The sequence below is a fragment of the Arachis stenosperma genome, chromosome 5 (genome assembly GCF_014773155.1).
Source record: "Arachis stenosperma cultivar V10309 chromosome 5, arast.V10309.gnm1.PFL2, whole genome shotgun sequence".
Classification (NCBI taxonomy): domain Eukaryota; kingdom Viridiplantae; phylum Streptophyta; class Magnoliopsida; order Fabales; family Fabaceae; genus Arachis; species Arachis stenosperma.
Genome location: NC_080381.1, coordinates 4950034 through 5075813, shown reverse-complemented (window position 1 = coordinate 5075813; position 125780 = coordinate 4950034). Strand labels below are relative to the sequence as shown.

Genomic DNA, 125780 nt, shown 5'->3' with positions numbered 1-125780 from the left:
TTTTAAAAGTATTTCTAATTATCCACATAACTTTTAAAATTAAATTCTATATTTTTATTTATTTATTAATTTATCACTTTTTTAAGAGAAATTGGTAATTTGGAATAAAGGTAATATAGTTTTTTCATTATTAAAATAATTAGATATTAAAACTTAAATATTGAATAATAATTTAGTAATTACAACTTCCTTTGATAAACTTTGAAAATGTATATTTAAATATAATACTCAAAATTATATAAAAATGCTATTTTAAAAAAGTACTAATTTAATTTCTCTTACATACATCGCTTATGCTCTTAGTACAACTCTATTTATTTATAATAAAAAAGATAAAATGTTGTTTTCCCACTAAGAAAATATAGTGACAAGAGGTCATTCAAATCTAGGTGCACATAATATCATTAAATGATTATTACAAAACTACTTATTCAATTAACACATGCTCATAGTGGCACTAGTACATTTTAAAACCAAGTGGTTTTGTTTTCCTACTTATTCAAATTAAAAATTATTATTCTTTTGACACTAAAATTCTAAAAGCTATATATCAGAAATAAGGTCATCAATTGATATTGACACGGAATCTCTTTGTTTTCGTTTCATGATGACTGCAAGATGCATGTACAAATGCGAGGCATTAATAATTGTAGTTTGAATATTGCCAAAGATCTCCATCTTTTACAATGAGAAAATAATTGAACCGTTTATTGGGATTAAAATAGGAAGGAGGGATGGTGCACTTAAATTCCTTTATTAGGCAAATCCAACAAGCCCGTAATAAACCCACATGGTTTCCATTCCATACTGTCCACAGTACCGAATTGCAATAAACAATTTTTTTTATCAAAGAATACTCGAATTCGCGATCTCTTAAATAAATATGGAGAGACTATATCAATTAAGTCTTTAAAAAAATTAATTTCAATATACTAATAATATAAAATATTTTATATAATAATTTAATTATATTAATTTTTTAATAATTATAAAAAATTATTTTTATCAACTTAAAATTATATAATTAATTATATATATAAAATTATTTTATACTGATAATATATTAAATTATTAAAAATGGCTAAAAAGGATTCTGGATAAAATTGCCATCGATGAAAATTATATTTTTTATTAAATATTTTAAGAGAAATATTAAAAATTATCAAAATTTATTATTTTTAATTATTATTTAGTTATCAACTCAATTTTTTTAGTTTAGTAATCTAACAACATATTTTATATATCTTATATTTTAAATATTAATAACTAATTGATAATAAAAAATAATAAATTTTGATAATTTTTTAAATTTTAATTAATATTTAATTGTCTGAAAATAAAAGCAGAAAATGAATGAAATATTTTCTCCTAAAGGAAAAGATAAGGTGGCTCCAAGTATGAACGGCTTAGGTGAAGTGTCACTGTAAGAAACATCATCATCATGTATCCATTGACTTGTTTTTTACAATTTACAGCACTCATTGTCCAATTCAACGAAGCTAGGTAATGGTCATGATTGGATTGGGTTGGATGAACCAAACAGATAACCTTTTCATCTTATTTTTCTTGTCCCATGCTGGGTCCCTATTATACCATCATGTTATTAATTATTGTATTATTTTATAATATTGTATCCCTTACCCTATGTGACACTCATATACACATATCGTGCGGTTACCATGCGAGGGCCCTCCCCACCCATCAACACCATTTTCTCAAACCTTTTTTCCCCTTCCAACAACCATCTCTTGTGAGTTTTCCACACCTGAAACATAAACTTTTTATTTACACATTTACTTTAGGAATCATCTATCTTTTTATCTTTTAATATTATGCCTAATAATCTTCCTATTTTCTAGAGAAAGACAAAAATAAATATAAAATTGATTTTTAAAAGTATTACAAATTAATTTTAATATACTAATAATATAAATAATTTTTCAAAAGTAACTAATTAAAATATTGTTATATATAACTGAAATAATAAATTTAAATATTAGTGACTTTTAATAATATAATAATATATTAGTGATATTTTGTATAAAACTCTTTTAGTCTGCCTATCTATAAAAATTTAATTTATAAGAAATCCAAAATTTTAAAGGTGCATTTGATTTGCATTTTTATTTTCTGTTTTTATTTTTAGTGTTAGTATTTTTTGCTTTCTAGATTTTATAAAGAAAAAAATAAAAATAGTAAAAATAATAAAATTTTATTTTCTGTTTTCACTTTTTTGTTTTCTTTTTTTTTTCATAAAATTCAAAAAACTCTGAAAATGAAAATAGAAAATAAAAATACAAACTAATTAAATGCACCCTAAAAATGTGTAATTAGCTGTTAGCTACTTAGCTATGATGTAGGAACACAACACAACACGAAATATATAGACACACTAATTTGAAATTCTTATAAATCTTTTAGATAAGTTATAATTATATTTTGATATTTTATTGATATAAAATATTTTAAATCTTTTTTATTTTAATAATTAATAATACATATTATTTTTAAATTTATTTCAATAATACATGTTAAGAATAAGACTAAATACTCTGATACATGATAGTATTTAAAAATATTCAAAAGTGTCTTAATAATAATTTTTTTTTATTTTAAGACACAATTAGATATAAAAGACACACATATTGGATAAATAACAACAAATATCGTATCTAAAATATATTTGACACACAAACATAATAAATTAGCAAAATATTCGTACTTCATGGATGGTTAATTAGTTTGCAAAAAAAATTCATTACTTCCTCCTTCCGTTCCTTATAAGCTCATAATTATGGTTTATCTATCCTAAATTATTTTTACTAAGAGCGATGAATTTTTTGTTAATTAAATAATTTTTTAACTTTTATTTATTATTTTATATAAATAATTTAAATTTAAAATAATTTATTTTTAATTTTTAATAAGAAATTAATTTTTAAAAAACATCATAGTCCTTATTTTTCTCAAAGTGCACGATCATACGTCCACAATAAAAACTTTTTGAGTGTGATAAGTAACTTACTAGTACTAGTTAATTAACTACTAACACCTCTTTTGGTTATAAAAAAAAAGTGATTTTTTGATAAATGAAAAGAAAGAAGAAGTTAATAATTGACTATTGACATAAAAGTAAATGTGATGATAGATTTGGATTTATAATGAGAAGAAACGGAGAGGGGGAGAGGCGTTGGGGACAAGTGCGAGTGGAGTTCACGTGGGGGATGAGAGATGCGGAAAAGAAGGAAGCGTGGAATGGGAAAACTGCCCCCCCTAGTCACGTGGACCAACATGCTTGGCTTCAGGACACGTGCTTCAACACCCGCTTCCATCTCACTAATTCTGTTCACTACGTGGGGCCCCCTCCTCTCCTTCCCTTACAAATTCCTGGGTGTCATCCTGTCCCTTCACGCACCGACATCTTCCACATCACAATCATTTGAACTTCATTATTTCTATCAAGATAGTTACACTACTCTTTATATTAAGGTTAATTTAATTTCTAGATAAAATATAAATACTCAGATGCAATTAACTCGTAGTTGAAAATAGTTAAATAATAATAAATTATTTAATATAATATATGTTAATATTTTAATTATTATTTTTATATACAAATTATTTTAACAATTTCTATGTAATTAAGTAGTCAATTTTCTCGGTTTTTATTCGCGACACTTTTATATTTTAACTTTTAAGTGTCTCGCAGATATTTATTAAAATTATTATAATGTTCGTTAGTCGTCTTCCGAACAGGTCGGGTAGATAGAAGATGCAAAAATGGATAGGCGAGGATGTCCTTGGTCCTGGTCGCACTGATTGTGGGTCTGCCGAACTAGCGAGCACTTGTGCTGGTGAACGGACGAGGGGGGTGCCACCTGCAAAGACACTCCGACGCTCAAGTCAGCAATATGCAGGCGGGCAGAATAAGGGGGGGAGAGAATGTGACGTACCTCGGGGGAAGAGCCAATCTTCCCCTTATATACATGTCAGTAGTGGGCCCCTCATGGGACAGGCCCATATTCCCAAGGACGCTGTCCTGCAGCCGTGTGTGAGCTGTACAGGACGCGTGTCCGGGTCGGTTGGGGGGCGCGTGTCCGGGTCGGGTATTGCTTGGGTCGGGTCGGCCCGTGTTGGTTTTGGGCCGGGCCGTAACAGTGCCCCCACGCGCCAATGGTAGTCGTGAGAGCTACCAATGGTATGTCGTCTCGCATCTCGTCTGGTCGGCCGCTCGTGGAAAGGATGTGCCCCCAACGCGCGTCTCTTGGTTGTTCAAACAACCGTTTCTTTGCTTCGTTTCCTGTGCCGAGCATTGAATGCTCATAATGGGGTAAAAACCCCGTTTGAAAAGACCATTTAGCCCCCGGGCGTTTCGCGCTCTGGAGGCAGTTTTTAAACGAGTGGTTTTGACATTTCTGCACTTTATGCACTTTTTTCGCACTCCCTATTCTCCCTTCTTCCTCCTTACTACAAGGCTTTGCTGTGGTGCCTCCGTTCGTGTTTCTTGCATTTTCCCAGATTCAACTTCGTGTTTCTTTCATCAATTCAGGTAACTTTTGGATCGTCCCCTTTTTATGCATTATTTCTGTATGCTTGTTGTTTGGTTCTTTGAAGTTATCGTGTAGCCTCTTAGTCGCGAGTAGACGTGTTAGGGGGAAAAGTACCATTCCAGGGTAGGTTTGTTCTTGCTCTTTTAGAAATTTTAGTCTTGTTTGGCCTTAGTCGGGAAGTCGTGAGGGTGGTGTGTGTGTTCGGCTTGAGCAACCGATCCTTTAGACTAACTGGATGGTACCCCCATGTAGGTATGGCTCGCACGGTCTCCCGGGCATCCGTTAACCCCGCGGCGTACGACCAATATGCTTGGGTCGTCTCTGATGTAAGGGAGTCACCCAACCAAATGGGCGAAGAGGAGCTCACCGAGTTCCGACAAGCCGGGTATTTGTGCGGCGGGACTGACGAGGAGGCCAACTACCACGTCTTCGTCCCGGCTCCTCACGAGCGTTTGTACGAAATCAACTTCCAACCCCGCCAGGTCACCGACTGGATTTGGTTCTATAAAGCCATGTTCACTCAGGTCGGGGTCCGCATTCCGTTCTCCGCCTTTCAGATGGCACTCTTAAACCGAATCTCCGTGTCACCGTCGCAGTTGCATCCGAACAGTTGGGCTTCTATCCGCTGTTTCGAGATGGTCTGTGAATATCTCGAACTGCCGGTGTCCGTGGACGTTTTTCTCTTTTTCTTCACCCTTACAAACCCTACCAAGGAGGGAAAACATAGAAAAGGGTTCATGTCCTTCCGTGCTGCCCAGGGTCAGAAGATCTTCGGTTTGTTTGAAGATTCCTATCATGGGTTTAAGGACAAGTATTTTAAGGTCCGCCCTGCCAAAGGTCGTCACCCCTTTTGGTTGTCTTTGGAGGGGGTACGGCTCATCCCGACTTATTGGAGCTTCGGGGCAGGGTCCAATAGTTTTATTAAGGTAAATTATAAAAGCATGTCGGCAGTAGATAAGCAGATTGCCGAGGTGCTAAACGCAGTTTTTGGGAAGAACCCGGTAAATCCCCATCTCCTCATGGGTGACAGGGAGTCCGGCCGTAATTATATTTGTGAGGAGTTTTTCTCTTTGCCCTTTGTCTTTTTTCCTTTTATTGATATTGTGTGGCGACTAACCGACCTTCTTTGTTTTCCTGCAGTAGATATGTCTGCGTCGGTGACGGGCCTTGCCGACTTGTTTCAAACCTTTCTTGCCGGTGGTGATGACGAGGAGGGTGACGAGCAGCCTACCCCCGGGGGACCTGATGCTCCTCCGGAGGGCCAGGATGCTCCCGATCAGAGGGCCGCAACCGACGGGATCGGAACCTCGGCTCAGGGCGCCATGGTGGAAGGTGGCAAGGCGGTCCACGTTTCCCCTATCCGTGAGGTGTCCGGGATTGGGGGTTCGGTGCCCACTCCGGATGACGAGGAGGAGGTGGTAGAAGTCTCCGGCCTGAAGAGAAAGAGAAAGAAGACATCCACGGCGTCGTCTAGTCCTGAGGGTGTCCTTACCGTTATGGAAAGGAATTTTGACGCCTCAAAATTTATAGACACCCAGCTGATCCCTGGTACCGAGGACTACTTCCACGAGTCTTCCCTTGCCGGTCAAGCGAGGTGGATGTACCGAACACTTCTGCGGGGGGCCGTGATAGCCCGGAAGGCTGAGTTTGAGCTGTCCGGGATGGAGTCTCTTCGTCGGAAGTTGGACTCCGCTGGGAAGGCCAACAATGATTTGAAAAGTGAAGTGGAAACTCTCCGGGAGCAGTTGACTCAAACTTCGGAGAAGTTGGATGCCGCCGAGAAGAAAACTACCGCCGCTGAGCAGAAAGCTACCTCCGCCGAACAAAAATTAACAGCTGCCGAGAAGAAACAGAAAGAGTCGGACGCGACGATTGAACGTCTGGTCGAGCGTGAGATGGCTCTGGAGAAACAGGTCGGCGAAGCGTAGAAGCGTACGGCCGAAGTCGAGAAGGAGAAGCAGGCCGTGGAGGCCGAACTGGCAACATGGAAGGCCAAGTACAAAGACGTCGTCAAACAGGGTAAAGGTGCGATTTTGGGCACCGAGGAAGCCCTGAAGGCTCAAATTAAAATTGTTGCCCCTGAGTTCGACACGTCGGCAATTGGCGTTTTTAAGATTATTAAGGATGGCCAGGTTGTTGATGTTCCGAAGAAATGAACTCTTTGTTTCATCGTTTTTGTTTAGCCGTTTTGTTTTGGCTTGTAGACAGTTGTTTTTAGCCGTTTTGGCTTATGCGAATAGTTTAATCTTAGCCGTTTTAATTTTGGCTTGTGAATAATGACTCTTTGGTCGCTTGCTCGTGTTGTCACGATGAAGTTTTTCTTACTTGTCCGATCGTTATCGTTTTTAGTAACCGTTTTTGGTTTATAGTTGTTTATATCGGCGGCTCGTGGGCTCTCGTGTAGTTGTTCGTTACAACGGTAGTTGATGGCCTCCCGGGGTGATCAGTCCCGGGTTGGGTGTCGTTGCTAGTCACGACAAGATGATTTATCTGAAAAACGGAGGTAAAATAGAATGGAGAATTTGCACAAGTGTATCTTATTCGGTATCCACATAAAAGACTTGAAAGTTACTATGAAGTTCAAATGACAAATTAACTACTTAGCTAGATTAGCCGGCAGGTCGCTCCGTCCTCTAGGAGTAGAATCTTCTAAGGTTGTCCGCGTTCCAAGTTCTCGGGACTTCCTTGCCGTCGAGTCTTTCTAGTTTGAATGCTCCTTTTCCCATCACTTTCTTGACTCTATATGGGCCTTCCCAGTTGGCCGCCAGCTTGCCTTCTCCGGGGGTCGGCAGGCCGATATCATTTCGCCTCAGGACGAGGTCGTTTGGCTCGAATTCCCTCTTGAGCACTTTGGTGTTGTAGCGGAGCGCCACTCTTTGTTTTAGCGCCGTTTCTGTCAAGTGGGCCATTTCTCGGGCTTCCTCTATCAGGTCCTTTTCTACGGCTTCCTCCACCCCTTTCAAAAGAAGTCGTGGGCTTGGTTCTCCGATTTCTACGGGTATTACCGCGTCCACCCCGTACGTTAACCGGAAAGGAGTTTCCTTGGTGGAGGACTGCTCGGTCGTTCGGTAAGACCAGAGGACCGATGCCAGCTCGTCGGCCCAAGCACCCTTTTTGTTGTCCAACCTCTTCTTTAGCCCTGAAAGGATAACCTTGTTGGCGGACTCCACTTGTCCGTTCGTCCGAGGGTGTTCTACCGAAGAGAACCTTTGCCTTATACCTAGGCCGTTGAGAAATTCTGTGAACTTTTTGTCGGCAAACTGTGTGCCGTTGTCCGAGATGACGACTTCTGGTATCCCGAACCGTGTTATCACCTGCCTCCACATGAATTTTCTGCAATTGGCTGAGGATATGCTAGCCAATGGTTCGGCTTCTATCCATTTGGTATAGTAATCAATTGCCACTATGAGGTATTTGACCTGCCCAGGGCCGACAGGGAAGGGCCCTAAGAGGTCGATTCCCCACTGAGCGAACGGCCGGGAAGTCGTCAGCAAGCTCAACTCGTTTGCTGGTGCTTTGGCAAAGTTGGCGTTCTGTTGGCACTTTATGCACTTTTTGACAAACTCTTTGGAATCTGCCATCATCGACGGCCAGTAGTACCCAGCTCGGATCAACTTCCTTGCTAGGGCTTTTCCTCCGATGTGGTGCCCACAGCAGCCCTCGTGGACTTCCCTGAGGACGTAGTCCGTTTGGTCGGGGTGTAGGCACTTCAGTAGGGGTTGGCTGAGCCCTTTCCTAAACAGCTGTCCTTGGATGACGGCGTATTTGGCCGCTTCCCTCCTTAATTTCACCGCGTCTTTTTCGTCACCAGGGACTCGGCCGTGTTCTAGGTAGTTGGTGATGGGGTCTAGCCATGAAGAACTTAGGGTTGTTATGTGTAGTGCAATTGCAGGTTCCCTTGTGATGCCTTGGATGAGAGACCGGTTTCCCTCCCCCGGCTTCGTGCTGGCTAATTTTTGATAGGAGGTCTGCTCGTGTGTTCCTTTCTCTGGGTACATGCTGGACCGTGACCTCGTCGAACTTTTGGCTCAAGCTTTTGACCTTTTCCAAGTACTTCTGCAACAAGGGGTCCTTGGCTTGATAGCTGCCGTTTACTTGGGAAGTGACGACTTGGGAATCGCTGCATACTTCCAGTCTTTTTGCGCCGACCTCTGTTGCTAGGGTCAAGCCTCCTATGAGGGCTTCGTATTCTGCTAGGTTGTTCGAGATGGGAAACTCGAATCTGACCGACTGTTCGTATACGACCCCGTTTGGACTTTCTAGGATGATCCCGGCTCCTCCGAAGGTCTGGTTGGAGGCCCCGTCCACATGGAGCTTCCACCGTGTACCCATGTCTTCGCCTGGGTCTCCTGTTACTTCAACCAGAAAATCCGCCATGGCTTGCGCCTTGATGGCTTGCCGGGGCTCGTACCGTATGTCATATTGAGAGAGTTCGATGGACCAAGTCATCATTCTTCCCGCCAGGTCGGGTTTCTGGAGAACTTGCCGAATCCCCTGGTCCGTTCTGACAATCACTTGGTGACTTTGGAAGTATTGTTTTAACCTTCTCGAGGAAGTTAGGAGTGCCAAAGCCAGCTTTTCCAACTTGCTGTATCTTAATTCTGCTCCTTGTAGGGCCCTGCTTATGAAGTAAACTGGTTGTTGGGCTTTCCCGTCCTCCCGTATCAGTACTGCGGCCAGGGCTTCGCTTGTTATAGCGAGGTATAGGTATAGTGGTTCCCCGTCTCTTGGCTTCCCGAGGACGGGAGGTGCCGCTAGGATTTCCTTGAAGTGTTGAAAGGCTTCTTCGCACGCGGATGTCCACTCAAATGCCATCCCTTTCTTCATGAGGTTGAAGAATGGCAGGGCCTTTGTCGCCGAGGCCCCGAGAAACCGGGAAAGCGATGTCAATCGCCCTGCCAACCTCTGGACGTCTTTGACACAGCCCGGGCTCTTCATCTGAAGTATTGCCTGGCATTTCTCCGGGTTGGCTTCTACCCCTCTCTGAGTTATCATAAATCCCAGGAATTTGCCGGCTTCCATGGCGAAGGCGCACTTGAGGGGGTTCAGCCTCATACCATGTTGACGAAGGGACGCAAACACACTTGCCAGGTCGTTTAGGAGGTCGTCAGGTCGTGTTGTTTTTGCCAGGATGTCGTCCACGTAAACTTCGACCGTTTTCCCTATGAGGTCGTGGAATATCCTGTTCATCAGTCTTTGATATGTCGCCCCTGCATTTTTCAAGCCAAACGGCATTACCTTGTAGCAGAAAGTTCCTCCTGGCGTTATGAACGCCGTTTTGTCTTCGTCTGGTCGGTGCATCGGTATCTGATTGTAACCGGAGTAGGCGTCCATGAAACTCAGATATCGGTACCCCGCCGCGGCGTCGACGAGTGCATCTATGTTGGGGAGGGGGAAGCAATCTTTGGGGCATGCTTTGTTAAGGTCAGAGTATTCCACGCACATTCTCCATCTGCCATTGTGTTTTTTCACCAATACCACGTTTGAGAGCCACGTCGAGTAGTCCACTTCTCGTATGAAGCCTGCTTCTAGGAGGCCGGCCGTTTGCTTGGCTACCTCCTCTGCTCTTTCCGCCGACATCTTTCTCCTTCGTTGAGCCACTGGGCGTGCTTCCGGCTTGACGGCTAGGTGATGTGAGATGATTTGTGGATCTATGCCCGGCATGTCGGCTGGTGTCCATGCGAACAAGTCCTTGTTGGCTCTTATCATTTCGATCAAGGGCTCCTTCAGTTCATGTGGGAGGTTCTTGTTAACGAAAGTGAACTTTTCCCCTTCGTCACCGATGCTAAATTTTTCCAGGTCCCCTTCTGGTTCCGGCCTCGGCTTGTCCTCGACTCTGGCATCAAGGTCGGCTAGGAATACGCCAGATGCTTCTTTGGACTTCTTTCTGAGGGAGAGGCTGGCGTTGTCGCAAGCGACCGCCGTCTCGAGGTCTCCTCTTATGGTCCCTATGGATCCATCATCGGTGACAAACTTCATAACCAGCAGCTTGGTATTGATTATGGCTTCAAAATCATTGATTGTTTTTCTTCCCAAGATGATGTTGTAGGCTGTGGAGTCTCGGAGGATTACGAACTCGGCCATCGCCGATCTCCGGCCTTGTACCTGTCCCACCGAGATTGGTAAGGAAATAACTCCGTCTGGTTTGATGAAGTGGTCGCCTAACCCGATAACCCCGTGCTGGTGTGTCGTCAGGTCGGCATCCTTCAGCCCCAGTGCGTCGAACACGTTGCGGAACATGATGTTTGAATCAGCTCCTGTGTCGACAAGGATCCGTTTGACGAGGCCGGTTCCCACTCTGGCCGTTATGACCATGGGAGGGTTTTCCGGGGCGTCGCTGAACCATTGGTCTTCTGGGCCAAAAGAAATGAACGGGGGTTTTTTGGTACTCTGCATTGGTGGAGATGAGATCGCCAGGACCTTGGCGTCTTTCTTGTGTGCCGATCGGGACTTTGGTGCTGTGTTCTTTGCCGTTACCACGTTTATTACAGTGAGGCCGTGGTCTCTGTCTTCGGGCTCCTGTCGCCGCTTGGCCGAGCGTGTCTTGCCTTCCTCGTCTTGGTCACGATAACGCCTTCTCGGCTCCCTGATGAGATGGGAGAACGCTGCCAGCTTTCCTTCTCTTATTGCTTGTTCTAATGCGTCCTTCAGGTCGAAACAGTTCTGCGTTTGATGGCCATATCCCTTATGGTAATCGCAATAAATGTTCTTGTTTCCACCCGTGCGGTCCTTGAGTGGTCGGGGCTTCGGAAGAATTCCCTTTTCAGCTATTTGTTGATAGACTTCCACGATGGGGAGGGCGAGTGGGGTGTAGTTAGTAAACTTCCCGACTCGAGGGAACGGCCTAGGTGCTTTGTTTGACGCCACCTCCCTGGCCTTTTCTTTTGCTCTCTCCCCGTCGCCACCGAACTGACGAGCCTGGCCGTAACCGGACTGCCGCTTATTGGCAGCCACGACTCGGCTGACTTCCTCATCGTTTATGTACTCTTTGGCCACCGTTTGGATTTCATGCATCGTCCAAACCGGCTTCGTGGTAAGGTGCTTTCGGAAGTTCTCGTTGAGGAGGCCGTTCGTTAGGCAGAGACTGGCCACCGAGTCGGTTAAGCCGTCGATTTCCAAGCATTCGTCGTTGAACCGATCTAAGTACCTCCTGGTCGGCTCTCCCTGTCTTTGGGTTACCCCGAGAAGGTTGATAGGATGCTTGGCCTTTGCTATTCGCGTTGTGAATTGAGCCAGGAATGCGCGGCTGATGTCTGAGAAATTGTAGATGGAACCTTGAGGGAGGCCGTTAAACCATCTAATCGCTGGTCCTGCTAGGGTCACCGGGAAGGCGCGGCATCTTACTTCGTCGCCTACTCCCTCTAGATTCATCCTGGCCTCAAAGGCCGTGAGGTGTTCTAGAGGGTCTTGAGTTCCGTCGTACCTCATGTCCGTCGGCTTGTCGAAGTGTTTCGGCAGCCGGACCTCGAGGATAGATCGGTGGAACGGGGTGGCGCCCATTATCACGGGTTGTCGTGTTCTTCCGTCTTCGCGACCTCTTGTCGCTCGATGGGTCGGTCCGCCGCGGGAGTAAATGATCGTGTCATTTCGTCTCCTCACTATGGGTGACTCCTCCCGCGAGCTCTCCGCTTCCGTCCGCGGGCGGCTTCGGTAAGAGTCTTCCTCCTCGCTCCCGGGAGACGGGGTATAGTTCGGATCGGTAGAGCGTCCGTCCCGCTCCCGGTCGGCAAGCTGCCGCTCCAGGTTCTGGACTCTGTGGCGTAGCTCTTGCATTATTATGGCGCTATCGCCGCCCGTTCCTCCGAATGGTCGTGTCCTCGTGCGTCGATGGGGGGACCTTCGCCGCCCCCCTTGAGAGGCGACGGAGGCTGCCCCCTCTGCTCCGGCAGCTCGGCCTTGGTCGCCGGGACCCAGTGCAACTTCCATCTAGACGATCCCCACAGACGGCGCCAATGTTCGTTAGTCGTCTTCCGAACAGGTCGGGTGGATAGAAGATGCAAAAATGGATAGGCGAGGATGTCCTTGGTCCTGGTCGCACTGATTGTGGGTCTGCCGAACTAGCGAGCACTTGTGCTGGTGAACGGACGAGGGGGGTGCTACCTGCAAAGACACTCCGACGCTCAAGTCAGCAATATGCAGGCGGGCAGAATAAGGGGGGAGAGAATGTGACGTACCTCGGGGGAAGAGCCAATCTTCCCCTTATATACATGTCAGTAGTGGGCCCCTCATGGGACAGGCCCATATTCCCAAGGACGCTGTCCTGCAGCCGTGTGTGAGCTGTACAGGACGCGTGTCCGGATCGGTTGGGGGGCGCGTGTCCGGGTCAGGTATTGCTTGGGTCGGGTCGGCCCGTGTTGGTTTTGGGCCGGGCCGTAACATATAAATAAAAATTTTGATGAAAATATTATTTTTATGTTGTTTTTATAAGTTTTATTTTATATAATTAAAAAATAATATTTTTATTTTAAAAAAGTAAGCATTTTAATTTAGTAAAAATCTTTTTATTTGATAACTTTTTGAGATATATAAATGTATTAGTTAGAATTATTCTCTCCATTTTTAAAATGGTTTATGGTTAAAATTTTATAAATAGATAATAATATGCCTAATACTCTCCTTGAATACATGAACACATAATATACAGCTATGGATCTTATTAGAAAGCTAGGATGGAGTCCGGTTAAACTTTATCACATTCTAAAGGTAAAAATTTAAAAATAAATGTAAACTACTTATAAAATTAAATGGTAAGCATAAATATTTAAAAGACAATATTTTTCTTTTGTACATATCTTATATTTAGGCTAATAGTAATTATTTTTTATTAGAAATATTAGCTCTCTACTATTTTCTGTACGTGAATGTTTAATCTATATATTACTCAACTTTTTATAAAAAATATTAGGTTTATTTAACTTAATAATCATAATTTTATATATAATATTTATAATAAAATATGTATTAGATTTATAATTACTAACTTATTGCAACAATAATTAAAAAATATATAATAGAAAAACAATATATAAAAAAGAAAAAAATTAATTCTAATTCTCTTTGACCACTATTCATTTGACCGAAGTAATTTTAGAAAAATATATTTCTTTCAAAAATGACAAAAAAAAAAGGTTCTCACCCCAATCATATCATGCTCTTACTTTGTTTCCTCTCAACTTTATCATAGATTCATTAATAAACCATTTTGTTAAGAACTAAAAATTGTGGATTACACAAAAATATATGCGCGTAAGGAATATGTCCGTCAATAGAATAGATTTGAAAGAAAAAAGACAGAGAAAATAACTTGAATAAAATTAAACTGTTCGACCAAATTAATTGGATCGCGTGAAATCGTGAATAATTCATTATGATATCGTCATGATCATCATAATGATAATGACACATGGTAGATGTAATTTTAATTATTTGCGGGAGTATGTTTAGTCTTTTTTCAATATATGTTTCTTTCAAAAAATCTCGCGGTCTCAAACTTTATTTCATCAACTGCTACGTTCCTGGTTCCTAGATTGGAGTCTGAACTAATAAAGAAGGTGAAGGAGGTGATATGATGTTTCACAAACCCAAGTACATCATCACGAACCGTAGGATTTCAAATTGTCTTTTGCCAGAAATAATTGTTCATTTTATGGGTGTTATAGATACCTAACTTAATTAGTTAGTAATTAATTAGTCATTTTTTTTACTGTATAACAGTTAGTTAGACTCATATATATATATATATAATATCTTACTTGTAATTATTCACTTAGTCAATGAAATTATTCTTTTTTTTTATTCTCTTTCACATTCTAAATATGGTATTAGATGTAATTCTTCTTCACACTTTCGCATTATTCTTTCCCTTCATTCTTTGATTTTTCTCAGAAAAATTTCTTGATTTTTCATTTCTCTTTGTCACTCTTTCTCGTTTCGATAAGAACCTTCTCGCTCTTTCTCTATTCTTCTACTCATCAATCAGAATGTCTGCGATTTCTGTATCCACAGTTCCTTAGGGAGATTTCAATACTCCTCGAGCTCCGGCACCGCTCTCGCTGATTCCTGATGCGTATCTGTTCCAATTCGGCGATCACCCAAGTCTCGTGCTTGTTTCACAACCCCTAAAAAAAGACAACTACGCTTCTTGGTGCAGATCGATGAGGCTTGCGTTGAGTGAAAAACGCAAAATCTGCCTCATCGATGGCTCCCTCCCGAAGCCAGATCCAGTTCTTGACCCTGCGCTCGCTGAATCGTGGCAGTGCACGAACGACATCGTCACTACGTGGTTGCTGAATGCGATCTCCAAGGATATTGCGGCAAGCGTCATCTATGCTGGATCCGCGGCTTTACTCTGGCAAGATTTGGAGACTCGCTTATCTCAGAGCAACGCACCTCGCATCTTTGAGCTGAAGAGGTCACTCATGTCTCTGACTCAAGGCTCTCTCTCGGTCTCACAGTATTTCACAAAGTTAAAGATACTTTAGGAAGAACTCAACACCTTCAAGCCAGTGGTATCTTGTTCCTGTGGTGGCGTTAAGCCGATTCAAGCCTTTCTTCTTCAAGAATATGTGATGCTGTTCCTTATGAGTCTCAATGAGAATTTGGCAAGTATTCGAAGCCAGATCCTATTGTCAGATCCATTGCCTCCGATTGAAAAAGTCTTTTCCCTTGTGTTGCAAGAGGAGAAGCAGAGAGCACTCACCTCTCCAAGCCAACATATGACTTTTGCTGTTAAACAATCTCCAAGACCCACCGTTCCTTCTTGACCCAAGGTGAAAGGGAGAAAAGATCGTCCACTCTGTGCTCATTGTGGGTTGCTGGGACATACTGAAGATAAATGTTATCGTCTCTATGGGTATCCTCCTGGATATTCCCAGAATAAGCCTGTGAATGCCACATCCCAAGTGCATCATGTTGCCAAGGTCGCTCATGATCAAGAAAGTCAAGATCCATCTCCAACATCTACATTTTCACTTATAGCGGCTCAGTACAACCAATTGATGACTCTCTTGCAAGCTCAGCAAGCTCTTTAAGACATTGAACCTGAAATTTGTGCAGGTGAAGTGTTTTTCTCATGTTATTCGAATCAAATGGCAGAGGTCAGTTCTTGGATAGTTGATTTCGGAGCTACCACTCACATCACTAATTCCTTTAACTTTTTGGAAAATTCCAAACCTCTTACAAATCATTTTGTTGCTTTACCTGACCATACCAAAATTCGTGCCTTAGCTATTGGTAATGTTGTTCTTAATTATTCTTTAATCCTTTACAATGTCATATCCATTCCTTCTTTTCGAGTTAATTTGATTTCTGTTAGTTTTTTATTGAAATTGTCTAACTGCACAGTCCTCTTTTTTGACTTAGCCTTTATCATATAGGACAGAACTTTCAAGAAAGTGATTGGCAGAGGTGATGAAACTGATGACCTGTTTCTGCTACAATTACCATTCACAGTCCATACCAGGAGTTCTGTTCATAGCTGTTAATCAATAACCAATGTTAATAGCACTATTTGGCATGCTCGTTTAGGTCACACTTCAGAAAAAAGTCTTTAACAAATTGAGTCCTTCTTTGTCCAATAAAACTCTTAAATACAATCATTCTACTTGTGAAATCTGTCCCTTAGCTAAACTCAAGCGTTTGTCTTTTCAATCCAATAATCATTTTTGTAAGAATTCCTTTGATTTGGTTCACTGTGATATTTGGGGCCCTTATAGAGCTCCAACTTATAATAACATGAGATATTTTCTTACTATTGTGGATGATTATTCCAGATTCACTTGGACTTTTTTGCTAAAATGCAAATCTGATGCTTCTCACACTCTCATCAATTTCTTTAATATGATTGAAACTCAGTTTAATACTAGGGTAAAACAGGTGAGATCAGACAATGCTGGTGAATTAATGCTCCTTGATTACCTGAATTCCAAGGACATGCTTCATCAATTCTCCTGTGTGGAGCAACCAGAACAAAACGCCGTTGTTAAAAGAAAGCACTAGCATCTACTCAATCTGGCCAGAGCATTGTTCTTTCAGTCCAAGGCCCCAATTGCCTTTTGAGAAGATTGTGTCTTGACTGCCACTTTTCTTATCAATCGCTTACCAAGTCCAGCACTTCAACACTGCTCTCCATATGAGAAACTCTTCCTTAAGCAACCTGACTATCAGTCTTTGCGAGTCTTCTGTTGCTTGTCTCATGCGTCTTCTCTTCTATCCCAGAGACACAAGTTCTCCCCGAGAGCAGTGCGTGCAATTTTCATTTGCTATCCTTCTGGTTACAAGGGATACAAGTTGTATGACCCAGTGAACAAGAAGATTTTCATCTCCAGAGATGTTTCCTTTATCGAAACTGAATTTTCTTTTTGACAATTAACCGATACTTCCAGGTCCATGGTAGACAATTTTCCTGACATAGTTATCCCAGCATCCATCACTGATGCAGTCCCTCTAGTCACACTTACCAGCCCTCCTTCTGCCCAACCACCATCTCAACCATCTGTGGATATGCTAGTCAATGAACCTACCTCACAACATCAGTCTAATATTCCAAACTCACCAATTAACTTGAGAAAATCGTCCAGACAACACAGACCACCATCTTACCTCAATGATTATCAATGCAATATTGTCTCTCATGGGATTCTAGATCGATTTCAACACATCTCACACCATCACTCTCATTTCATAGCTAATGTTGCTGCAATTCCTGAGCCCTTCTTCTTCCATCAAGCTGTGAAATACCATGAGTGGATGCAGGATATGGAAGAGGAGCTCCAAGCCATGGAGGCCACTAATACTTGGGCCTTAGTTTCTCTTCCACCAGGAAAACACACCATTGGATGTCGTTGGGTGTACAAAGTCAAGTGTAAGGCAAATAGCTCAGTAGAGCGCTATAAGGTCCGTTTGGTGGCAAAGGGCTATACGCAGCAAGCAGGCATTGACTTTAAGGATACCTTCTCTCCTGTGGCCAAACTCACCACTATCAGGGTTCTCCTTTCTTTGGCAGCCATCAACAATTGATTTTTATTGCAACTAGATGTGAACAATGCCTTCTTGAACTGTAACTTGTTCGAAGAAGTTTATATGGACCTGCCTCTTGGTTACAAGTCCAAGAGCCCTGGACTCGTATGCAAGTTGAACAAGTCCATCTATGTATTGAGACAAGCCTCAAGACAATGGTTCCATAAATTCACTTCAGCGCTGCTCCCTCACAAGTTCAAACAGTCCAAGCATGATTACTCCCTCTTCTCTTATGGTAGTGGCGACAAGATTGTTTACTTGCTGGTTTATGTAGATGACATCATACTAGCTAGTCCTTCCAAGAATATGATGCATAAGGTACAAAAATTGTTAGAGGCCTCCTTCAAATTGAAGATTTTGAGTGATTTGAAGTATTTTTTAGGCTTGGAACTAGCAAGCTCCAGTGATGGAATTATCCTCAGCCAAAGAAAATACACCTTAAGCATCTTGAAGGACACTAATTTTACAGATTCCAAGTCTGTTTCTCTGCCTACGGAGGCTAACCTCAGGCTGAGCGACTCCGATGGTGATTTGCTTGCAAACTCCTCCATCTACCGGAGACTAATAGAGAGGTTAATGTACCTCACCATATCCCGTCCGGACATTACTTATGCGGTGTCTACCCTTAGTCAATTCTCGTCTAAGCCTAAAACTACTCACATGAATGCACTTCACCATCTCTTGTGATACTTGAAAGGAACCGTGGGTCAAGGATTATTATTTTCTGCAAAATCAGAAGAGGCTAATGGCTTATGCGGATGTAGATTGGGCGGGATGTCCCGACACTAGGAGAAGCGTTTCAGGTTACTGTGTGTTCATTGGGGACTCTCTGATTTCCTGGAGATCAAAGAAACAACAAATGATTTTCCAATCATCTGCTGAATCTGAATACAGAGCTATGGCAGCTGTGGCTGCTGAATTGACTTGGTTGACAGGACTCCTATCTGATTTTCAAATCAAGGCATCATCTTCCGTGCTGTTTTGTGACTCTATATCAGCCATCCACATTGCATCAAATTCCACATTCCACGAGAGGACCAAGCATATTGAGGTAGACTGCCGTTTTGTTCGAGAAAAAATTGTGGTAGGATTCATCAAAGGGATCCACATTCGAACTCAGCATTAGCTTACCGATGTCTTTACGAAGCTGGTAACTCCAACCCAGTTCCACAATCTCATTTCCAAGTTTGGCATGATCAACATATACCTTCCAACTAGAGGGGGGATGTTATGAATACCTAACTTAATTAATTAGCAATTAATTAGTTATTTTTCCTACTGTATAACAATTAGTTAGGCTCTTATATATATATATACCTTACTTAAATGAAATCATTATTTTTTCTTCATTCCCTTTCATATATATATATATATATATATATATATATACCTTACTTGAATGAAATCAATATTTTTTCTTCATTCCCTTTCACATTCCAAATAATGGACGATTTTATTTTCGAGTTTCTCAAATATTACAAAAATACTAAAATAAATTTTTTTATTTATTGTGAAAGAATCAGGGTAATTAACAAAAGTTTAATTAATATATAACTAATAATTCCATTTTTACTCATCTTTATCGGCAAAAAAGAAGAAAAATATACTATAATTTTATTTTGATGTACGGATAATATAAAATTATTTTATATAATAAAAAAATTATAACCATTCAAATAATAAAGGTGAAAAATGATAATTTTTATTTATGTAATATTAAATAATTAAATATTTTCGTAAATTCTTTTATATTTTCACTTTTTTAAAATAAATTATATATTTAATAAGTATTTTTAGAATATTTTTATTAAAATTATATGTACACATTTTTCGTGGCATATGTGTAGGCATGATAATTTTTTTCGACGGAGCAAATACCTAAAAAATTTATCTGCTAAGATATGGATGTGAGATTTTTTTTATTTGTGAAGGCGAGGATAAGAGTGAGACCTGCGAAAATATCGAAAATACTCCTATTATATATATATATATATATATATATAATATATATTATATATATATATATATATATATATCCTCTCTCTCTCCTTACTAAAATAAATTTTTTTATTTATTGTGAAGGAATCAGGGTAATTAACAAAATTTCAATTAATATATAACTAATAGTTCCATTTTTACTCATCTTTATCGGCAAAAAAGAAGAAAAATATACTGTAATTTTATTTTGATGTATGGATAATATAAAAATATTTTATATAATAAAAAAATTATAACCATTCAAATAATAAAGGTGAAAAATGATATTTTTATTTATGTGATATTAAATAATTAAATATTTTCGTTAATTCTTTTACATTTTCACTTTTTTTAAAATAAATTATATATTTAATAAGTATTTTTGGAATATTTTTGTTAAAATTATATGTACACATTTTTCGTGGCATATGTGTAGGCATGATAATTTTTTTCGACGGAGCAAATACCTGAAAAATTTATCTATTAGGATATAGATGTGGGATTTTTTTTTCATTTGCGGAGACGAGGATGAGACCGAGATCTGCGAAAATATCGAAAATACTCCTATTATATATATATATATATATATATATCCTCTCTCTCTCTCTCTCTCTCTCTATCTCTCTCTCTCTCTTCGTCCCTTCTTACTGCTTCCACCTTTCACTCTTAAGGACATTGCAGATAGTAGAACTGTCGTTGTACACCTGACACCTAGACCAAAAAAAATTATCGTCGCCGAAGGCAGAATCGTCACTCTCTTAAGAAGAGATAAGAAGGGTTGTGGTGTTGCTGCATGACGAATAAGCGTTTGGTAAAGAAAGATCAGAGAAGAAAGAGAGGCGACGCTTCTGTTCTGCCATCGACAATGTTACAATCGGCGAAAAAAAATATTTTTTTAAATTAATTTTTTGTATTTTATTTATCTTCTTTTTAGAAATTGATTTATTTATTACTAAAAAAATAATGTTCTAATTCTTTTTAAATCTGTTTCTATTTTATATGATGGTTGAGATAGATATACAGAAGATTTGTTGGTTGTTGATGGTTGATGATTAGTTTGTATAAGACCGTGGTAAACAATTTTAAGTTTGGTTTAAATTTTCTTTAAGAATTAGTGATTACTAATAGATGTAAATTGGTGTTTGATGTTACTGGTTGATTATTTTGGTATGTAGTTATATTTGGCTAAAGTTGATTTTAAATTGAATGAATGGATCTAAAAATTTTTATGATTTGGATATTTTTTGGTATTTGATTGATTTGGTTTGTATATAGTTTGTAGACTTATGTTTGATTGTTGTTGGTGATGAAGATTATAATTGTAATGATAATTGAGAATTATCATTTTTTTAATATTTCTTTTTACTTTTAATTTTTTTAGTTTTTTTAAATTCACAATATTCGTAGAGATTTTGATCCCGACATATAAAAAATCTATGTTACCTGTTGCAGGAACGAGTCGGGAATAAGTACGGATTATGGATGGCAGGGATTATAGTTGTTCATGGATCGGATGAAATTGGGTTTGTGCCGAGCTAGACCTGACCTTAAATATATACCGGGTCTATTTTTTAGACCCTAACTCGGACTTAGATTCCGATAAAACCTAAACATTTTCGGGCCAAAACTATACCGGGTTCAAATCGAGTGAAAACCGGATCTTTAAAGCTTTAACAATGATTTATAAAAAAAACTTTTTATAAAAAAACTTATTTATGATGCACTTATTTATAAAGAAGAAACTTGTTATTGAAAAGTTGATATCCATATTTAAACTTGAATTTGTCCATAAATTCTAATTTGATGCTTCTTTGATCTATTTTCTAATTCAACAAGTGTGATTAAAAATAAAACAATAAGCTTATAATTAATATAATATAATATTAAAATTAATTTAAAACATATACATCTTTTTTAGTTCTCTTAGGGTACACATGGGTCCGGTAAAGTCGGGCTCGTCTTGATCCGGACCTGACCCGAAATAATGACTAGGTCTATTTTTTTTAGATTCTTACCCAATTTTAGACTAGGTGAAATCACACCAAATCAAAATTGAGAGCAAATGACCTGAATAAACCCATTGGCTTTCAATATGTCTTGAATGTCCCAAAACAAAAAATGCAATGTCAAAGTCCTAAAAAAAAATTTCTATATAAATCAAATTGAGTGAATTCGATTTAGTGAAACACATAGTAAATCGAATCCATTAGACTCGAATTAATTGAAAAAAGAACTTGAATGAAAATTGAATCAAATCAATTCGAATTGCGTTCATGGTAAAAATATGAATAAATCGAATTTAGTGAATTCGGTTTTTAAATACATGTAAATCGAATTAACACGATTTGATTAAGCCAACAGATTACAAGCCCAACCTAAATTGAAACCACTTGATTCAATTTGATGGTTTTGAAAATGGAAGTTACTTGTTTCGATTTATATGTACTTGTCGTTGAGCATAATTTGAATCTAATTGATTCAATTTCGTTGGATCTTTGCTATATAAACAAATTGAAATAAGTTAATTCGATCCTATAAACCTCATACTCCACCCCTAACCCCACCCCCCGAATTCGAAATTCTCTGAAAGCAACCCAGAAACAACCGAATCTGCATGCATGGAGGATGATTCGAATCGTCTGTATCGACTAGATGGAGTCGCGCATATTGCTAGTGCCGTCCACCTCGAGGTTAGTATTTTTTAATATATATATATATATATTAGTAGTTAGTTAGAACTGTTAGTGTGGGATTTTTAAAATAAATCCAAAAGCAGATATTTGAATTTAGTTCATGTCAGACTTAGTGAGTCATTAACTATAGAATAGGGTTAGCTGTAGAGTCGTGAACAAGGTTAAGTACAGTTTTTTACGTGCTTTAATAAAAAGAACATGTTTTTATCTCATATTAATAATTTTTTTGCTAATATGAAGAATTGGATCGTGAGTAATGTAGTGGTTAGCATTTTATCTATAAAAGATTGGTAGAAATTTATTGTAAAAATATTTGCAAAGTGATGGCATGCAATGTCTGTGATAACTAGAAATTTTGATGCATCGAGTATTTTTTTTTGTGACAAATGTGAGAAGTCGTCATTTTCTATTTTTATGCAGCCCCATCGTTGCATCAACAGTATGAGATGGCAGCACGATATGATTTTGGATGATAGGATCGTTCCTTTCTTGCAGATGGCTGGTATATACCATCCTGCAAGATTGAACGAGAATTGATTTCGATTGGACGAGCCGTTGGTCAGCGCCTTCGTAGAGAGATGGCGCCATGAGACGCATACATTTCACATGCCATTTGGGGAGTGCACGATAACCCTACAGCATGTAGCGTACCACCTTGGTCTCCCGATCAACGGTCAATATGTTAGCGGATTCCTAATAGACTTTTCACTATATATAGCGGGTGGCTGACCACCATGGGTGTGGTTTGAGGAGCTGCTTGGGGTATTACCTCCTGCGAACTGCATTGACAATTTCACAGTGAAGTGCACATGGTTAGAGGAGACGTTTAGTGAACTTCCACAGGGGACAGATGAGGAGACGGTTAGGAGGTATGCCCGTTGGCGTCGAGGTAGTCTCCCTTTAGCTATGCATAGTGATCTGCAAGCCCAATACCTATCGTGGAAACTCATTATACGAATCTTTCCAATCTCCATAAATTCGTGACACGGCCTTCTGTTTGGCCATCCAAACCCTTATGTACGTCGGTTTGAAGCCGAAGTGTGCTTCCGTTGCATTCTGCAGTACCTTAATCGACGTGACAGCGTCAGCTCTGATCATCGGCATAATGAAGACCGATATGACATGATAATCAAGCTTTCTGTGGTCACTAGAGATCGATGTGGCTAGACAAGTACGAGGACCATTGTACCGTTTTATCTCCAAAATTCCTTTGTGCTTGCAGAGGCTGACCCAGATGAGCCACACGCACCCGTTCCCGAACTCCTTGCACTTGCCATGGTACTTGCGATGATCCGACTCCAATACCTTGTACTCAACTCCGCGACAAATGCTATAGGTCTTTACGCTAAACACGACTTTCTCTTTATGCTGAAACTGCTGACCGACTTGAAATTCAGCTACATCTCCTGCATTTTGCGTGTCTCTTGCCCCGAAGCCAATAGGTACAGAGGGATCCTCTTGAGGTGCCATGGCATCCAAGTCCAGAGCAGAGAAGTGCGGGGGGTACTGATTAGTACCTGAACTAGATGCTCCCCCATCCACAGGTGGAGTCGTCCGTGTTTTCTCGTTACTATCATCAGCAATCATTGCGGGCTCCACATCATCATCTTCATCATCATGCAATGCATCCTCAACCTCATTGGGTGCTCCAACCTCTCCGAAAATCGGAACAAATGGAGGAGAGTTGGGCGCCGCGGAAGCTCCCTCTCTCAACGGTCCAGCCTCACCAACTAATGCATCACAGCTGCGATTCAGACAGGGGCGGAGCTAGAAGAAATATTAGAGGGAGGCTAAAACTATTTACATAATAAAATAATATTAAAATAAATTTTTGACCCGGGCTAAACTGAAATTTACATATGATTTACATGTAAAAAATTAAAATTAGGAGGGTCGTTGCCCCCTTTTGCAGTATGTAGCTCCGCCCCTGGATTCAGATTAACGACAAAGGATGGTGAAGTCACTAAATCTGGCACGGGTACAATCACAAATACTGCTGACGAGAATCCAACGGGCACGACACTAGAGCTGGCTAGATGTCCTGTGAAGTGTAGATTCATATTCGAACCTCCAGAACTAGATGTCACATCCACAAGTTTCGCCAACAACTCCGAAGTTCTCACCTCAGAAAACTGACGGCGTCAATGAAACAGCACCTGCATATCTTTGTCACTGCTAATAACGAATGAATCGCACTTTAAATCATCGCGTAACACGAAAATCGAAATTCTATAGAATAACTTCTTCACCCGTTTCACGCCATGCAGTCCTAGTCTCTGGATAGTATTCTTAAACTCAGCGAAACTGATCGAAGGTTTGAGAAAAACACTCAGCGGATCCTTATCAGTAAACTTAATTCCTGATCGCGTTTTCTTTTTAATTGATCCTCTATAGTGCACAAGAGTTACAAAACTCTCATCACTAGCCATTGTAAATCTCACTCTTCTACAAAATTTCGTGTATGAGCTCGTTTTTATATACCTAATTGCTTTATAAAGCGAAACAATTAGTTTCGATTTACCATAACGTTGGTGCATGTGTAAATCGATTTTAATCGATTCGATTTACGTTCATTTATAAATTGAATCTATTACATTCGATTTAAGTTCATCTGTAAATCGAGCCCATTTGTTTCGATTTAGTATGAAAACGTCAAATCAAATTGATTTGATTCGATTTTAGTTGAACTACGTTTTTTACCTAATTCGAATCAATTGGATTCGATTTACTACGTGTTACGCTAAATCGAATTCACTTAATCTGATTTATATAGAAATGTGGTTTAGGACTTTGACGTTGCATTTATTGGTTTGGAACATTCACGACATATTGAAAGCTATTGGGTTTAATCAAGTCATTTGCCCCAAAATTGACACAATATCTAATTAGCGTTACATTTTTGTAAATTTAATTTATATAATAGATTAATAATTTTTTATCTTTAAAGATTAAATGTAATAAATATTATATAATATTTATATTAAAATAAATTATGTTAAAATTAAAATAATACTAAATAATATAAAAATATTAATTAAAATTTATAAATATAATATTTTATTACTTATTTCACAAAAATTATATATTTTAACTATAAAATAGATTAATTGCTCTTAATCTTTTATTTAAAAAAATTAACTTAAAAAAAATAAAAATTAAAAGGCGAACGGTTAAGCATGCGATAGAATCAGAAAAGAAAATTATACGTAATTCATATATATGACTAAATTATTTACATAGTATGCATCAAATGTCATTTAATATTATTAAAATATTTTTATATAAATTTAATTTTAATATATTAATAATATAAAATATTTTATATAATTATTTAATAATATTTTTAAATTATTTATATTATTAATAAAAATTAATTATTGTTATTAAATACTATATTATATAATTAAATATATTTATTTAATTATTTTAGTCTCACATACATTAAAATTAAATTTTGAAATTGAAAAGATTAAAAAATGATTGATTGGAAAGGAAGAAAGGGATTAGGGGGGTGATTAAAGAGAGACAAGATGTCGGGTGATGATTAAAAGTGCCCCCACGAGTGCGTGCTAGCTGTCCCACGTGTCCCCTGGCGTTGTGCACTTACCTAACGCCACTACCCGACAAAACCACCCATCATCATTATTCATCCCTCTCTTCCCCGTACGAGGCGAGCCCTCACTCTCATTCTCCCCATGTGATTTTCACGTGAACTAGGTCCCCTCCCCCTCCTCTTCTCTCTCCTCTCATTATTCCCTCTATTTCCTATTCATCATCTACTACCCAAACACTTCCTAATTTTTTACACTAATTAACTCTTCATTTTTCTTAACTCATTAAAATATAAATTCATATGATAAAAATTAATGTATAGTTGATTTTATATAAAGTTAATAGTTAAAATTATATTAAATAATAATTTAATTAAATATATTAAATATATAATAATTTTTAAATATTAATTTTACATAAATACAATATGTATATATTTTCACTAAATTTATATACATTGTTTATTTTTTAAAAAAGGGATATCTGTTTTACACTAATTGTGTAATAATATACTCAATTAATTATTTTTATATTATTAAAATTTATAATTTAAAATTTAATATAAAATACTTTTGTTGTTTGATGTTGACTAAAATGACAAATTTTATAATATGTTACCTGCATATAAAAATTAATTATTAAATTAATCACTTATATAAAATATATATTAAAATATAAAATAAATATTAAAAATAAATTAAATAAAAATATATATAATATATTGTGATTGATTTTTTATATACTAGCAGTATTTTTATAAATTTTATTAATCATATAATATTATATTATATAGCTAGAGGCGAGAAAGGCAAGACAATATTAGGGTAATATTATGATAGTTATGTAGAAATTTTTTCTCATTTTTTTTTTTTGGACTATTTCATTTTGGTTGTTCTTAGAAATTAAAAAAGAAAAGGAAAGAACGAAAGAAAGATATTTGGGGGGGTGAAATACCATGCATGTCGTGTCATCAGGCACCCCAATAATTGGAAGTGATGGTTAAACGACAAAGCAAATAAGGGACCAGCTTGTCTTTGATAGGTCCGTACAGCATGTGAGTTGCACGTGAACCCCGGACCCTTTTGTTCGTTTCATTGGCATTGCTGTTTCCATATTGATGTAACGAAATGACCATGTTGCCCCTGTTTTTGTCTGGTTCCTCTTATTCAATCATTGGTCGTGGACAATTGGTGCTACAATTTCAGTTCTTTAACCTTGTCTCTCGGTGGGGCCCACAACTACAGGAACCTAGGGTTGATTAGACTTCACACCACACTTAGTCATGTCTTCATGGTAAAGAATCTCATTTTGGATCTTACATGTCTCTACTATTCAAACTACACCTGTCAGTTACTTCTGTCACAGACCAGTTAAATTATTGAATTCTGCAACTTTCCAATTCTATCCTTCCATTCCCTTGGGTAAACTAGACCTTCTTCTACTGCATCCAAGGTCCTATGTAGTACCTTTCAAATTATTATGGAATCTTCATGTTGATGCCATTGCCAACTGTATTGAATTTGCTAAATAACCCAGCTTCAACTTCAACCTCAAATAGCTGTGTACCTACGAATCCGCTGCTAAAGAAAGATTCACAAGTTGATAATTTTTTTTTTGTTTCTTTATATATTTATAAGTAAACATATCTTTTTATTGTTATAAAAGTAAGGTGTAAATTTTAGGTTAATTTTTTTGTATATTGAAAAAATTGGGGTGTAATACTCAATCATTGGATTTTATGGTATTTTTCGAAATTGTGGGAACAGTACAATACGCCCCTTGTATTGGATATTTTAAATTAAAATATCCAATACAAGAGGGGCGTATTCAAGGACGGATCCAGAAATAATATTATGGGAGGGCCAATAACACATATAATATTAAAAATTATGTAAAAAAATAATATAATATAAGATGTATTACAAAAATATACTAATAAAGAATATAATTTAAAGTAAAAAAAATATATGTATACTTTTTGTTAATAAAGTGGTCGATTTTTCGTATTATAAAATTCATTGATAATAGAATTTGTGTCAAAATTTTCAGTAATTTTCTTTTTAATATAATTAAAAGACAATTAGCAAGAAATTCATCTTTTATTTTGTTTCTAAGTTATTTTTCGCAATATTCATAGTTGAAAAAGATCTCTTAATTGTAATAGTTGAGACAGAGAGAATTAATACCAAATGAATAAAAAAAGACGGCCACAAAAAGAAAAATAATTTACTTTATGAGATTTAAAAATTTTATTTAATTAAAAAATATTAGTAATAATATCTTTTTTTTTTAATATTGTTACTTACTTTTTAGATATTAAAAACTATTAATATTTACATTAGACTGAACATTTATTTATACTAGACTAAATACTAAATATTTTTTAAAAAAAAAATTAAATTATACATAATAACTTATTACTATTAAAAAAAGTTGGGGGGGGGGCCGAGGCCGCCACTCGCCCCCCCTTGTGTCCGTCCCTGGGCGTATTGTCAATACAAGGGGGCGTATTGTACTGTTCCCACAATTTCAAAAAACACCATAAAATCCAATGATTGAGTATTACACCAAGATTATACCAATATGTAAGAAAAAAATCTAAATTTTACTAAAAGTAAAATTATACTAGTATAAAATAATAAAATGATAACATTTTTAAATAAGTATATTAGCAAAAATATTATTTGTGTATAGATATACACTACAAGAAATGCGGTAAATATCGTCGGATGTTACTGGCAAATTCAGTAGTAGATTTTTTGTTGGTTACCAATAAAAATTCGTCCCTCAAATAATTTACCGACTAATTTAAAATTTTGTAACTAAATTCAACGGTAAATAGAGACGCAAAAATTAATTTTATTAGTATCGAATTTATCATCTAATTTTTCATCAGAAAATTCCAGCGCTAACAAAATTTTGTGAAATGAAGCGTTTAGACAACAAAGAACACCTTAAGTTGGATTTTTTCACCGGTAAATCTGATGATAAATTTGGGATAAAATTCAATCGCAAAATCCTTCTCCCTCATTTCTGCAAAACTTCTGTCTCTTCTCTTCTTCTCTCTCGTCTCTCTCCCTCTGCTCTATTGAAAAAGGTTGTGCTGCCACCACCTGGAGTTGTCATTGCCACCGGTAAGTGGTGTGAAATTTATAATTTACAAACTAACTGGCAAGTGCATCAGGTCGTACCAAGTAGTACCTCGAGTGAATGAGGGTCAATCCCACGAGGATTGATCGACTAAGCAACAATGATTGCGTGATTTACTTAGTTAGACAAACAAAAAGTGGTGTTTTGAGAGTTCAATAACATTAAGCAGTAACATAAGAAAATCAAAAAGCAAGCAGTAAATGGTTTGTGAAATATATGACTAAAACAGTTAAGGTTTCAGAGATATTTATTTTTCGGATTAACTTTTCTTACCAAATATTTTAATCATGCAAGATTCAATTTCTGTCAAACTATATATGACTAAACCCTAATTTTTTAGACCTTTTAAGTCTCCTCTAACCTTCATCAACCGCCAATTCCTTGGTCACTTTATTCCAATTAGAGGGTTAACTTCAAAACTAGTTTATATGCCACAAAAATCCTAATTACCCAAATATAAGCGGATTATATATCACGTATCCCGTTAAGTTTAGATAATTAGAATTTATGAGAAATTGCTTTCAAGCTGTTGTTCAAGTAAATTGCTTTTCCAAGGTTTACAAGAACTCAATTAGAATAAGGGTCATACTTTCGTTCCATCCAAATTCATAAGATGAAGAACGAAAATAATTCTTGAAATTGAAATCAGTACATGAATTAAAATAAAAAAGTAATAGTATCAATCCATATAATAAACAGAGCTCTTAACCTTAACAGTGGAGGTTTAGTTGCTCATGGTTCAGAAATAAAATAAGGATTCTGAAAAACTGTAAATTGCGGAATGAAGTAAGAGAGAAGAAAGGAGTCTAAAGGGCTGATTCTTTTTCCTTTTATATCTAATCATAATTAATGTAAGATATATTTTCTAAAACTAAATAATATCTTTTCCTATTTATTAATAAAAAATAAAAATTTTAAATAAAAAAAATAAACAATGGGGACCATGCCTTGTTTATTTGGCTGGCGCCTAACTACACTCATGTGAAGTTAGACTTGGAGATGGCCGAATGAATTGGAACCTGCCTTCTTTAAGTGGAGCTTAACTTGGGAAACTCCAAGTTAGGCGCCAGTATGGCCGAGTATGCTAGAGAAGAAGCATATACTATTATACATCGTTGAAAAGATTTGGAAGTTAGCTTTCCAATGCTACTGAAATCACGTCAATTGGACCTCTGTAAGTCGAGTTATTTCTATTGGAGTGTAACGAGTTATTTTTTGAATTAATTTTGTTGAGTTAATTATTGTCAATTTTACTGAGTTTATTGCAATTTACTCATTTGAATATATGAATTTTGATTTGTTTGTTTAAATATAATTTGTGTATTTATTATATTTATAGTTTGCAATTGAAGGTATATAGCTTGCTATTCCAGAAAATGTGCATGTAGGCGATAGGTCTCCAGTACTAGTAATTCTTTGTTTATAGATTAATAGTTTATGATGCAAAACCTCCAACTAGGTCTGTAAGTTACTAAAATTGTATAAGTTTAAATAAATATATCATTTGGGAGATATACATATGCATATTAGTGAATTACTTAAAATCTTAATATATCATGATATGTTGATTGATTCTTTGTGAATTTGTCCCATTTATTTATAACTTGCACTTTTTTTGTATAATTAATTTGTCCCATTTGTAGATAAACATGAATTACTTATAATCTTAATTTGTTCTGTTTGTATAATTACTTTCTTCTTTTAACATTTTTATTGTCTAGAGAGTTTTAGCATTTCTTTATAAACATGTTTGTAAATTTTTAATAAAAATTTATAGACAAATTATTATGAAAAATTGTAAAATTTTATATTAATTTTTTAAATAAATTAAAAAAATCTAATGATAACAAATCTTAAAATTTTGTCAATTAAAAAATAATATTTACTGTTAAATTCATCGATAATTAATAACGAACGAAAAAAAACATAATAACTAATTTAATAGTTGATATTTTATATATACATAATAGTCTTAGAAAAAAAAATATATACCTAAGCAAAGACATAAGTACCTGATAGATATAAGCATATAACTTGAGAATAATACTACTAAAGAGACAATACCATAAAGTTACTCTACTTGATTTAATATTTATAATTTTATTATATGTAACATCTATGATTATATGTTTATTATATTTAAAATTATTTATTTATTTTAACAATAATTAATAAATAAAAAATAAAATAAATTAAGTTTTTGTAAGTTGATTTTTATTATTTTTCAAACATTTTTTACTACTTTACCAATTATCTTTTGGAGTACGTTTGGTTGGAAATTGTTATTACATAGAACATTATATGTAAATAACATGATATATATATAAATAAGTTAGGAGTAAAATTCAAACTCAAAATTTTTAAATAAATATGAGAAGATTATATCATATTATTATTTAAACTATAATTTATTGACATGATGATATTTTATTTGTTAATAGGTTATTTATATAAATTATTTAATAGATGTTTGATTAGCGCAAAGGCATATTCTAACCCCAAATTTGGTCTCCCTCATCTCTTTCATATGTACACTCTTAAATTAGGACACTAATAATTAAATAAGCATTAATACAATTTATGGCACAAAGACACAATTAGTTTGCGGAAAATAACCAACGGTGGGTATTTGTCAAATATCTTACGATATGAAAATCTTTTCGTGCATGCTTTGTTTACTATAAGATCCTATTATGATCAAAGAGAGAGAATGTGTGGGAGAAAATTGATAAATCACCAATTCAATTCCTAAACCATTTCAATAATAGCATAATTTTGTCAAAGACATATAAATAATTGTCTTAGGCCAACCAAATCACGATAGTGAGTGTCAACTGATTACATTATCATCATTGTTTATCTCCAAAGGCCAAGATTTGTGGTTCTTTCATGGCATAATAAAAGTATCACAATCTAGTCAGCATCTTCAACAACTAATATATGAACACCAATGAAAATGAGATTTAATAAATATGACTTTATTTGTTAATAATTATATTCGTTGTCAAAGTTGATCACGCTTCAACAATGATAGATTACACCAACCACCACATCCTCCTATTTTCCATTCCCTTAAAATCATCATATGATTCATCAAATATTATTCTCTTTTGGTAAATAAGATTGAGAAATGCTGATGAATTTTTTTAATATTCTCATAGCAACATCTTTTTATAAAAAAATGATATTATAAATTATTAATAATTTAATCTATTTAATTAAATTATTTAACCGTTCACAATACTATGTAGGAGTTTTTTTTTTCCTCTTCAACTTTTTGTGAACAGATGTTAGTGCTAATTTGGTAAATGTCAGTGCTTTGAAAACATTATCTTATGTCTATTGATTTTTCTCCATTCTTGGTACCATGATGCATATTGTTGTGGAAAAACGGATAGGGGTCCATGATTGAAGAAGTATGTGTAGATAAAATTATCTTCAAATAAGCAAATGTATGTAAATAATATTTATTTTTTAATTACTACAAATTTAATTAAGCGTGTCGAATAGACTAGTGTTAGTTCAAATGCAAGTCAAATTCAGAAAAATTACATGAAAAATATTATGTGACCAATACTCTTTTATATTTTGTCTTGTATTTGAAATAATATTAAGAAATTTTCTACCTTTTTTTTTCCACTAAAGATATTAACCCTAATATTTTCAAAAGATATATCACGTTACTTGCTATTGACTTGTCGGGGCCCTTTAATTTAATTTTAACGCATATACATGTCCCATGTATGTTTATATGACCGTTACATTATATTACCACATAAAAATGGAAATGAAAAAAATTACCATCACTAACTATTGACAAAGTTAATGTATCGTTGCGGTGATGGCGATTATTATCCGTGTCAAATTAATTATATTAGATGTACACTAAAATTTGTTATTAATATAAAATATGTATTAAAATATAAAATTTAAATTAAAAATAAATTGAATTATATATATTTTATATAAAAAATATAATAACTAATCTTAATGATTAATTTATAGTGTGTGCATAATATTTTTAGTTTCAAATATAATAATTATTTTTTTTCTCCACAAAAGAGAATATATAGAGAAAAGAGGGGAAGGTGGGAGAGCCAAACGAGAGAGAGAGTCAAATTGAATGAAATGACAAATTTAGATAGATATTGGTTTTGAAAAATGTTAATTTTCAATTTTTTTTTCTATAAAATTATACTAATAAAGTATTAAGTTTTTCCTTTCAATATCTTTCCTTTTAGCTAAAAAACCCAACTCATCACAAACAATTCTTAATTAAGAGATTCGTTTCGCTCCTATTGCCGACTAATCTTCGAGGATACTTACATGTATGTTACCTATAACATATTACATTTGCTTGGTATGCATAACTTAATATAATTTATTTTAATTTAAATATATCGATTTATATTTATACTAAAATGTTAAAAAAATAGAGAATATCCTCAAAACATAAGAAGTAAAAAAGTTTCATGTTCTATAGTTTAAGTTAATAATGAGAAAAAAAAATCATGTGTAGTTTCCATCATTTGATTTTCAAAAAATTCAAATGTTTTAAATTAGTTTGTAATAAAAAAAACAAAAATAATCAAATTGATCATACTTAATTAAATAGAACATGTCACAAAATGATTTATACTACTTGTCATCACTTAATTGTTTTTAACTTACTTTCAATATTTATTTTATATCAATAATTAATTTAATGATTAATTTTTAGTATACACTTAATATAATTAATGAATTGATAAAAAAACAAATTTAACTTTCTAATTATATCTTTTAAAAATCAATTCAAAACGTCTAATCTTTTAAAAAATTAAATTAATATACACGTAACCTTTTAGGTTATGTTTATTTACTAAGACAGGACAATGAGACAGGGATAATGAGATATAAAATTGTGTTTGACAGATAAAACATAGATAGAGACATTATGTCTAAAGATATTGAATTAGTATATTTTGTGTCTATCATGACAAAAAGAGCACATAAACACTAATAAAAGACACAACTTATTTTTTATTTTTTTATTATTTATATTAATTTTTATAATTATATTTTTTATTATAATATTTTTTTTTTCAAATTTTTTGAATAAAAAAAATGAAAATAAATTAAATTATTATCATTTGTTTTATTTTATTATCAAACAGAATATAAAAATATTAAATTTGGTATCGTTATCTTTTATGTCTTATTCTCAATATATTATCTTGTTCTGTTCTAAAAAAATAAATGAAAATCTTAGAGATTATATTAACTATTAACTCACCAGTCTAGCTACATTTCTTTTCATTAACTAACCAACTTTGGTAGTTCTAAAAGATTGATTCAAAGTTATATTTTACTTGATTCTTTGTCCTTTACAGTAACCATTAATTTTCCTTATTTCCCCCATAAAATTTAAAATGAAGATAAGTTAAGGTCGCAGGGCATAAAGAAAAGGCAATGGTCTCCTACTTGAAGCCTCGAGCTGTGGGCAAGCCTCGTGGATCCTACTTGGCGCACCACTCTCCATGTCTAATGGACAGCGAAGCACACGTGTAGAATGTCTCTCCCACGTGCACCACTTTTGGTCAAACTTCCTTTCATCTGGTCTACGGTCAAACCTCATTACTTTCCCTATAAATCTTTATTTTTCTTTTTTCTCTTACTCCTAATGCTACTAACACCAAACCAATCATGCATATCTCCCTTTCCCTTTTCAGCCTCTAATTCACTTTCCTCCCACCTTCTTAACCATCTTCTGCCGTTGGATTTCATGCTCAATCAAGGGCTGTTAGATTGTTGGATTCTCCACACGTGCACGTGCAACCAAAACCTTTATATAAGGAACAGTTACAACCCCAACTTGGCTAAGATAATAATAATTAAGTGAATAATATGATATTTGTGTGAGAGTTGAGAGCTTTTGAAAGACCTGGCCATGTGACCCGCTGAGCTGGTTATCATGTGATTAACCGTTAATCCGATTCTTTAATAGGTTTTGGTTAATATCGTTAATCGATGATTCAGTTCGTGTTGGATTGCACGTGCGGTGGATGTTAGCGGGTACTTTCTCGTGTTGTGAAAGTTGAACAGGACAATTTTCCACAAAAGGACATAAATGCCCATGCTTCATTAGTGCAAAGAAAAACATCCAAGGGTATAATTGGAATTACACAAGATCGATGGATTGGATTTGATGTTTGTAGTAAAAAAAGAAAAAAAATATTAACTTAAATGTAAAAAAAAAAAAAAAATCAAGTACCTATGATTTCTTTAAAATAAAAATAGAAATGGCAGAGCATATGTAGTATCATGGCACATGATGGTGCAATGATTATTTATAAATTTCATGATCTGGAGGAAGGTATATTACGATTTCTTTAATCATAGCATGGGTGTGGGGCAACACCAAACCCAATCATTTCGTTCCATGATTCTTCAAATGATGAAAGGTTTCCATGTAATTATATGAAGCATGAGACAATCATTATTTTTTAAACAAACTAGTACTGATTAATATACTTTGTTCGAATATCTTTAGCCTTGTAAGATTTCTTCCATAAAGTCTCATTCAAATTCAACTGTGTTATATATTACTATAATATACAAACCCCAAATCCCAGGGGAAGGCCCACATGAAATTAGTAAACAAAGATAGATGAGTATACACACAATGATAAGTATCTTGATCTTTTAACTAAATATTTTGGGGTCGAGTTTTAAAAATGAAAAAAAAAATTACTATGAGATTTTAGATTAGATTAGATTAATAAATATTTATAGTAATATTTAAATAATGATAATTCAATTTTTTTTAAAGAAAAGGTTAAGATAGGTGGCATGCATGAGGGCATGAGAGGGCCATCCTGTTGCTATAAAGAATGTATAAACAGGTAGGGTGCTGGAAGGGGTGTCCCCTATGGCCAGATTTAGAGAGCAATTAAGGAAGCTTTTTGTTGGTGCAAAACGTGGTCTACTTGCATAACCATATATGATATATTATTTAGATAATGCATTAGGCTCATTTTGTTTATTTGCTTTGCAATAACTTTTGATTGAAAGTGAGACAGTTGGGTTTCTTTAAACTTTATTGGGTTGATTGCTTGCTTGCAAAGCACCACGAAGTTTCGGACCATCTAATTTTGATCTGCACTAATAATTGCTTACCTAATAATTCGGATATTGCTTAACAATAATCATATCATTCAGATTAAAATATTTAGGTAGGCATGATCTCAGCCCTATCATTAATCAGGTTATAATTTATTTGAAAACCTATGCTTACAAAACAATACAACTAAACTATAATACAATAGTTCCAAGTGTTTTCTTTTTGTCAAGGTTTTTTTTTTAATGGAAGATGATGCCTAAGGCCCCTTGGTCTTAACTTAGGCATAGCCCATTGTAACATATTAGTTTAAAGCCCATAAATACTCGATGTCCGAAAGCAAAGCCCATAAATACTCACAAAGGAGATCATTTTGGTCCCTCTTCTTTTTTTTTTTGGTTCATCATTTTGGTCCCTCTTTATAAGTTGGACATTGGCTGCCGGACCAATGTATAGTTTATGAGTGGACTCAGTATTCACATTATATCATATCTTGTTCAATTATAGTAATCAGTTAGCAATTAATCACGAACACATTATATTGAAAATAAAAATAAAGTCCAAGTTGGGTAAATTCTTTGATAGTAGTTTAAAACGACAACATTGGTTGTATATGTACAAGTCATATGTAGTCAATTCTAAGCCAAATTGGCTCAACGTTAATTTAATTAAGGCACTAAGCTCTCAACATTCGCGTTATGCACTTTTCTTCTTTTACTTATTTCTTTCATTATTTGTGTTATAAAAAATGAGTTGTGAACCGATATCATAATTTGTGGAAGAAAATGTATAAAGAATCAACTTTGATATTAGCTAATATTAGTAAATTTTTTTATTGTTGAAATTATTTTTTAGCCTCATCTTTGAAAATATTTAGAATTTATGATTTAAGAATTGGGGTCCATCGTTGCTAGTCACTCGCTGACCGTAAGAAATAAAATTGTGACTGTATTATAAATAGTGTTAAGACTTAGGAGAAAGAATAAAGAAGTGAGAAGGAAAATTATAAACATAAGAATAAAACAGTAATTTGGAAAAGATTAGCGCCTATGTAATGTTGATTCACTAGTGGGCTTATTTTTGGAAAAGAAAATCAATAACTATCTTCATATACTAATGACTAAACACTCTTAACACGTATAAAAGTGGAATGTTAGAGGGTCAACTAAATTTGTTGTTTTTAGTTATCATTTAACTATCAATATTAAAAAATATGAGATAAAATATATTATTAAATTATTAAATTAAAAAAGATTAAATTAAAAAATTAAATTAATAACTAAGTAATGATAAAAAATAATAAAATCTAATAATCTCCTAATATTTTTCCGTATAAAAGTATTAAATTCTTTTAGATTATGTATTGTATATTTGAATTACTTTATAATTAAAAAAAATTGTTATTAGAGAGTGAAAACCTGTGTTATTGGTTGTTTGACTTAAAAAAAAACGTGTTTGACCAATTGACTTTGATCCCTTTGTAAATTGCAATTTGTAGCTTTGCGAAATGGGGATAAATACAAGCGGTGGCGGATCCTAGCAAAGCCGGCAAGGTGCTCTGATGAATCTGTTGGTGCTGCGCTGTATTACAAGTATTGGACCCTCAGACCAAAAATGTAACCCAATAAGGTTTCTCAAATTGGGTTAAACGAGAATTAACATTAATTTCAGATAAACAGCCATTCCATTCCAGGGAACAAAGTGGTCTGGTCAGGGAAACCTTGGGGGTCAACATTATGTAAGCCAAACACAATTTACACAAGGAGGATAGAATAATATGCTTACCATAAGGTGACGTATTTTCATGGCTACAGAAAAGTAGTAGAAGAGGAAGACGACAAACGCCATTCACCCGGCAAGAAAAAGAAGGAAGAGATAGCTGCTAGATACTAGAGAGTAGAGAGTAGATATTGTATGGTTCATTTCATCCTGTAACAAATAGGGAACAAGTACAAAGGGTGAAGCCATCCGTCCATTTTATCAAGTACTACCTAACGCCATTACCTCAAAGCAATTTGAATAAATACGATACACAAATCATTCATCCAAAATCATGGTGCCATTAATGTACCTTGCAAAGAGATGTACAAATGTGTGCATAAGTGAAAAGTCCTTATATGCACTATCCTTACATGCAGTCAGCTATTTTCAAAGACCACGAGGGTTTACTGTTGCCATTCATCATCGATTCAAACTCACAATACATGCAATATGATTATCAAATGCTCTGCAACTGATATATCATTGAAATCCATTCTGTTAATCATATGTACATAATATTGTACTAATACTACTATATATATCTGTTTACCTACAGAGAAGGACTATGAGGTTACGAGACTAACTCTAAGTAAATAAAAGTAATCAAGTGAAGTTCATTCTCCTGCAACAATTCTTTTCAGGAACTCTTTACAAAATCCACCTCAATTGCTACCATGCTCATCTAACGCTGCAACAAATCACCATATCCAAAGAATAATAGCAAAGTAACAATCAACAGTCATGTAGCATAAATCAATCATAAAAACAAAAAAGAAGAAGAAAGAAAACCTTGGCTGGAGCATCAGCAACTCTGTAAGCTTCTGCGGTTGCCCCTACTAACCACAAGCCAGGGAAAACACACTGAAAATTCAACACAACAAACTCAGATGATGATCAAGGTCAAAATAGAAACAACAAGAGGAGAAATACACAGTACATCCAGTTGTTTCTGAACATGCTTGGGCCTTTTCTCGGGCCTTCTGGCGGGCCTCGACCCAGTGATGGCGAATATGTCCTCTTCGATTTCTTCTTTCGAAAGAGCAATCCACAACTTCCTCTTCTCTTTCCTGTCACCTTGACACTGCATATCCGCCATCTCCCTCAGCCGCACCGACTTCGGCTCCGACGACGGACCACCGGTAACCGCCGCACCTGCTTCCCCATTCCCAGAACCCCTTGGGAACGCTGATTTCCTGGGCCTCAACTTCCAAGGCTTTTCAACCTTTAACTCCTCACCTTCGCCTTTGGCTTCTTCTTCGCCGTCCTCACGCTTCCTCTTTCCGCCGCCGCCGTCATCATCGTCGGTTACATTGTTGCCTGCTCGGCCGGAAGTTTGTTGCCGCTGCTGCTCTTGTTGTTGTTGTTCTTCAGTGTGAGACTTTTCTGCGATATGGGAGGAGGAGAATCCAAATCGGTATCTGACGGTTCTGGATCCGAGCCTGCGGGTTTCGGGCTCGGAATCGTGATCGGCGGGGGGAGGAAGCTGGGAGGAGGAGGAGTCGCGGGAGAGGGGAGAGCGGTGGCGGTGGTTAGGCTTGGTGTGGCTTTTGGAGGCCCATTTCAAGAAAGGTAGGGAGAAGTTGTGAAGAGGTTGAGACTTCACCGGTGCCGTCGCCATTCGGGGAACCTTAGGCCTTTGCTAACCTTCCGTTCGAAGCCAAACAAAACCGAAAAGAAGAAGAAGAGAGAGAGAGAAAGAGAAAGGCAAGAAGGTGAAACCCTAGAGAGGAGCAGCGAAGAATGTGTGATAGATTCTGCAGAAGAAAGGTGAAGGGGGCTGTAAATATGGCAATGCAAAAACCAGCTGCTCAACCTGCTTACAACACTTCCTTCTACGCTACAAATTTTGCGACCTTCTTTTCTTTTTTCTTTTTTATATTTTGCCCCTTCCTTTTACTCATATTGTCGTTTCGGTCCTCAACTTTATTTTCGGAATGTGCTGCTGTCTTGCTTCGGGGAGCATTTGATGGTTACGCATCACCAATGCCAATAACCTGCATCCATTTCAATCAAACATAAAACGGAAAAGGTTTCATTTTTTCATCGGCTATAGCACAATTCTTTAAAATAAAATTGTGAAGCTCATTGGTATTTTTAGTTCATACATTACTAGGCTAACAAAACTTTTCAAACCATCTCCCAGCTACACGTACGCCTTCTAAGTTCTAACTAGAAATATTGACTTGCTGTCAGCGCTGGCAATGCCATTGAGGTAATGCGGTGCGATTTACTTAACACAACTACACAAGCATGGATGGAAGGAGCGAACCATGAAGATTTCAAATTGGGCTTCAACCCTGTTCGGCCCATGTGTAACAAAATAGGAACCCGGCCCAACCCAACGAAAACGACCAGAGGGAGAATCGGAAAAAAAAAAGAAAAGAATTCAAGAAAACAGAAAAGAAAAGTACGTTTTGTTTCAAAAACCCTCCAATTCCAATCCGCGAGAGTTTCCCTCTCCGAGAAGCACGGCGGTTTGTGAGTTGGGAGTATGTAAAGGGGACCTTCACTGAACTGTAATACGGAACCGTTTACCTATTCCAGCTCAGCGTCGCTACTATCTCTGCGAAAATGGATAGGAGGCTCAACGGACCAGCCACCACTCCCTCCAGCTCCGGCGGCGCAACCGCCACAGCAAGATCTTCGTCCCGAAAGCTGCAACCGAACTACAGTAGTCCATTTGTTCAGGTACTCACCCTTGTACTAGTTGCTCTTTTGAGCTGCTTCATAAAACCCTAGCTGCCAATCACTAAGGTACTGTTTGTTTCCGTATGTTCCCCCCTCATTTGCCCTATTGGAATATTTTTTGCATCATGTTGCGTTGGGTTTACTTCAATCTGTGAGCTGAGCTTTCAAATTGGACTCGCTTTCAAATTGTGAGCATGAGCTATCGTTTAGTTCTTCATGTAAGGGTGGTTTTAATGTTCAAGTGTTCTGTTATTTATTTTTTGTTTTGGTTGCAATGCTGCAATGCTATGAGATGCATTGAAAATGTCGTTCACTTCTATTAAGGATGGTTCTAGCAGTTTCAAATTGATTTATATTGGAACATCTAGTGATCTATAAGTCCATACCACAAATTTAGCCCTTGAATTCTATTATATTTTCTGGAACCCGACTTGCACGGCCCAGTTTGTAGTTTCCAGCTCTATACTACAAACTGAGACCACTGTAGTAATTTAGATGACTGTTGGTGATTCTTGCATAGTGAGCCTAATCTACTAAAAATTGAGACCTGTCCTGTCCTTCAGTAGGCCTACTTGTAATCTTATGAAGTTCTTACTTCTTGGTTCCTAACATGTCTGAATTATTTGTTGTGAGCACGTGGCGAAATGAGTCATACCTGTTTAGATGCAGAAGGAAACTGTATTTTATGTAGAACTTGAAAATCGTTAGTTCCATTTTTCATGTTATTGAGCAGAATAGAGGTTTCATTTCATATTTCAAATAATAACAGTACACGAGATGGGAAAATTTATTTTCAGGCTACATTGGAACGCTTGGCATCTATTGATCTAATTGAGTTGTGGAAAGAAGCCAAAGTTGAGCACTGCCGAGCAACTAGAGACTTGAGAAGCTGTGGTCGTTATGTCCTTCACTTGTTGAATTCATGTGGGCATGCTTCTTTATGTGAAGAATGTAGTCAACGGTGTGATATCTGCCCAATATGCAGAATCCCAATTCCAAAGGGTGGTGATAGACTGCGTCTCCGACTTTATTACGAATGCATAGAAGCTGGCCTTATTTCCAAAAGGTGTGATGAGAGATTTCAAGAAATAGAAGATGGGGAGAAACAGCGTCTTTATTCTTTGTTTGACGTTGCACTTGAGAATAACTTGGTTTCTTTAATTTGCCACTGTATCCTTTTATACATTGTCATTTATCATCCCCTTCCTATACCTCCCCTCCACAAACAACACACACAAAACAACGAGAAAGAAGGAATATTATTCTCGTGTTTCTCTGTTGTTTTGACAAGCCCCCTTCTCTTTATCTACTTCGCATTTTCTTGAACCAAAATTTCAGACATCACAGATGTATGTATGGATGAAACTGCCGGTTCCAGTGATCCAGTTATAGCATTTTTGTTGGATGAAGTGGTAGTGAAGGATTGGTGCAAGAGGACATTCACAAATATCATAGCTGAACTACAGGGAATTTGTATCCTCAAACCTTTTTTAACTGTTGGTATCTAAAGCTAGTTATAGCGAGTATATTTTATGCTTCCGAGGTTTTGTGCTCCCTAACAATGTGTTTTAGATAATCTTGATGTTTTTCAAATGAAAGAGAAATTGAGTTCACTTCTGAGATTTTCATTACACTTGAAAGGCATATCAAATGTGCTAGACATTTTGGAGTCATCTTTTAAGGGTACTCTTTCAGCACAACTTCATGATTTGCATCATCTCCAAGAGAGCGTGTTAAAGACAAAGCAGGTTTAGTCTTGCAAGATTTTGTTTTTGATTGAGTGATTGTATTACTGTTTTTTTACAATTTTTTTTGTTGATATTTTAGTTTTTCGCTTGTTGCTTGCTTGGCTCATGCTGATCGGCTGAGAATCTTCATTATATATATATGCAGATATTATCTTCTTTTTCTGTTACTTTTAGCCGTTGCTTACGATTTTGTTATAGTAATGTTGGGTATTTCATGTTGGATGGGATTTATATTCCAATCTGCAAAATGTGGTTTACTACAGTGAACCTTGGCTGCAGAAATTCACACTTGATTTTCCGTGTTTGTGTATGAGGAGGGCCTTCTGTAGAAGGGACTGACATTTGGTCATTTATACTTGGGTCTTTCATTAATATTGTTTGCCAAGCTTATTGAGCTTCCTCTCTCTTCACCCTCTCTCCCTGTAAATATGGAACCTTAAGAATAAAGAGGAGCTCATTTTGCTGTCTTAATACTGGCCACTGATTTGTTATTTCAATTGTCCAACCCAGCATCTGGAGATTATTGTCTGGTGTACAAGACATTATTTTTTGGAGAATGTGAGATCTCGTTTTACCGATAGTTCATCATGGGCTTCAGATGTCCGCAGACGGAAATCAGAAGCAATTAGACGTGCTTGGCCTGATGCAATAAGTCAATCTGTGGAGTCAACAGGACATGTTGGATCTCTATTTATTGAAGATGCATTGAATAATCTTGATTTAGAGGAGGGCTTAATACAGGGAGGTGATGTTGCATCCTTGCAGAAGGATGGACCATTGGTTTTCCAGTCTGATACTGATCGGGTGTTGGGTTGCTATCCATTCAAAAATCTCCATGCTGCTGCTGACTTACTCTTTTTACGTGGAAGTTCTGATGTTGTGCTTGCCAAACAAGCAATCGTATCCTTCTACCCTTTCCTTTATAGTGCGTGTGGGATGTTGGATTTTTTGGTGGTAATAGTTGTAATTTATAGCAATACATATGCCTTTCCTTAACTTCTACAGTTTCTGTATTATTTGTATGATCGTCACTGGACAATTCCTGATGAAGAATGGAGGGAGTTAATAGAGGACTTTGCAGTGACATTTAATATTAGCAGGCATTCATTACTTGAGTCTTTTACTTTTTATCTCCTGGATGATGATACTGAGGAGGCTTTACAGGTGACTATAACATAATATTTGTGTTCAGTGAGTCTCAATGCTTATTTTAACCAGTTTGAAAAAAAAAAAAAATAAATGCTGATTCTATATGTATCAAGTTTGGTTCACTAATTTCCTTTAGCTGCTGACTATTGATACCATCATATTAGTATGAGGAGACAATGCTAGGCAATTTATGGGCATAAAATGAAAGTGGTAAGAGTAATTGGGATTTGAGTCAGAGATATTATATATGCTATTTTTTCCCCATTTAATTAGAGGGTCTTGGTCTAGTATTTATCAAAGTAAATATACAGCTGTTTGTTAAGCCATAAGTGTACTAAGAATCCCTCCTTCTGAAAAGAAGAATGAGGAGCTATGGGTCTTGTAGTCCTTATGCAATGACCATGTTACATTTTGTAATATTTGCTGTTAAGGTTGATCTGTTGTTTTTCCTTTGAGATTAATATATTTTATTATTCTGTTAGGAAGCTTGTCGCCTTCTTCCTGAAATTTCTGGTGCAGCATCACACCCTAAAATTGCTGAAGTACTGTTAGAAAGGAATAGCCCTGATACAGCTCTGATGGTTTTAAGGTGGGCTGGTCGTGATGGTGGGCCTCGTAATATTTCACTTAGAGATGCTGTCACTGCAGTGCGGGTAAGGATCGAGTGTGGACTTCTGACTGAAGCATTTATGCATCAGAGGATTCTCTGCACAAGAGTGAAAGAAAAGAGTTTCAATAAAGGAGCACCTTTGGAGACTGCTGATATACCAAAAGGGCAATTTAGTAATTGGGTGGAGGTCTTGGTAACCGAGATTTGTTGCCTCTGTATTAGGAGGAACTTAGTGGATCGAATGCTAGAATTGCCATGGAATTCTGATGAAGAGAAATATATACACAAGAGTCTTTTGGATTGTGCTACTGAAGAACCCCCGAGGACTACTGGAAGTCTTCTTGTTGTTTTTTATATGCAGGTACTTCTTGTTGTGTTATTTTCAGTGGTAGTTTGGAAACTCTTATTCACTTTACATTCCCAACAATCTCACCCTATTCAAGTGTATGATATAGTTCCTGATTACTTATTCTTACATATTTACTAGTTAGGAACAGTAACCACTTTTTGCTTATCAATTTGCATGCAATTCCCTTGTTTAATGGATCCTTTGTGAAATTTTCTTGATACATAATCATGTATTTTTGGCCATCTCATCTGTATTTTTAGCATAGCAAAACGTAGTGAATATGAATGATAACACCTGAGTTTTACATCTTTCTTGCATAGAAAGTGATATCTGGCTTCAATAGCCTAATAAATAGTTCATAATATGTGAGTTTAATCTCTGTTATGGTGTATGCTTATTTATACTTTGCTTTCAATTGGGTTACAATTGCATAGAAGTGAACTTTGTGTATCTTAAACTTGTGTTTTCTTTTACTCTCTGTGTCTCTGTGTGGGTGTGGGTTTTGTCCCTTTTTTTTGTGTTTCGGGTGGACAAGACTGTATTAGCTCCTTTCTGAATTATGATGATAATTTGCTTGAGTAAAACAATAACGAAATTGTAGCTTATAAACTTCTCTCTGTTCAGCGTTACAGATACTCTGAAGCATACCAAGTTCATATTCAACTTGAAAAGCTGGAGCAAGATGCCATTTCAAAAGGTTCTATCCAAGAAGAATTTCTACCAAGATTAGAAACAGTTAGTTGCTGGAGGACCAAATTGATTGTAAGTGTTATATATATATATATATACTTTTTTCATGAATTTATATTTTTATCCTTGGAATACCATCATTCATTATTTATGGCTAGCAGCCTATATTACCTGCACTCACATTCTAGTGCTTTTTTTTTTGGGGGGGACGGGGGGAGGAGGAGGGTATTCTATTATGAAGTGTCTTCGGTCATAAACACGACAACTAAGTGGTATTTTTTCCCTTATTTAATTTTCCAAAATTTTTTGGCAGATGCGTGAAAAGGAATTTAATGGCCTGTTTGGTTTAAGAAAACATTTTCTATTTTCATTTTGTGTTTTATTTTTACAATTCCCATTTTTTGTTTTTCCGAAATTCTCCTTTTTTTCCCCCCCTACAAAATCCTTTTAGGTTCTTATTTAGAATTGAATCAACAACAAAATACCTACATAAATTAACAGTTGTTGGTACTATATCTCCCTTGGAAAACCTGAACTTGTAACCAGAGTTATTCCCCAACTAGGACCTGCAGGCGAGCTACCCATTCTAACAGATCGAAGCCATTTACCACATGGTATGGGAACCAAAATGGGAACTCCCAGATCTTATAGGGCGTTTTCAATTTAATAAAAACACTATTATAATAATAATAATAATAATATAATAATAATAATAATAATATTATTATTATTATTATTATTATTATTATTATTATTATTATTAATGCCAACATGCTTAGATGCCTCAGAAATTGTGATATCTGATATGCATGATGTGGCAAACTGTCATGTTGATGTTTTAAACTTTATAAACTCTAGTGTATTGAGCATATTATTAGCATGAGTTCAGTAAATATTCATTTCTTTGAATGAGACAGAATAGGTGCTTGGAGTTGCTTCCAGAAGTTGAGCAGCAACAACTGAGAAGTGGAAACTTGACTGAAGGTGGTATTACTTCTCATGAAGAAGTTACAATTCCTGCTAAGATTGATGTTCCTCGGACTCGGGAATCCCGGTCAACGAGTCTATTGATTCCCTCATCCACAGATTCTTCCGACATGCTGCATGGAGATCATACATTTGGTTTGTTGAGTTCATCGACTTTAGGAACTTCAACCAAATTAGGCATGCCTTTTCCTACTATTGGGCCCGAATTTGGTAATTTTGGCACCCCATCAGATCGTCATGAAGGATTAATCCCTAGTAACATGAGGTTTTCAAATAATCAAGGTAAAAGTGGCAAAATCCCTAGGTACGATCACACTCCAACTCCAAAGAATCATAGGATCCGTTTCATGAATGATTCAGCTCTGAAGGGTGCTAACAAAACATCACCAAACAATTCCCAAGAAAATATGCGGGACAAAATGTCACCAGATGAACGGAGTGCGCTTTTTAGCCATACTAAAAAAGCCAGTCCTATGTACTCCTTGAAGGCTTCAGCCAGCCCCGTTATTGGATCCATGCACAGCCATTCCAAAGAATTTGCTGATAACTTTCCTAATATATCTAGTAAGAGTGTCCAATCACATAAAGGTGATAGAAGTTGGAATGCAGCGTCTGCTAATGATCCAATGGACGTCTCTTGGAGGTGAGATCATGTTACCTGTTTCTTCTTTTTCTCCCTGCCGGTTTGTTTACTGATAAGGCTTATTTATTATAATTTCCACATTTACATGCCCTTCCGCAATCTACACTTTGCGCTGAATCCTTCTTTCTGAACATTTCTATAGCCATACGGAGACGAGATTAGATGCCAGAGAAAATATCAATGGTGGACCTAGGTGGAGATCTGACGAAACCAGCGATGAAGAGGAGCAGGGTCTGGAAAGAGCTATGGATATAGTTTACCATGCAACTCCAACTAGAACAAATAGGCGAAGCAGGTTTACCAAGAGATGAGACTACATTTCTGAGAAAAAAGGGGTTTCTTGTATTTTTTTCCTGGATAGAAACAGGGAAAGACCAGCGAAAGAGAGTTATTTTCAGTTCAGATTTGTATCTTAAAGGAGTTTTTACTTGGACATTTACGCTGGTCTTAGTTGTGCAGCTAATATTTCGATGAAGGAAATGTTAGTCTTAAATAGTACATTGTGTTGGCCTTTTCCTTTTCCGTTCAGCCTTTTTCCGAATTATATATTTCATGGTTGGAACTTCGAAGAATGATTCATACAAAAAATCATATCATGTTTTAAGCAAATTCAAGGCCGTCGTGGTGGCTGAAAGAGTCTCGTCCGAAGATATTGTATTATGTACGCCAAGATATTGTAGTCGCCTTGTAAGATTGGATGTAGATCCTTTTATATTGTCATGTTATGCGTGATATTTCTTCTCAGAAGGGGATCAACAGTGGAAACCTTTTCCTTAGTAGATGATGTGGGAATGAAGACGAAGTGAGAATGATTGATGTAGTGATAAAAAAGATGAGCCTTTGGAACGGGATAAAAGGTGGATACAGCTTCTATAAATTACCATTATCCTCTTTTGTACGAAAAGATTTCAGTTGCTTTTATATGCCAGAATATTCCCTAGTAGTGTTTCTTGGAAGCATCCCACGCGGACGATTCCACTATATTAGTCAACTACTAAATCGTGTTTTCTTTTGTCGAGCCCTGCTAAATCGTTGGTCTGGTCATTGGTGCAAATTTGATTTTAGTTTAGTTTTTCTTGTGGACTGCATGGTTTTATTAGCTAAAGGTTATATAGAATCCCCCCTAAGAAGAGATTATAATCAGGAAGTGGTAAAATATTAAGTTCTCTTTTGCAGATAACTTGTCAACTTTTAAATCTTCGCATTACTATTAGAAATCAGTAATCACCTAAAATTTAATCTTATTTTTGTTGACCTAGAAGTCATTGGCTCAATTCAACTTAGTTCAATGAAAACGCGTTCCCTTTGCTTTTCCACTCAAATTATCTCTAACAAGAGAGGTTTTAATTGAATTTTATGAACATAAATAACTTTTAACTCACTCATTGACTCATTCCCTTAAATAAATATTCAAAGAAGCGAAGAAGAAACAACCTATCCACTCTTTTCTCCCAACATCCAAGGTAAGTGGTGTGGACATCCACCAAGAAAATGTTCTCAAATTGTCCCACGGATAATTATGAGAAGAATATCATCATGATTTATCTGTAAATGGATAACTTTTTAACAAAAAGAAAATGGTGATAGTGTACGGAAACCATATACATACATATCAGAAAAGGATAATTTACGTTGATAAAATAAATTGAGTTCAAAATTTTATAGATGTCTTAAACCAGAATTAGTTACACATCATGTCCTGAATACTTCTGTATAAATCGAATTAGCTTGATTCGATTTATTATATGCAAATAGATTATTAACATAAATGTTTGAGTTCATATGACATTTTGAAAGGCTATACTTTATAGTAACTTTTTTAATATAAAAAACTTTGGTAATGATTCTTTGTATGCTAAAGAGTTAGAGTATGATTTTTAAGGAATTTTAAAAAAATTTTTTATTCCATTTTAAATCTACAAGTTTGTAAAAACATAAATTTTTTAAAAGTTGAACTAAAACACAAAATTTGTATTTCTATTTTTATTTGTTTTGTTTTAATTTTTTAATATTTTATTTAAATTCAAATAAAGATATTTTCTTTTTCTTTTCTTTTTCAAAAAGATAAATTGCATTTTATAAAATTGACAGGATTACAAGTGTTCAAAACGATACAAGCAGAGCAAATGGGGTTCTACTACAATACATTTTCAAAGTGTAAAAGAAAATGAGAAAAAATTTAAAGAAAGAGAAAGTAACTTAGGTCATGAGCATTCATTAATTTTTACTCCTTTCTAACTCTTCACAAAGCTTTCTTTTTTTTTTTAAAGATGAACAAATTAAGGGTTTTTTACAGATTCTAAAGTAATATAGCATCTTCCTCCAACTTTCTCGTTTTATCCCTACCAGATCTTGTTGTTCTTACTCTTCTCATCTACCATAAAGCAAATTCAGTCTAGTATGTCTCAGATTCATTTTCCACCGATGTGTACTTCTTCTAAAATATCTCTGATATTGGACATCGTGTTAAGCAATGTATTTGTTGCAAAAAAGAGCAGTAGCTGAAAATCTTTTATGGGTGTTGCTAAACATCGGAAGCTTTTTATGTACCGGTCTCCATACAAAAATTTGTATCTTTGTTGGTACCTTCAATCTCCAAATCGAATTTATAGTTCTTTATTTTGCATGGCAGAATATTGTTCAATTTAAAAATATTAAAAATTATATGCAATCTTATAATCGGATGAGACATCATATAATAAAAATATTTTTTTATTAAGATTTATATTTTAAAGTTAATAAAAAATAAATAAATAATTATGGACATTTATACAAATAGTAAATCCAATTATTGCTACTTATAAAAGATACATATAGTAAATTAAATTAAACAAATTCAAGTTATATATAAATAGTATAAATCAAATCTATTTTATTCGATTTATAAAAATATATTTAGGATATAATATATATTCAATTTTAATTTAGTATATTTATTTTATCAACATAAATTATCTATCAAAAATAAACGAATGAATACAATTTGATCTTTATCAATTACTTCGAAAGAATTATGAGATTTACAAACAAAAAAATATACAATTTGATCTCTAATTTTTATTTTTATAAGATTGATTAATTTTTATACTAAAAAAAATCAAAAATCAAATTGTATATTTTTTTAATTAAAGATCTATTATCTTTTGAAATAATTGTCAGGAGATTTAAAATTTTTCTAAAAATAAAAATGTTAAACACATAACTAAAGCGAGAGAAGTGGGATAAAAAGCGTCACGCTTTCAGCATTTTTGTCGTGTTGAAAAATGTGAAAAAACAATAAAAGAAAAAATGATAAGTCAACCAGGATGATCTGATTCGGATCTGATAAGTCATCGTGATAAGCGTTCAAAAGTTGAAAGGACCATGGCAATGAAAACTTGCACGAAGCACAGTATCATTTCCCTTTTTTATCTGAGAGACGAAGATAAATACGCTAAACTTCAGTTTTGCGCCTCCTCTTTCACTCCCATCAGCGCAAGCAGAGGGAGAAAAAACAAAAAACCCGTTCTTGAATCGGGTGAACTCATTCGGATCCCAATTGACCCGATTTCAGAATCCACCGCTTATCGCCACCGTGTCGGATCCGTTTTGCGGCGTTGGAAGGAAACATGACGCGACGGTGCTCGCATTGCAGCAACAACGGCCACAATTCGAGGACGTGCCCCAACAGAGGGGTTAAGCTCTTCGGGGTCCGATTGACGGACGGGTCGATCCGAAAGAGCGCTAGCATGGGAAATCTCACCCACTATGCTGCGTCGGGTTCTAGTTCCGGGTCCCACCACCATGCATCCAACAATCCGGGTTCTCCCGGCGGTGGTGACACCCCCGATCACGCCGCTGCCGAGGGTTATGCCTCCGAAGACTTTGTTCCTGGGTCGTCTTCTACCTCGCGTGAACGAAAAAGGGGTTCGATTCTTCGACCTAATAAAAAAATGAAGTTTTTCATTTTTAAATTTGCTAAATTCTTTTAAATTTCCGTTTTGCTCGAGTGTTATTATTTTTATAATTATGTGATCTTTGTTTCCCAGTAGTCTGTTTTTTAGTATTGGTTTGTTTCGTTGTGTGGAAAACGAGTTAAAGCAGCTAGCTTTATGACTTCATGAGTGAATTTATTTGAATGTTTTGTGCTTGATGCTTGGCTTGGCTGAATAGTTTCTATCTGAATGATGTCGTGTGATCAAGTTTCGAACTTCCAATCATCATTAGTGTATAAATGTGGAGTATGCTTAGGTTTTTACATAGTAGAAAACATATTATTCTGGTTGACTTGCCGGTAACTTAAGCATGCACTTGATCATTCTTTAACTCTTTGATTTGATGATTTGATAATTGACTATATAGAAGATTTTTTAATCCTGTTCTTTGCTGGGAGAACCTTAAATGATGACTTGAGGAATATCTACTAAGTATGGAAAATCATTTCATTGATGTGCAGGTGTCCCGTGGACTGAGGAGGAACACAGAATGTTTTTACTTGGATTACAGAAGCTTGGAAAAGGTGATTGGCGTGGAATTGCACGAAATTATGTCACATCAAGGACACCTACTCAAGTGGCCAGTCATGCTCAAAAATATTTCATCAGGCAAAGCAATGTGTCTAGGCGCAAAAGACGTTCCAGTCTATTTGATATTGTGGCAGATGAAGTTAGTACCCTAACTTGCAAATTTCATGCATCAAATTTGTTTTTCTTTTGCATCTAGATGCATTCCATGGAATTGACGGCACATAATGTTTTCTACTGTTTGAAGCCCGTGGTTAGGATTATTTGATTTTGCTTCCTTATAAGATATTGTGTGACCTGTTCTAGCTTCATGTTGTGAAAGAAATCAATGTTGTACACAATACATTGATGGTCAATTAATTTTGGTAAAAAAAAAAAACTAAAAGTACATCCATTTTCTAATTTTCTTCTTCTGTAGCATGTTTGGCATCATGGGATTTCAGACAAATCACTTTAAATTGTGATCTTATTTTTGCAGTATTGGTCCTAGTGACGTTAGGAGACAAACATGACATTTTCTTGTTTTATGCTTTTTAATGATGTCTACTATTTGAAAAATGTATCTTCTTCCCTCATCCGATTTGCTTGGAACCTTCTCATTTATTTCTAGATTCTTAATGTTGAATTGTGATTTTGCAGTCAGCCGACACACCAATGGTGCAGCAAGATCAGCTACATGTCGAAACAGAAGGCAATAACCCCTTGCCTCCTGTGCCTCCAGCCCTCGATGAAGAGTGTGAATCCATGGATTCTGCTAACTCAAATGACAGGGAATTGGCCTTGTTGAAGTCAGATAACTCGCGATCACCATTCCCAGTGCTGTATCCTACCTTTTATCCTCCTGTCTTCCAATTACCTATTCCCTGTTGGTCAGGATATGATCCAGAGCCTACTAAGAAGAAGGAAGCTCATGAAGTATTGAAGCCAACTGCAGTGCATTCTAAAAGCCCAATTAATGTTGATGAACTGGTTGGCATGTCAAAACTGAGTTTAGGAGACTCCATTGGGGACTCTGCCCCATCCTCCCTGTCCCTAAAACTCCTCGAAGGACCTTCTAGACAATCAGCTTTTCATGCAACTCCAGCGTGCGATAGTTCGAACATGAACGGCAGCGCAATCCACGCATTATAAGGGCCCCTTCTGGCAAGTAGGGGTGTGTCCTGTAGCCATATCTATGAATGTAGGGATCATAAATCTGGCCATGTGGTCATCACATATCTTGTGGGAATATCCTTAATAATTTTTCTACCATTTTCTTTTGCCCTATTTACAGTGGTTAATTTAGTTTGTTTCAATGTTGGTAGGCAGCACAGCAGTAGCATTTAGGAATTATTACTTGGGTCTAGACTTTGTTTGTTTGTTCAATCATTTCATTTACCAGGGTCATTTCATGTATTGTAAAGTTGATTGTGCAGAATAACAATCTATTAGGTTGTGCTTCCCCTTTTATTTAGCAAACAAGTAACTGCTAGGTAGCAAGTTTTCCATGTTTTGCCTCACTTCGTTTATCTTCTACCTGAGTTGAGTGGGACGAAAAAGAAAATCAACTGCACGAGTATTATTCTAATTGATCATAGGTATTAAACAATTAAGCAATAATTAGGCACTGCAATTTGAAAAAATATGGACCAATTAATTCAATGGATTAATCGATGCTTATTCATTACATTAAGAGAATGAAGTATTTTATGAAAGAACCAAGTTGGGTTGGTCTAGTGGTTAGTTCACTAGTCAGCTTAAGCAAGTGTCGGGGTTCTATCCCAGACATTTGTATTCTAATTTCGATAAGAGATTTTTAAAATTCAAACTAAAGCGCTCCTGATGTGTAATTGACAGCAGGATAACAATAAATCACTTTTACAAACGTTAGGGATACAAATAGGACGATTTAAACATTAGGGACACAAATAGGATTTACCCCAAACGTTGTATATATCTCTTCTTATATTACTTCAAAGTAATAAATATAAATGATTTTTTTGTGTTTTATGTTAAATTTTTTTGTTAAACTTAACATATAATAATAATAATAATAATAATAATAATAATAATAATAATAATTATTATTATTATTATTATTATTATTATTATTATTATTATTATTATTAAATTTGGGTTAGTATAATAATAAATACATAAATAAACTCAAAATTAGTGATAATTAATTTTATTATATTAATTAATTAGTTGATAATTAAATTGAAACTTAATTTTTTAATTAAATACAACTTAAATTATTAGTGATTTTTTAAAAAATTATTTAAGATAAAAAATATTATTTATATATTAATATATTGTATTAATATTTATTATTAAAATAGTCTTGATTATAGTAATTATTTTGGTTAAAAAATTTATTTATACCATAAAGACTATAATAAATAGATTTAACAATTAAATATGAAATAATAAAAAATAAAATAATTTTTTAAGAACATATATAAAAAAATACTATTATTATGTTAAAAATAAAAAGAAAGCCAATATAAATTATTGTTTTTATTATTTTGAATATTATATTGTGTGTAAAATTATCTTTTTATTATTTAAAAATATTATAATAAGTGATTGTGTGTATATTTTTAGTCTTTATCAATATGTATAGATAGTTATAATTTAAAATTTTAAATATATCTAAATCAATTTGGGTTGGTCGAGTGATCAGATTAGTCGTTGTCCGCTTAAGCAAGTGTTGAGAGTTCGAATTTTATCTCGTATGTGTAGTAATTCATTGGCTAATTGCAGACTCTTAAATGAAATTCATATTCATAACGGATTAGTTCTTAACTTGTTGGGTATTGTGAAAATCCAAAAAAATATATTCATTTATCTAAATTTTATTATATTTTTGTCCCCACTGCAAAATTTTTCTGGGTCCGTCACTGCTTGCCGGTATAGAATGGAATATACCGTATATACGTAATACGTGTGAGATAAGGAGTTTGCATTGCTAAAATAAACTCTAGGAATTCACGGCCGTGCATGGTTTTTGAACACGTGTCTCTACATGCATGATACTTTTAGTTAGGTCTTAGGATACCAGAAAAAGGAAAAATGTTGTTATATGCATAGGCCAAGTAAAAGCAAATAAAATGAATTTTATGTTGTCTATAATTTTTGTTAAATTTATTTTTAATTTTAAATATTTAATAATTATTTATTTTTATAATTTAAAATTAAATATTTATTTTTAATCCTTTTTAATATGTCAGACAAATACTTTTTAGACATAGCCAACAAATAATAAAGAGTATATTAAGAGATTAAGACCCGGCCTCTTGAAGTGAAGTTTTTTAATTTGGGGACAAAATAATGAAAAATCTAGGTCCTACCGGGAGTCGAACCCAGGCAGGGACGGACATAGGGGGGGCGAGTGGCGGCCTCGGCCCCCCCAACTTTTTTTAATAGTAATAAGTTATTATGTATAATTTAATTTTTTTTAAAAAATTATTTATTATTTTGTCTAGTATAAATAAAAGTTCAGTAGTCTAATTTAAATATTAATAATTTTTAATATCTACAAAGTAAGTAACAATATTAAAGAAATCTGAAAAAGATATTATTACTAATATTTTTTAATTAAATAAAAATTTTCAAATCTCATAAAGTGAATTCTTTTTCTTGGCCGTCTTTTTTTATTCATTTGGTGTTCATTTTCTCTGTTTCAACTGCTACAATTAAGAGATCTTTTTCAACTATGAATATTGTGAAAAATAACTTAGAAACAAAATAAAAGATGAATTTCTTGCTAATTGTCTTTTAGTTATATTGAAAAGAAAATTACTAAAAAATTTGATACAAATTCTATTATTGGTGAATTTTATGATACAAAGATTCGACCACTTCGTTAATAAAAAATATACACATATTTTTTTACTTTAAAATATATTCTCTGTCGGTATATTTTTATAATACATCTTATATTATATAATTTTTTTACATAATTTTTAATATTATATGTGTTTTTGGCCCTCCCATAATATTATTTCTGGATCCGTCCCTGAACCCAGGTCGCTGGATTCAAAGTCCAGAGTGCTAACCACTACACCATAGAACCATAGATGTACTTGTCTGTCAGCATCTAATAATCAGTAATTATATATTTGTTATGCAATGTGGATGGCGAGAGCTAGCATGCATATGGAATGATGGATGACTTCAATATACTTTATACGCTAAACAAATCAAACTATACAGACAAAATTATATGAGCATTATCGGCTAAAAGCTAACTGAACAACTATGACCACAGCTCTAGAATTGAAGGATGATATCAAAGTCCAGAACTTGATGGATGAACTGTTACTAATGCACACTTAAGGTTGCTGCTTTCAAACTTGAATAGTTTATACAAAAAGGCAAAAAGCTAATAATGATACCTAAATTGGTATTAGATTTTTGGTTTAAATAGATTTATAATTTGTTATAGAGTTCTTAAAAAGTTAAAAGCATATGTATGGCTTGGTAATTATTTAAGAGGAATGCTAGAAGATCTCAAAATTTATTATTTTAAATCATTAGTTAGTTATCATTTATTAACATTTAGAAGTATAAAATAAAATATAGTATTAAATTATTATACTAAAATAATTAAACTAAAAAAATTAAATTAATAATTAAATAATAAAAAATAATAAATTCTGATGAGTTGGTAACATTTTTCGTTATTTAAACTTCTTTTATAAATTCAATATATTTAAAAACCATTTGTTTTGGTACTATTAGGACGGTGGGACTGAAATAAGTGAACATTCTTCATAGTTGACAGAAAAGTAATGGCACACATTAATAAAACGTGGGAATTAATTGACTAAAGTAGAGTAGTATTATTCACATTCAAAAAATGGCACTAAAGAATAAGAGAAAGAGGATATCCACTATAGAGGCCGGTCCTCACCATTCTAGCTTTGGAAAAACACCTTCTTCATACTTGAAAGTTCAGAGTTGAAACCAAAGGTGTCAGGTGTGAGAAAATGGAAGGCGTTGACCACTTGGCTGACGAGAGAAACAAAGCAGACTTCGATGTCGAACAGATGAAGATCGTTTGGGCGGGTTCCCGCCACGCGTTTGACCTATCTGACCGGATTTCTCGCCTCGTTGCCACCGATCCTGTAATTATTTCCCCCTATCTATGTCTTCAATTTTTGTTTGAAATTGTTGGAGTTTACTGAATGATGATGGTTCTGATTGTAATTTGTAGGTGTTTAGAAAGGATGATAGAACCATGCTTGGTAGAAAGGAGTTGTTTAAGAACACTTTGAGGAAAGCAGCTCATGCTTGGAAAAGAATTAACGAGCTTCGTCTTACTGGTGAGACCTATTTTATTGCTCTTTTCTGCATTCTCAGTTTCTTATCTTTGCTAAAAGAATTCAAATTTGTATTTTTCCAGAGGAGGAAGCTTATAAGCTGAGGTTCTTTGTGGACCAACCTGCCTTTACGGATCTTCATTGGGTATACTTCAGTTTCTTCTTGTGCTTGCATTGTTAGAAAATTTACTCATGAGTAGTACTAGTGTGCAGTGCTCAAGTTATGAATTTCAAAGGAATACAGTGTGTGTTGTAAGATCAAAGCATATTGTGCTTCTACTAAAGTTTTGTTATTGAAATTCTTTTTGCAGGGAATGTTTGTGCCTGCTATCAAAGGATCAGGCACTGATGAGCAGCAGCAGAAATGGTTGCCTTTGGCTTATAAGATGCAAATAATTGGTTGCTATGCACAAACAGAACTTGGTCATGGATCCAATGTTCAAGGGCTTGAGACAACTGCAACTTTTGATCCCAAAACCGACGAATTTGTTATTCATAGCCCCACATTGACTTCCAGCAAAGTAAGTTATATGAATCATTACTTGTGAGAGTCTTTAGTGATTCAAATTATAGAATCTTACAATGTTACATCAACAAATACAATGAGGAAAAAATGGTTTTTTAGCTTTTTTCCAATGAATATTGTATGTGCTTTTTGTTAAAGGCATTTGGATATGATTATCACTTCATTGATGCTGATTTAAACAGTGGTGGCCTGGTGGATTGGGTAAAATATCCACACATGCTGTTGTTTATGCCCGTCTGATAACTAATGGAAAAGAGCACGGAGTGCATGGTAATTTCGATTGTCTAATCATCCAGAATTCCAGTGATTCGAACATCAATTAATTAACTCTGTTCAATTTGAAGGTTTCATTGTCCAGCTGCGGAGCTTGGATGACCATTCACCCCTTCCAGGTATAACTGTTGGTGATATTGGAATGAAATTTGGAAGTGGAGCTTATAACAGCATGGATAATGGGGTTCTTAGATTTGACAATGTGCGAATTCCAAGGAACCAAATGTTAATGAGGTAATTTTATTTTATCCATGGTGCACAAAGCTACAAATTGTGATGTACTATACTAATAGCACATGAATGATCTGTAGCATAAAACTAATAGAACTTTAAACCCCCGAAGGAAGCTCATTGAAGTTGGGTCAAACCACAAGATGTGAACTCAATGTAACTTGGATAACAGTAACATCAACCTAGGAAAAACTTTTGGCTATTATGTTCACTGAACAATATAAGAACTTATATTTTGTCTTTGGCTATAAAGCATCTTTTAGCCCTTTTCTTTTCTTTAACCAGGAAGCAGATTTAAAAAGAGCTTTTAGTTCCAGTGAGAAGGAAACTGGTTCAGATTAAATACCTCAACAATCAATTCATGGGCAATGTTATATCAACATTTTCCCTTCAAGATTATTATTTAAAATGGCTACTAGATAAGAATAACATTTGAGAAACATAAAATGGAAACAGTAAAAAGGGTTGTCTTTATCCCTGTTTTAAAGTTGAAAATATGACTCCTTGTTGAGATCATTGGTGATAGAAAATACCTTACTTTTCTCAATTGTTTTAAATGGTGGTGTTGCCTTGCAGTTTCTGTCAATAAATTCATGTGATGACTCCTAACTTTTTTCTTTTAATCTCAGGTTTTCACAGGTTACAAGAGAAGGAAAATTTGTGCACTCAAGTGTTCCAAGACAATTAGTTTATGGTACCATGGTCTATGTGAGGAAAACAATTGTAACTGATGCATCCATTGCTTTGTCACGAGCAGTTTGCATTGCTACAAGATATAGTGCAGTACGAAGACAATTTGGGTCACAGAATGGAGGTATTGAAACACAGGTAAGATTTAAAACACTCCATTGAAGCATGGCTTTTGCTTGTTGGCAAATTCCTTTTTAAGGAATGGTAATGAAATATTTATTAATATACTTTTTCATATATAAATTATGCAAGGCGGAAATGGAGACTGTATCCAAATTAAATTATACAAACTATATAAGTTAATTTACTTTAATGTTAAGTTGCTTCTGACTAATGTAGTTTCTCCCTTTCAGCTAGTCTTGTTTATTACTGACATATCTGTTCTATGTAATTTGATGGGAATCTAGAAAGTATTCATCCATATATTGTGGATGTGTTATGTGATACAGAAATGTGTATTTCAGTCTAATGTTTTATCAAAAGTAGAATTTGATTAGTTGGATTCGCATTGTTTGGTCTTTATGCTTAATTTTGTTTCCTTTTTTGTCCTTTACATTTAGGTGATTGATTACAAGACACAGCAGGCTAGGCTATTCCCTTTGCTAGCTTCTGCTTATGCATTCAGATTTGTTGGGGAGTGGTTGAATTGGCTTTATACTGATGTGACGCAAAGATTGCAAGTCAACGACTTTTCAACACTGGCTGAAGCTCATGCATGCACTGCAGGGTTGAAATCCTTGACTACTTCAGCTACTGCTGTATGTCATTTTTTGTTGGTTACTCTTTGTATTGGCTACTACTTTATTAAATATGGTTTTGTTATTGTTTCATCCAGTTTCTTCATTATTTTCCCCCCTCTCCATCTGCTGTGTTGTCATTTAGTCAGATTCCTTAAGTGTTGCTGATAAATTTCTAAAATGATGATCTATTATCCTTGTAGGCCTCCTCCCATTTCTCCTCTTTATCCATATCTGTTTTCTTTGTTGTTTAAGATATGTTGATACTGTGAGGGCAATTATGTGAGGGATATGATTGAGCATCAATGCTAAAATATTAATATGAATTGTATGTAGGGTTACTATCTCAGTTCTTCAGGCATATAATTTTGTATGTCGGATAACTGACTTGATTTGCAGTGTCTTCTGCATGTAAATTATGCAAATGTTTCTGATGTTAGTGTTTATATAATATGCTTCTATTGTTTCCTAATATATGCATTTCATTTTGCAATGCTGAATTTTTTGAAGTGGTAATGAAGGTCAGTTCGCTTAATTTGCAGGATGGAATTGAAGAATGTCGCAAGCTATGTGGCGGCCATGGTTACCTTAATAGCAGTGGTCTCCCTGAGTTATTTGCAGTCTATGCTCCTGCATGCACATATGAAGGAGATAATTATGTGCTGCTTTTACAGGTTTGTTAAATATCTTTTTTCGTTATGTTTTTTATTGTCATCTCATGCATTATATACAAGTCTTTTACAATATGTTAAAAGGATTCATATTTCTGTAAGACAACTGTGGCTCAAGTCTTGTCTGGTTTAGGAGGTTTACCAGTATTGATCTCGGGGTTGTACTGATAACTTCAAGAAAAATCGCATGTAGGTGGCAAGGCATCTTATGAAGACTGTTTCTCAGCTGGACTCTGGTAATAAGCCCACTGGTACTACAGCTTATTTGGGTCAAGTCGAAAAACTGTTGCAGTATCGTTCTGATGTTCAGAGAGGTACTGAACTCTACCACCATAGTTAATTTTGAACATATGTAAACTTTAAACATGTAACCTTCATGTATGGTTTCAGTTAACATAAAATTTGTCTGTCATTGTTCTGTTGTAACTTTGTTATGTATACTTACTTTTACTCGATGCAGCCGAGGATTGGTTGGAGCCAAATGTTGTGCTGAAAGCATTTGAAGCTAGGGCTGCTTGGTTGTCTGTTGCTTGTGCTCAAAACCTTAGCAAGTTCACCAATCCTGAAGACGGTAAATGATTCAAATTCTTCAACTAAGCTTGACTATGGAGCTCTGCTTAAATTTTCCATTTCTTGTGTAGCTTCCCAAAAGAAAAGAAAAATAACTATCGATAAGATGACACACACACACACAGATATATATATATATATATATATATATCAATTAATTTTAAGTCCTAAAGAATTAACCAAAGCCATTAGCACTTCAAGATATTATCATTTAAAATTTTAAATAATAACCAAAAAAACTCCCCAGGATATACCAAAGTTATTGTAAGTGCATTCGTTGAGATAGTTTGCAATTTGCGGAACATGCTTAAATATTATTATGATTAGTGCTAATAATCTTTTTTTACAACAGGTTTCCAAGCACTCTCAGCTGATCTCGCTGAGGCAGCAGTGGCTCATTGCCAATTAATTGTTGTTTCCAAGTGAGCTTCTTCCAGATTTTCTATGTTAATTAATTGTTAATAGCTGCTAATTCTTATACTTGTTGACTTCTTTATTGCATCTCTAGATATATACTACAATAGATTGCCTCGGTAAACAGTGAGTTCCATGATATTCTATTGGAAAACATAATGTGTTAGCATTAAATGACATCAGTGTCAATTTAAATAAATGTTGCACTGTTGAATAACTTTTTGTTTGTGTAATTTTTTCAAAAATCAACAACGTTGCTATTTGATCCTAACTCAAAACATAATAGTCTATTATTAATCAATATCTTAATTGTTTATTCAAGATATTAGATTTCTGTACTTGAAACTAGGATCTGCTTGAATCAGTCTAAAGCTTGATCAAACTTTCATTCAGATTCCTTGAGAAGTTGCAACAAGATATACCTGGAAAGGGTGTGAAACAGCAATTACAAGTTCTTTGTGGGGTTTATTCTCTGTTTCTTCTTCACAAGCATTTGGGTGAATTTCTCTCTGCTGGCTGCATCACTCCAAAACAAGGATCACTTGCCAATGAGCAATTGAGGTCCTTGTATTCCCAGGTTTGTCCCAAAACAATTTCAACATCTGATATCATAATTTTATAAATAATATGTGATTAATATGAAGACTGAAGACTAATAGTGTGATTATATGCATATGATTAGGTTCGGCCTAATGCGATTGCGCTTGTTGACGCATTTAACTACACTGATCACTACCTCGGTTCGGTTCTTGGTCGGTACGACGGAAATGTGTATCCAAAGTTGTATGAGGAGGCATGGAAGGATCCTTTGAATGAATCAATCGTTCCTGATGGCTTCCATGAGTATGTTCAACCAATTCTTAAGCAGCAGCTTCGTAATGCTAGGCTTTAGATGATTTAATACCTGGTTTGTTAATTTACACCTAGTAAATTCTATCTACTTTAATTGTGTTTTAAAGAGTGAATTAATAAACTTGCACGGAAGGATAAATAAAGAGAGGTGTGAGGAACATAACAATCATAATTGTTGATTAGAAGGAAGATGCTTTTGGTTATGGACTACCTTGATGAATTCTTTGTCAAATTTTGGAAATCCATTCTTTCATCTTAGATTAAAGTTGATAATAATTAAAAAAAAAAAAGATCTTACTAACAAGTATGGAGTCTCTACACAAGACATGTACTACAGGAAATTACAAGATAATTAATTTTTTTAAATTAAATTTGGAGAATTTATTTAATGACCATGAAAAGCAAAAGTCATATGAGAGTTTTGGGGCCTTAGTGTATGGATTATGGAAGTTGCTTAATGGCTGATTTTCCAAAACAATCACGTGTGCAAAGTCCAACGGACTATAGTTAATTAAAGCTAATAAACGAATCTAAGGCAATCATGCAACCACAAAAATAATTAAATAACAATGTTATGGTGGCTTTCTGTCACATCATCTTGGGATCTTAAATCTAATATAATACAGCAATGCTACAAAGTACGAACAATCACCAATAATTGTTACCGTTTATGTGTATCTCACTTGCTTTGGTTTCCTAAGTGCGTGTATATAATTATTATGTTTAACTAAATGATTCGATAACAACAATTTGGAGAGAATAACATAGCATGACGATTGATTAGGACCATAATTTTGTTAATTATTAGAAATTGGACTCTCATGTCAACTCACTTTGGACGGATTCAGGGAAACGTGTATAATAATCATTTCTACAGAATTTTGAATAACTCCTATATATATTCCTATTCGTGTAATTTTTTAATAAATTATAATAATGTGATGATTGTTTCCTAAATATTGTAATTTTAAATTTTACAATTTCTTTTGGTAAGACATTACGTGTATTAATAGGCATCATGTACTATTAGATCCCATATTTGTTTTTTTGTTTTTAAATAAAAAAAAGGAGTATATGTAATAACATTTTTCCCTCGTGTTGTAATGGTACAAGGGTACAGTCGCTAAAATGATTTAAATTATTGTAGCGTGTATTATTGTAGTTGTGAGAGCGATGAGCGATATTTGAAAGACGATATGATATGACGAAAGGGGTTCATTAAAAATATAGGGCTACCCCTAACAAATTAAAATGCACCTAGCTATTATAGCTTGCCAACTAATTTATGCAGCAATGTCTCAATTAAATATTAAATAAATTTTTACTAACATGTTGGAGTCTTCATTTTGGAAAAAAGTTGAACAAAAGAGATAGAGCCATTAATTGTTGGAGTAAAATTGCTTACTACTACTGTTCTATTAGAAATTATCGAGAACTTTTTGCTACCGTTATCTTTGATTTTGACATTATGTAGTTACAATATTATTTGAAAAGTTTGTACCAAATTTTTGCTACCTTATTAGTGCACATCTAATTCAGGATAAAGAAAACGACCTAGATTTGCATATCACAACGCTTTGTCTTTGTGTCCCTGCCTACTCATACAACCCCAACGGATTTTGTTATAAGATTCACAATAACCTACGCAAATAAATAAATAAATGATTGTTTTAATTTGTTGCAACTTGGCATAATCGGAGAGAATATGATATTTGAGTAATGATACGTGGGTAAACTACTGATTTCTTATAAGAATTATTTTGCATATCTGTTATTATATCTTATAATATTCGACACATTTATCATCTATTAGATATTTCAAATTTGAAGAAAAAAATATTAAAAGAGACTGATACTTCATTTAAAACTTTGCAAGGTGGGAATAAAAATAAATTACGGTTTTATTCAAAGTACAAATAAAATAAAAGAAATTCTTGGAGCCAGTAATTTTTAATATTTTTGGTTAATATAAATATTAAATTATTTTTAATAAATAAATTTTATTAATTTATATGTACAAATTTAAAAAAATTTAGTATAAACTATATTAATTTATGTGTAAAATTCAAATAAATATAAGTGTAAATTATATATTTATTGCGTGTAAAATGTCTATAAATATAAGTGTAAATTATTGATGACTTACTCATAAAATAATTACAAAAAACATATCTCTGTTGTATTAGCCTGTTAGATGTGAAAGTAAGTAGAATTAAACAAAGTTAAGTCAAATTCAAAATTAGGATAATGGAGTCTAATTATAAAGTTTAAGTCTAACTCCAATAAAACTCATAAATTAATTAACTCAGATAATATATATAAACGTGCATGTATGTCAATAAATTAAAAATATAAAATAAATAATATATGATTATAATCGAACCAACTTGAGAATCAATAAATTCACATTTATTTAATACATAAATTTAAATTTAGACTCAAATTCGACTCAAATAATATTTATAAACTTATTAAATTATCACTTAAGAGCTAGCGGTAACCAAGAAGCTCCACTGACTCATCAGCGTTTCTAGATGCGAACAGTAGTCAGTGATTGAGTCCTCATCTTTCACGGATTCCTTGAAATTCACGAGGATAATCAAATATAAGATGCCAAGAATGATGATTAATTGCGGTGGATAATTATAAGCATCAGGCATTAGTGATCATGGGTCCGCATAGCAGATTTTGAACATAGTGGCAGTTGAATGAAATTCGTACCAAAACTTCATTCATCTTCATGGGCCAGACATTGTCCATTCAATATTAAATATTACCCCAAATCAAAGAAACCAGTAAACTAATAAACAAATAATAATAAACTCATGAATTCCTTACTATTGTAATGGAAGAAGATCTTGCCTCCGCAAAAACGACATTAAAGCTATGATTTGAAGATGCATATATAAATATATATAATGGATCAACAATCAACATTGGTCCACCAAAGTTTGTTCTAACTAGAAATAACAAAAACGACACATTCTGAAACTCAATATAAAATGACCTTAGCGGTCCATATTCATTTTCCTTAATTTTATCTTTTTTCCCCTTTTTGTACTTTTAAGTTTAATTCCAAGATACGAATGGCAATGGGGACGGACACTTACTCCTTCAAGTAAACTTCAATTATTGTGATACCTAAAAAATGCCACTTATGTTCTAACTCATGAGGGACTAATATTAATCCTGTTAGATGGACGTCACGAAACAGAGAAAAGAAATTTTAATAAAAAAAGTTTTAGATCAACACTTTTATTAAAATTTAGCGAACACTTAATCATTAAAAGAAAAGTGAATAATATCACATCATTATATAACATATATATTAAAATGAGGTAAATAATGCACACATATTTATATAAAAATATATGATAGCTAATTAATTTAATAATTAATTTTTTGTATGTAAAAGTATATTTAATTAAATAATTTAGTTAAATATCTTAAATTAATTTTTAGTTGTCGTCTTTATATAAAAATATTTTATGTGGATAATCACTTTAACTAAACCTTCAATTTTTGTTTTTTATCTTTTTGAATAATAAAACCAATAAATGTGCTTAAATCTTTTTTTTTTCTTTCAAAATATTCATAAATTAACTCGCAAACCCAACATAAAATACGCAAGGCAGATATAACAACATTTTTTAAACATTAATATTACTAGATTACAACTGTTTTCTCTCTTTTCCAGCTGGACCCATTCTTTTTTTTTTTCGGAATTGTTTCAGTAGTTTTGAAAGACTAGAGAGTCATTTTTTCTTTCTCTCATGCATATTTATATAATAAATTTATTTTGTCCATTCGTAACATAAATTAACAAAAATAGTTAGGAAAAAATAAAATTCTATCTAAATTAATTTAAAATTATTTTATTTTATTTTATATTTATTAATTATCACCAACATAATTGGATAATATTATATATAATAAGTATATGATTATGAATATTACAATAAAATTATAAATGTACAATTAAATAAGATAATTTTAGTTTATTATCTCTCTAAAATTACTGATATATAATCACACACTTAATCAATCTAACGTATCTATTATTCTATTAAAATTAGGAGGCTGAAATTTAGTATTATATTTAATTATTAGAAAAAAATTAAAATTTTATTTAGTTTTTTCAATACTTCTAAAAAATAAGAACACAGGAGATTGAATTTTTTTGAAACAGGGAATAAAATTTTAATAATATTTTTAAAAAATTAAAAATATTTTAATAAATATTTTTATTTTATCTCTATATTTATCTTAAATTAAACCAAACAAATACTATAACAAAAATACATAATGTAATTTTATATACTTTACACTAAATATAATATAAAAATTTTATTTAATTTCAATTTTTGTCTTTCAATCTCAATCTCCCTTTAAAATGTACCCTAGGTTTGGATAAAATTGTTTTGGAACAAGGATTATATGTACTCTAAAACTAGTATATATGCATTTGCAAATTTTAAAGTCGTATGAGAATAGAAATAATACAATAATAAATCAATTATCTAGAGTTAAATTTAAATAGGACACTCTATCTTGGTTTAAATAAAATATATATAAAAACTATTGTTTATGTTCATGCATGTACAATTAGAATTACTATGAATAAAATTTACTGCTACTAATTTTGAGACACATATAGTAGAAATATTTGTCTTTTTCATTTTGTTAATATTATAAAAAGAATTGATAGCATAGCCGAAAACTTCATCCCAAAGGTCTTTCTCTTTCAAGTTTGAACCTCTTTACTCACAAAGTTTCCTTCCCCTTCCATCTTTGCTTTTTTCACTTCCATTTCCATGGACGTGGACCCGCAAAAACCCCTTGTCTCTCCCATCATTGTCAACTCCGCCGCTTCCTCATCTTCCCCCGATCAATCTTCACCTCCACCACCCAAACCACGCGCCAAAAAGAGGGCCGCTGCTAGTGGATACCGCGGAGTACGCATGCGCCAATGGGGCAAATGGGTCTCTGAAATTAGAGAGCCCAAGAAGAGGAACAGAATCTGGCTCGGAACTTACGCCACTGCTGAAATGGCGGCTCGAGCCCACGACGCCGCGGCTCTAGCAATCAAAGGCCGCGCTGCTATCCTTAACTTCCCCGAACTCGGCCCGCACCTTCCACGTCCGCCGACCAATTCCCCTAAGGACATACAAGCCGCCGCTGCCAAGGCAGCCGCATTGGATTACTTTCCAAGCCATGAAGCCGTAGCCAATCCCAGCCGAATCGTGTCCGCGTCGTCCTCATCGTCCTCCTCATCCTCTTCCACCCAGCCTAAGGACAAGGAAGAATCACCGAATTCATCGATGGACAAGGATGATGACATGTTTGTGGACCTCCCTGACCTGATAATTGACTTGGATCACGGTGGTCGAGGAAGTGAATTTGATTACTCGACGCGTTGGCTTGTAAACGAAGCCGACCAACTCGACTCGGCTTTCCAGCTCGCAGAGCCTTTCCAGTGGGAGTCAGTTCCCTACTAACTTGTTAGTTTCTTCTTCTGTTTCTCTCTCTCTCTCTCTTGTGTTGTTTGTTTTGTCTTTTTCTTTGTTTTTTTGTTCTCCCTGGTGGCACACTCGCACCCTGATGTTGGACACAAATTACACAGCTCTTTTCGTTTCTGAGAAAGGTTGTTAGAGGAGCAATCAGGGAGATGAATAAAAATGAGTGCATAGAGTTGGAATTTCTGAGAAGTGTTGTATATAATTGAGTTCCAACTCCATCACTTGAATAAAAGTGTGTTTTTTTTTTTTTAATTTTAGCACTTGAATAAATATTTTGTACGTCAGTTCTTCGGCAATTAATAAATGTACTTGTGTTATTACTTATTCCTTTCTTTTTTCTGTTTTCTATTTTGCTTTTTTTTTTTTTTTGGTTCATGCAAATATATTATAATTAAACAGCTAGTCCGATATGATCAAATGTAGTACTGATAAAAGCGAAAGTATTATTATGAAGCTTGATTTAAATGTCTTCATGAAAACAACACAACAATATATACTTAAGTATAGTCTTGTGTTTCAACTTTTTGAATTCAACCGTAATTGGAGATGATCGATATCATGTGTATATTGAATATAATTACATGTTAAAAAATTAACCATTTTCAAGTAAATACCATAAAATCTTAGTTAGTACGACTATTTCTTTCGCTATTACATGTTAGTATCATTATGATATCATAATGACAATTACTATATTTAAGCACAACAATAGTGACACAAACTTGAATCATGATAGGTATAACAGTATTTATTAGTTTATTTTTATTTATCAAATCTGCAAAATAATAAATAATGTAAGATTAATTTAGATGGTAATATAAATATCTTAAAGTTAAATTAAAAAGCTTTATAAAAGATGTATGTTTTAGGAAAAAAATGTACATCAAATTCGTCTCAATTTTCATTATATAGGTGATAGTAGATATATCTAAGTTTTATGCAGAATTATTTTTATTTTATTTTAACAATATATGTATATATATAATTAAACAAATTATTTATTTAAAAATAAAAGGTAAATGATAAAATCCATAATTTTATATATATTGTAATGAATATAATTTTACATGTCACTCAACATGTAATAATTTTTCAGGTTGATGGTTAAAATAGTTTCAAAAATATTACATGTACGTCACATTGGTCATCGAAAGATTAAATACTTTAAATTAATTATTATAAGATACCAATATAAGTTAAATTGCTCATTTCTAAAATATTATATGATATGCCATATGACATGTCATATGTTATAAAATGATTAATTGACTTATTATGTCAACATTTGATATGTCATAAACTTTTGTAGAGTAAATTAGCTTGTTTCTAAAAATACAAAAATGACTATGTAAGTTATTTTTATTTTTAAAATTTTAAAAAATAAATAAAGTTAGTTAGACAATTTTATCTTATTTTTATTTATAAATACTGAATTTTTAGAATTTTCAATTATACTAATTTTAATATCATTTATCTTATTCTACTCAAACGAAATTCTTTGTCCAGATATAAAAATTAAAAAAATATATATTTTCAATTTTATTATTCTTTATGTATCTAATTGTGAATATAAATAATAATTATTACTAGAAGTAATTAACCATTAAATCATTATGTGGTATGTGAAAGTAATCTGTATATTCCGGTGACACATAACTTTTAGTATGATATATCTACAAAAGAATTAATTAGACTCACAATAATATATTTCAGGACCAATTAGAACCAATTTGACATTTACGATAGTACTATCTTCACAATTAATTCATAATTCTTTGTATTGACATTAAAAATGCATGCCAATTATAGGCATAGGACCAATGTAGTATGGACGATGTCTTCTCTTGGGACCAGCTCTTCAAGGCATTGTTAGAAAAAGCTACCAAAATTACTTTTATGAGTGGTGGGACATGGAAAATAGACTAATTCATTATATAGTTTTAAGCGGGAAAAAAGAGAGTAAAAGGTTGTAACTTTTAAAAAAGGTTTCTTATATAATTGTGCATAAAATCTAGCTAGAATAATAACTAGACAAAAAGTCATTTGGTAGAATAATAATCTAATGATTCAGATAATTTCATTTTGAGAATTAACTATATTTTAGTTGAACCTCTTTATAAAATGATTGAATATATTTAAGAGGAGGATTAGGAGGCTAGCAATTTTTGTGTTTTATAATAATTAATTGGTCATCAATAGTATTTTTAATGGTGTGAGATTACATCTAATGGTAAGAGATTACTTACTTTTCTTTTTTGAGGGCTGCTACACATACAAGTTTTTTTGGCTTACAAGTTGACACAAGTCCAACAAAATACATGCATTACACTCCCACGTTCAAGAGTAAATAAACGCATGTTATTCAACCACTTCCTGTTTCTAAAGCGCACTACTCACTATGCATTATGAACGACTCTTCTTCTTCTTCCTCCATGAAAACGAATTTCTTACCAAATTTGAAGATAATGGAACTTCAGAAATACACCTAAACGATTACAGAAATATACCAAAAATTCGTTGAAGTACACCTATGCATAATTCAGAAATCTTTCTATTTCTCCTCCTCATCTTCTACTACTTCTTCTTCTTCAAAAATGATTTCAGAGCTTGATATAAAAAGAAACAATGGAAATCAAGAATAACGAAGAAAAAAAACAGAAAGAAAAGCACGTAAATGAAGAAGGAGAAACAGAATGCAAGAAACGAAAGAAAAGAAGAAGAAGAAGGGGAAGAGGAAGAAGAAAGTGCAGCAAGAAGAAGAAGAAGATGTAATAAAAAAAAACAATGGAAATCAAGAATAACGAAGAAAGAAAACAGAGAAAAAAGCACGTAAATGAAGAAGGAAAAAGAGAAGGCAAGAAAGGAAAGAAAATAAGAAGAAGAGGAAGAAGAAGAAGAGGAAGAGGAAGGTGCAGTGAAAACGTGCAGTACGGTTCGAAGCGCATTATGACTTGTAAAGACTTGTATAAAAAAAGCTTGTATGTGAAAAATTATTCTTCTTTTTTTATGGTTAAGTGCTGGCTACAAAATATAAAAATTACTGGCCTACTAGATTTTTTCTTTAATTATTTCATAGGTTTATATAATTGAGAAATGTTAGGGCCAGCAACTTTTGGGATTTATAGCCATCAAATAGCCATCAACGAGGCTTTTAATGGTGTGAGATTGATATGAGATTTCATCCAATTGTTCACTTTTCTTTGCTGGTTACATGCTGGCCAGAATTTGATAAAATTGCTTGCTCCTAAACTTTTTCTTTGTAATTTTATTAAATTTTTAAATAAGTTTCTCAAATTTAAAAGTTTACAATTTGGCATTTGTCTTAGATAAATTAATTAGATCAATCTCTATCAATAATTCCCGTTAAAGAGAAATGAAATATTATAAAAATATTTTTTTTAAATTATTTAACAGAGACTTAATTCAAAATTTTTATTCAATATAGAATTTAATTAAAAAAATTTAAATTATAAGAATTTAATTAAAATATTAAAAAATTATAAAGATTTAGAGAATTATTGAACCTAATGAAAAAAAACTTCAACTAATTTTGCTAATACATCTATTGTTGGGTCTAAACTTTTTTAATTAGAATGTCTATGATGATTTATTATCATTTGTTACTTCCGGTTATTTGTTGACGTGACTAAGAGCCAACAGAGGATAAAGCATAGTATTTGGCAGTCCATTAAAGTTTAAACTATAAAAAATATTTATTGGAGTTTGTTACAAAGAGAGAGAAAGACATAGACTCCTAATTTGACTAATATCATTAGTTCATTACCCTAATTTAATACTATAGTTTTGACTTTTGTCTTTGAAAAATTATTGTATATTATATAATTAATGTAATTATATAAGGTGAATAATAAAAATTATAAATGTGATCTAAATTTCAATATATATATATACATAGGAAATAGTATTTTTTATTTATAACGTTTGCGATTTTATCAAAAATACTTCTAATAACATTTAATTGTACTTAATTTTTTTTTAATATTTTTTAGTTTATATCAATATTATTTAGATGTTTACTTTATGTAAATATTAGGAACAAAATTAAACTTTTTTAAATACCTTTTATATAAATAAAAATATTAAGAACAAAATTAAATAAAACAAAAACTTAAAAAGTAAAAAATATATATTTATAAAGCAAAAGAGTACTCAAAACATAAAGAAAATATTGTAGATGTTCCAGAATTTTGTGTACTAACAAAACATGAACATTAAATCATTAACATTATCCACTGTTTTATAATTCTCTAATAATACTCCAAATGCATAGCATTCTCCTTCTTAAAATTTGTATTTTTTTATTGAAGTCAATATTACCTAAAACAATCACCCATTGGTCTATTTCATTTCTTTTTTATTATCTTAACTTTTAATACATAAAAAATGATAAAAATTCATGAATAAATAAATATATTAAAAATAAATTATAAATAAAATATATATAGAGAATATTAAAATCTCTCTAATTTATTTTTTTTAAACTTACCTAAAAAATACAATTCTGTCCACGCATCACATCTATAAAACAGACAAATACTAATTCTGCACTGTTATTATTGGTGCATATATCAGTCAGTATATCTTGATTCTCCAATTAGCAACGCTATACATTTGTCAGTGTTATTGGTCTACATATTTGCCAATATATTTTCAAGGTCAGAATATAGCTAATATTATACATCATCCGCCAATATATCTTCAATGTATATGTCAGTTTTCCTATTTACGATGTTATACATCTGTCAATATATCTTCAATAGCAATGCTATATATGCATCTGCCAATGTATATTCAATGTCAGAAGTATTATATGTTCAGTATCAGAATATAGCAGGTTTTAAAGTTTTAATCTGAAATATAAGTATAGAAACAAAAATACTAGCCGCAAGTGTTTGAATGTTTTGTCTGTCTTTATCATAGATTTAGTCACAATTTCTCAAACTTTAAACAGTAATTTTTTTAACACAAGATAATTCTTCTCTATTTTCAAATTTTATTTCACAATCTTAAGTTACCCCTTTATTCATCACCACATTGTTACTACTACTATTCTGCGCAATCTGTCACCAACATCACCACCACAAATATTCATCTCCCACTGGACTGAAAATAAAGATGCAGGTTAGGATTTTTATTGTCACCTTTTCATTGTCATCGTCATCCTAATCCTCTTCTTGTATATTTTTATTTCTATCACTGTTTGTTGGTTCCTCCTCTTCTGCTTTTCTCTTTTTATCTCTTGATCTCTGTTTTTCTCTTTATTGATCTTACTTTCTTTCTAGATATTTGTTATTGTCGTATAACTATTACCTCTAAGCCTTATTATCGGACAGTGATCATCAATCTAGTTCTTTTTAAATTTTATTTTTTATCCTATTTTTCAATCAATACCCATATCACATGTAAGTACTCGGTTCTTCTTATATAATTATCTACTGATTACTAATTAATATTTTGATATTGTAATAAGAACATCTTATATAATTATCTACTGATTACTAATTAATATTTTGATATTGTAATAAGAACATTTAATTGTGTAGTTCTTTCACATTGTAAGGTCACCTTTTATCCTAAGTGTAACATAAATTTCCTGTCAGATTTTCAATTGCTAACTTATATATAATTTAAAATTTTTGTACTAAATTATATCAAATTTGTGAGAAATAAATAATTATAAATCAGATAATAGTAAACTGAAGACACATAAAACAAAATTTACCAATGAAAAAAGTAAAAGAAAATTGTTTCTTCAAAACTTAGCTTTTGAATTTATTTCGAAATATTAGTCAAATAAAAGATTATTTTAATTTAAATAGTCATTTCTAATAATAAAATTAGTGACTTTTAAAGATATTTTTTATTATATTTAATTAAGTAACTGCCAATAAATAATTATCTTCAAATAATGTAATACTTTAATATAATTTTTATATTTAACATTTAATATTTGAATTATATTATGAAATTTGCAATATTAGTTAATAATTTAATATTAACGAGTTAAGATTAACGATTTAAGATTAACTATTACTTAGTAATTATAGTAAATATCAAATTTCAGTCATCCTTAGTTAAAGGATATAAAACAGTTATAATTAAATTTAAAGAATATCATCTTCTGAGATTAGGTGATGATGTTATTTACCATCGTTATCATCTGTTACCATGAATAGGGTTGAACTCAACACTGCTTGCTCATATTGATTTCATGTACTCTTATTTAAAATTGAGGGTTGGAAAATTGAGGGTTAGGAGTTTAAATTATGACTCGTTAAAATTGATTAAAAACAAAGTTTTATATAAAATATGTCAAAAATCTTTTAGTTGCAAATCCACCGTCCTCTCCTTGCGCCTCATTATTTGGCCACATCGGCCTATGGATTGGCTAGGTCGACGAGCCTGCTAACCTGTTGTATTTATTTTGCTAGGCTCACCTTGCTGATCATAATCGAAATCTCATCATTACTCATTCTCCACGTTGAAGTATTATTTTTAGAGAAAAAGATAAATAGTTTTTGATCTTTTGTTTTTAAGACATTTTTATTTCTAATCATTTAAAAATACATTTTTCTTTCTTGAAAATTGGACAGATTAATTTTTCCGTACAAATATCTCCTTCACACTTAATAGAAAAGTTTGACGTAACTTCTATTCTATCCTTGCAAATGTCTCCGTTATGGGTGCATCTATGGCATGTAAGTGAAAGTATAATTTTAAAAATCAGAAAAAATAAAATCCTTCTCCCTCAAAACTATATCTTTCGTGTAAAACCTAGAGCACACGTTAATTGTGTACGATGAGATTACTCGCGGCGACATGGGAATGAACATATGGATCTGTATAATTGTTGGACCACTTCCACTCTTGTTGCTTTCAACAGAGATTGTTGTTGCCCCAGAACAAGATAATGATAACGATCATGGGAGTGATGATGATAACGACGAGGATAATGATGAAAAGAGCGAAGATGAAAATGAAGTCAAATCTGAAGAAGCAATAGAAGTTGATAATATGGTTAAAGTAATCATAGACCGATGGCTTTATTTTGGTTCAACAACATGGATATTGCTCAACTTTACCGTTTGAGAGAGCGATTATCAGCAGCAATTTTATACTTGTATTTTGGTGCATTTTGGTGACACATCCAAGGAATTCTCTTCCTCCAATGCTAGGCGCATCTATGCATGTAGCTTATATCCTGTCATGAGACGGGTGCTCAGGTTTACCGGTGACATCAGATAGCGTGGACACACTGGCTATTATGGTCAATACAACATATTTGGGCAAGCCAGCTCCATGGACGATTGGGTAAGAAGTAAAAAGGGCAGTTTACAGAACATATAGAATGAAGATACCTTTAAGCATTCCCTTTACTCATGTATTGATTGATGAAAGGATGATTTCAGTTTTTAAAACTACCTTTTTACTTACATGTTACATGTGCATCCGTAACGTCAAGTCATCAGAATATTAGCCACTTCAGATTTTTCTTTCTGATGAAGATGTTTGCATGGAGAAATTAATTTGACCAATTTTTAAGTTAACGAGAAATTTAAAAATATTTTTAAATAGTTAAAAATAAAAATATTCGTAAACAAAAAGTTAAAGACCTATTTATTTATTTATTTATTTTTAATATTAAAAATCTGAAACTTTTATGTCTATCTAATTACTAATATTTTGCTTGATATTATAATGAGTACATTTAATTGGTTGATTCTTTCCTGCTACAAAGATTATTTTTATAATTTTATCCTAATTTTAGCTTTTTTTTTGTCACATTTTCAATTATATTAAATTTATGAAAAATAAATAAATATAAATAGTTTTAAATTAAAAAGAGATATTCATAAAAAAATTAAATTTAAAAGGTAAGAGTACATTTAAATAATAATGTCAAAAAAATAAAAAATAATTATTTCTTTAAATATTAATATTTAGTCTTTTCTTCAAATATTATTCAAATAGATCATCCTTAGTAGTCTTTTTTTTAATGTTATTTATATACCAAAATCAATTCTTAATATATTTGTATATAAATATATATGTGATTTAATTTATTTTTAACGTATATTTATATTCCAACATGTATTTTATACTAATAGTTGATTTTAGTATACACATAATATAATTGGTTTTTTTTTTTTACTCATGAAAAGTGTTAGTGTTATTTAAGTAATTAAATATTTTAATATAATTGTTATATTTAAAATTTAATATATAAATTATATTATAAAATTTATAATATTAATTAAGATTAATAACTAAAGATTAATGATTATTTAGCAGTCATAGTAAACACCATATCTTGGTCATGTCCTTAGTTGAATGATATGAACCTTTTATAATGAACGTTAAACAAAATTTAATTGAGTTCGTTCAACAAATGATAGTAATAACCTTATCTCCTCAGATTAAGTGATGATGTTATATAATGTAGTTTCTACGTGAACAACCTGGAGTTCAACACTACACCACTTGTTGTAAGGTAATGATCTCATGTACACTTGCTGAAGTATTATGAAAAAATTGCTTTCATTATGCCACCTTCCCAATGTAAGCAATTGGATATGTCTTAGTTTTCTGCGATTATCTTTCACCTTTTGTGCAGCCTTGGGCCCCGCACAATGTGGTGTCTTTAGCTATAACCCTTCTAATCCACCCTTCAAGTGTGTCTCAACAATCTCTTCCAACCATTCTAAACCGCCCTAAACTCCATTAATACAGCTACACGACTATATATGTCCACTGCTCAATAAATTTCATGGCAGTGTAAAATATATTCCCCTGTATAAAGAGGTCAAATTAAAGTAGTTTTCAAAAAATAATAAAAAGCAAGATAAAATAGGAAATAGCGGAATTAATTTGAAGGTTTCCACGCGTTCAAAGTGATAATCCTGGTGGGAATGGAATTGACATGTTAATGTTAAGTAACGTGATACCTTTCTCTTTCTATGTATATACGAATACAATGCATTGCCCTTGCCCCCATAAGAAGAATTGGTGAGTAGTGAAATGGAATCTCCAACTATGGCATGCAGATAGTTGTTATAGAATGAAGCCACATGGCCAGCACCTCTGCAATTGAAGCAGTAGTGTCCCATCCCATCATCAATTCTCCTTTCGGTGTTTCCAAAATCAGAATGCCGAATAACGTCAAACTGAATTCACGCGATCTTTTAAACTCTGCTTTGTTTTTGTTCATTTATACTGGAAAACATCGGTATGTTTTGTGCACTTCTTCGCCAACTCATCCTGATTTAATGAAAAAGAAATTATGTTTGTATACGTCACCATCAATTGTTATATATTTATCTATAAATATACGTATATTAATTAATTTTTAATATATATTTTATACGAATTTTACTACCAAGAAACTTTGCCTTTGGCACGGAGATCCTATTGTTACGTCCGGTGGAAACAGAAGGAATAACAAATCACTCACTTTTTTCCATCTTTGGAAAAATTTCAACTAGTCAGTTTTCGATCTTTCCTATATATGTAGCTCTGTGGAGGATATTTTAATTTAAGGAAAGCAGCAATGGTGATATAATTGGAGCAAATCTAATAAAATATTAAGTTGTCTAGATGTTGGTCGCTCCAAAAATAGGAAACATGAAATCAATGTATTATGTATGCGTGAATATAAAAAATATTATCTTAACATAAAAAATAATTATTAAATCAGTTATTATATGTATGTTATTAAATAATTAATTTTTAATATATACTTAATATAATGTATGAATTTACTTAGGATGCATGTATATATATGTATGTCATGAATGCGTCACATGTCCTTTTATGCCGCTTTTTATAGTGTTTGGGAGGTGTCACGAAACTATTGGGCAACACTAAAGTATGGAGCGTTAATGGTTGTCTTGTAGTCGTTGTTGCATCTCTATCCAATTATCCATGAAAGTGACTCTCATTCATCAACATCATTCCACGTAATCTTCGTACGTCCACGTGTGACCTCAATTTCTGGAACACCATTCTAAGTGACAGCTCAATTTATAAGCTGGTTTCCATATTTTCACGATGTATTTCACTGGGTCGAATTAATACCCAAATTCATCCTTTTTTGTGCATTATTTAATCCTTATACAGTGCTCATAAAATAATTTATTCCGTGGTGGGATGTGTGATTGACTGGAGGGATATATTTAGCGGAGGGGCCAGAAATTTAATTGCAGCTGGTTTAAACTATATATATACAAAAATTATCTATTTTGTATCATAAATTTATAAAAAAATTATTAAAAATAAAAAATTAAAATTTTAATGTATTTATTAAAAAATTAAATTTTTTTATTAATAATAATTTTATCATATATTTTAAAATATATAGTTAAATTAAAAGAAAAATGATTAACCTATATTTTAAAAATATATTTCAAAAATCTCATAAAAAATTTGACTAAAAATTAAAAAAATTATTATTTTACTCCTAACATTTATTCTTAGATATAAGTTAGTTAAATAAAAAATATTATTTATATATTAAAAATTAATCAGTATATATTTATATATAAATATATTAACTATTTAAAATAATTTTAATATATATTTTATATTTTAATTATAATATATTTATATATTTTTTTAATTTATTTTTAATATATATTATATTTTAATATATATTAATAACTAAAATGTATGTTTAATATAATTGTGTAATAATATGTATATATGTCAAACTTAAATATACTTTAAAATTTGGTCCGTTTATATTTGTTCCATGATATTATATGAATTTAAAATTATTAATTACAATATCCAGTACTGAATTTTAGAACGAGTTCTCTTTAATATTTTGTTTGGATGGAAGATGGAAAATAAGAAAAAAATGAAAAAAAATAGAAGAAAAGAAAAAATTGATTTTTTTTTATGTTATTTAGATGAAGAGAAAATGAATGAAAAAAAATTGGAGAATTTTTTTTTATTTGAATAGAAGAAAAAATAAGGAGAGAGAAAATTATAACCAAATGAAATTACATTAATATCCTTCTTTATATTATATATATAATAATATAGCAATGTATTTTTACTATTATTTATATAAAGGATAAATTTATAATTTTACTATTGTTTATACTTTTTTCTTTAGTTTTCATCTTATATTCGAAAAAAAAAAATTTGAATGGCCTCCGTACTATTTTTTTGTTTTCCTCCCAATTTTCTATGTTTATCTAAACAAAAGAAAAGTTAATTTTTCATGCATTTTTCATCTTTACATTTCTTTTTAATTTAATTTCCTTTAAATCAAACAATGCGTAAAGGTACACAAGATTGAATTGTTTTTATCTTTAGCATTATTTACTATATCAATCTATAAAGTACGGATATTTTATTAAGTAATTTTATTTAAGTATCTAATATATTTTAGACATTGATACGTAATTGATATTTATTTAATTATTAAAATCGGTTATTAAAATTAATTATTAATATAAAATATATATTAAAATATAAAATATATATTAAAAATAAGTTAAATAATATATATTTATATATAAATATATAATAATTAATTTTGATAATTAATTTTAAAATATAAATAATATTTTTATTATCTAATATATGAGTTTATGTGTGTAATTACTTTTTAATAAAAAATAAAAAAATATTTTTACACCCAAATATAACCATATATGAATGTATTTAACTTTATTCTACTTCTATATTTTTAAAATAAATTTAAAAATAATATATTATTAATTATTGATTAAAAAATATAAAATACTTTATATAATTAAAAATAGTTAGTTTGTATTTTGTTATTAATAAAATACCGCAACATCAGTAACATTTCACTAAAAATAATTTTTTATGTTATATATAAATATATATTATGCCATTATGTCTAATAAAAAGTTGAAATTAGTGTCTATTTGTCACGTGTTGTGTATGTGTTTATATTTGTGTTTCATACTCTTTAAACCCTAAATGTTGATAAAAAAAATTTGTCTACACATTAATTTTTTAAAATTAAACTAATTAATCATAATAAGAAATAAAAAAAAGCAATTATAGTAAAAAGAGTAAATCAATTAAAGAATAAAAGAATATTATGTTACTTTTTTTTTGGTTTGAGAATGTTATGTTACTTTTTTTGGGCTTGCTTACACTATGGTTTCTATTTGTGATTGTACACTTGACTCTAAATGCACTAGTACTAGTGAACACCACGGCCACTCTAAGTCCTTCCACGTGTTGAGAGTTCAATTTTTTTTTTTCATAAAACAAAAAACAATCCCACTACGTCTATGTTTTCTGAACAATCAAATATATGTTTTCTTTGTTTTATTAATTAAAAAATAATTTAAACACAAATTAATTAGTAACAATCGTATTTTTATACGGATGTCAAGAATGTTTGATGTATGAATAATTATTCAATAAAAAATAGATCAATTATTTTGAATTGTCTATAAGTCATTAAAAGAATTTTATATTCGAATGATATCTAATTGTGTATTATAATTTACAAGAGAATGTAGTTATAGTCAAATGAAAGCATTTGAGGTTTTTTTCTTCCTGTTAGCCCAATTGTAGCCCAATACTATTTGGGCTTGTTTACAAATTTTGTTAAACTTGAGCCCATTTAAGAAGGGCTTTCGAAACAAAAAAAACCAGGCCTAACAAAAGATAAAGGCGTTATGATGATTCAAGAAATTTGACTTGTTTCTTTCTTTTCTTTTTCCTTCCCACAATAATTACATTTTTTTTACTGAAAACAAAAAGAAATAAAAATAAAAAACAGTTAAAAGCATTTTATCGCTACAGAAGATTGCGTGAAATTTGTGGATTCCAGAGTTAAGTCAAGTATGGACGAAAGTCACAATTGTGAGTCGAAGGAATCTGGCAAAACATTAACCAAGTGTTGACAACAATGTCCAGAAAATAATTTTAAAAACAATAAAAAATCAAAAGAGGGATCATTACGTTTTAATAATTCTGTATTCCCCTGCTCCCCGCAGTAAAAATACGAATAAGTTATTTTTGAAAATGTACAAATAAGGCAAAAGTGTGTGAATATTCAAAGCAAGCATTGAGAATTTGAAAGACATAATTGTACTTTTTGCCATGTTGAAGCAAACAGAGCATGATGAGGTTGTTTTCTAACTCAACAGGAATCTATAATCGCATGCGCGTGAGTTCCCGCCATATTTCCCACTACTACATTATTTTCGAGTAATATAATAAATAAATAAATAGATCTGTGTATGTCTTAGTGTTAAGAGTTGTCAAGACACATACATAGATACCCACAATGGAAGGAAATGGATCAACTAAGAAAACATATAATAGAGGGGCGTGGACACCGGAGGAAGATCAAAAGCTAGCTCAATGCATAGAGGTTCATGGACCCAAGAGGTGGAAGACCGTTGCAACCAAATCAGGTCTAAACAGATGTGGAAAGAGTTGCCGCTTGAGATGGTTGAACTACCTTAGACCTAATATCAAGAGAGGCAACATTTCAGATGAAGAAGAGGATTTGATCATAAGGCTTCACAAGTTGCTAGGAAACAGGTTCGTGCGTGTATAAGTACACAATTTAGTCAAACATGTCAAATCATCTGTCTTCGCCCTCTTATTGTTGCTTTGTTGCTATGTATTAGGTGGTCGTTGATAGCAAAGAGGCTTCCAGGACGAACAGACAATGAAATCAAGAACTACTGGAATTCATGTTTGTGCAAGAAGGTTAATCCCAAAGATCTAAAACCCCACACTAGTTCAACTATGCCACAAGAAACTCGTGCTGATGAGGGAATATCATCAGCACTAGAAAGTGGAGGAAGTGGGCACATGGAAATGAAGTTTGATTTCAATGAATTTTTCGACTTTTCAATTGACGAAGGAGCATATGCATTGGATTGGGTGAACAAGTTTCTGGAGCTTGATGTAATCCCAGAGAGTTCAACCGAGTAATATTTTGTACTTGTGTTCTATTTTGTTCTGTATGTCTCAATAAGTTTTTACTTATCGTCCATCTAATGCTATTGTTGTTACTATTCTAGGTGTATATTTCAATGATAATGTCTTGGCATGAAGATCACACTAAGAACCTTTAGATAATTTAGTAAAATATATTCAATATTCATCTAAGGGTTTACAATATGATCTTCATGTGAAAACATCGATATTATTGAAGTATCCACCTCTATTCTATATGTATGAACGTTAGAAAAGAGAATGAAGAAGCAGAGAGAGTTTAATATAAATTGATAATGATCAAAAACATTGTCAATGTGGTGGTTAGCTAGCTGCTAATAACTTGTCCCACAAATGGTATGATATGATGATATTTAGTGTTAAGCAACCTACTCTTATTAGCTTGTTAGGATATGATTTCAAAGGAGAACCAACACGCAAAATTTTTAGGAATATATATAAAATAGGAATGTTAGAACTCTTAACAAAATTCAGAGTTTAGCTAAAATTAAGATTAGTAATAAAAAAATTATAAAATTTAATTTTTAAATGTATTTATTATATATTATTAAAATTAAAATTAATATTTTTAATAATAATAATAATCTTTACCATGTATTATAATGAAATACATATTAATTAAACCCTAAAATCTATACATGCATATGGCATCATCTTAGGTTCAACTTTGATTTTTTCCCCCCTTGAATAAATATCATTTGCCAAAGATTAATGCATGGAAAAATATGAATGGGCCATTACATGGTTGAAGGGCCAAGCTAAGGGCGGTGTGATGGTTAAGGCGTTTGTTTATATTTGGATGTTTGAGATCTTAATTATACCGGTGTACAGATGTTGATGCTGCTGCAAAGTTTAATTAAGAATTGGACGTCTAGGGTTTATAAGAATTGGATTAAGTTTAAGTTTGACTCACAAGAATTGAGTTTTGGTTCATGACCCGACTCATTAATAATCGAACTTATTTTTTAAATTCAAGTTCGGTTCACCGAAAGCTCATGAATTGGTTTGAGCTCACAAACTGATTTAAATAATATGAATATAATCTATAATTCTATATCAATAAATTATAACTTATATATTTAAAAAAATATTTTAAAAGATCAATTTTATATATTATTTATCTATCAATAAATTATAATTTTTTTATTTATATCTTCCATCAAAATTATATATAAAAAATAAATATAAAATTTTAAATAATTAAAATTATATATATATATATATATATATATATTATATCGAGCCGGCTCATACCTAATGAACTGAGCTTATCATAAAAGATATAACATAAACAATATAAATTTGTTTCTTTAATACTTTTAATATATATATTTAAAATAAATTAATAAATATAATATATAAAATATATTCATATTAATAAATAATTTATTTAATATATTTTAATTTTAATATCATAAAAAATAAAATTTAATCTAATTTATTTTTATGTATATATTTTTTTAATACATTTAATTAAAAATTATTATAAAAATTAAAATATTTTTATATAATAATAAATAAAAAATTACAAAAAAAATTGAAAGAACAAAAAAAATAAAGTTAAAATGCATAAAATGAAATTTAAACTCATATTTTAAAGTATAAATTGTTTTTCTTTAATCATTAAACTAAAAGGTATATTGTTAAAAGCTTTAGATATTATATTAAATATATTTTAAGTTTTGAAAATTTAGAAGGGTTATGATAATGTTGGTCCCGTAAATATGCCTTTGTGTGTGAGTGTACTTGTGAAGTTGTGATGTAACATGACAAAGGAAGAAAATAGAAATGTTTGATAAATAATGACTATTTTAAATAATATAAATAATTATTAATTAAATAAAAATATATTATATTTTTAAATTAATTATTTAAATTTTAATATTAAAATAATTATCTGTATACTTAATAAAATAAATATTTAATACATCTATTGGGAAAAACAAAAAGGAAACCTTCCATATAACTCCATCATTTGATACCCTAGAGGCCTAGACATTCATATGTTGTCGGGTTTAACAATTCAACTTATCCGTCTATGCATAATAGGGGAATTTTATATTGAGCTTTATTTGGAGATGGTTAACAATATAATATATAATATATAATAGTATTATATAATGTTGGTGGATGCCATGTGAATCACCATCAAATTAATTCGTTGTGAATGTAAAATAATTTTACATGTAATATATTCAATACATAATATCATATTATTAAAAATAATTATTATTTTTATTAATTATATAAATAATTATTTAAAATAATAAATATAATCAGTTATATAATTATATAAAATATTTTATAAAATATATTAAAATTAAACTCATATAATATACACAGTAATTTTTATGGAATTAAACTTTACCAATACAATGAAGCAAAATGTGATATTGATATTTGATTAACGAAAATGTAGCTTAATCAAAGTTCTGAAAATCGAATCGGTCATTAAACTGCTCTAGCTACTGATTTATTGGTTTATAAATTCAACCGGTTCGACTGTAGTTAAACCGAAAAAACCGTTTTATAATAAAATAAAAAAATATAAATACATTCTGCGAAAAAATACCATCCAAGATTCTTGTTCATGCATCTAAAACGGACATCACCAAACAGAGCCATATAAATCAATGACACCAAACATCCAAAGAAATTGTCTCTTGCCAAAATTTCATTTCATGCATATTACAAGTTTATAACATATGCAGACAACAAATATGCAGGTGATATGAAAACTCTATAATGGTTATTGAACATGCATGCTCTCATGATCACTAATCAACTAATCAATTATCAATGCCATCAATGCCGCAGGTGCTACTCCACACTGCACCATGGCTCCGATCTAGCAGCTTACACTCAAAATTCTCGGTCTGCATAATAGTTATATGTATGATCAATAATACTAGCTGCTAGTACTATCCACAATGAAAAAAGTCTAGGAGTCAACAATTTTAATTCATATTAGCTAACACTTTTAGTCAACAGTTTAACGCCTTTAGTTTAATAGTCTATTTAGTAATTCCAATGCAATATATATGATGAAAAATAATTTTTTTAGTCATAACAATAACCACTATTTCATTACATAGGATAGTAGCATTAGTGTAAGATGTTGAAGACTCAAATTTCAACTACTCTTGATGATAATTGCTTGATTCAGCAGAAAAATTTAGAAGTAGGAGAATGTGTATATATATAATATACCTCACAAAGCTGGACAGCAGTTATGTCTCTAATTCCCTATTGATACCAAATCACAAATGCCAAGTAATTAGGGTTGCTGCTACTCTCATCTATCTTGAATGTTATGTTCTCATGTGGATAATTGCATGCACAAAGCAACAAATAACAAAATCCAGTTCAGTACACAAAGTAGGAACTATGGAATCAGTTCAGTAATCAGTAATCAGTAATCAGTAATAAGTAAGCAGGAACTATGGAATCATTCCAGTTCAGTAATCAGTAAACAACAATTATTAACCAAAGTTCACAGTTCAGTTTAGCAGAAACAGTTTCACACTACATAGTTTCACACTTCACAGTTTACAAAAAATTAAATAGGGAGACAGAGTTCACAGCTTCAGAGTTTATCATGTCACACTGCAGCGACTTTAGTTCACACTTCACAGAGCTTCGCAAAATCAAACAACTATTCAACCAAACTCATCAGGGAGACAGAGACATGCTAAACTAAAAAAGATTTTAAAAAATTACCTGGAACTATGGAAGCTCAAAGGTGCCTTCAAGGCTTCAACAGAACATGCAATAGGGAGAGTGGGAGACAGCAACGCCAAGTGACCAAGCAATGGTGGAGCACCTTCGAATGGACGACGGCTGCTTCGCGGTGGGGGTGGCTGTTCGAAGGAACGACTGTTGTACCACGGAGGTGGCTTGGCGAAGGAACGATGGTTGCTGTGCGATTACGTGGCTGTTCGAATGAACGACGGCGGCGGCACGACGCGGTGGCTGGACGGAGGTGAGGGACGAGGACGATCGTGTGAGAGTCAGAGAGGCGTTCTCAGATCCCAGTTCTCACTCTCAGTTGCAGTTCTCAGTTTCTGAAGCTCGAAGAGAAGGGGGAGGATCGAATTAGGGATTTAGGGCTCCATAAGGCATAAAACGGCAACGTTTTGGTGCCCAGCCAAAAAACCGGCCAAATCACAGTTCAATTCAACCGACTGGTTACCGGCCGATTTACCGGTTCAATTCCGGTTTTTAAATTTTACGATTTTGTTGTTCAACCAATTAGTTTTTATGAGTGGTTCACGGTTCAACCGGTTCGACCGGCCGATTTAAACCGATTTTCAGAACATTGAGCTTAATACATGCAATACACATATCATTTAATTTTATAGTAATATTAAGAAGACAAAAAAAACAACTAAAATTTATTTTATTTAACATTTATTTATTGTCATAACAATTAATAAATCATAAAATAAAATAAATTTTAATTATTTTTTATTAATTTTTTTTAATTACCAAATATTTTCGTTAATTTTATGATCATGGCGAAGAAGTGTAGAACAAAATTGTTATAACTCTTTTGATTGTTTTCTATTATAATATAAAAAGAGTTTGTAGTGTACGTGAAATACTAATAATATTTCGGTTATTTTAATCGTTAATCTAAATTATAAAAATATATATAATATATATTAATTGAAATCAACGGTTAAAACAATTAAAATATCGATATTTTAGGTACGCTTTAAATTTTTCCTATTATATATATTAACACGAGAATCTCATTTTTTTTTCTGTTTTTTGGTCGGAGCCTTCCTTTCTGAATTTCATTTCTAGGTCGGTTCTTTTTTCTCAGCTTTAACATTATCTGTTTCACATTGATGTGGACCAACACTCATAATTTTGTTACCTATTTCCATCACGTGCTTGATGTGCTTAGCTAATGGCTAAGACCATCTCCAATAGGGAACTCATCTCAGTTTCTATTTATGGCTCACTTGTCATAAAAAATGACTCCACATCAGATTTTGCGTCATAACCAATAAATAGGAACTCAATGAATCTCTCTTCTCCATTAGAAGGAACTAACTTTAATCCCTATTGTGGTCCCATCTAATTAATTAATTAAGTAATTAAAATTAATATAATAATTATTATTTTTTAATAATATTATTTAAATTTATAAATTCAAAATGATTTAATATTATAAAATATTAAAATAAATAACTTAAATTTGATTAGTATTTTAAATTTTATAAATAAAAATAAATAATCCAACTAAAAATTATTTTATAATATATAAAAATTAAATTTATTTTTTATGTAAAATAAATTTAATTAATTATAATTTAATATAACAATATAAATAATATTTGATATTGATTTAACATAATTATTTATATTAATTATAATTTAATATAACTAATTATTAAATAATTAATATAAATAATTAATTAAATAGATATATAAGTATTTAATATATATTTAATATATTATTTATTTTTTTTATTAACTTACCACATGGCATGATTTTATTGGTTGTTGCAAATTTCTGCTTAGAGGGACTCTCAACCCTGATCCCCGTGAAGAGCCCTCTTTCTCTTTTTACTCCAATGGTAATTGAGTCCTCATATGTCAGAAGAGGAATTCTATTTCTTAGCATTGGAGTTACTCTAATAGTGCATTAATATTACAAAAATCATCCAATAATTAAGATGTATTGCCTCTATTAAAACTATATGCTACTAAAAGAGAGTTGCTTTAATTGCAACATAGTTGGAGAAATCAGAAGAAAAGGTTTCCGTCTCATTCTTTTCTTTCTTAGTTAAATAATACCCCGAAAATATTAATTAAAAATTATAATACAAATTTACATGCATCTATCAATATATATATTATCAATGCAAGGAAGCACTAAACGCTTAAAGAATTATATCTTTCATTCAATTTTTTTATTTATGATATCTTTAAAAAAATGCTCTTACATCATAATTATTGGCTAAATCTTAAACCAATATCAATAAAAAGTTAAGTTATCAAATTAAATTGATGCAAATTTAAAAGTTGTAAAATGTTAATAGTATGATCAGTGACATGCAATATCTAAGCATGCATCTAACTGGCAGGAAATGTCCAAGCATGGTGCAGCATCCCGAAAGTGTTAGGAATCAATCACTTTAATAAAGTATCATATATAGAAATGTTGGCGATATAGTGTCTTTCTTTTTATACAAATAAATACTTCATAACACAACTGATTTAGGTACAACTATTAGAAATAAAGAGTAATGATACATATTTAAACAATATAATTTAAAATAATATTAGTTATAATTATTTTTTGTTATGTTAGATTAATTTAGTTAAATTTAATTAATAAAAAAATTTTAATGTGTAACATTACTTATAAATAAATATAGTTTGAGATAGTTTGAAAAGGGAAGAATATAGAATAGAAAATAATTAATGAGATAAGAGGAAAGTAGAAAAAAATTAATTAGATCAAAGAAAATATGAAAAAAAAAAGTGTTTGCTATGGTATGATGATAAATTCATACGTACCGATATATTTAAAATATAGACAAATAACAACAAGATATGTGGAATTTATTTTCCACGTCAGCATTTAATTTTTTTTTAAATATATATTATATCACCACTTTTATTAAAATACCCCTTTAATTAAATAAAAATAAAAAAAAACATTTATTTTTTTAATTTTACAAAAAAACTTAAACATCATTTCTTTTTTTGATTAGACAAAAATACCCTTTTAAATTAATTAAATTTTAGAATTCAATTAATCATAATTTTATAGTTTCAAATAATTGAAACAACAAAACAAAAACATATTAAAAAATAAAAAATCAAAATTATTCTTCATCTATGTTAAACATATTAAAAAAATAAAAAACCAAAATTATTCTTCGTCTGGGTTCAGAAACCCTCTCGTTCACACCTACAAATATTTAGGGTTTAAAATTTAGGATTTCAGTATTTTTCATCTTCTTTTCTCCGTAGAAAAAACAGAAAGAGAGGGTAAGAAGAGGATAATTTTAGAGCCATCGACAACATTGCGATCGCCGGGGATAATTGTCTGGTTAATTCCATCTCCAACTAACATTAAGTATTTCTTGTTCTTCGTAATACACACATACTCTTCATACACACCTTTCTTGATGAAAACAAGGAAGTAGCCATCATTGGAAGCCGTGTTATTTGGCATCGCAGCTATGGCTGCATTGATGGTGAAGTTTCTACTTCCGTCCTTGCTAACAACCGTCATGTCCCTTACATTTACGCTTCGCGTGAACGAGAGGATTTTTGAATTCGGATGAAGAATAATTTTAATTTTTTATTTTTTTAATATGTTTAATACGGATGAATGAAGAACAATTTTGATTTCTTTAATATATTTTTGTTTTATTGTTTCAATTATTTGAAATTATAAAATTATGATTAATTGAATTTTAAAATTTAATTAATTTAAAAGAGTATTTTTGTCTAATCAAATAAAAAAAGGATCTTTAAGATTTTTTGTAAAATTAAATAAATAAATATTTTTTATTTTTATTTAATTAAAAGGTGTTTTAGTAAAAGTGGTGATATAATATATATTTAAAAAAGAAAAAATTAAATACTGACGTGAAAAATAAATTTCACATGGCTTATTATTATTTGTCCATATTTTAAATATATGGATACGTATAAATTTATTATCGTACCGTAATAAACACCAAAAAATAATTAGGAATGAAATTCTAAAAATGATACCAATTACTATTTTTTTTTACTTGATTGATTCTCTCTCTATTATCTTCATTTATAATAAATTCTATTACTAGCTAATGTGAATTATCTAATTGTACTATCGAACTAACCTTTATTCCTTAAAGTTCTAAAAATTAAATGAGTTATGTTAGGTAATCAATAATTTTTTTGAATAATATGAACAACCACCAATCAAATAAAAATACACTATACTTCTAAAATATTTACCTAAATCTTAATATTAGAATAATTATCTTTACACCTAATAAAATGAACATTCGATATATCTATTATTTATATTGTTTAATATTTTCATTGTTTACCTATATTTTTCTAAATTAAATACCTAGAGTACACAACTTTCAAAATACACCTTCCTATTTACAATACTCATATAATTAGTTGTACACATTATTGGTTATTTATATTCTTTATAATAAGATAATAGGAACAAGTTATCTAAATAAAATAAATGAGGTCCGAAATTATATAATTACAATTTTTTACAAACGGTTACACATATATTTTTTGACATTTTTATGTAAACGGCTATAGAATAAGTGTAACAATTTAGTATTTGAACGTAATTCATTATAAAAATAATACGATTTATGTTAAAAAAAAAAGATAAAATATAGAAATCGTTGAAAAGGTATAGCAGTTTTTGAATTAATTGAAATATGCAAAAACTATTAAAAAAGTGTAGCGGTTGATGTATAAACAATGTGCAATGTAATCCGCTATAAAAGTGCAGTAGTTTATGTAGACTATAAAATCACAATAACCAGAGCGAATTTCTCATTTGGTAGAGTCACCTTCATTGAGTTTGAGGGAGTTTCATTTGGTTTGAGAGAGGGATAAAGAAGCTAAGAGAGAGTTTGGCATATTTGAAGAGATCATATTCAAGTGGAACTATGGCAGATGAATATCTGTTGTATTGGTTTAATGACATTGCTCACATTATCAAAGACATCAATAAAAATGTTAGATTTTTTTATTTTAACGGTAAAAATTGTAGCTGTTTAAATATATAAATAAAATTAAACATTTTTTATTACATAATGTTTATTGGAATTTTCATATGTTTAAAAGATTAGAGTGATAACATGCATCTGTTTATGTGAACTATGATTAAATTATTTTTATAAATAATTTATTGAATTAGAACTTAATATATTAGTTAGATAAATTATTTTTATAAAACTTGTTTTATCAATTATTTTTATTAAACTATCTTTTATTCAATTATTTAGATAAAATTTTATTGATAAATTATTTTTAATACGTTAGTTGGATAGATAACAACTAACTATTTATTGATTAAATTATTTTTTTTAAATTATTTTTTATTGTCACGACTTAAAGATTAGTTACATTATTATAACTATATAATTTTTTGCATCGAATTAAAATATTTTTAGTAATAATTTATGTTTCAGTCTGGTATGTATTAGAATTTAATTAGAGTGTAATTATTTTTAGCATATGATGCAGTCAAATAAGTGTATTTATATTGTTTGGAGACAATAAAATATGTCTCTACATGAACAGATCATAGCTTATTTGAAAAAAGTTAGTTTGTATCACCTGACTAGGCTGAACAGTCATTGGTTCTGGATGGATGAGCTCATGGTGAGCGCATTTATTGAAAGGTGGTGTCTTGAAACACACACGTTTCACATACCGTTCGAAAAGTGCACTATCACGCTGCAGGATGTGGCGTACTAGTTGGAGTTGCCCGTTGATGGGAAGACGGTTATTAGTGGGTGCCTCACTCACTTTGAACAATATATGAAGGACGGAAAACCAGTTTGGGAGTGATATCAGGAGTTATTCGGTGAACTGTAGCTGTCACCCCCGAATAATGTTAAATAGATGATAGTCCAGTACACATAGTTTTATGAGAAATTTAGGGTGCTACCAGTCAATGCGAGTAACGAAACTATTCGCATTTACCAACATGTCTACATCATAATACTGTTATCCACCCATTTGTTTGGTAACAAGAGTGCAAACCGGATTCACCTTCGGTGGTTGCCAATTGTGGCAAAACTGCATTGGTGTGGTTGTATAGATGCATGTGTCGGGTAGTAAACATAAATGTCACAACTTAGCTAGTCCTCTTCAGCTATGATAATTCTGGATCTTCAGGCAGCTCCCCATGCTGAGGCTGCATGGATTTGACGATTTTTCCTTTTCGTTAGCATCAAGGTATCGTTTAACGCACTGCAGTGTAGCATTTACTTGTTTCAAGTTATTAGCCTTTTAGATCACGTGTTAATTTTCGATTTTACATTATTATGCTTTAGGTGGGCCACTTATTTACCTACACATCTGATGCCAAGGAGCAAAGATTTATTCGGCTGCGTCTTGCATTAGACCGATTGGGTGGTCGAGATATGAGTTGTTTGCCTGTAACTTAGTATATCGTTAGTGGTTTACCAACCTTTCTGTTTACAGTATTTTTACGTTAAATTCTGCTGTCCTTTGTAAACAACTCGTGTATTCTTATTTTTGAAAAAATTCGTCGGCAATGAAACAAAACCTGCATATCTTCGTCGGACCCTGTCACAAATGTGCCATATCTCACGCCAGTTAACACAATAGTAATAAAAATCTTGTAAAATAAACTTTTTCACCTACTTGATCCTACACACCCCAAATTTTTGCAATATACTAATTTTTAGCTCTAACAGCGTATTCGATGACTAAATAAAGACACGTAGTGATTTCATATCAATAACTTAACAACATACCTTTTACTTTTTTGAATTTTTCTAGAACAATACAGCAGAGTTAGAAAACTCTTCTCATTCTTTATTGTGAAAATAATACTCCACTTCTAAACAATTGCCCTCCATTGGTATATATAGAGAAATCACTTGCACATTGTTTATACATAAATTGATACACCCCTCTAACGATTTATGCATGCTTCAGTTAATTTAAAAATCGCTACACCCTATAGCGATTTATATTGAATCACCAAAAAACACATAAGTGTAACAATTTGCATAAAATTATAATTGTATAATTTTAAATCTCATTTGTTTTTATTTATATATATATATATATATATATATATATATATATATATATAGTGTTGTTTAATTTGTTATGACTTAAATTTAATATTTAATTATTATATATTTAAAAAATATAGAAAATTAATTTTAAATTAGTTAATATTAATTATTTTTTTAATTATAGAAATTTTAATTTGTTTGAAGATTTGAAAGTTATAATTTAAAATTTATAATTAAAAATCTATAATTTAAACTCTAAAATTTAAGATGAATAAAATAATTTAAAATTATAAATTATAAATAATAAATTTTAAATTTTAAATTATTTTTTCAATCAACATCAATTAATTTTTTAAAATTTTTTTATTTATCTTAAATTATAAAATATAAAAAATAAATTATTAATTATAAATTCTGAATTTGAAATCTTGCAAAAAAAAAAAAATAGTAAAAAATAACTAATATTAACTAGTTAGAAATTGATTTCCTATTCTTTTCTTCTCTTTCTGTAAACATATATGGCTAGATTAAAATTGTATATGGACATCGGAGCGACAGGATTGCTGCCCTATATTTGATTATTCGAAGGTTCTAACATACTAACAAAACATTAGAAAAACGTAGTCAAGTTCAAAGTCATACTTGCGAGTTGTGAACATTTGAGCTAATTATAATTGTGTAGTGACAACTCAATGTGTCAAAGTATTATATTATTTAATACAACGAAAAAGAAAAAACAGTCTTGAGAACTAATATTATACAAACATTACAGCAACATTCAACATAAGAAAATGTTGGTTTCCTAATAATAATAATAATAATAATAAGCATGCTAACTCATGAAAAGAAAATTAAGCCAACCAATAAAGTGTTAAGTAACCGCAAATATTGGGTTAATACTCAAATTCGTCCCTAAAAGATTATTTATTTTTTAAATTAGTCCTTAAATAATTTTTTTATTCATACTAATTCCTAAAAGATAAAATGTAAGTCAAATTAGTCATTCTGTCAATTAAATGATGATGTGTTACCTTAAGTGCCACATGACACGTGTCACTTACCATATAAAAAAGTTTTTTATAATTAAAATAGTATTTGAAAGTCCAAACGTAAATTATTTTCATCTCTAAAATTTTAAAAATTATTCAAACTAGTCATTGTATAAATTTTTTTATTTTTTTCTTCATAATATTAAATTTGAAATATTTTTTGATACTACTAATTTTAATAGAAATGTAATTGACAAACAAAAAATTAGTAATTGTATCTTTTTTCTTAAAATTTTTTTCAATAAAATTATCTCTCTCCTTTAATTCTTCTCAAAATCTCTATTATTATTTTCTATTCTAAAATCTTTTTCTTACATTATTACATTTTGCTGGAATATATATATATATATATACTCAAAATTGAAATGTATGTATTTGTTAACCTAAACAAAGTTATATGCTCAAAATCAAAATTTATGATATTAACATAAACAAAGTTATATCACTATTTTTTTTCTACGACATCTTTTTTTTATGGTATTACTTACATATAGAATGTAATGGTAATGATACATAGACTCAAAATTCAAGAAGATCCATAAATTTTACTTCAATTTCAAACTTTACAAAATATAAAAAATTTGTTGCTTAATTATTATTATTATTATTATTATTATTATTATTATTATTATTATTATATGCTAAACGAATTGCTTATTAAGCGTAATACGTGCAAAGATCATAATAAATTTTTGTGTGTTTTATATGTTTGAGATAGATTATATAATTTTTTTTAATTACACAAATCAATGAGATAAAATAAAATAGGAAACATTACACCTATGCATAACACAAGCTACTCTACACTATATATTATATAAATAGATATGCTTCGTATTAAAATAAAATTCCTTGTGTTTTAAATGAAATATTTAAAAGATTATATTAGAATATTAAGATTCAAAAATAATTTCACAAATAAGTTTTTTAATTATTGAGTTTTATTATATAAATTAAACTATAATAGAAATTATAATTTTAAAAAATTTAAAAGATTTAAAATTTAAAATAATTACTATATTATTTATTAAAATTTAAAATATTAAATTTTTAAATATATAATCAACAATAATTTGATAAACTCATTTAAATAAAAAATTTCACATAAAAAAATTATAATTTAAAAATATAAAATTTTAAAATATAAATGACAAAATAATTTTATAAAAATTTAATTATTTTTATTATTTTATGTAAAGAGAATTTTGTTTATTAAGGTTTAGAAAATAACATTAAAATTAGTAGTATCAAAAAAATTTTAAATTTAATATTATAAAAAGATTATATAAGAATTAGTTTGATTAATTTTTAAAATTTTAGGGATGAAAATTATTTATGTCTAAACTTTTAAGGACTATTTTGATTATAAATTTTTTTTTTCATATCAAGTGACACCTGTCGTGCCACGTGTCACTGACCTGACACGTTAACCAATCATCTTGTGACACGTGGCACTTAACGTAACACGTCATCATGCCACGTGATATTTAACGTGATACGTCATCATCTAACTGACAGAAGGACTAATTTGACTTATATTTTATCTTTCAGAGATTAATATAATTAAAAAACTACTTGAAGATTAATTTAAAAAATGAATGATCTTTGAGAGATGAATTTGAATATTAACTCATAGACTTGAAGCATATCATGGAAGCTAAACTTATTCAATTCGTACGTACACTATGTAATATACGTTAGATACTATAATTTAAGAAACGAGATAATCTATTATTGAATAACGTAGTAACTTAATAATGTCTTGATTTTGCATCCATCCTTTTTTGCATCAAAGGCACCCAAACTAGGTTCTCCCTCCCATAAGCTAGCAAATGGGATGTAATATCGTACTTAGGATTTAAATGATAAGATATCTACAATAATCTCAGTGCTCATATATAATTCTTCATATATAAGATCATAGAGTTGCTTAAACTTCTTGCACTACGTATACCGGTGTAACTTAGCTTGATTACGCGATTATTCATCATTGAAACACATATGCATCAATAAAATTGAAATTTAATCAAACATTTCTAATAAGGCCCTTTCTGTTTTGTCTATATATATTATTATTTATTATATGTACTATAAGAAACAAAAATTGTCTAACTGTGTAACGTGCTTCAAAATTTGTCCGTGTATGCAAAAATTAGTCAGCCTTAGAAAAAGGGAGAAGATGTTACAAAATGTAGCGACTCTGAGTATAGACTTAAGATCACCCTACATTAATTATTAATGTCTTTATATGTGGCTGTCGTTTGATTATTGACATAATAATTTTTAATATCTCCAAGACTGAAGACTACTTGGTCAATATTAGCATATTTGGAACGCTTTTAACTTATAAATATCTGACTCTTTTTTATTTTTTGGTTGTCTCTATTTTTGATTTTTTTTCCCCCTCAATATAGCATGATACAAAGCTGTGTCATTTCCTTTTATAATGTGCTAACAATACTTTTATGGCTAAGATTAAGCAGTCTCAAAGAATTAAGAGAAACAAATAACTAGTTAATTTTCAAATTTAATATATCTCAAATTGAATTATTTTTATCCATATAACTATAATGTTAACATAAAAGCTGGACTCTTTTTGTTAAAGGCTCCAAACAGATTTGGTTTTATACCACCATAAAGCGAAGTTAAACTAACAAAAGAAAATAAAAGAGATAGTTCCAAAAATATAAATAACAAAAAAAAAAATGCATAGGTACAAAATAAAAGCAAAGAAAACACAGTTGGAGAGTAAAGAATTAAATTAAAAAGAAATTTAATGTCTAATTACAAATTATTATGCAAACTAGTTTTTGCGCAAAGAAAAGTAAAAAGCTTTCTAATTGCCAAACCCAAACCCAAACGGCCAAACCCATTCTTCCTTTCTCTATCTCTTACCTTTCCTTTCTGCATTCATTCAAAAGCCTCTTTTGACCACGACGACGACCACCACCACCGCCACCGTCGTCACCACCACCACCCATTATCCATGCGTCAATGAAGGTTAACACGTTAAAAATCCAATCTTTCTTTTGATCCAACATACCCATCACCATTTCTCTGTCTTCACCATCATGGGTATCTGCTTTTCATCCACCAAGGTCAGTGGTTCCAACAGCAACAACAACCACCATGGAAACGGAAACTCCGCGACCACCGTAAACCGGAACCGGAAACGGAATACAATTACTCAAGCAACGGTGACCAACCCGGCGGCGGCCACCACCACAGTGGCGAGCGTCCACAACGGTCAGCGGAGGAAGGACGATGAAAAGAAGAATAGTCATCATCATCATCATTCGCAGAAGCCGAAGGAGAAGCCGAAGACGACGACGTTGACGACGAGAAAGAACGTGCCGTGCGGAAAGCGAACGGATTTCGGTTACGAGAAGAATTTCGACAAGAGATTCACGTTGGGGAAGCTTTTGGGTCATGGACAATTCGGTTACACCTATGTCGGTATTGATAAGGCCAATGGGGATCGTGTTGCCGTCAAGAGGCTCGAGAAGGCCAAGGTGATTCTGCTATTTCATTCCATTTCACGCTTCCTTTTTTGCATTTTTCAGCTGAGTTTTCTACTTTGTGCTTTGTTCCATTGATGCCAATTTCAATTTGAGGTTTATTGAATTCATGTTCAGATTATGTGGGTTTTGTTTTGGTCAATGGGTTAAGATTGATTTGGTGATTCGATTCTACAGGTATTATATGTTTTGGTTCTGGAGATACTTTATTTGTCTGGCATATTAGATAATATAGATAAATAAATAAGGGCCTTTTGCATTGCCCTGTGGTTTTCTACTTTTCCATTGCATCTGTGGTTTTGAGACATAACAAGGTTGTCTAGTTATGGCAATATTAGTACCTATTATGCAAGCCATGTGTCTGCATTTCCATTCTTTATTATAAGTATCATTAAGTTATTGATCGATTCGATTCTCGCTTCAAATTTCATTCTGTTCTGTTCTGTTTTTTGGGGGAAGTCTTGACAAAGTTGATGTATAGTAGTAAGAGAACTGGTGTGAATTATAAAAGCATGCAAAGTAATATAGAATGCTATACGATGTAGATGTCGGCATTTGGTTAAAATAGATTTCAACTATGAGTCTGAAGTTTCTGAGTTGTCATCGACTGCATTTTATTTAGTGCTTCTTGTCTTTTTTTTCCCCTGCTTTGTATTCATATGAGTTCTCGCACATTCCTGAATCAATTCTTGAATTTGATGGCAGATGGTTCTACCCATAGCTGTTGAGGATGTTAAGCGAGAGGTCAAGATATTGAAAGAACTTACTGGCCATGAAAACGTGGTCCAATTCTATAATGCTTTTGAGGATGATTCATACGTGTACATAGTTATGGAGTAAGTTACTCTTGTTTGGGTATCTTTTGTTCTCCATGCTTATTTGCTTTTGAGAAGCATTACTGTAATGTTCTCTGGGTTTATGTTCTTTTAGCTGGCTTTTCAAATCATGTCTTGTGATTACGTTCTGTTGCCCCTTCTTCTGTATACCTGTATGTCATTCTTATTACTAAAATGAATTTATTGACAAATGAATTGCCATAGGTTATGCGAGGGTGGAGAACTGCTAGATCGGATATTGGCCAAGTGAGTATTGTTTGATCTTGAACCTGAACTATTTTCCCCCAACTGGCTAAATTTTTCTTCAGAATGTCTTCGGGTGCTCAAACTTTAGAATGAGCATCACTAATGATTCCAATTTTATTGTCTGCTAGATCTCTGTATTCAGCATTTTTACCTGTTGAATTGGACCTTACTTTGAATTCCTTCGCTTTAATCAGGAAGGACAGCCGTTACACTGAAAAAGATGCAGCAGTGATTGTAAGACAGATGCTTAAGGTTGCAGCTGAGTGTCATTTACACGGTTTGGTTCATCGGGATATGAAACCAGAGGTATGGTCAAGTCATTTTGTATGTTTGTGCAATTTGGAGTCATGCAACTAGACATTGATTTTTCTTTCTTTGAATGTAGAATTTTCTTTTCAAGTCTACCAAAGAAGATTCACCTCTAAAGGCCACAGATTTTGGGTTGTCCGATTTCATAAAACCTGGTTAGAGAATATATTTATGTCAATAATTTGTTTTCTTACTTTTTATCCCCTTTTGTATCGGATATGTTTTGCTGTCTTTATTTGAAAGCTCTAGTTCCCTCAAAAACAAATTTCAGGTAAGAGGTTTCAAGATATTGTGGGCAGTGCTTACTATGTTGCACCAGAAGTGCTAAAAAGAAAGTCAGGCCCTGAATCAGATGTATGGAGTATTGGTGTGATTACATACATTTTGCTTTGTGGTAGACGCCCATTTTGGGATAAGACCGAGGATGGTATCTTCAAGGAGGTATAGTTAATCAAGGAACTTGAATAAATTGTTTACTTTTATTGCCTACCTGATTCTGATAAAAGGAAATTTTGTAATAACTGTGTGTATAATAAATAACCATATCATACAGGTCTTACGGAACAAGCCTGATTTCCGCCGCAAACCATGGCCATCCATAAGCAGTGCTGCCAAAGATTTCGTGAAGAAATTATTGGTAAAGGATCCTCGAGCAAGATTAACTGCTGCCCAGGCTCTATGTATGTATCCAATGTTTGATTTTTTTCCCCTTGTTTGTTTATTGTGTTATCTAATTTCCTGTCCATGAAAAAAAGTTTTTCATTCTGAAAAACTGCCTGAAAGCTAGGGATTTCAGTAATATTTAAAGTTGAAGTACCAAAGTTATAGTGTTTGGAAAGCTATTACTGAACTTAAATGTGTTGAGACTTGCTCCCTTTTTTTGAAAATAGTAAAAAGATTCATGGAAGTATTTGAAAATTTTAAGAATACCAAATATTGAAGCTATGCATATTGCCAAATTTAATGGCCATCATGCGGTGACTTTGTAAAATTTTTCAGTATCTTCTGTTCCTCATCTTAAGATTTTCTTTTGATGACAAATGATTAGGAAAATAAAATGTTCCATTGGATGTTTAATACATTATCATCCTACCAAAAAGTTATATATATGTAAAATATTGAAAGTGAAGATCAAAATAGCCACAGGTAATTACCCTGAAAATAGGATAAGTGTGTAAGTGGCCTCAACATGCTTACAGATCAAGTGGTTAGAGCTGCTGAACTCTACATTAGTTGTTTGGCCATTCTGGGTTTGCTAAATTAATCTTGTTTTTAATGGATGTTTTTGTTTTGTAGAGTTTTCTACTTTTCTCGGTTTAATAAACAGAGAGCCTCACACACACATAGCCATAGATGTTTTCCTTTACATATTAGAACATTTTTAGAAGTAAACTGTATAAAGATATTGACTTTTGATTAATTTTGATATTTCTAGCACATCCATGGGTTAAAGAAGGAGGAGAGGCATTGGAGATGCCTATTGATATATCTGTCCTAAACAACATGCGACAATTTGTGAAGTATAGTCGATTGAAACAATTTGCACTAAGGGTAAAGAAACAAATTAATCAAACACTGCATGCTACAAGGCAGGAACTTGTTTGCATCCATTTCATTCATTACTTGATTATCTTGCAGGCATTGGCTAGCACACTTGATGAAGAAGAGATATCTGATCTAAAAGATCAGTTTGATGCAATAGATGTTGACAAAAATGGTTCCATTAGCTTAGAAGAGATGAGACAGGTAGCCCATTAATCAATTGATCTTCTTACTATCTGAAACCCAACCACATCACTTATCTATTGGTGATTAATTAACACATTCAATATAGTTTCCATGCTTTGGTCTAAAGGGATGATTTTGTGCAGGCTCTTGCTAAAGATCTCCCTTGGAAGTTGAAGGAATCACGTGTATTAGAGATATTGCAAGCGGTGAGTATTGGTGATCCTTTGAACTCATGCAGTTCCTTTGGTGCTTAATGATATTTATTGCCTTTTTTCCAATGGCAATATTTTTTTTCTTCCTTTAATCATTTTTGTTCACTATAGCTTCTTTTATTGTACTCTGCTTTTGGCACTTCGATCAATGCGTATCTTTTGCCTTGTAAAAGCGTTTAAATCGCTGCTTTGTGTGCTCGCAGATAGATAGCAACACAGATGGGTTAGTCGATTTCACTGAATTTGTGGCGGCTGCATTACATGTACATCAATTGGAGGAACACAACTCTGAGAAATGGCATCAACGGTCACGAGCTGCTTTTGAGAAATTCGACATAGATAAGGATGGATATATTACTCCAGATGAACTTAGAATGGTTAGTCTTGTCTCCTTACCCAAGCTCTCCAAACATGATAAACTTCTCTTTCCTGTAACAAACTCAGATTGATACCCATCCGTTCTCTCCATTTATTTTCTTTATCTGAAGGGAAGTGTTTAAGCTCTTCTTTCTAATCTTGCTTTCCTTTCACATCTGTCTGTTTTTAAGGTTGCGTACGTATTTGGTGCATCTAATATTCACCATTTTTACATTTTCTATGTTTCAGCATACCGGCTTGAGGGGCTCCATTGATCCGTTGCTTGAGGAAGCTGATATTGACAAGGATGGGAAAATCAGCCTATCGGAATTCCGAAGACTTCTCAGAACTGCAAGCATTAGTTCTCAACAAGTGACCAGCCCCCATCGGCGCAAGCTGTAGATTGGAAGTGTTTTAGAAGCTGCAAATGTTTAAGGGTGTGAGAGTGGTGGAGTTGTTCCAAGATTTATCTCTTGTGCAGATTGTGCTGAAGCCATTAAGATATGTATGTAGTTATGAATATTCTGCACATTTTGCTCTCACCATTCTATGATACTCTAAAGACTCCAGTTTATAATGACCATGGTATTTCTGCAAAAGAGTGCGTTATACGAAAAAAAATTAGAGGGCTGTCACAGGAGGTATTTAAATAGAGTTTATGGAGACCCTGCATGGATTGGCTTCGAGTACCACATTTTAATCAGTGTATATTACTTCTGTGCTTGTAACTTGTACCATAATGTACTGTGTAACTGAAAACGAAAATCTTACTACAAAAAAGGGTAAATTATCCTTGCATTAATAGTCAAATGAAATTATATTGACTATTATTTTGATTATTTGATTTGTAATATACTAATGTATTTGTATAATTTATCAGATTTGTTGTCATACTGCCCTAATTATCTCAGGCCTATAGGGTATAAGCTCACATAAAATTTACAGTCAGCCCCCCTTTTTTTGGTATTCCTCACCATTTTGGACTGACGACCGTTGTTATCAGTTAAAAGTCTTCGGAAGCAAGATTTGACGCATTCGCCTAAGGACGTTGATGGCTTGTCAAATATCACACATCGATATGACAATATGTTTATCAAAGGTTTTCATGAATTAAAAAGTTGAAAATATTAGTCTTGTTCTCAGTACTCAAAATGATTTGCTGGTTGATTTAATCTCAGTCTAAATGAGTTCGGTATGGAAATAGATCTTCTCATTTTTTTTTAACAATTGGGGGAGTAAAGTATGATCTCCCACCATTAATTTTATAAATGGGACAAAAACTACATATGAAAAAGAGAGGAATGAAAGGTTAGAAATCACACTTTACACTCTCAATTTTTTTTAACAATTTAAAAGATTCATTTCCGCTTGGTATAATTAGTCAATTATTCATGAAGTAAATTTCCACGTTAATTACATTGTAAACCCTAACATAGCATAACAATTTGTCCAACCGATAATGAAAATTCACACTTCACATGATCAAGTAAATTTTATAACCGAAAAAATCCATTCACATTTTTTTTTATTTTTCATGATTTCCACTTCCTTCTTAGCTTTATACTTTCATTTTAGTATTCCAACTGCAAAAGGCAATGACATCTCATCTCATGTAAAATCTGCTACCCAAACCCCTCATCATTCAATCAAATTCCAGTGACCTATGTCGAGTTCAATTTCCTACATAGTAGCATTCTCATTGAACAAGTAGGTATTACCCGGGTATCCCCTAAACCCTGTGAAATTAAAAAAAAAGAGTGGAGAACTTATATCAGAGAGAGGAAAAGTTAACGCTAAAAATTTACATTAACTAAGTTGACAAGTATGCACATGCTAATCTATATTTACATGGGTTACGAAGTTCTTAGGTTCAAATGGCTCAAATTAATGAAATTATAGGTCAGTGTGCACATTCTGAACCGTATATAACGGGAATCCGATCCCTTTCTTAATCTAAAACCTGTGGAACAGATACATGAGGAATAAGAATCAACTTTTGGTGGTCCATAGAGGCAGAGGAAAATAAAGTAAACAAGATCCCAAGCTCCACTTTCTGTTGTCATGACTCATGGGAAGAACTGTTCCATTCATCATTTTGCCTCATAAATGGTATAACCTTTTTGCCAAATAGAGCCACTATCAATTTGGCTACTGCTAAACATATATCTGACCTTTGCAATGAGATAAAATGTTCACAAGGATCCATATCCATTGTCAACTATCAGCCTTTGGGATGTCACCTACACTGTTGGAGCTATCTTGAAGTCCATGAGACGTTGAATACCGGCTCGAAGCACTCCCTTCTGCGACGACTCTATCCTTCCTCCCTGAATGCTTGACCTTCTTCGTTCCCCCAGAAGAAGATTCCTACAGAAAACAAAATGGAGGCTCAAAAGTATGAACATCAAAACAAATGTGGTTATTCAAATTTTTAGAACCAAGCTACTACCTCCTGTGTTGATGATCCAGGCATCTTAAGTTCAAGCTCTGTGGCCACATCATGAGTCTCGCTACATCTGTCTGCATCAGTGATTCTCCTATGAGGTGGTGACTTGCTCCGACAATCCTTTTGGGTGGGAACATGAGATGCAGAAGCATACTGAGCTGAGGGCAAGTCAAGCGCGGCATTAATTGGAGCAGAGAATGGAACATATGTTGAACACGGAGTAGGAATGTGAGGAGGGTTTTGATTTCCAAAATAAGGAAAGGGTTGAAGAGTTGGGTGAATTGGAACAGGAGCAGGAGGGATAGGTATAGGAACCGGATATGAATAAGGTGGTGGTGCCATTACGACAGAGTGGTCGATTGCAGTCCATGGGAACATCATTCTGGCCCTCTGCTGATACTGAGAATTAAGGTTTTCTATATCCGATTTCAAAGACGCCTTCTCTTCCCTGAGTTCATTCTTCTCTTGCATTAGCTGTGAGCACCAAATTCAAGAAAGAATAAGCAACAAGCAAAGCAGGGTATTCTGAGAGAAACAATAAGAAGCATACCTCGCGGGACTCATCAGAAAGCGCTTTATGCTCGGTTTTCAACCTATTAACTTCGGCAGTTAAATCTTTAAGCATTTGAATCGTATCAGTGAGGATGGTTGCCTTGTCGTTCCTTGGCCTATCAGGATCTACATTATGAGAGGAGCAAAATAAATATCCCAATCACAACAATTATGAGAAGAATGATGCAAGCAAAATGATTGTAATCATGAAGTAGAGAGAGAGAGAGAGAGAGAGAGAGACCTAAAGTGTTGGCCAAATCGTGGAAGTGGTCGTTTAATCGATCACGGCGGAGTTTCTCGCGGTCAGCCTTCTGAACTTTCCTTGCGGCGACAGCTGGATCCTGCGGTGGTTCCGCTTGCCCCTTTTCTCTGCAAATTCAATTAAATTAATGACTTCACAAACACAAAAACAAGAATTAAGAGAGATAGAGAGGGAACCTGTGGGATCGGTTGGAGGGGAGGGTAGGAGGAGGAGGAGGAGGAGGAGGAGGAGGAGGAGAGGGAGAGGCGGAGGGTGAATCTTGCGGAAGGGATGGGGGTTTGGAGAAATTCCAGTGATCCATGAATGAAGGCGGAGTAATCCCTCTCAGAAATCTGAATCTGGCTGCAGTTGGAGAGAGAGAGAAGAGAACACGCGCATCAAACTTGTGCCATCCACGAGCCACCTTACTTATTAGTGCATTCATATTCATAATATCACAAACACAAATATACATATATCCTCTCTTTTTACCTTTTTTTTGTTTTATTATATATATATATATTTTTTTGGATCATTTCACTCTCACTCGATTCTCTTGTGTTATCATCAACAACTATACACCAAAATAATACTTTAATATTTTCAGTTGCAAACTGCTATTGCTATAGGATGCCTTCTGTGCTATACTATTATAATACCATAAATACTGCATCTATTTAATGTTTCCAAACTATTTTTTTATGGTATTTCTAGTCTGATAAAATAAAAACTAATTTATCGTAGATCAAAACTTCATCTAATAATAATAAATTGCTGCATGTATAAGACAGATTATAATAACCAACATATTACGAAATAGTTAATTAAATTTTTATAAGATTATAAAATCCTTTAATATATTTTTGGTCCTCCTGTTTTTAATCATTATTAAATAATTTATTAATTATTGTTTCAAAATATTAAACTGCCATCTCCTCTAAACTCCCTCCCTTTCTTAAAAAACGAAAATGTCGAACCTCCATCTATACGATAGTGATATGGTTTATATGCTCCTTTAATTTTTACAAGCTTCCAAATCCAGCGAATAGTAAGTGCATTATCTTACTCACGATAATATATTGTCAACAATCTCGGAGTATAAATTAGAAAATAGTATTTGGTGAAGCTGTAATATGAGGTGCTTCCATATTCAGCTACCAATTGAAAGTAGGATGGAACATGGAACAAATAAGATGGGCTTAGACAGGCATTGCAGCCCGCTTATCAGACCACCATACACTTTTTGGGCCAATACACAATAAAAAATACTCGTATGGACATCAAATGAAATTGGGCTCATCCCAGTGTAGGGGCAAACCTTCTTCCATTTTCCATTAACTAACACCAAAGTCTAGTCTAATAAAAAAATAGTACTACTTGCTGTATGGCTTTTTTTAATTTCTGGAATGGGCTGCAAGGCTTCTTAAAGTGGTGTTGATTCTTCCATGACAAAAACCAATGCGGTGTTGAAGTTGGTCCTTCCAAAGGTGTATCCAGTTATGGAATTGGGTATATCCAGGTTCAGTGGCATATGAACCCATATGACCAGAAACATAAAATAAAATAAAAACAAAAGAAATAGTACTACTTGAACTACTTAGTAAGTGCATATCAGAGATGCAAAATCACTTGGACAGGGTATGGTTATGGTGGCTCATCAACTGGTCTCTTAATTAAAATGTTTGGGAATTTGAGTCTAGCCTTGGATATAGAAAGTATCTTATGTTATCATTTGGAGCATGGTTAAAAAAGAATGACAAAATTTTCAGGAATCAAGAATTAGGTGTTACAGGAGTAGTTAACAGGTTGATTAAGAGTTACAAAGAGTGGAATGATATTTAATTTTTTGTATTGTTGATGATTTTTGTTGAAGATGATTATGAATTAGTTTATTTTATCAATTTAGTACTTTTCTGTTGAGACATTGATACTCCACCTTATTGTGTGAAACTTTTTATTTCAAAAAAAAAAATTAGAAATAACTTAATATAATACAATAACACTATGAGAATTATGTAGCAGTATAAATTATTTGGTGATTGCTATGGTGCCTACAAATATTTGTCTAACTTTTTTTTTTCTAAAGATAATAGGTTATATTTTATTAATTATTAAAAAATGAAATACAAAGATGTCCAAAAGCAGGACAACATAATAAAAGGTGGGGATTTTCCAAAAACACTACACTGAAGGTATTCATCCAACGATGCGTGGTCGAAAAACAAAGAAAAATCTTAAAGAAGAAATAATGATAAATCAAATTGAATGCACCTAAGAGCTTGTCTCATAGAGATGACGACCTAAACTGGGAGTTCTTTGGATTTCACGGAGCAACTTGACAGAGCTTGCTAGAATGGCAAACGGCATAGAAGTAGAACCTTCAAAAAATCAACTGGTTGCGAGCTTTCCAGCAGTTCCAACAAATGATGGCAAGCAATTGAGGATTACGGTCAGCATTCTTCAACGGGTTTAAGTATCTCTGTTGATGCAGTCCACCATGTCCAAAAGTCGTTAGAACTCTGAGGGGAAGACAGTCACGAAGATAACTCTGAGACCATACGTCTTTAATTCTAGAGCAATCGATCAAACAATGAGTGACTGTTTCCGTTGCTTCATGACAGCAAGGGCATATTGGTGATATAGATGGGATGCGGTGATGAATCTGAGCAAGCACCGGAAGTCGGCCATGGAAAGCTTTCCAGATAAATAGCTTAATTTTGTGAGGCAAGTTCAACTTCCATAGATCAATCCACGGCTTTTTCTGTTGCATATAATTAGGGCAAAGCTCCAGAGGCGGATGGTAAAATAAATAGCCAATTCTGTAATCTGAAACTGTATCATATTGCTTGGATTTGTTCAAATCCCATTGCAATTTGTCCCTACTCTGCTGAATTTTAACTGACAAAATTCTGTTTGCAACGTCTTGGAGAAATAGTTCTTGAATGAGATTCTGATTCCAATTTCTATCTTCAGTAATTAGATCTTTAACTCTTGAAAATAACTCAAAAATAGCCTGTCTATTTGTCTAACTTCTTAAAAGGGTTAAAAATTAATATTTAATTTTAAAAATATAAAAATAAAAAATTATTAAATATTCAAAACTTACCATATTAAGTAAGTTAGGCAAAAATTAGACACCATATCATAGGCATCATAGAATTTACCAAATTATTTTTGCAAGTGTGGATTATTTGTTTATCAATCAACGTTTTTTAGTGTAAATTATTTATAATTAGAAATATTAAATATGTGTCTTATAACAATTAGTATGGCGAGAATTGATAAATTTAGTTATTAATTGATTACCTATAAAATAATATTACATATTTAAATATTCTTATTAATTAAATTTAATTAAATTGATTTAATAACAAATAAAAATTAGTTATTATTAATATTATTTTAAGTCTCATTATTTAATTTAATTAATTTTTTTTATTTTAGTTAACATAATTTCTAGAGGCAAGAAATAGTTAATTAACGATGGTTTGGTATACGTTTGTATATATTTTTTTTGGTGACTAGTATACGTTTGTATATGAATCCATGACGAGTCTATCAGGAAAAGAAAATTAAAAGAAAAAAAAATCATATTTCTTTTAATTAATTAGAAAATAAAAATAGTGAGCTGATCTGTTATATAGATGTATATCTTTTACTAACACTTCATTGGAGGATGGATGGCAAATTACAACACGACATTCCCGTAGTACATTTGGAGTTGATCTTGACCTAGCTACAATTGAATATTTTCTGTACCACTTAAAATGTTTTAGATTTATTGCTAATAAGTAATAACCGCAAGCATGTATATAGAAGAATTTTCCTTTTTCTTTCATTTTATATATATCCACATCTTCCAGAAGATAAGAAACCAAGACTTCTGGACTCGGTATAATCCACAAATTAAATTAAGATCGATGATGACTAGCTAGGACAAATTAAAACATTAACCACACATTACAAAATGTAAAATTGGATCAACACGTGGCGCAACTTTAGGAACAGTAATAATAAAAACGTCACTTTATTATACTACACTACATGCTTCCGATGATGTCGATTTTGGCTGGCAAGATATATAACCACTTATTTTAATTATTCATGTCACTATCGTAAGACATAAATATATTTTATATGAATTAAAATCTCAACCATGGATTTCTACCGACTTGTGTCTCAATTTAATGAGTGTATTGATTATTATTTTCGATGTGCGTTATAATCAGATGCTCACTAGTTTTGGAGGGGTGACCTGGATGGATTTAGATCCTCTAAAATTTGAATTTCACTCTAGAGAGTAAAGTGTGATTTTTTACCTTTGAATAGTTTCTCTCTCATATTTATTCTTGATCCCACCTATGAAATGAATGGTGAGAGATCACACTTTACTCTTTAAAGTGAAGTTCAAACTTTAGAAGATCCAAATCCGACCTGAATATAAATCGTGACTTTCAATTTTTTTTATCCTTTTTATTTTATTTTTAATCTTTTAATTGCATCGAACTTCAACCTACATTCATTAGTTTATTTCATTATTCTCATTAGTATCTATCTATCTCCATCGAGTTACATATAAATATAATTATATAAAAAGGATACTTTCAAATGCTTCTAGCGTATACAATACAGTAATATCTACTTTAATTTAGTCCTTCATCTAGTCTTGGTTCATTTTTCATAATCTATTATAATCAATTTAAATTAAAGTTCAATACATTTTAGGCATTATGCAGAAAAAATTGGAATTCTCGTAGGGCCATAAATATTCTATTAATAGATTTTCTCTATTCAATAAAGTAGCAAATTAAAATATCATCAACGTTCGTTGTTGTCAGTGGCTGAGTTTGAAAGAAATTGTTGGCGAGGCCAAAAATAAATAAAAATATATATAATAATTTAAAATATAATGATATGAATATAATTATTTTTTAAATTTATTATTAATATATATAGAATTGCACATGATTAAAGTTAACAAAAGGTTAAACCTGATTTTAGTTAACTAAAAGTTTAATTTAGGTTAATAAACTAAACTTAATTTAAATAATAAAATTAGTTATCAACTGGTTATAAAATTAATAAATCGATTTTAAAAATAAAAAATAGGTTTAAAAATAATAGATTTTTGTACAAACAAATTGGTTTTTTACATAAAAACCTATTCTTATTTAAAACACCGATTTTTTTTATTTAAAAGCTTATTTAAAAAAAAATATTTTTTATTTTATTTATACAAAAACAATTACAACATAAATTAATTTGATCTTTTGATAACATATGCTTTTAAAAGTCAACATACTAATTACCTTTATTATTTTTATTATTGTTTTGGGTTACCTGAAATCAGATGTGAATTGAGCTTACTTATGAGGCTCAAATGTTTAATGGAGTAGTCTCCGACTTATCCTACGTCAGAATTGTGTGTTTGAAAAGGTGAGGGTGATACCTATAAGACATTTTGATGCCTAAGTTAGCAAGAAGTTAAGCAGGTTTAAATATATTAGAACTTAGAGGTATGTTAGGGTATTTATAAGAGATGAGTCAATAACCACCATTGAAATAGCTCCACTTTTGGGGGTGGATAACTGTCTCTTTATCTTAGAGTTATTGAGATCTCTCTTATAAAAGTGGGAGAGAGATTTACGGAGGCAGTTACTTAGATAAGTGTTAATTGTTTGTTCATGTTGACCCCGACTTCTTTAAAGAGGTCGGATAGACAGTAAAGACTAATTTTATAGATTGGGCCTTTTAGCTTAATTTAGGCCAAATTTATCATTTGGGTCAGGGTATGAACAATTATAATCAATATATTACACCAAAATAAAATACCAAAATTTATTAACATGAATAGTGTGTTAGAAAATTATTTAATTATTTAATTTGTTTGTGAGCAAATTAAAAATTAAATTATTTCAAATTAAATGACTTATATAACAATGATCTTATTTATTATTATAAATGCTAAATTGAATAAGTAATAATTACTTTTGATTTAAAATTAAATGGAGATAAAATTAGATATTATCTTTATTTTGGTTGTCGATACTATTTTATTTGAACTTTAGAATTTAATTACTGTCATTTTTAAATATAAATGACTTTAAAATTTTAGTCCTTAACACATTAAAATTATCTCTGTATCTTTTTTTATCAGAGGAGTTACAATTCAACCTTATTAAAAATAAAAAAGGATTTAATTAAAAAAATAAAAAATTAAATTCTTCTAATACTGCTTATAAATTTAGATATGTTTTTACATTTAAATATTTTTTTAATAATTTAACATAAATAATTTAAAAAATTTTAAGAATTTCTAATAAAGGGTATCGGAACAACCTATGTTTAATTAATTGAGAATATTTGATTTTAGTATTTATTTTACTGAATCGAAATACGTATATATTGATACAAGAGAAGATTCTAGACAAAATGCAAGGATAGAAAGAGAAACTTCTAAATCAAGCTGGAAAGGAGGTTTTGATAAAGGCTGTTATACAGGCGATTCCAGTCTATGCCATGAACATCATCAAATTCCCTAAGTCTTTTTGCAAAAAAATTGGATCAGCAATTGCGAGATTCTGGTGGACTAACAATAGTAAGGAAAGAAGCATTCATTGGAAGAGCTGGACAAAAATGACCAAGAGCAAATTAAACGGAGGCTTGGGGTTTAAGAATTTTGAATGCCAAAACACAGCACTCTTGGCTAAGCAAGCTTGGAGACTTCTAAAGGAGGAAGAAGCAATATGGGCTCGGATTCTAAAGGCCATTTACTATCCTAATTGCAGCCTATGGGAAGCAGGAAGAGGAAGGAACACATCATGGATATGGAAGAGTATGTTGGAGGGTAGAGATTTTCTCAGAAGGGAGGGAAGGTGGAGTGTAGGAAGTGGAGCAGGGATAGTTATTTGGAAAAATAATTGGGTGGTAGGAATTGACAAGTTGAGGAGAGTCAGAGAAACTCAACATAGAAGAGTGAGCGAGCTAATAAGAGAGAGCGAGAGCTGGGACTTAGACAAAATTCGAGATATTTTTCATGGTAATGTGCTTGAGCTGATAACAAGAATGCCTATCAGTTTGATTAATAAGAAGGATCATTTTGTTTGGCCGTATAGGAACAACGGACAGTACTCAGTCAGATTCAGATACCAGGCAGCGAAGGAGGAGAAAGATACAAGGGAAGAGGCAATGCTTAGCAAAGCTTCAACAAGCCAGAACTTGAAGGAGGTATGGGAGAGGATTTAGAGGTTACCAGTACCAGAAAAGGTTAGAATATTTTTATGGAAAGTAGTGCACGGAATTTCGCCAGTGAACGCGAAATTATATCAACATAAAAGTGCTCTTACACCGATGTGCAGCATATGCCAGGAACAAGAGGAGACAATTGAACATGTGCTACTATTATGCCCGTGGACTAGAGCGGTGTGGTTTGGATCTAGTCTTTAAATCGTGCCTACGGCTTTTATTGTGGGATATTTTGATAAATGGTTCATGAATACAATTGACAAAATCAAGAGTGTGGCAGGAAATGAACAGGACAAAGTTTTGTGCAATTTAGGATGTGTTTGTTGGTGTATTTGGAAAGCAAGGAACCAACACATATTCTAGCAAACAAAACTCAATCCACAACAGACAATAATTCATTCAGAATAGATTACAGCAGAATACCTTATTGCAACAAAGGACTTAAACAGAGATAACAAAGTTATAGCAGGCAGGAATGGAGAGAGTAGAAGAATTACCTGGAGGCCTCCTCCTCGCAACAAGGTGAAAGTGAACATAGACGCGGCTTTTCACAGGGAAACAGGAATCGCAGCATCAGCAGCAGTGATCAGGGACTGACAAGGAAAAATTATTACTGGAATATCATCAAAATTCAAGACAACATCAGTTTTAGCAGTTGAAGCACAAGCATATATAGAAGCTCTTATTCTCACAAAAAATCTTTAGATAAGAAACTGTATAATTGAATCAGATTGTTTACCCCTGGTTCAAGTGATCAAGGCAAGAACGCCCTTAGCTAAAGCAGACACAATCATCAGGGACATTCTGCAAATGCTGGAAGAGGGATCGGATGAGGGAGCTACTTGGACTCCACGAGAAGGTAACATCTTAGCTCACCAACTGGCAGCGATGGCAGCAGAAAATCAGCTACAGAGGCAGTGGACAGTAACTCCACCTATACAGGTCAGGAATATAATCAGAACAGAAGGAGGATTCACTAATCTTCAGAACAATCAATGCAATCGAACTCAAGACAATCGGGTTTTAGTTTCAACCAACCTTCAAAGAGGTCAAAGCGACGAAGGGTGGAAGCGAAAACCTGGAACAACCATGCATTTCAGGGGGAACGGCGGCTTCAGCCCACGACTTCGCATAGGCCGATGAATGACTCCAGCAGGGACACTATCAACATAAGGAATATGCTCAATGGAGGGGACGATGCCAGATTTATGTCTGGGCAGAATCTCGCTTGGCATAGGGAATGCAGCGGACACATCACGGCTGTGTGATCAGCAACTACAGGAAGATTTCAAGGGCACCACCGGGAGGTTCAACGAGGGATGGACTCCGTGCCGGTTGACCATGGAACGCCCACAGTGAATAAGATGCGAACTGGAGCTGTTGACTTCGACCAGGAGGAACCATTACAGGATCAGCGCCATGCATGAAGTTTTTGAGCTCAGCACGGAGGTCCGATGATAATGGCGGAGCAAAGACGCCTCAATCTCGAGGAAGAAGATGTCTCTGCAGGTTAGGGTCGGGCATTTGGGCTGGAGAGCTGGGCGAGTTTGGGTTCTGGGTTCTGGGCCTGGGCAGGTTCGGGTTCTGGGTTTAGGGCCAGGTTAGTCTTCTGGCCCATGGCCAAGTCCAAAAAAAAAAGCAAAATTCTCTCTACAAGAGAGCACATTTCTTCTCTACAGGAGAGTATCACTACAAGGTTACTCCAATTTGGGAGTTGCTTCAATTTCAACCAAAACATAAACAGTTACATTAAATACCATATAATCTTAACCTTCTGTTACCTCCACCTCACAACCCAACACCTTTGATCACACCTTCACTTCTCTCTTCAAAATACTTTACCACGCTAGCCGATTAACCAACAATCACATACATTTACCAGTAGCAGTGCACCAAAAGAAGATACACAAGATACCACAAAACATGCCAAACTTTGGAAGAGAGTCGATAGAAGGAAAAACAATCACTATCAAGCCAAACAGCGAAAAAGAACATAAAGTAGACAACATCAATTTAGTAGGACAAATCATATCAAACAAAGAAATCCCATTTAGAAGCAGCAAAAATGCCATTATGGGAATCTGGGAAAACCCAGAAGGAGTTTCCATCTCTGAAGTGAGACGTAACAAAGTTCTGATAAGTTTCAAGGATATGTGGAGAGGTCTGCAGACATTGAAAGGGGGACCATGGAGTATAAAAGGTCATCTCCTAAATCTCCAACTATGGTCACAACATGAATCAATATCGGAGGTCAACAACCAATATATGGAGTTTTGGGTTCAGATACATAGGCTACCCTTGGAGAACATGAATAGTGAAACAGGCAGAATTATTGGAGACATGATGGGGATTGTTATTGATGTGGAAGATCCGATGAGGAACCATGTACTCATAAGAACTTTTCTAAGGGTAAGGGTAGCCGTGGATATTCTCAAGCCTTTAGCCACAGGCTTCTATATGGCAAGGGAAAACCTTCCCAGTATCTGGGTTCATTTTAAATATGAGTGCCTTCAAGATTGTTATTGCATGAACTGTGGGGTTATAAGGCACAGCAAAGAGGAATGCAATAAAGAGATGGTCATGGTGGCGTGGAATCCAGACGTACCCAGATATACCCATGGGCTAGGGGTAGACCAAGCCAAATCTCTGAATAGGGGAGAGAGAAGAAGATGGAAGCAGAGCAAATCACAAGAAGGGGATGAAGAGACGGAGGCGCGTGACATCCAGGACAACTATGAAAGAGTGGAGGAACTACAGGATTCTGCAGCCAGTAGAGTAGGTAGAAGTCTAGAAGAGGGAAGGAAGGAAAAAGGAAAGAAAGTAGCATCAGAAAATCAGGAGCAATTAGGGCAAATGGATCTCAGAGCTGCAGAGCAGGTAGGAGAAATCCCTCTTAATCAGCTGAGGATGGCAAAAAATCAAGGGAATTACAATAGAATAGTTGAGAAGATACTAAAGAAAATTATGACAGACTTAAATGAGATCAGGGCCATAAGAGGAAGAAATACTAATGGGTCAGGCCCAATAAAAGAAGGAATAGAATCTGGGTACTAGATCAGAAAACAACAGGGAGAACAGAAAAGCATTAACCAAAAAGGAGGAAGCCCAAACAATTTGGACCATACAAGCCTAATGGAAGTGGACCAACAAGGCACAAAAAAGGGCAGGAAAAAAGAAGGATGTAGAAGGCAGCATAACAATACGGAGGATGATTTTGGCCCAAAGACAATAAGAGAGATTCTGAAAGCCAGTTTTGGTGCAAAAAACACAACAAATGTAGCATGAGGAACGGAACAACAAAACAAAGGCAAGGCTTTAAAATCTAATGAGGACAGCAGGGATATTTGGGAGCTCAGAAGAATGGAGGAAGAGAAATATGGCATGGCAAAAGAGAATAACCTAATTATACAGAGAACAGCTGGATGAGGCACATATTTTGTGGAGCTAGCCGAGGAAGAGGACGAAGATAAAAGTGGAAAGAAGGAGACACAAGCTCTGCATGCTGAGTGGAAAAAGAGGCTCACAATGGAGATCATAAGCAAGTTGAACATCAAGAGGAAGAGGGCTAAACAGGACACTCTGATGATTAAAGCTGCAGAGGAAAAAGAAGAAGAAGAATTGTTTCAAGACAGCACCAATACCAAAAGGACCAGGAAGGATGACGTAACAGAGAGAGACATAGTTGTAGGGGAAATGCAAATTGTTCTTAGTAGTACAAAGGCTGAGGAGGCGGGCCTATACATTCCCCAACCCCAGCCATGAGTATAGTAAGTTGGAACTGTCGGGGTGTGGCGGCAACCACGACAGTTTCTGAATTAAAAGATCTTTGCAAAAAGATCAAGCCGGCCATTATTTTCCTTATGGAAACAAGAGTTAAGGAATGCAAAATCAGAAAGTTAAAGAGAGAACTTCGTTTTGATAAATCCTTTTGTGTAGAACCCCGGGGCTTGTCCGGAGGTCTAAGTCTTTTATGGAATAGAAATATGAATCTTGATATTTACTCTTGGTATCATAATGTTATTAAAACTTATATTACAGATAGAAAATGAAATAAATTGGATTGCTGTTTTGTGTATGGAGACCCCAATTTTAGGCAAAGAAGGAAGCAATGGAGGGATTTAGTAGCTCAAAATCAAAATCAAAATGAACCACTGTTGTTCATTGGGGATTTTAATGATATTTTGAATTAGGAAGAAAAATTGGGCTTACACCCAAAGCCAAGAGAGCAGGTGGAAGAATTTAGGAATTTTGTGAACAGCAACAGATTGATGGACATTGATCTTAAAGGAGGAAAATTCACATGGTTTAGCAATCCTCGAAATGGCTTCGTTACAAGAGAAAGGCTACACAGGGTCCTTGTCAACTGGGAGTGGAGGAGATTATATCAGAATGCAACAGACACAATCATCACGGACATTCTGCAAATGCTGGAAGAGGCACCGGATGTGGGAGCTACTTGGACTCCACGAGAAGGTAACATCTTAGCTCACCAACTGACAGCGATGGCAGCAGAAAATCAACTACAGAGGCAGTGGATAGTAACTCCACCTGTACAGATCAGGAATATAATCAGAACAGAAGTAGGATTCACTAATCTTCAGAACAATCAATGCAATCGAACTCAAGACAATCGGGTTTCAGTTTCAACCAACCTTCAACGAGGTCAAAGCGACGAAGGATTACCGGGGCGGGTGGAAGCGAAAACCTGGAACAGCCACGCATTTCAGGGGGAACGGCGGCTTTAGCCCACGACTTCGCATAGGCCGATGAATGACTCCAGCAGGGACACTATCAACATAAGGAATATGCTCAGTGGAGGGGACGATGCCAGATTTATATCTGGGCAGAATCTCGCTTGGCATAGGGAATGCAGCGGACACATCACGGCTGTGAGATCAGCAACTACAGGAAGATTTCAAGGGCACCACCGGGAGGTTCAACGAGGGATGGACTCCGTGCCGGTTGACCATGGAACGCCCACAGTGAACGAGATGCGAACTGGAGCTGGTGACTCCGACCAGGAGGAACCATTACAGGATCAGCGCCATGCATGAAGTTTTTGAGCTCAGCACGGAGGTCCGATGATAATGGCGGAGCAAAGACGCCTCAATCTCGAGGAAGAAGATGTCTCTGCAGGTTAGGGTCGGGCATTGGGGCTGGAGAGCTGGGCGAGTTCGGGTTCTGGGTTCTGGGCCTGGGCGGGTTTGGGTTCTGGGTTTAGGGCCGGATTAGTCTTCTGGCCCATGGCCAAGTCAAAAAAAAAGGTAAAATTCTCTCTACAAGAGAGCACATTTCCTCTCTACAGGAGAGTATCACTACAGGGTTACTCCAATTTGGGAGTTGCTTCAATTTCAACCAAAACATAAACAGTTACATTAAATACCATACAATCTTAACCTTCTGTTACCTCCACCTCACAACCCAACACCTTTGATCACACCTTCACTTCTCTTTTCAAAATACTTTATCACGCTAGCCAATTAACCAACAATCACATACATCTACCAGTAGCAGTGCACCAAAAGAAGATACACAAGATGCCACAAAACATGCCAAACTTTGGAAGAGAGTCGATAGAAGAAAAAATAGTCACTATCAAGCCAAACAGCGAAAAGGAACATAAAGTAGACAACATAAATTTAGTAGGACAAATCATATCAAACAAAGAAATCCCATTGAGAAGCAGCAAAAATGCCATTATGGAAATCTGGAAAAACCCAGAAGGAGTTTCCATCTCTGAAGTGAGACGTAACAAAGTTCTGATAAGCTTCAAGGATATGTGGAGAGGTCTGCAGACATTGAAAGGGGGACCATAGAGTATAAAAGGTCATCTCCTAAATCTCCAACTATGGTCACAACATGAATCAATATCGGAGGTCAGCCACCAATATATGGAGTTTTGGGTTCAGATACATAGGCTACCCTTGGAGAACATGAATAGTGAAACAGACAGAATTATTGGAGACATGATGGGGATTGTTATTGATGTGGAAGATCCAATGAGGAACCATGTACTCATAAGAACTTTTCTAAGGGTAAATGTAGCCGTGGATATTCTTAAGCCTTTAGCCAGAGGCTTCTATATGGCAAGGGAAAACCTCCCCAGTATCTGGGTTCATTTTAAATATGAATGCCTTCAAGATTGTTATTGCATGAACTGTGGAGTTATAAGGCACAACAAAAAAGAATGCAATAAAGAGATGGTCATGGTGGCGTGGAATCCAGACGTACCCAGATATACCCATGGGCTAGGGGTAGACCAAGCCAAATCTTTGAATAGGGGAGAGAGAAGAAGATGGAAGCAGAGCAAAACACAAGAAGGGGATGAAGAGACGGAGGCGCGTGACATCCAGGACAACTATGAGAGAGTAGAGGAACTACAAGATTCTGCAGCCAGCAGAGTAGGTAGAAGTCTAGAAGAGGGAAGAAAGGAAAAAGAAAAGAAAGTAGCATCAGAAAATCAAGAGCAGTTAGAGCAAATGGATCTCAGAGCTGCAGAGCAGGTAGGAGAAATCCTTTTTAATCCGCTGAGGATGGCAGAAAATCAAGGGAATTACAATAGAAGAGCCGAGAAGATACTAAAGAAAATTATGACAGACTTAAATGAGATCAGGGCCATAAGAGGAAGAAATACTAATGGGTCAGGCCCAATAAAAGAAGGAATAGAATCTGGGTACTAGATCATAAAACAACAGGGAGAACAGAAAAGCATTAACCAAGAAGGAAGAAGTCCAAACAATTTGGACCATACAAGCCTAATGGAAGTGGACCAACAAGGCACAAAAAAGGGCAGGAAAAAAGAAGGATGTAGAAGGCAGCATAACAATACGGAGGATGATTTTGGCCCAAAGACAATAAGAGAGATTCTGAAAGCCAGTTTTGGTGCAAAAAACACAACAAATGTAGCATGAGGAACGGAACAACAAAACAAAGGCAAGGCTTTAAAATCTAATGAGGACAGCAGGGATATTTGGGAGCTCAGAAGAATGGAGGAAGAGAAATATGGCATGGCAAAAGAGAAGAACCTAATTATACAGAGAACAGCTGGAGGAGACACATATTTTGTGGAGCTAGTCGAGGAAGAGGACGAAGATAAAAGTGGAAAGAAGGAGACACAAGCTCTGCATGCTGAGTGGAAAAAGAGGCTCACAATGGAGATCATAAGCAAGTTGAACATCAAGAGGAAGAGGGCTAAACAGGACACTTTGATGATTAAAGCTGCAGAGGAAAAAGAAGAAGAAGAATTGTTTCAAGACAGCACCAATACCAAAAGGACCAGGAAGGATGACGTAACAGAGAGAGACATAGTTGTAGGGGAAATGCAAATTGTTCTTAGTAGTATAGAGGCTGAGGAGGCGGGCCTATACATGCCCCAACCCCAGCCATGAGTATAGTAAGTTGGAACTGTCGGGGTGTGGCGGCAACCACGACAGTTTCCGAATTAAAAGATCTTTGCAAAAAGATCAAGCCGGCCATTATTTTCCTTATGGAAACAAGAGCTAAGGAATGCAAAATCAGAAAGTTAAAGAGAGAACTTCGTTTTGATAAATCCTTTTGTGTAGTACCCCGGGGCTTGTCCGGAGGTCTAAGTCTTTTATGGAATAGAAATATGAATCTTGATATTTACTCTTGGTGTCATAATGTTATTAAAACTTATATTACAGATAGAAAATGAAATAAATTGGATTGATGTTTTGTGTATGGAGACCCCAACTTTAGGCAAAGAAGGAAGCAATGGAGGGATTTAGTAGCTCAAAACCAAAATCAAAATGAACCACTGTTGTTCATTGGGAATTTTAATGATATTTTGAATTAGGAAGAAAAATTGGGCTTACACCCAAAACCAAGAGAGCAGGTGGAAGAATTTAGGAATTTTGTGAACAGCAACAGATTGATGGACATCGATCTTATGGGAGGAAAATTCACATGGTTTAGCAATCCTAGAAATGGCTTCGTTACAAGAGAAAGGCTACACAGGGTCCTTGTCAACTGGGAGTGGAGGAGATTATATCAGAATGCAACAGACACAATCATCACGGACATTCTGAAAATGCTGGAAGAGGCACTGGATGTGGGAGCTACTTGGACTCCACGAGAAGGTAACATCTTAGCTCACCAACTGACAGCGATGGCAGCAGAAAATTAGCTACAGAGGCAGTGGACAGTAACTCAACCTGTACAGGTCAGGAATATAATCAGAACAGAAGTAAGATTCACTAATCTTCAGAACAATCAATGCAATCGAACTCAAGACAATCGGGTTTCAGTTTCAACCAACCTTCAACGAGGTCAAAGCGACAAAGGATTACCAGGGCGGGTTGAAGCGAAAACCTGGAACAGCCATGCATTTCAGGGGGAACGGCGGCTTCAGCCCACGACTTCGCATAGGCCGATGAATGACTCCAGCAGGGACACTATCAACATAAGGAATATGCTCAGTGGAGGGCACGATGCCAGATTTATGTCTGGGCAGAATCTCGCTTGGCATAGGGAATGCAGCAGACACATCACGGCTGTGAGATCAGCAACTACAGGAAGATTTCAAGGGCACCACCGGGAGCTTCAACGAGGGATGGACTCCGTGCCGGTTGACCACGGAACACCCACAGTGAACGAGATGCGAACTGGAGCTGGTGACTCCGACCAGGAGGAACCATTACAGGATCAGCGCCATGCATGAAGTTTTTGAGCTCAGCACGGAGGTCCGATGATAATGGCGGAGCAAAGACGCCTCAATCTCGAGGAAGAAGATGTCTCTGCAGGTTAGGGTCGGGAATTGGGGCTGGAGAGCTGGACGAGTTCGGGTTCTGGGTTCTGGGCCTAGGCGGGTTCGGGTTCTGGGTTTAGGGCCGGATTAGTCTTCTGGCCCATGGCCAAGTCCAAAAAAAAAAAGGTAAAATTCTATCTACAAGAGAGCACATTTCCTCTCTACAGGAGAGTATCACTACAGGGTTACTCCAATTTGGGAGTTGCTTCAATTTCAACCAAAACATAAATAGTTACATTAAATACCATACAATCTTAACCTTCTGTTACCTCCACCTCACAACCCAACACCTTTGATCACACCTTTACTTCTCTCTTCAAACTAGTTTATCACGCTAGCCAATTAACCAACAATCATATACATCTACCAGTAGCAGTGCACCAAAAGAAGATACACAAGATGCCACAAAACATGCCAAACTTTGGAAGAGAGTTGATAGAAGGAAAAACAGTCACTATCAAGCCAAACAGCGAAAAGGAACATAAAGTAGACAGCATCAATTTAGTAGGACAAATCATATCAACAAAGAAATCCCATTTAGAAGCAGCAAAAATGCCATTATGGGAATCTGGGAAAACCCAGAAGGAGCTTCCATCTCTGAAGTGAGACGTAACAAAGTTCTGATAAGCTTCAAGGATATGTGGAGAGGCCTGCAGACATTGAAAGGGGGACCATGGAGTATAAAAGGTCATCTCCTAATCTCCAACTATGGTCACAACATGAATCAATATCGGAGGTCAGCCCCCAATATATGGAGTTTTGGGTTCAGATACATAGGCTACCCTTGGAGAACAAAAATAGTGAAACAGGCAGAATTATTGGAGACATGATGGGGATTGTTATTGATGTGGAAGATCCAATGAGGAACCATGTACTCATAAGAACTTTTCTAAGGGTAAGGGTAGCCGTGGATATTCTCAAGCCTTTAGCCATAGGCTTCTATATGGCAAGGGAAAACCTCCCCAGTATCTGGGTTTATTTTAAATATGAGTGGCTTCAAGATTGTTATTGCATGAACTGTGGGGTTATAAGGCACAGCAAAAAAGAATGCAATAAAGAGATGGTCATGGTGTCGTGGAATCCAGACGTACCCAGATATACCCATGGGCTAGGGGTAGACCAAGCCAAATCATTGAATAGGGGAGAGAGAAGAAGATGGAAGCAGAGTAAATCACAAGAAGGGGATGAAGAGACGGAGGCGCGTGACATCCAGGACAACTATGAGAGAGTGGAGGAACTACAGGATTCTGCAGCCAGCAGAGTAGGTAGAAGTCTAGAAGAGGGAAGGAAGGAAAAAGAAAAGAAAGTAGCATCAAAAAATCAGGAACAGTTAGGGCAAATGGATCTCAGAGCTGCAGAGCAGGTAGGAGAAATCCCTCTTAATCAGCTGAGGATGGCAGAAAATCAAGGAAATTACAATAGAAGAGCCGATAAGATACTAAAAAAAATTATGACAGACTTAAATGAGATCAGGGCCATAAGAGGAAGAAATACTAATGGGTCAGGCCTAATAAAAGAAGGAATAGAATCTGGGTACTAGACCGAAAAACAACAGGGAGAATAGAAAAGTATTAACCAATAAGGAGGAAGCCCAAACAATTTGGACCATACAAGCCTAATGGAAGTGGACCAACAAGGCACAAAAAAGGGCAGGAAAAAAGAAGGATGTAGAAGGCAGCATAACAATACGGAGGATGATTTGGGCCCAAAGACAATAAGAGAGATTCTGAAGGCCAGTTTTGGTGCAAAAAACACAACAAATGTAGCAGGAGGAACGGAACAACAAAACAAAGGCAAGGCTTTAAAATCTAATGAGGACAGCAGGGATATTTGGGAGCTCAGAAGAATGGAGGAAGAGAAATATGGCATGGCAAAAGAGAAGAACCTAATTATACAGAGAACAGCTGGAGGAGACACATATTTTGTGGAGCTAGTCGAGGAAGAGGACGAAGATAAAAGTGGAAAGAAGGAGACACAAGCTCTGCATGCTGAGTGGAAAAAGAGGCTCACAATGGAGATCATAAGCAAGTTGAACATCAAGAGGAAGAGGGCTAAACAGGACACTTTGATGATTAAAGCTGCAGAGGAAAAAGAAGAAGAAGAATTGTTTCAAGACAGCACCAATACCAAAAGGACCAGGAAGGATGACGTAACAGAGAGAGACATAGTTGTAGGGGAAATGCAAATTGTTCTTAGTAGTATAGAGGCTGAGGAGGCGGGCCTATACATGCCCCAACCCCAGCCATGAGTATAGTAAGTTGGAACTGTCGGGGTGTGGCGGCAACCACGACAGTTTCCGAATTAAAAGATCTTTGCAAAAAGATCAAGCCGGCCATTATTTTCCTTATGGAAACAAGAGCTAAGGAATGCAAAATCAGAAAGTTAAAAGAGAGAACTTCGTTTTGATAAATCCTTTTGTGTAGTACCCCGGGGCTTGTCCGGAGGTCTAAGTCTTTTTATGGAATAGAAATATGAATCTTGATATTTACTCTTGGTGTCATAATGTTATTAAAACTTATATTACAGATAGAAAATGAAATAAATTGGATTGATGTTTTGTGTATGGAGACCCCAACTTTAGGCAAAGAAGGAAGCAATGGAGGGATTTAGTAGCTCAAAACCAAAATCAAAATGAACCACTGTTGTTCATTGGGAATTTTAATGATATTTTGAATTAGGAAGAAAAATTGGGCTTACACCCAAAACCAAGAGAGCAGGTGGAAGAATTTAGGAATTTTGTGAACAGCAACAGATTGATGGACATCGATCTTATGGGAGGAAAATTCACATGGTTTAGCAATCCTAGAAATGGCTTCGTTACAAGAGAAAGGCTACACAGGGTCCTTGTCAACTGGGAGTGGAGGAGATTATATCAGAATGCAACAGACACAATCATCACGGACATTCTGAAAATGCTGGAAGAGGCACTGGATGTGGGAGCTACTTGGACTCCACGAGAAGGTAACATCTTAGCTCACCAACTGACAGCGATGGCAGCAGAAAATTAGCTACAGAGGCAGTGGACAGTAACTCAACCTGTACAGGTCAGGAATATAATCAGAACTAAGATTCAGTTTCAACCAACCTTCAACGAGGTCAAAGCGACAAAGGATTACCAGGGCGGGTTGAAGCGAAAACCTGGAACAGCCATGCATTTCAGGGGGAACGGCGGCTTCAGCCCACGACTTCGCATAGGCCGATGAATGACTCCAGCAGGGACACTATCAACATAAGGAATATGCTCAGTGGAGGGCACGATGCCAGATTTATGTCTGGGCAGAATCTCGCTTGGCATAGGGAATGCAGCAGACACATCACGGCTGTGAGATCAGCAACTACAGGAAGATTTCAAGGGCACCACCGGGAGCTTCAACGAGGGATGGACTCCGTGCCGGTTGACCACGGAACACCCACAGTGAACGAGATGCGAACTGGAGCTGGTGACTCCGACCAGGAGGAACCATTACAGGATCAGCGCCATGCATGAAGTTTTTGAGCTCAGCACGGAGGTCCGATGATAATGGCGGAGCAAAGACGCCTCAATCTCGAGGAAGAAGATGTCTCTGCAGGTTAGGGTCGGGAATTGGGGCTGGAGAGCTGGACGAGTTCGGGTTCTGGGTTCTGGGCCTAGGCGGGTTCGGGTTCTGGGTTTAGGGCCGGATTAGTCTTCTGGCCCATGGCCAAGTCCAAAAAAAAAAAGGTAAAATTCTATCTACAAGAGAGCACATTTCCTCTCTACAGGAGAGTATCACTACAGGGTTACTCCAATTTGGGAGTTGCTTCAATTTCAACCAAAACATAAATAGTTACATTAAATACCATACAATCTTAACCTTCTGTTACCTCCACCTCACAACCCAACACCTTTGATCACACCTTTACTTCTCTCTTCAAACTAGTTTATCACGCTAGCCAATTAACCAACAATCATATACATCTACCAGTAGCAGTGCACCAAAAGAAGATACACAAGATGCCACAAAACATGCCAAACTTTGGAAGAGAGTTGATAGAAGGAAAAACAGTCACTATCAAGCCAAACAGCGAAAAGGAACATAAAGTAGACAGCATCAATTTAGTAGGACAAATCATATCAAACAAAGAAATCCCATTTAGAAGCAGCAAAAATGCCATTATGGGAATCTGGGAAAACCCAGAAGGAGCTTCCATCTCTGAAGTGAGACGTAACAAAGTTCTGATAAGCTTCAAGGATATGTGGAGAGGCCTGCAGACATTGAAAGGGGGACCATGGAGTATAAAAGGTCATCTCCTAATCTCCAACTATGGTCACAACATGAATCAATATCGGAGGTCAGCCCCCAATATATGGAGTTTTGGGTTCAGATACATAGGCTACCCTTGGAGAACAAAAATAGTGAAACAGGCAGAATTATTGGAGACATGATGGGGATTGTTATTGATGTGGAAGATCCAATGAGGAACCATGTACTCATAAGAACTTTTCTAAGGGTAAGGGTAGCCGTGGATATTCTCAAGCCTTTAGCCATAGGCTTCTATATGGCAAGGGAAAACCTCCCCAGTATCTGGGTTTATTTTAAATATGAGTGGCTTCAAGATTGTTATTGCATGAACTGTGGGGTTATAAGGCACAGCAAAAAAGAATGCAATAAAGAGATGGTCATGGTGTCGTGGAATCCAGACGTACCCAGATATACCCATGGGCTAGGGGTAGACCAAGCCAAATCATTGAATAGGGGAGAGAGAAGAAGATGGAAGCAGAGTAAATCACAAGAAGGGGATGAAGAGACGGAGGCGCGTGACATCCAGGACAACTATGAGAGAGTGGAGGAACTACAGGATTCTGCAGCCAGCAGAGTAGGTAGAAGTCTAGAAGAGGGAAGGAAGGAAAAAGAAAAGAAAGTAGCATCAAAAAATCAGGAACAGTTAGGGCAAATGGATCTCAGAGCTGCAGAGCAGGTAGGAGAAATCCCTCTTAATCAGCTGAGGATGGCAGAAAATCAAGGAAATTACAATAGAAGAGCCGATAAGATACTAAAAAAAATTATGACAGACTTAAATGAGATCAGGGCCATAAGAGGAAGAAATACTAATGGGTCAGGCCTAATAAAAGAAGGAATAGAATCTGGGTACTAGACCGAAAAACAACAGGGAGAATAGAAAAGTATTAACCAATAAGGAGGAAGCCCAAACAATTTGGACCATACAAGCCTAATGGAAGTGGACCAACAAGGCACAAAAAAGGGCAGGAAAAAAGAAGGATGTAGAAGGCAGCATAACAATACGGAGGATGATTTGGGCCCAAAGACAATAAGAGAGATTCTGAAGGCCAGTTTTGGTGCAAAAAACACAACAAATGTAGCAGGAGGAACGGAACAACAAAACAAAGGCAAGGCTTTAAAATCTAATGAGGACAGCAGGGATATTTGGGAGCTCAGAAGAATGGAGGAAGAGAAAGATGGCATGGCAAAAGAGAAGAACCTAATTATACAGAGAACAGCTGGAGGAGGCACATATTTTGTGGAGCTAGCCGAGGAAAAGGACGAAGATAAAAGTGGAAAGAAGGAGACACAAGCTCTGCATGCTGAGTGGAAAAAGAGGCTCACAATGGAGATCATAAGCAAGTTGAATATCAAGAGGAAGAGGCTAAACAGGACACTCTGATGATTAAAGCTACAGAGGAAAAAGAAGAAGAAGAATTGTTTCAAGACAGCACCAATACCAAAAGGACCAGAAAGGATGACGTAACAGAGAGAGACATAGTTGTAGGGGAAATACAAATTCTTCTTAGTAGTACAGAGGCTGAGGAGGCGGGCCTATACATGCCCCAACCCCAGCCATGAGTATAGTAAGTTGGAACTGTCGGGGTGTGGCGGCAACCACGACAGTTTCCGAATTAAAAGATCTTTGCAAAAAGATCAAGCCGACCATTATTTTCCTTATGGAATCAAGAGCTAAGGAATGCAAAATCAAAAAGTTAAAGAGAGAACTTCGTTTTGATAAATCTTTTTGTGTAGAACCTCGGGGCTTGTCCGGAGGTCTAAGTCTTTTATGGAATAGAAATATGAATCTTGATATTTACTCTTGGTGTCATAATGTTATTAAAGCTTATATTACAGATAGAAAAGGAAATAAATTGGATTGCTATTTTGTGTATGGAGACCCCAACTTTAGGCAAAGAAGGAAGCAATGGAGGGATTTAGTAGCTCAAAATCAAAATCAAAATGAACCACTGTTGTTCATTGGGGATTTTAATGATATTTTGAATTAGGAAGAAAAATTGGGCTTACACCCAAAGCCAAGAGAGCAGGTGGAAGAATTTAGGAATTTTGTGAACAGCAACAGATTGATGGACATCGATCTTAAGGGAGGAAAATTCACATGGTTTAGCAATCCTAGAAATGGCTTCGTTGCAAGAGAAAGGCTAGACAGGGTCCTTGTCAAGTGGGAGTGGAGGAGATTATATCAGAATACAACAGACACAATCATCACAGACATTCTGCAAATGCTGGAAGAGGCACCGGATGTGGGAGCTACTTGGACTCCACGAGAACGTAACATCTTATCTCACCAACTGACAGCGATG

General features: G+C 33.7%; 9 protein-coding genes across 10 annotated transcripts; 6 read left to right on the top strand and 3 right to left on the bottom strand.

Moving 5' to 3' along the window:
- Positions 1-23170: 23170 nt before the first annotated feature.
- On the bottom strand, positions 23171-24666 carry LOC130980315 (uncharacterized). The gene is made up of 2 exons (XM_057904007.1): positions 24394-24666; positions 23171-24004 (listed from the first exon to the last, which is right to left on the bottom strand). Exons 1-2 carry the CDS (start codon positions 24664-24666, stop codon positions 23171-23173), a joined length of 1107 nt encoding a protein of 368 aa, XP_057759990.1.
- Positions 24667-38183: 13517 nt separating this feature from the next.
- LOC130982618 (uncharacterized) lies at positions 38184-40033 on the bottom strand. Its single transcript, XM_057906659.1, has 4 exons — positions 39905-40033; positions 38737-39793; positions 38589-38660; positions 38184-38487 (listed from the first exon to the last, which is right to left on the bottom strand). Exons 2-4 carry the CDS (start codon positions 39415-39417, stop codon positions 38482-38484), a joined length of 759 nt encoding a protein of 252 aa, XP_057762642.1. The 5' UTR covers positions 39418-39793; positions 39905-40033; the 3' UTR covers positions 38184-38481.
- A 167-nt stretch (positions 40034-40200) lies between these two features.
- LOC130980928 (E3 ubiquitin-protein ligase HOS1) lies at positions 40201-47161 on the top strand. The gene is made up of 10 exons (XM_057904569.1): positions 40201-40487; positions 41285-41657; positions 41826-41960; positions 42060-42235; positions 42746-43135; positions 43241-43399; positions 43867-44355; positions 44968-45105; positions 45951-46663; positions 46806-47161. Exons 1-10 carry the CDS (start codon positions 40371-40373, stop codon positions 46972-46974), a joined length of 2859 nt encoding a protein of 952 aa, XP_057760552.1. The 5' UTR covers positions 40201-40370; the 3' UTR covers positions 46975-47161.
- Positions 47162-50111: 2950 nt separating this feature from the next.
- Positions 50112-52652, top strand: LOC130981879 (transcription factor KUA1-like). Its single transcript, XM_057905621.1, has 3 exons — positions 50112-50569; positions 51099-51307; positions 51805-52652. Exons 1-3 carry the CDS (start codon positions 50272-50274, stop codon positions 52294-52296), a joined length of 999 nt encoding a protein of 332 aa, XP_057761604.1. The 5' UTR covers positions 50112-50271; the 3' UTR covers positions 52297-52652.
- Positions 52653-56011: 3359 nt separating this feature from the next.
- Positions 56012-61638, top strand: LOC130982001 (peroxisomal acyl-coenzyme A oxidase 1-like). The gene is made up of 14 exons (XM_057905809.1): positions 56012-56276; positions 56366-56474; positions 56555-56616; positions 56783-56992; positions 57180-57267; positions 57342-57504; positions 58131-58329; positions 58752-58949; positions 59471-59602; positions 59793-59913; positions 60060-60170; positions 60522-60591; positions 60977-61160; positions 61266-61638. Exons 1-14 carry the CDS (start codon positions 56139-56141, stop codon positions 61473-61475), a joined length of 1995 nt encoding a protein of 664 aa, XP_057761792.1. The 5' UTR covers positions 56012-56138; the 3' UTR covers positions 61476-61638.
- Positions 61639-66249: 4611 nt separating this feature from the next.
- LOC130979145 (ethylene-responsive transcription factor ERF039-like) lies at positions 66250-66933 on the top strand. The gene has a single exon (XM_057902511.1). The coding sequence runs from the start codon at positions 66250-66252 to the stop codon at positions 66931-66933; it is 684 nt and encodes a 227-aa protein (XP_057758494.1).
- A 13324-nt stretch (positions 66934-80257) lies between these two features.
- Positions 80258-81040, top strand: LOC130980313 (transcription factor WER-like). Its single transcript, XM_057904002.1, has 2 exons — positions 80258-80517; positions 80607-81040. Exons 1-2 carry the CDS (start codon positions 80258-80260, stop codon positions 80914-80916), a joined length of 570 nt encoding a protein of 189 aa, XP_057759985.1. The 3' UTR covers positions 80917-81040.
- Positions 81041-95575: 14535 nt separating this feature from the next.
- Positions 95576-100803, top strand: LOC130982136 (calcium-dependent protein kinase 28-like). Of its 2 annotated transcripts, none has more exons than XM_057906007.1 (12): positions 95576-96270; positions 96982-97112; positions 97317-97358; positions 97487-97664; positions 97744-97822; positions 97939-98108; positions 98221-98347; positions 99103-99218; positions 99306-99413; positions 99539-99601; positions 99811-99984; positions 100214-100803. In XM_057906007.1, the coding sequence occupies exons 1-12, from the start codon at positions 95830-95832 to the stop codon at positions 100364-100366; spliced, it is 1782 nt and encodes a 593-aa protein (XP_057761990.1). In that variant the 5' UTR covers positions 95576-95829; the 3' UTR covers positions 100367-100803. The 2 variants fall into 2 exon arrangements, with proteins under 2 accessions (XP_057761990.1, XP_057761991.1); XM_057906008.1 differs by having other exon boundaries at positions 95578-96270; positions 97553-97664.
- Positions 100804-101436: 633 nt separating this feature from the next.
- LOC130979633 (transcription factor bHLH121-like) lies at positions 101437-103681 on the bottom strand. Its single transcript, XM_057903115.1, has 5 exons — positions 103401-103681; positions 103204-103331; positions 102961-103088; positions 102414-102884; positions 101437-102331 (listed from the first exon to the last, which is right to left on the bottom strand). The coding sequence occupies exons 1-5, from the start codon at positions 103676-103678 to the stop codon at positions 102179-102181; spliced, it is 1158 nt and encodes a 385-aa protein (XP_057759098.1). The 5' UTR covers positions 103679-103681; the 3' UTR covers positions 101437-102178.
- Between the last annotated feature and the right edge of the window lie 22099 nt (positions 103682-125780).

Excerpts from the sequence above, each read along its gene's own strand:
- LOC130980313 (XM_057904002.1), top strand. The coding sequence starts at position 80,258 with ATGGAAGGAAATGGATCAACTAAGAAAACATATAATAGAGGGGCGTGG. Across the intron at positions 80,518-80,606 it reads CACAAGTTGCTAGGAAACAG|GTGGTCGTTGATAGCAAAGA; the intron begins GTTCGTGCGTGT and ends GCTATGTATTAG.
- LOC130980315 (XM_057904007.1), bottom strand. The coding sequence starts at position 24,666 with ATGGCTAGTGATGAGAGTTTTGTAACTCTTGTGCACTATAGAGGATCA. Across the intron at positions 24,005-24,393 it reads GCAGTGACAAAGATATGCAG|CTCCGCCCCTGTCTGAATCG; the intron begins GTGCTGTTTCAT and ends TATTTCTTCTAG.
- LOC130982001 (XM_057905809.1), top strand. The coding sequence starts at position 56,139 with ATGGAAGGCGTTGACCACTTGGCTGACGAGAGAAACAAAGCAGACTTC. Across the intron at positions 58,330-58,751 it reads ATGGAGGTATTGAAACACAG|GTGATTGATTACAAGACACA; the intron begins GTAAGATTTAAA and ends CTTTACATTTAG. Across the intron at positions 60,171-60,521 it reads GTTCACCAATCCTGAAGACG|GTTTCCAAGCACTCTCAGCT; the intron begins GTAAATGATTCA and ends TTTTTACAACAG.
- LOC130981879 (XM_057905621.1), top strand. The coding sequence starts at position 50,272 with ATGACGCGACGGTGCTCGCATTGCAGCAACAACGGCCACAATTCGAGG. Across the intron at positions 50,570-51,098 it reads CTCGCGTGAACGAAAAAGGG|GTGTCCCGTGGACTGAGGAG; the intron begins GTTCGATTCTTC and ends ATTGATGTGCAG. Across the intron at positions 51,308-51,804 it reads TTGATATTGTGGCAGATGAA|TCAGCCGACACACCAATGGT; the intron begins GTTAGTACCCTA and ends GTGATTTTGCAG.
- LOC130979145 (XM_057902511.1), top strand. The coding sequence starts at position 66,250 with ATGGACGTGGACCCGCAAAAACCCCTTGTCTCTCCCATCATTGTCAAC.
- LOC130979633 (XM_057903115.1), bottom strand. The coding sequence starts at position 103,678 with ATGTATATTTGTGTTTGTGATATTATGAATATGAATGCACTAATAAGT. Across the intron at positions 103,089-103,203 it reads CGATTTGGCCAACACTTTAG|ATCCTGATAGGCCAAGGAAC; the intron begins GTCTCTCTCTCT and ends CTCATAATGTAG. Across the intron at positions 102,885-102,960 it reads TTTCTGATGAGTCCCGCGAG|CTAATGCAAGAGAAGAATGA; the intron begins GTATGCTTCTTA and ends TGGTGCTCACAG.
- LOC130982136 (XM_057906007.1), top strand. The coding sequence starts at position 95,830 with ATGGGTATCTGCTTTTCATCCACCAAGGTCAGTGGTTCCAACAGCAAC. Across the intron at positions 97,113-97,316 it reads TACGTGTACATAGTTATGGA|GTTATGCGAGGGTGGAGAAC; the intron begins GTAAGTTACTCT and ends GAATTGCCATAG. Across the intron at positions 97,665-97,743 it reads ATCGGGATATGAAACCAGAG|AATTTTCTTTTCAAGTCTAC; the intron begins GTATGGTCAAGT and ends CTTTGAATGTAG.
- LOC130980928 (XM_057904569.1), top strand. The coding sequence starts at position 40,371 with ATGGATAGGAGGCTCAACGGACCAGCCACCACTCCCTCCAGCTCCGGC. Across the intron at positions 43,400-43,866 it reads ATACTGAGGAGGCTTTACAG|GAAGCTTGTCGCCTTCTTCC; the intron begins GTGACTATAACA and ends TTATTCTGTTAG. Across the intron at positions 45,106-45,950 it reads GCTGGAGGACCAAATTGATT|AATAGGTGCTTGGAGTTGCT; the intron begins GTAAGTGTTATA and ends TGAATGAGACAG.
- LOC130982618 (XM_057906659.1), bottom strand. The coding sequence starts at position 39,417 with ATGGCGACGGCACCGGTGAAGTCTCAACCTCTTCACAACTTCTCCCTA. Across the intron at positions 38,661-38,736 it reads ATGTTCAGAAACAACTGGAT|TGTGTTTTCCCTGGCTTGTG; the intron begins GTACTGTGTATT and ends TTGAATTTTCAG.